Source organism: Cervus canadensis, chromosome 1, assembly GCF_019320065.1.
Source record: "Cervus canadensis isolate Bull #8, Minnesota chromosome 1, ASM1932006v1, whole genome shotgun sequence".
NCBI lineage: Eukaryota > Metazoa > Chordata > Mammalia > Artiodactyla > Cervidae > Cervus > Cervus canadensis.
Genome location: NC_057386.1, coordinates 62253985 through 62398163, shown reverse-complemented (window position 1 = coordinate 62398163; position 144179 = coordinate 62253985). Strand labels below are relative to the sequence as shown.

Genomic DNA, 144179 nt, shown 5'->3' with positions numbered 1-144179 from the left:
AAAACAGTAAACCCTGAAATGAAGCTAAGAGCATGCATGGGCTTTTTATAATAAAAGGAAATTCAAGACAGAATTTCTAAGAAAGACAGTGTCCCATTGCACATACAGGGTAGGACTAGTATGCCCAGAGGCCATAGAGTCAAAAGGTAAAAACAGGAAGATTAAATAATCAAGATTAAGACATTTTTGTCTGTTTGATGCAATATCCTATCATAACTGATCCAAGTTTGGCACTGGAGTACAAAATGAAGCAGGGCAAAGGGGCAAAGGCTAACAGAGTTTTTCCAAGAGAACACACCAGGCATAGCAAACCTCTCTTCCAAAAACAAAAGAGACAATTCTACAAATGGACATCACCAAATCAATTCAGTTCAGTTGCTCAGTCATATCCAACTCTTTGAGAGCCCATGAGCTGCAGCACACCAGGCTTTCCTGTCTATCACCAAGCTCCGGGGTCTACTCACAATCATGTCCATTGAGTCAGTGATGCCATCCACTAATCTCATCCTCTGTCGCCCCCTTCTCCTCCCGCCTTGAATCCTTTCCAGCATCAGGGTCTTTTCCAACAAGGCAGTTCTTCGCATCAGGTGGCCAAAGTACTGAAGCTTCAGCTTCAGCATCAGTCCTTCCAATGAATATCCAGAACTTATTTCCTTTAGGATTGACTGGGTTTGATCTCCTTGCAGTCCAAGAAACTCTGAAGAGTCTTCTCCAACACAACAGTTCAAAAATACCGATTCTTTGGTGCTCAGTTTTCTTTATGGTCCAACTCTCACATACATATATGGCTACTGAAAAAACATAGCTTTCACTAGATGGAACCTTGTTGGCAAAGTAATATCTCTGCTTTTTAATATGCTGTCTACATTGGTCATAGCTTTTCTTCCAGGAGCAAGCCTCTTTTAATTTTATGGCTGCAGTCACCATCTACAGTGATTTTGGAGCCCAAGAAAATTAAGTCTGTCCCTGTTTCCATCGTTTCCCCTTTTATTTGCTATGAAGTGATGGGACTGGATGCCATGATCTTCATTTTTTGAATGTTGAGTTTTAAGCCAGGTTTTTCACTCTCCTCTATCTTCTGATTTTGGTATTGACATCACCAAATGGTCAAAACCAAAATCAGACTGATTATATTTTTTGCAGCCAAAGATGGACAAGCTCTATACAGACAGCAAAAACAAGACCAGGAGCTGACTGTGGCTCAGATCATGAACTCCTTACTGCAAAATTCAGACTTAAATTGAAGAAAGTAGGGAAAACCACTACACCATTCAGATATGACCTAAATCAAATCCCTTACAGTTACATAGTGGAAGTGACAAATAGATTTAAGGGATTAGATCTGATGAACAGCATTCCTGCAGAATGATGGATAGAGATTCATAACACCATACAAGAGGGGGATAGCAAAACCATCCCCAAGAGAAAGAAAGGCAAAAAGGCAAAATGAGGAGGCTTACAAATAGCTGAGAAAAGAAGAGAAATTAAAGGCAAAGGAGAAAAGGAAAGATATATCCATCTGAATGTAGAGTTCCAAAGAATAACAAAGAGAGATGAGAGAGTCTTCCTAAGTGATCAATGCAAACAAAGAGAGGAAAACAAGAGAATGTGAAAGACTAGAGGTATCTTCAAGAAAATCAGAGATAGCAAGGGAACATTTCATGCAAAGAAGGGCACAATAAAGGACAGAAATGGTATGGACCTAACAGAAGCAGAAGATATAAAGAAGAGGTAGCAAGAATACACAGAAGAACTATACAAAAGAAGATCCTAATGACCCAGATAACCATGATGGTGTGACCACTCACCTAGAGCCAGACACCCTGGAATGCAAAGTCAAGTGGGTCTTAGGAAGCATCACTATGAACAAAACTAGTGGAGATGATAGAATTCCAGTGAAACTATTTCAAATCCTAAAAGACGATGCTGTGAAAGTGCTGCACTCAATATGCCAGCAAATTTGGAACACTCAGCAGTGGCCACAGGACTGGAAAAGGTCAGTTTTCATTCCAATCCCAAAGAAAGGCAATGCCAAAGGATGTACAAACTACTGCACAACTGCACTCATCTCACACGCTAGCAAAGTAATGCTCAAAGTTCTCCAAGCCAGGCTCCAACAGTATGTGAACTGTAAACTTCCAGATGTTCAAGCTGGTTTTAGAAAAGGCAAAAGAACCAGAGATCAAATTGCCAACATCCATTGGATCACTGAAAAAGCAACAGTTCCAGAAAAACATCTACTTCTGCTTTATTAACTACAGCAAAGCATTTGACTGTGTGGATCACAACAAATTGAAAAATTCTTAGAGATGGGAATACCAGACCACCTGAACTGCCTCCAGAGAAATCTGTATGCAGGTCAAGAAGCAACAGTTAGTACTAGACATGGAAAAACAGACTGGTTCCAAATCATGAAAGGAGTATGTCAAGGCTGTATATTGTCATCCTGCTTATTTAACTTATTTGCAGAGTACATCAGGCAAAATGCCACACTGGATGAAGCACAAGCTGGAATCAAGATTGCTGGGAGAAGTATCAATAACCTCTGATACGTAGATGATTCCACACTTCTGGTGGAAAGTGAAGAACTAAAGAGCCTCTTGATGAAAGTGAAAGAGGAGAGTGAAAATGTTGGCTTAAAACTCAACATTCAGAAAACTAAGATCATGGCATCTGGTCCCATCACTTCATGGTGAATAGATGGGGAAACAATGGAAAAAGGGACAGAATTTATTTTGGGGGACTCCAAAATGACTGCAGGCATGAAATTAAAAGATGCTTGCTCCGTGGAAGAAAAGCTATGACCGACCTTGATAGCATATTAAAAAGCAGAGACATTAGTTTGCCAACAAAGTTCCATCTAGTCAAAACTATGGTTTTTCCAGTAGTCATGTATGGATGTGATAGTTGGACTAAAAAGAAAGCTGAGTGCAGAAGAATTGATGCTTTTGAACTGTGGTGTTGGAGAAGACTCTTGAACTCTCTTGGACTGCAAGGAGATCCAACCAGTCAATCCTCAAGGAAATCAGTCCTGAATATTCATTGGAAGGACTGATGCTGAAGCTGAAACTCCAATACTTTGGCCACCTGATGTGAAGAGCAGACTCATTGGAAAAGTCCCTGATGCTGGGAAAGATCAAAGGTGGGAGAAGGGGACTACAGAGGATGAAATTTTGGATGCATCACTGACTCGATGGACATGAGTTTGAGTAAACTCCAGGAGTTGCTAATGGACAGGGAAGCCTGGTGTTCTATGGTCCATGGTGCCTCAAAGAGTCGGACACAACTGAGCGACTGAACTGAACTCAACCTTAGATCCCCTACCACATGAGTAGGGAACTGCTGGAGCCCTCTCCAGGATTAGAGGTGCTGGGGAGTCATTGTTTAAGCCCCCTGAGGACTTCCCCCGGCCTCTTACCTTCTCCAGCTCCAATCATCTTTTCAAGAAAGCCTTGCCCCTGAGTGCCCTGCGACTGCCACTGGCCCACGTCTGCTCCAGTACCAGCCATCCTGCTAAAGTGGTCTTTGTGCTCTGTCCAAGGACTGCCCCTGACCTGCACCCACTCCTGTCAAAACCACCAAGAAAAGAAGTTCACACAGGGGTATTCCCACATAACAGCACTCCTTCAAGACTGGGAGAGGGAGATGTTTCATCTAATTCATAGAAACAAACACCATGAGTCAAACAAAATGATGACACAGAGGAATAAATTCCAAACTAAAGAACAAAATAAAACCCTGGAAAAAAAAATAAAAAACCTAGTGAAATAGAGATAAACAACTTATCTGACAAACAGCTCAAAGGAATGATCACAAGGATGTTCACCAAATTTGGGAGAATGGAGGAACTTAGTGAGAACTTCAAGAAAGATTAAGGAAATATAAAAAAGAATCCATCAAGAAGACTACCATCAAAAGTGGATTAGATCAGGGGTCCGCAACCACTTTGGCACCAGGGAAGAGTTTCATGGAAGATAATTTTTCCATAGACTGGTTTCAGGATGACCCATTGTGTGCTTTATTTCTATTATTATTATTACAGTGTGATATATAAGGAAATAATTATACAACTCACCATAATGCAGAATCAGATCATTGGGCATTAGATTCTCATAAGGAACACAAAACCTAGATCCCTCACATGGGCAGTTCACAGTAGAGTTTGCACTATGAGAATCTCTTGCCACCACTGATCTGACAGGAGGCAAAGCTCAGGTGTTAAAGTGAGCAATGGGAGCGGCTGTAAACACAGATGAAGCCTCCCTCACTTGCTCACCACCTGCTGTGTAGCCCAGTTCCTAACAGGACATGAACCAGTACCGGTCCATGGTCTGGCATGTGGAGACCCCTGGATTAGCTGACACAAAAGAATGGATAGACACTCTGGAATACAGAAGAGTGGAAATCACCTAATCAGAAGAACAAAAGAAAAAAAGAAAGGATTTTTAAAATAAGGATAGTTTAACATTCACATTTATAGGGGTCCCAGAAGGATTTCATCCTAGGATGGACATATGGACAAAAATGGCAAGGACCTAAAAGAAGCAGAGGAAATTAAGAATAAGTGGCAAGAATACACAGATGAACTATACAAGAAAGGTCTAATGACCTGGATAACCACGATGGTGTAGTCACCCACCTAGAGCCAGACGTCCTGGAGTGTGAAGTCAAGAAGGCCTTAGGAAGCATCACTACAGACAAAGCTGGTGGAGGAGAAGGAATTCCAGCTGAGCTATTTCAAATTCTAAAAGATAGTGTTGTGAGAGTGCTACATTCAATATGCCAGCAAATTTAGAAAACTCAGCAGTGGCCACAGGACTGGAAAAGGTCAGTTTTCATTACAATCCGAAAGAAGGGCAATGCCAAAGAATGTTCAAACTACTACACAGTTGCACTCATTTCACACGCTAGCAAAGTAATGCTCAATATCCTTCCAGCTAGGCTTTAGCAGTACATGAACCAAAACTTCCATATATACAAGCTGGGCTTAGAAAAGGCAGAGGAACCAGAGATCAAATTGCCAACATTCACTGGATCATGGAGAAAGCAAGAGAGTTCCAAAAAAGCATTTACTTCTGCTTCATTTAGTAAGCTAGACTTTGATTGTGTGGATCACTAAAAACTGTAGAAAATTCTTAGAGATGGGAATACCCAGACCACCTTACTTGTCTCCTGAGAAACTTATCTGGGGGTCAAGAAGCAACAGTCAAAACCGTACATGGAACAAAGGACTTGTTCCAAGTTGTAAAAGGAGTATTACAAGGCTGTGTTTTCACTCTGCTTATTTAATTTATATGCGGAGTACATCAAGAAAAATGCCAGGCTGGATGAATTACAAGCTGAAATCAAGATTGCTGGGAAAAATATCAACAACCTCAGATATGCAAATGTTATCAATTTACTCAAAGAAAGTGAAGAGGAACTAGAGAGCCTCTGGATGAGAGTGAAAGAGGAGAATGAAAATACTGGCTAGAAACTCAACATTTAAAAAAAAAAAAACAAACTAAGATCATGGCATCTGGTCCCATAACTTCATGGCAAATAGATGGAGAAAAAGTGAAACAGTAACTGATTTTATTTTCTTGGGCTCCAAAATCACTGCAAATGGTACCCACAGCCATGAAATTAAAAGAGAATTACTCCTTGGAAGGAAAGCCATGACAAACCTGCCACTGCTGCTGCTAAGTCGCTTCAGTCGTGTCCAACCCTGTGCAACCCCATAGTCGGCAGCCCACCAGGCTCCCCCGTCCCTGGGATTCTCCAGGCAAGGACACTGGAATGGGTTGCCATTTCCTTCTCCAATGCATGAAAGTGAAAAGTGAAAGTGAAGTAGCTCAGTCGTGTCCGACTCTTCGCGACCCCATGGACTGCAGTCTGTCAGGCTCCTCCGTCCATGGGATTTTCCAGGCAAGAGCACTGAGTGGAGTGCCATTGCCTTCTCTGATGACAAACCTAGACAGCATATTAAAAAGCAGAGATATTACTCTGCCGACAAAGGTCCATATAATCAGATCTATGGTTTTTCCAGCAGTCATGTATGGATGTAAGAGTTGGACCATAAAGAAGACTGAGTGTCAAAGAATTGATGTTTTCAAACTGTGGTGTTGGAGAAGACTCTTGAGAGTCCTTTGGACAGCAAGGCGATCAAACCAGTCAATCCTAAAGGAAATCAGTCCTGAATATTCATTGGAAGGACTAATGCTGAAGCTCTAATACTTTGGCCACCCGATTTGAAGAGCGGACTCATTTGTAAAGATCCTAATGCTGGGAATGATTGAGGGCAGGAGGAGAAGGGGGCGACAGAGAATAAGACTGTTTGATGGCAGCACTGACTCAACTGACATGAGTTTGAGCAAACTCCAGGAATTAGTGGAAGACAGGGAAGTCTGGCATGTTGTAGTCCACGGGGTTGCAAAGAACCAGACACAACTAAATGACTGAACAATGGCAACGTGACCTAGTAATTCCACTTCTGGTTATTTTCCAAAGAAAATGAAAACATTAATGAAAAAAGAAACATGTTCTTCTTTGTTCACTGCAGAACTATTTACAATAGCTGAGATAAGGAAACAAAGTAGGTGTCCAACAACAGATGGATACAAAAGATGTAGCATATATACATACATGTATATACACACACAGTGTGTATGTCTGTATATGTACATAGTGGAATATTACTCTGCCATAAAAAGAATGAAATCTTGCCATTTGTGGCAACATGGATGGACCCAGAGAGTATTCTGCTAAATTAAATATGTTAGAAAGAGAAAGACAAATACCATGTGATTTCACTTGTATGTATAATCCAAAAAACAAAGTAAAACAGAAACAGGCTTTTAAGTACAGAGAACATACTGGTAGTTGCCAAAGGGGAATGAGGTGGGGGGATTTGTGAAATAGGTAAAGGGGACTAATAGGTAAAAGCTTCCTGTTATAAAATAAAGAAGTCTCCGGGATGTAATGTACACACAGGAAATGCAGTTGATAATATTGTAACAACTTTGTAAGATGATGGGTCATAACTAGATTTATTGTGGTGATTGATTTAATTACTATGCTGAACACCTCAAACTAATATCATATTGTATGTTAATTACAACTCAATACAAAAAAGACATCAAGGTACTCTGTAGGTCAGAATCATGCTCTGCGCAGCTGAGAGGGGTCAGGTCTTGACATTGAGTTAAGTGTGGTACTGAGTGCATCTTGGGTGAACCCGTGAGGACCCATCACACCAAGGTCTTTGCCACGACTGTCATCACATCACCTAGTCTTTCTGCAACTTTCACAGTGGAGTTTTTGTGGAAAGAACGAGGGAGAAGAATAGCTATTGAAAGGTCATCTGAACCTTCCTTTAGGACAGGTGGGATTCTATAAACCCATAAAGGGATGTTACAAGTTTCCAGTGTAAGCAAAAGAGATTTCTCCCTTCACTGTAAGACACATACATCTAGCTGAAAACTGAAAATTTGAAATTTTTTCTGCTACTTTCTTTTCATGCAGGAGAATTTTATTTGAAATGTCATTTTTAATTAGTCCTCAGCATCCACTATACACAGCAAAATAGTTTTATCATTTCTATAAGTCTTCTTTACTACCATTTAATAATAAATAACACATATCCGGCACCTAATGTGAATAAAGCATTATTTTAAGCATATACATACTAATTCATTACACACAAAAAAACTTTATCAAGCTGATGCCATCATTATCCATATTTCCAAGATGAGGACAAGGGGCACAGTGTCCAAGATCACATGGATAGTAAGTAGTGAAGCTGAAATTCAATCCAGGTGCACGGACCCCATGGTGTAGTTCTATCTTTCATCACTGCATGAAGCCTAATTTTAGTCTTCAAAGCTAAGAACTTTCAACAGTGTAACATTAGTCATCTTTCTCTAGTTCTAGAACCAAGAACTAGACAAAGGGCTGGAAAGTTATTTATTGAGTGTAGGTAGAGATGCATCCCACAGATTCCAGGATATACCCCTCCGATGACACAGCCAAACAAATTATATGATCATCTTTCTCAAGCAGGAAAAGGGGAAAGGAAGTAAAGCCCGCTCACTGATCTTGGGCAGCAGCAGGATGGGGGACAAGGAGAGGAAGGATACCAAAGTGAAGTTGGAGAGAATTCTACAGCCATCTCTAATACCTAAAACAGATCATTGAGAACTTCCCTGGTGGTCCAATGGTTAAGAGTTTGCCTGCCAATCAGCGTACACAGCTTTGATCCATGTCCTGGGAAGATTCCACATGCCACGGAGCAGCTAAGCCCCGGTACTGCAATGACTGAAGCCCGCGTGCCTGGAGCGCAGGCTCCACATCTAGAGGAGCCGCCACCACTGGAGAGGAGTCCTTGCTCACGGCAACTAGAGGAAGCCCGTGTGCAGCAATCAAGACCCAGCATAGGCACAAATAAATAGTAAAATAGTAAGTCAGGTTATCACAGCAAAGCCGGAAGCACACAGCACATGCAGGAACGGTAACGTGAGGCCAGCAGAAGAGAGATAACCAGAGAAGACGACAGCTTGCAGGTAATCCAGACACATCCTGGAGATGGGAAATGCCCACTGGGGAAATCTCATGCGCTTTCAGTGCATGAGCACAGATAGGTCAGGTCCATTCACAAGAGCAGGAATAAGACAGTCACATACAGTCATAAATTCTACAACGTCAAAGCTGGCACACAGGACGTACGTGCATAAACTTGTATCTAAGATAAGCAGCCAGAGTATGTCTGTAGTAAGGTGAGGGATAAACAAGGCAATTCAGACCATAAAATTCCAAAGGACCAATAATACAATATATGCAGGAAGTTAACTTTATAATAAAGTTAATAGACGCACAAACAAAACGTCAAGAAAGTAAAAAACCTTGACCAGCTGTAACCCTGACTAGTAATTCTTTTTATTATGCTCTTCAATCCAATTTAACAAAAGTATTGATCTTCTAGTATATGTGATTGAGGACACTAGGAATTACAGGGACTCAAATGCCATTAAATTGCAACTGCACAAGGTAATCACGATCCATCATCTTACTAACACAAATAAACAACTGCAGCACCATAAGGAACATTAAGAAAAGAGCTGGTCAGAACAAGGAAATGTTTAGAGGAAGGAGGTGGCATTTGAGATACACCTAAAATCCCTCCAGTGCAAAGGACAGGCAGCAGAAGACAGGGAACGATGTGGACAGAACTAGGGTGACCGTGGGTATGAGTGAAGGACCAAAGCAAGAGACACTGCGGCCCTTGGCAGCTAGTGTGGTTAGATGTGGGGAGGAACCAAAGGAGTTAGGAAACATCTTCCTAATAGAGTATCTTAATCCCAGCCTGGCACTAGGACAGCTTCTTGAAAGAAGACCTCACTGTTCCTAAGGACCACCTAGCTCAGCATCCCTTGCCATCAACACCACCCAGGCTTCGGAAGAGGGGCTGCAAGCCCTGGACACTCTGACTAAAGCTACTTAATAACCCTTCCCTTAAATCATTGCACCCCCAGCAGCGTTTTACGTTCTCCACTTTTACCTCCACAGTACAGCTGAGACAAAACCAACATATTTGGAAAGAATTTACTAAAGGCTAGGGATTGATAAAAGGGAAGAAACCCCCAAAGATAAAATGAATCAGAAACAAGATAGAGGTTAGCCCCCTCAGCCCATAGAGCACAGTTGGCATCAGGCCTTCCCATCTCCCACATCTTCCCAAATGGCAGATACTGTGTTTAATGACCGGGCATCCCTCATAATCAGGCTCCTCAAAGTCAGCCCAGGATAGCAAACACATGAGCACAGCCTGTGCTGTCTCCCATGCCCTACTGTGGTCTCAAGACCTGCTTTTTACCTAAATAAATTAGTCAATTATATGAGACCTGACCTTGCTCTTCACCCTTATAATTCTCAACAATGAAAACCACAGCCACTCCAACAAACAGCAAAACACATATCCCACACACATACCAAATGCATAAACACAACTATAGAAAGGATCCATTCAAAAATATAGAAAGTGTTTAAAAGGAGCTGATTTCTGAAGACAGGGGTGGGGGTAGTGAGAAAGAAAGAGTTGAAGGAAAATGGCCTTGGTTTGTGAAGTGATTGATTTTGAAAAGTCAAAAATACATCCAGGCAGAGATACACAGCAGGTAAAGAAATGGGGTGTGTGTGCGTGTGTGTGTTGCTCAGTCGGGTCTCTTTGGGAACCCATGGTCTGTTCATGGAATTCTCGAGGCAAGAATACTGGAGTGGGTTGCCATTCCCTTCTCCTGGAGATCTTCCCAACTCAGGGACTGGATTAAACTAGGGTCCCTTGCATTGCAGGCAGATTCTTTACCATCTGAGATACTATTAGTAAAGGAGGTTAACCCTAGAGATGTTAAAAAGAAATTAAAAAGTTGAAGTTCTGGGAATGTTTAAGTAGAAAGTATAAAAAAGAGGCAAGGGAAAGGAAGAAAAAACCTTTGGGCATGCCTCTATCACAAAGAGTAGGTGACACAAGAGGAAAAGAGGAATTGACAAGATAGAGACACGGAGGATGCAAATGAGACAGAAGGTGGTAAAGAGGACACATTCAAGAAAGAGGAAGTGGGCAGTTTTAGAGAATGAGGCAGGCTAAACCAAGCAAGCCCACTGGATACAAAAAGTATACAGTATACTAACGCATGTATATGGATTTAGAAAGATGGTAAGGATGACCCTATATGCAAGGCAGCAAAAGAGACAGATGTAAAGAACAGACTTTTGGACTCTGTGGGAGAAGGCGAGGGTGGGATGATTTGAGAGAATAGCACTGAAACATGTATATTACCATATATGAAATAGATCACCAGTCCGGGTTCAATGCATGAGACAGGGTGCTCAGGGCTGGTGCACTGGGATGACCCTGAGGGATGGGATGGGGAGGGAGGTGGGAGGGGGGTTCAGGATGGGGAACACAAGTACACCCATGGCTGATTCATATCAATGTATGGCAAAAACCAATACAATGTTGCAAAGTAATTAGCCTCCAATTAAAATAAAAACAATTAAAAAAAAAAGAACACAGCTGCTTTTGGAGCGGCAGAATTTAGCACAGCGGTAGGGGAGGTCAGAACCCAGGTAAAAGAGTGATCAGCAAGAAGGGGTGGGGCATATGCCTTCACTTGGAGAAAGAAAGGAGACAGGATATGGAGGACTTAGGACTCTATACTTGGCTGGTACCGAGAACTCTCCCATTATACTCACCACTGCCTCTCCAGCACCAAGACCTATTCCTGGAATAGGTACCCAAGAAATACTGTTCATGGAATGTTGCTTATTCAGTGAATGCTGTTGTTTGATTAAGAAAATGAACTAGTCAATTAATATAATACTAATATTTGAGGAAGGATGAGAGAATAATCTTGCTATAGCATGTGTGTGATTCAGGCATGCAGGCTGGAGTTACACTGTCTGAAGATCTAGTTGCAAGATAAAAGCTGTTGATGCAGTTCTCATCTGTTGGATTTAGTGTGGGGCAGAGAGTGGCAGTCCCACCAGTGAGAGAGGCTGAAGTCAGTCTCTTTGACAGTCATCTGAAGAAAAAGGGAGTCTTTCAGTACTGGACATTAGAACTCAGAGGAAAACACCAGGACAAATGCAGAACAGAAATCCCTCCCTGCCGTGAGCATGAGCGCATCAAGACATGCTGAAAGGAGATCCTGGGGGTGGGGGGTGGGGGAGCAAGTTGTCGAGAAGGGGCTCTCCATGTGGAGGGCAGTGGAGAGCAAGGAACTAAAAACCCAGATGAGTGTCCTCAGGGCTGGGAAAACCCTTTCGGGCTAGAGGACACCCAACTCAGGCTACTGGTTCTTGTCCTCTGTATTAAATCTGTTTGTTCTGAACCACACTTCAAGTCTTTGGAAAGTTCCAGTCTGGGTCTGAGACTATGGAAGGGTTCGGCCAGCACTGGTGACCCTAAGTGGCAGTAAGAGCAGAAAAAGCCCAGGGATTAGTGCTTCAGACTAATCACCGAGACATCTTCAAGGTTCGGAGTTTATTTTATTAGGTGACATGGTATTCCCCTACAGGGAATCCAAGAAAGGGCTTTTTCTCCCTCCTGTTGCTTCTCATTTTGTTTTTGCTTTGATTCTGACCAAGGAGAGTTGAACAATTATGAGATCTAGAGAGAGAAAGCTGGTAAAGGAGAACAGAAAGGTTCAGCTATAAGAACTGATAGAATGTAATTAAACAAAGCCCCAGGAGAAAGGAGAGGCCACGAGATCCAGAGAGAGCTGGGACAGTTTGTTTTCACAAAGCAATATAAAGAAACATCGAGAGCAAAGAGATGGCGAGCAAACGGAGGACAGGTGAGAAGCTGAGGGACAGAGTCAGCCAGAGAGCTGACGCAGTGCAGAAAGTTCACACAGCTGCTGTGGCGAGGCCGCCAGAGGGCTGTGGATAAGCTGGTCTCTGCAATCTAGAGGGCCTCAACTGTTGGAGTTTCCAGACATGCTAATCAGCACCATTTAATAGTATCAATACCTACAGCAATATTTGGTAACCTGAAGGGTTTTGTTTTTTTTTTTTTTTTGATTGAAGATGCACTCTTACACTTGAGCCACGTTCAGTTCACCATAATGGATCCAGATCCACATATCAAGTCATAATAATGGGATAAGCTCACATGTCATGGCACAGTCATCTCACAATTTTAAAACGATTCTAGTCAAAGGAATTACAGTGAATCCACTCTGCTTATTTTCCTTCAAATAGAGTCAAGTTGTACTGTTTTGTACCAAGACCTTTAAGCTCTTTCAGATGAAAGAAATCTTAGCAATTATCTAGTCCAACCTCTCAACTCTAATGACTTCAGTTTTTGACAGCTGTGGCAGACCCGATCAGTCCCCACCGGCAGCCTTGTGTTCCTCTCCATTTCTTAGCCACCTCTGCGGTACACCATATAGCTAAGCTCTGACCAGCAGAACACTGATGGACCCAATCTAAGTCGCCCCCAGATCTGACCCTACCTTGGATGGAGAAGGACCAGCCAACCCTCATCAGAGCAGACTGCCTCAGATGTAAATAAACTTCCACCAGCATTCACAGATCTACCTCTTTAAGCAGCAAGCATTAACTGATTTTCAAGCCTTCTTTTAATTACCTAGCAACTAATGAGTTGCCAATCATGCCAGAGAAAGTGGTAGAGATTATTATGTATACCACTTATCTAATGTAACAACAGATACAAAGGATTAAAAAAAGACAGCAAACCAGTCAGGTAACTCATGTTTAAAATATAGTGGCATCTTAAATTATCTGAATATTATTGAGACATGACTTATAAGGCCTAAAGCCTCACTCCCTAAGAACCAAGAAATAAGCTACAGAGGTCTTAAAACAACCCAGCCTGAGAGCTAAATGGCACTTTACAGCTTTGATCACTAGTTAGGCTCTCAGGCTAGAGTTATTCACTCAAATCATCTTGGTGTAAATAAAAGTTTTGGAAATCCAGTTTGTTATCTCACATCAGATAACTTCAGATAACTACTAGGAAATCAGAAGCCATAAGAATTACTGCTAGAAGGGTGCATATTACAACATTCTGAGATCCATTTGTAAAGGATACCACCCATTTCATAAAGGATGACTGAAACTCACCCCTCCTCAGTCTTGAAGACATCATTGGAGGATTCAGCCCACAACCGGTAAAAATGACTTGGTATCCTCAACTAGTTCTTGTAAGTTTCCAAAGAAGGTAGGACTATGTGTAGTAAGTCTCTGTAAATGGTTACTCGAAAGAGTTTCAGTGTTTAAGGCCACACACTTGCTTATTTGAGAAAACGACATGTGAGGGCCACCTTCCTCCCCCAGCGTGCACATAATGATGTTCAAATACACACGATACTGCCATCGGTACACTGTTCAGAAGCAAAGCTGAGAATGGGTGGGTCCTCCCAAACCAATTTGGGTGCTCAGATACAGAGAGAGGGAAGTCAGAATTCCGTAGGAAAAGTCAAGATCCAAATATCATATGAAGCAGAAAAGATCTTAAGTGACCTTTCAGTTCAAGCCCCAGCAGAAGGGCTAGATTACAGGAGGGCACCCATTCTTCTCCCTGCAGAGCAGGAACCAGAGCCCATGTCCTCTGCTTTCTGAGCTTGAGTATAACTATCCACATCACACACAAAAAAATCCTTTCTGAACTTACTCACAGCTCCTCCATCCCTTCCCAGGTCTCCCCTTGATCCACAGGCCTGATGCGCTCACCTGCAGAAAGCAGTGCCCAACTGCGGTGTGTTCCGGGAGCGTGGCGTTGTACACCTGCTTCAGGAAAACGGGCTCGTTGTCGTTCACGTCGTCCACGGCGATGCTCACCAGGCAGGTGGCCGAGAGCGGGGGCTCTCCGAGGTCGTGGGCCACCACTCTCAGCTCTATGGCCTCCTGGGCCTCCCGGTCCAGGCTTTGGGCGGTGCTGATCACACCACTCTCAGGATCAATGCTGAAGGCCGGCCGGCACTCAGCGGGGGGCCTCGGAGCCTCCGGGTTGCAGAGAGCGGGGAGAGGGAGCAGCGCGTAGCGCAGCCTGGCATGGTCGGTGCCAGGCTCATCTGCGTCCGAGGCGCTGACGCGCAAGACCGCGGTGCCGGGAGCCGCGGCCTCGGACACCGAGGCCCAGTAATGCTCCTGGCTGAAGAGAGGCGGCTGATCATTGAGGTCAGCAACCCGGAGCAGCAGCGTCTCCTCGGTGCTCAGCGGCGGGGATCCCGCATCCGTGGCCACCAGTCGCAAATCATACAGGTCTCGGCTCTCCCTATCTAGGGGCCCCTCGACGCAAAGCAAAAATACCCCTGGGGAGCCTCCGGACCGCAGCACAAAGGCTCCCTCACCGCCCTCCAAGGTCAGCGAGACGCTCCCGACCCCGAGGCCTCCACTGAGCTCCCCGGCGGCCTCCTCGTCCTTCTCTGGGTCACCTTCCGCGTCTGACACGGAGACCCGAGCCACATAGTCGCCGACCCGAGCGCCCTCGAAGACGCGTGCAGCGCCTCCCTCGGTGAGGAAAAGAAGATGAATGGCGGGCCGGTTGTCATTCACGTCCAGCACCGCGATGGACACGCGCACGGTGGCGACCTCGGGCTCCGCGCCTCCGTCGCGGGCCTCCACCACCAGCTGGTGCCAGGCCTGCGCCTCGCGGTCCAGCGGCCTCTGCACCCGCACCACGCCACTCAGCTCCTCCACCACGAAGTAGGCCGCGTCGCCCAGCGTCCCGCCGCCACCCGCTGCCCCGGGCGCCTGCCGGGAGCGGATGCTGTAGCGCACGTGGCCGTTGGGGCCCAGGTCACGGTCGGTGGCGCGCACGCGACAGACCTCGGTGCCCGGCCGAGCGTCCTCGCGCACCGCGGCGCGGTACTCGCTCTCCTCAAAGACCGGAGGATTGTCGTTCTCATCCAGCACGCGCAGTTCCACTCGCAGGCGGCCAGTGCGCCGCGGACGACCGCCGTCCCAAGCCTCGATCTGCAGCTCGTGTGCCGCCACCGCCTCTCGGTCCAAGCGCCGAAGCAGCACCACGTCCAGGGGCTCAAGGGACGACGAGGACGGCGGCGACGGTGGCGACCCCGGGGCCCCGTAGCGCAACTGGAAGAAAGGTCCTGCGGGGTCCTCAGGCAGGTTGGACGGTTGCACCAGGGTGTAGCCCTGTATGCTGAAAAGCCCAGCGTCCGGGTCTCGGGCGCCTGGCAGGCGGAAGGCGGTACCTGGTGGGCTGAGCTCCGAGACGTTGAGTTGCAGGGAGTCCAGAGGAAAGCGGGGCGAGTGATCGTTCACGTCGTTGACTCGGATCTCCACCTGCACCACCGCGCCCAGCAGCGTGGCGGCCACGAAGCTGTAGTGGTCGCATCGCTCGCGGTCCAGGCGCCGCGCCGTGCGGATAATGCCTGTGTCCGGGTGCACTTGGAAGTCGTCCAGCAGCGGAGAGTCATCGGAATCCTCCGAAAGAAAGAAGCCGCCCCCCTCTTGCTGCTGCTGCGTGGCCGGCAGCCCCGCGCGGATGTCGCCGACCAGAGTGTCCGGAGGAAGGCCCTCGTCCACGGAAAGGCTGAGGTTGAACACCTGAGCAGACGAGCCCGAGGCCGCCCACAGCCACGCGTGCACGTAGAGCCGGAGCAGGAAGCGCTGCGCCCCGGCGCCGCCGCCCTGCCTCCCGCGGGGTGACCCTCTGCTTCCAGGGAGCAGGAGGCGCTTCCAGGCTGGACGACCTTCACCCATCCTCCGCCCTGAAGGGCTCATGTCTCCGCCAGCTCCTTGGGAAGGCTCCCGGGTAACTGCTAGCTTGTGGCGGAGTGGCAGAAAAATCCAGGAGCCTCTTCGGTGTCTGAGCCAAAGAAGAAAAGACTTTGTTTGGCAAACAAACCAACAGACGCAGGAGTTCCCGCGGTTACACCCGCAACTGGTGAAGACGTCCTCCGCCCGCAGCTCGCGCAGACAGGCCGGGGGAGCTCAAGCTGCTTCCGCCACTGTCAGCCACCTTTTGAGCCCCTGGATTTCTTTATACGAGTCTCATCTCATTTTCTCTCTCCTTTTATTCCTTTTACATCTGTTCCTTGTTGGGCTCTGCTGGTCGTTTCCCCCTGGTAAAGTCAGGTGCATTATTTCCTTTGCCAAAAAGGATGAAATTATTTAAAGCGCGCGCACCGGGGAAGCTGGGGGTCGGGCCGGGGAAAAGGGGAAGGTAAGGATGCGAGGGCGCGGGGCCGGAGCGGGAGGGAGGAAGGGAGAGGCGGATCCGACTGCGGCGCAGTCAGCGGCTCCGGGGCGGCCGCGCCCGCCGCGTCTCGGAGCGCCCGGGACCGCGCGCCTCCCCCCGATTCTTTGCGCGCCGTGACGCGGCCGCACACCCCGGCGAACTCCCACCTGCGAGGCGCAGCTGCAGCGGGGCACGTTCCTGGTCAGGCTGGGGGCGGAGGAGAGGAGAGCAAACGTGAGAAGAGCCTCAGATGGGGGCCGTGGGGCGGGTGGGGATCGCGCAGGCTGGGCTAGGCGTGAGAGTGGCTAGGGGTGGGGAAGGCGAGGGGGCAGCCCTCCTAGCTCCATCCCTGAGACTGGCTCTGCCGCGGGCCTGACGCTGGGGAGCTCCTGCCGAGCGGAGAGGGCGGGGGGTTATCATTACCCTGGAGAGCCAAACTTGTGTTCTCCATGTGGCGAGAAAGACTCGTCCCCAGCGGAAGGACAGATGGAGTCAAAGGCCGATGCACAGCTGGGGCCAGAATGACTGCAAAGGGGGAGAAGGCGGAACTTGGAAAAACCTTCGAGAAACCCCGAGAAATCTGTGACACACACGGTGCAAACCAAGCTTTATTACGCCGCGTGCCGCGCGACGGGTGAGCGACTCATCGCTCCCCTCTGCCACCGGCAATGAAGACAATAGGTTCGGCTCGCGAACACTCTTTATGCATTCAGCGCCATCACAACACTTCCAAGATGGTTTACGACGCTGATTTATGGGCAGAAAGACGGGGCAGCCGAGGCCATCACCTTCCCAAGCTCCACCATCGCCGCTGAGCGGGGAAGTTTGCAGGCGGAGCAACTACTGATACCACTTTCAAAATAGCTTGTGTCTGAGCCGGAGATTATCAATGAATTGCTATAGTCGCGAGTTTCCCTTCAATTATCCGTAATAATAGGTAAAAATTGATAAATTGCCTCTCTTAAAAAATGCCCGTGGAAAGACTCTGCCCTCTTAAGGATGGCTTGCCATATTTAGCAAATGGTTTCTGCAATTTTACATTTAGACCAGAGGAAAGGCTTAATTTCCTGGATACTGTTGCTCTCCTTTGTTGTTTAGTCACTAAGTCCTGTCTGACTCTTGAGACCCGATGAACTGTAGCGCGCCAGGCTCCTCTATCCGTGGGATTTCCCAGGGAATAATCCTGGAGTGTGTCGCCTTTCCTTCTCCAGGAGATCTTCTGACCGAAGGACTGAACCCACATCTCCTGCACTGGTAGGTGGATTGTTTATCACTGAGCCATCAGGGAAGACATTTAAGGAGCACCAAGAGCCCTGAGTAGCAGTCCCTTACAGCAAGATGTCTTTTTAATATATATATAATTGCTAATCTACAGCCACCCATCATCCCTATGGCTGATAAAATAACAATAATTTATTTTATAGCAGACACTTCCCTATGTATGGAGACATTATTGAAACAAATTCACTGTCTCTTCACCAAAGTATATTTTCCACTGAGATTTGTTAGCAGTCTTCAGTCTCTGTTAACCTCAGCCTCTGAAATCTCACCCTCACTAGGCCCCCTGTCCCCTTGTAAGTGACCCTCAAGCAAGCATCCAGACTGATATTTTTAAAACTAACTCAAATCATGTCATGCACACCCCCAACCCCACCCTCCCCTCTTAGAACCTGTCAATATATTTCTATTATACTTGGATTTTAATTCAGACTCCCTTCAAACAGTGCAGGACTCTACCTAGCATGGTACTGTCCACCCTTCTGACCTCACAGCTGTATATCCAGCTCTACTGCCTTCTTTCTGACCTTAGTTCCTGTTGTAGACTGAACACTTGGGTCTCCCTCAAAATTCATGTGCCAAAATCCTGTCCCCTGCCCAGTGTGATGGCTTTAGGAGGGCAAGTTTTGAGGGTGATTAGATTACTTGAGGTCATGGGATTAGCACCTTTATGTGAATGAGGAGAGGACCTGAAGCTCTCTGTTCCTCACCTGCTGCTGCTGCTAAGTCGCTTCAGTCGTGTCCGACTCTGTGTGACCCCATAGATGGCAGCCCACCAGGCTCCCCCATCCCTGGGATTCTCCAGGCAAGAACACTGGAGTGGGTTGCCATTTCCTTCTCCAATGCATGAAAGTGAAAAGTCAAAGTGAACTCGCTCAGTCGTGCCTGACTTTTAGCGACCCCATGGACTGCAGCCTACCAGGCTTCTCCGTCCATGGGATTTTTCCAGGCAAGAGTACTGGAGTGGGGTGTGATTGCCTTCTCTGCTGCTCCTCACCATGTGATAGAAAAAGCCAGCGGCCCACAAACGGGAAGAGGCCCACCAGAAGTTGATCATGCTGGCACTCTGATCTCAGACATCCAACCCCCGGAGCTGTGAGAACAAGTGTCTGTTGTTTATAAGTGACTTCCACCCCCACCCCAGCATCAGTGACTCAGTGGACATGAATTTGAGTAAACTCCTTGTCCTTCACAGGGAAGGACAGGGAAGCCTGGCATGCTGCAGTCCATGGGGTCACAAAGAATTGGACACAATTGAGTGACCGAACAACAACAGTCTATGGCACTTTGTGACAGCAGCCCGAGCGGACTAAGACGGTTGTATATTTGAATTGTGAGACCCTGTCTGTGCCTGGGAGTTCTTTCTTCTGATTTGTGATGATCTAGCTGTTTCTCATTCAGGTCTCAATTCAAATACCAGCTGTCTGGAGACCTCCCTTGACCACCCTACCTCCCTCAAGTAGTTTCTCCACCTTAAACCCTGCATCCTTATATTAGATTTCATTCACAGTGTCTGTCAGCACCTGACATTAGTTTGTTTTATCCTTTTGTTCATTAGATTATTGTAATCTCAATCCTCTTCAGGCACTTTAAGTGCTGCTTTATCCCAGTACTTAGAAGAGTACTACCATAGTGTGGCTTTATTCACTAAATGTTGGATGGATGAATGAATGGATGGTTGTTGAACTGAAGAATAGATGGAAAGATGAGTTGTTGAAGGAGGGGATTGAAGCCATAACTCAGAATTAATTGGTGTGAGATCTTTTATTGTGGTGAATTGTATCTTCTCAGTTTACTCATTTTGAACATTCTATGGAACTTTACACTTATTTCTTTTTCAATTTATTTTGCTAACTATATCATTATCAAATATTTACTGAAGTCTAAAACTAAAGGAAAGGACCTAGTTTTTCCACATCTTTCACTGACACATTCACTGTAAACAGTGGTTTAGTTTAGAAACGAACGGGAAATCAGGAACTTGACACATCTATTTCCCCATTCATTTTTAGGCTTTCTCTTTCATCATGTATAATTCAAGGTCTCCTATCCATTTCACAGTGTCCTTTATTGAATTCCTGAGCAGCCTTCTAGAATTAAGAATTTAATTTAGTTGAGTAAAAGAAATAAAATTATGTCTCAAATATGCAAAAAGTAATTTTATATAGCATAGGAGTCAACAGTCTGCAAGAACTAGGTCCAGAGCTGACCCTCATGAGAGAAACATCAGGGTATAACTAGCAATAATTTGGGTTTTGAAGCTGGGCAGCACTGGTTCTGTTCTATAATTTGGGGCAAGTTATTTCAATCTTGATAAGCCTCAATTTCCCCTTCTGTAAACTGAAGATTAAAATATTTAGCTCTCAAGGATGTTATGAGCCTTAAAGGAGACAATGTATGTGGACCAGCACATAGAAGGCATCCAGTAGGTGTCACTTCTCTTGCCCTCTGTTGTTTGCATGATTAACATTTTAGGGGTAAATGTTTGGGGTAAAATGTTTGGGAATTATCAGTACTATCAAACTCTTAACTTCTTAGCCCCCTTGAGTATTAGGAGAGGAAAAATATAAAATTCCTAGATTCATAAACAGAAATTATCATGGGCAGAAATAGCAGATTTTCCCTTGGTGATAGTTGGTTTAAGTAGTACAGGAAGTCCATCATCAAAAACTTTTCCTCACAGCCTGGAGATAGTCCATCACTTTGTAACAGTTAACTTAAATAGTCTAAATAGATAGTAAGGGCCTGAAGACTCTCACATGAATCCTTCGGGAAAGGAATTATAATTTTTATCCCCATCTTACAGACGAAGTAACTAAGGTTCAGGGCACTGCACGTAACTGATCAAAGTCACATAAGTATATAAGTGGTGGTATACCTGCTGTCCATGGTTTTCTGAGAACTTCACTGGTCATTTATCATCTCTGTGACCTTCATTATCATCTCCATGAAAATCTGTCATGCTTGTCATGCTTCTGAGTTCTCACGGAAATCCACACAGTGAGATAGAAAGAGTTTTTGAAAGACCTCAGAGAACTACCAAAAAAAGAACTTTGGACACGTGCTTGGGTGAATGGCAAAACGGCACAGGAGAGGCGCCTCAGTGAAGTGGCTCCTTCGGGACTCAACAGAAAGAAGCCAGCTATTTAGAAACGGTACTAAAGGCAAGTGAGGAGAATTGTGTGGAATATGGAGGGGTTTCTTCCCTTCTGCTTCCCCAAGGGGAATGTAAGGTACAGTTCCGGCGAGGCAGAAAAGGAAAGACGACCTCAACAGAAGTAGGTTACCTTTATTCAGGCAAGGAGGGGTGACAGTCGGCCTAACGACCAGGCTGAGCGCCGAAAGGGATCAGGGAGGCTTCATACTTATAGGGAGGTTTCTGGAAGCGATAAGGGAAACGTCAATCAGGCGGGATATTTTGAGTATTCTTTTGTTGAGATGACACTTGTAGTTGGGCAGGGGGTGATAAGTCTTTTGGGCGGGTGTAGGGGGTGGTAGGTTTTTGGACAGGGGGTGATAAGTTCCAGATAGATGCAGCTGGCCTGGAGCATCAGGATGGAACTAAAGTTATGCTTTGTTTTCTCCGAAGTTAGATGATTCAGCAAGGGGCCTTTGAGACTGTTGTTCTCTTTTCTAGGCCCAAAAGACTCCTTCAGGGAAGACCCTCTGAAGTTAGGAAGGATGCTATGACTGCAGGGAGGAACCTTGCCACCTTTGGTTCATATGCCATCTTTCTAAAAAGATTAACTGAAGAGTGTTTGGAGTGTTTAATTCAGGGTTAAATTTTATACAGCAATTTGGCTAGGCCATGGTTCTGAGTTCTTCAGTCAACCACTAGTCTACATGTTGTTACAAAGGTATCACATGGATGTAATTAAGATCTATGAGGAGGGAGATAATCTTAATGATATGGTAGCCCTCACCTTATCAACCAGGTGAAAGCCTTCTGAGCAAAATCTAAGGTTTTCCAGAGAAGAAGGAATTGTGCCTCAAGACTATAACTTAGAGATCCTGAGTTTCCATCCTACTGGCCCGCCCTACCAGTTTTGAACTTGCCAGCCCCCCCCCCCCAATCCTTTAAGTCAATTACTGTATGTTTCTTGGTTCTGTTTCTCTGGAGAACTCTAATACAGAGCTTTATAAAAGGAAGTGATTTAGTGTCTAATATCAAAGTCTGTATTTCATATATACATATATCTTGTGTTCATAAAGGTTTAAAGTCATGATCCTGGACATGATGAGGATCTTGTCCAGATAGGTAATACATGCTAGATAATCCAGCATACCTCCCTACCTTAGGACATAACCCATCCCAAAGAGATAAATGATAGTTTTTTCCTTCTTTTTGGTTTTGAGAATTGATTCTATACATATCCATTCTCTTCTCAACCCAGCAGAATATGATTTAATTTTATAGAGTATTGGTCTCTGTTTTGTTATCAAGGTATAATTATTTCCTCTGGTTCTTTAGGAAAATGGAGAAAAACAGGTCAATAATTTCTTTATAGAAATATTTCATCATGTGATTGGGGAGAAGTATAACATGGCTTATCATTAAGTAGATTTGGATATACTATATCAAATCATATTTTTCAAATCTAGTAGAAGCTGGAATGTAAGAGTTACATACTAAAGTTCTCCCTACATTTGAAGATTATGGTATCAGTAGGCCTGAGACAGAAGCCCTAGCTAAAGTAATTCCTGCCCAATTTTTCCCAAGTTTTCACTCTCTCCTAAATTATTATCCCTCCTAGTAACTGGTAAGGCATACCAACTTCTCCCCACTCCGTTTACCAGGTCCCAGATGGCCTACAAAGGCCAATCAAACATGTTCAAACACATAGCCTTTAAAATCTGACTTTTTTGACTTGTCTTTGGTGCATGCACACACACACACACACATACGCTCACACACACACACACGCTCACACATCTTGCTTTCCCTGAAAGCCTTTCTTCAGATGAAATGATCCCAGCTTCTTATTTCCCCCAACCTTTAATCATTTTGTTTCTGTTCTATGAACTCTTTCCAATTTCCCTATATATTGTACAAGATGTGGAAACCAAAACCACACACCATTTTCTAACAGGATCTGTGCATTGCCAAATCTAGGGAGGCTGACTTACTTTTTCAATCAGCAATCAAAGCCAAGTCCAACAGGTTCTTAACAAGTAGATGACTGAACAGGTGACACCCTCATTCCAATAAAGCAGCAGCTTGTGAGTAGATAATTATTCAGTCTGGAAAGGTAATTGACTTGCTTTCACTCAAAGGGATTTTTAGAATATTCATGTATTTGTGTAAGGCGGCATGAAGGATATAGCTAGTGAAGAAAAAGATAAACAGTGTTTAATCCTACCCATATTTTTCTAGGTGTAATTGCTCTTTGTGTGAAGTAAAGGAAGCCGATCTGCTTCCTGGGACAAAGCAAAGTTCACTGAAATACATATACATAATGTATCTTACAATAATTCCAGGCAAGAGAAAGCAAAGGAAATACCCAGAGCCCTGCCAATCCCACAAATATTCAGTGAGAAAAACACCTGGATTCTCCCCAAGCCACAGCTGTTCAGTGGAAAATGCCTGGATCCCATTGAAACAAGGCAGTCAGGGAAAAGAGCCACATCCGGCCCAGTGTGTCTCCTTAATACGACAGGCACACATGAATCCTATTTGATCAAGACACAGTTGTTTTGGAAATAAGTAGATCCTGCTGGATTCAAGCATGGTTCATGACTAGCACACACAGATGGAGATGTACTGGGTACAGATATTATCTTTGAGAACTCCCTCAATGCACAGACAGTTGGTAAGAAAACGTGTGCCACAGATTTTCGGCCATCTCAACATCTCGGTTACTTATCTCACAGAACATATGTGGATCTGGCAGCGTTGCTGCTTGATTAAGTTTGCCTGGATCACACAGGATCTGTTTTGCCCTGACTCTTTAGATTTAGCAGTGTGTGTCTGCAAAGAGAAAGGCAAACCTGAGTGTCAGCCTTATTCATTAGAATGATCAACAACACAGTAGTGAAGTCACAATAGAAGTGTTCCAGGCCTTTCTGAAAACATGTGAATTAAGGAAAAAACTTTCATCTCTATCATCACAATTTACATTTTGTGCATATTTTCATCTTTTCTGAACATAAACATCATCTGTGTCTAAGGCAACATTTTCATTACATTTACCAAAAAATTTTGAACAACTCATGATAAAAATACTACGATCAGTCCTGAAACAAACCTGAAAATTAGGCAGATATTTACACAAATTAAATAATCATTGAATTTATCTACTTCAAGGCATACAGTTCTCTTATAGCTACTATAATTTATAAGGAGTGGATCGGTGCTTAATAGTTTTAAAGATGCTTTTAAATTGCAGTCCAAGCAAATTCTAAGGAGAGAGCTTGTGCTTTGAGAAGCCACAGACTTGGATTCTGAGGGCTCTAGAACCCTGAGGTCCTGGGAGAGTCTCTTCTACTCAGAAAATTTCCCAAGAAACAGGACTGCCGTCCCTGGAGAGGCCATGGTAGAAACTGCTCCAAGAGTTCAGGGGCTCCTCAAATTGTTTCTGTTGACTGCCAATTTCTTATTTCCTATAACTATTTGTATCCAGTGCAAAAAAGAGAGAAACAGGAATGAAATTCCAGAAGCTCTTGTCTTGGCAGATGCATTTAGTTAATAAACCATCATCCTGCAGCAAAGCAGGCCTGAATCCCACGGTCAGTGATCTCCATCCTGACCACTGCACCCTGTGTTTAAGCCATCAGCTGGGCCCCAGGGCACCCACAGCAGGAACATTCCTGCCTTTGCTGGACCTTCTCTTGAAAGACCACTTCCTGTCTCTGAAAATATATTTTTTTTCCTCTCTGCCTTCATGGACTTTTATCTCTAACCCTTTGCTTTATTTATAAACCCAGCTTCTAAGTTTTTGCTGTGTGTTTTATCTTCAAGATCTCCTTTGAAGGCCTTCAGACTCTTGTCTCATGTGTTTTCATCCACCTACTTCACCTGTGGGTTTTGCTCACTGCTCTTTCCTTCTTTTAATCCTTCAACTCCAATCTAGGCATAATGGGGAAGCTTAGACATAATAGCCATTCAAAAAACGCCGTATAGAGGAAATGCTTAAAAACCCAAATGATAAAAACCTTCAAGGACACAGATGAACGTTAAAAACTCAGAAGCAAACAGCAGCGATCTGACAGGCTCATTTATGAGCAAGTGTGCAGCGCAGCTCTTGAGGGAAAAGGCAGAACTGCACCAGGCTACAAAGTGGCCACAGCTGCCAATCCTTGAACTTTGCAGGTGCCCAGAGTGAAAGATTTCAGTAACCCAGCCCCTTCTCTGCAAGCATGTCACCAGCAACAAAGCCATGGTCACCAATCCAGGTAATCTGAAAGATTATTCAGGACCTCCCTTCCCCCTGCTCCTAGGCAAGGAAGACATCCATGCCCTAATCCCAAGAAATTTACATGACCAGAGGGACTTTGCAGATGGGGATTAAATTACAGATTTTGATGTGGGGAGATTGCCTGGATGGGTCTTCATGAGTGAAAAAGGAAACAGAGGGTCAGAGTCTGAGAGGAGATGGGACAATGGAAGCAGAGATCAGCATGAAGGGACTGTGTGGGAAGTACTCAGGCAGCCTGTTACCGAGTCCAAGCTCGCTCTCCTTCTGGCGCAAAAGGCCAATGAATGGGAGGAGCTGGCAAACCAATGTCTCAAAAGAATGCCAGGTTCTTTTATAGATCAGAGATGGGGAGAAGAAAGGAACAAAGTAAAAAGGCCATTAATGTTACAAATATCTCCTAGCTTGGCAAGGTGGGGGAGATGTGTTAATTTCTTCCTTCCGACCCAAACGCGCTTCATTTAACAGACAGAGGGGAAGGATTCTCTGAGGCAGGCCATTATATATAATTATAATAACAAAAGCAAGACAAAGAAAGTTCCAACATGGAGTCAGAATTGACTTCTCCCTGCAATACCTCTATAGATGGAAAAGACAAGGAAGCTGATTCTCCTCTAAGCACCCAGAAGGCTCACAGCCCCGCCAACACCTCGATTTTGGCCCAATGAGGCCTGTATCGGCCTTGTAACCTCCTGAAAGGTAAAATGATGCATTGGTGGTGTTAGGCCATGAAGTGTGTGGTAGTTTGTTAGAGCAGCAGTAAGAAACGAGTACAGCCCTGGATTGTGCCCGGGCGCAGGGAAAGCGCACATTAGCACGGTGGCTGCTCGGGCTCTCCCACCCCACAGTCTCTGGCTTTGCCCCACGTTTTGTAAATGATAACTCTATGGTAGCTGAGCTCCTTTATAGCACTGCGCAAGCGTGTCGTGAGGCGCTCACTTGGTGGCGGGCTGCTCTGTGCTGTATGCGTATGTGAAAGTGAAGTCGCTCAGTCCTGTCTGACTCTTTGCGACCCCGTGGACTGTCGCCCACCAGGCTCCTCCATCCATGGGCTTCTCCAGGCAAGAGTACTGGAGTGCGTTGCCGTTTCCTTCTCCAATGCGTGTATGCGCTCCACCCAAAAAGCAGCGGCGTCACTGCCGCCTGTTGGGTCAGCCACGAGAGGCGAGAATACAGCGTGTTTGCTGCTACGGCTGCTGCGCCAGCCGGGAGGGAATAAATGTGTCTGCAGTCCCTGCAGCTCCTTGAGCTTTCTTCCAGCCTCCCTGCTCTGCCTTGCCCACCATGGGTTTAGCGAACAGTGCTCACAGTGAGATACGGTGAGACCACAGGAACAGGAAGAGAAGCAACACACAAGGCCAGTCTGTCCTCTTCTCTGCCTTCTCTGAAGTGAATTCCAACGTTTCCGGTGCCTCTGTTGTCTCTCAAACATCTAAGTTCTCGTGGCAAAGGAGGCGGAAGGTATCACAGCATTGCTTTTGCTTCCTGCCAACAGTATCTCAAGGGATTAATTCCAGCTGGACATCTGGGGAGATTCATTTCAGAGAAAGTGTTTCTTACGATGTCAAAGGAGTGTTTTCCCTCTGATTGAAATACATTATTCAATGTTTTATTCTTGTATGAAATGTTTTAGAAAAATATCTGCAACAAAAAGCACTTCTGTTTAAAAGGTTAAAGGAATTCTATACAAGTAAAATCCAATCACGATTATTAAAACCTTAACTAGATGAGCGTTCAGAGCACAATTGAGAGGTAGCCACAATTTATCTAAGAGCGTCTTTGGGAAAGGTTAGTTTTAAAGCAGTGCTTGGCCCAAGAGCTGGAAAATAGTATTCTGGGTCTGTTGTGGAGAGAAATAAATCCTGAGTGTGGAAACAATCTAAGTGTTCTATAATCAGCCATGAAATTGACTCAGTGGGGGTTGCTGGCCTAAGAAGTAGGAAACCTGCTAACACACAGGCAAGGAATCCCTTCCCTTTCATCCTCAAGTTCTCAAATGTAAATGCACTGGTAGATTTCAAAGTTTTCTGACCTCCTCTAAGAAATACATTTTATGTCATAAGCTGCTACACAGGCATATATAACACAATGTAACTGGAACAATAGTTTCACAACGCCTACCTTCCCTTATAATGTGACATGAATTTCCTAATTTGTACTATTATTTTCTTTGTTTTCTTTTTTTTTTTTTAATGCTGGCTAGCACCCACTAACTGGTCATGACATGCAGTTTAAAAACACATCTTCAGTAATACTATTTATCACCAAAGTAGGCATTTTCTGCCCAGTTAGTGCTAATAATTTCATTATTACTGAGTGATAGTTTTGAACAGGCTACCTTTAATGTCTTTTCCAACTTCATAATTTTCTAGTTTTTCCTTGAGAGAAAGATTATTCTATCCAAAGTTTCTTTTTTAGTAGAATGAAACAACTGACAACTAGTAACTTTACCTCCAGCAAGTTTATTTAATTAATAAGTAAATGGTTTATTTAATTAATAAATGCCAGAGATAAGTCTGGCAATTTTGGTTCACCAGTGATTAATTCCTAATAAAAATCAGGAATTATTGAAAGAATTGCCATATCAACATTGGTATTTTTGAATTTTGATATCAGAAATTGGGAAATCAGAATCAGTCCTAAGAGGTAAAGTATTTCAAGCCACTTCCTGCCAGACTTTTGACTTCCAATCTTGGAGTCTAGCCAGCATCACCTTGAAAATCCCCTCCAGTCCTCACCCCTAAATCTGCTCACAGCAGGTGATGACTAGTGTTCTAAGACTCCCAGAACACTGCTCCATCACTTGAGTTCAACAATTTTGTTTCATAACACACTTCTCAGGTTCTTGCCTGTAAAATAGGACTGACGCTAAACTCTCAGGGCTGAGGAATAGTAAATAAACTATGTTAACCCTACAGAGATGTAAAAGAATAGCACTCACTCATCCGTTTGCTGAGAGGGGACAGATTCCAATTTCCCATTTTCTAGAGATATATTCCTCATTACCAAGCAAAACCAGACCAGTTACCTTACCTAAGATCTATAGCTCGCTAGAATGATCTCATTGGTCTGTGTCCCTGATGGGGACTCTAGTTGTTGATGCAGGGGCAGGAGGGGAGGAGAATCTGATAGGAGGAGACATATTGCCTAATCAGGCACATCCATCAGGCCAGCTAACTTCCCTTCTATTTTGAGAAGAGCAATTATTTTAAATTGCTGTATATCAAAATGACTTTGGGCCCTCAAATACAGCAAATCAATAAACTGTAATGTGAGCATCTCCAGCTACTTTGATTTAAAAAAAAATAAATATGAAAAAAAGAAAGAAACAGCTCATGCTGCTTCCTTTAGAATTGAAGCAGGATCACAATTTAAGGCCTTACATCAGTAAGCAGGTAGACAGAAAGCATGCTACTTTGAAAACTTTGGACTATATAGAAAAACTGCTTTATAAGTTTGCTTTTAAACCCCATTAAATTCTGGTGAAAAGTTTTGTGTTTTGGGGAAAAGAACCTGATCTCTTTTATAGAAGTGGTAGAAGAATGTTGTTTTTCAGTCGCTCGGTTGTATCTGACTCTTTGCGACCCTACGGACTAAAGCAAACCAAGACTCCCTGTCCATCACCAACTCCCGGAGCTTGCTCAAACTCATGTCCATTGAGTCAGTGATGCCATCCAACCACCTCATCCTCTATCGTCCCCTTCTCCTCCTGCTTTCAATCTTTCCCAGCATCAGGGTCTTTTCTAATGAGTCAGCTCTTTGCATCAGGTGGAAAGTATTGGAGTTTAAGGATAAAATAGAGGGATGCTGGATAGTGGATGTGGGATGTGAGACAGCAGCTAGGAAGGTACCAAGAAATCTCTTGACTGTGTCTAATATTTACCTGAAGCATCAACACAACAGAAGCCCAGAAAAATTCATCTGCCCAAACTGTCCAGACCAGAACTTAAGGAGGGGTGACCAAATACTCCGTTTGAAATGTGGTTTATAAAGAGAAATGCATCCAAAATTCCAAATTAGGATTTTAAAGGAAAATTTTGGAATTTAGATTTAGCAGCCCTGAGCGGGAATAGAGTGTTGATTTATGAAGCTAACAGAAATTATGAGCAGCTGGAATATGAAGGACACATTGTCAGAGGGACACTTTCATTTCCAACTTGGACTGAAGTTCTAGAACTTTCCAATGTCATGATTTGGACTCGTAAAATTTTGTGTGTGCATGCACACTCAGTCGTGTCTGACTCTCTGTGATTCCATGGACTGTAGCACGCCAGGCTCCTCTGTCCCTGGGATTTTCTAGGCAAGAACACTGAGCAGGTTATCAGTTCCTTCCCAGATGATCTTCCCAACCCAGAGACTGAACCCATGTTCTCTTGCGTCTACCTGCATTTGCAATCAGGTTCTTTACCAATTGAGCCACCATAAGATTTTAGAGGTTCCTATCTAGTCAGTTTGAGAAAGTGTTATAATCAACCCTTGGATTATTTGATTGATAGAGCAGTTAAAGATAAATACAAAAGAGTAGTTAAATTTTATTGTTTTATTTTTTCTTTAGACATTTGTTGTTACTGTTCAGTCGCTCATTCCTGTCCAACTCTTTGCGACCCCGGGACCACAGCCCGCCAGGCCTCCCTATCCATCACCATCTCCCAGAGCTTACTGCAACTCACGTCCATTGAGTCAGTGATGCCATCCCACCATCTCATCCTCTGTCATCCCCTTCTCCTCCTGCCTTAGTCTTTCCCAGCATCAGGGTATTTTTTAAAGAGTCAGCTCTACACATCAGGTGGCCAAAATACTGGAGCTTCAGCATCAGTCCTTCCAAGGAATATTCAGGGTTGATATCCTATAGGATTGACTGGTTTGATCTTCTTGCAGTCCAAGAAACTCTCAAGAGTCTTCAAAACCATAGTTCAAAAGCATTAATTCTTCAGTGCTCAGCTTTCTTCATGATCCAACTCTCACCGCCATACATGACTACCGGAAAAAAACCATAGCTTTGATTATATGGAACTTTGTTGGCAAAGTAATGTCTCTGCTTTTTAATACTCTGTCTAGGTTTGTCATAGCTTTTCTTCCAAGGAGCAAGCGTCTTTAAATTTCATGGCTGCAGTCACCATCTGCAGTGATTTTGGAGTCCAAGAAAATAAACTCTTTCATTGTTTTCATTGTTTCCCCATCTATTTGCCATTAAGTGATGGTACCAGATGCCATGATTTTAGTTTTTTGAATGCTGAGTTTTAAGCCAGCTTTTGCATGCTCCTCTTTCACTTTCATCAAGAGACTCTTTAGCTCTTCTTTGTTTTCTGCCATAAGGATGGTGTCATCTGCATATCTGAGGTTATTGATATTTCTCCCAGCAATCTTGATTCCAGCTTGTGCTTCACCAGCTTGGCATTCTGCATGATGTACTCTGCATATAAGTTAAATAAGCAGGGTGAAAATACACAGCCTTGACGTACTCCTTTCCCAATTTGGAACTAATCCATTGTTCCATGTCTGGTTCTAACTGTTGCTTCTTGACCTGCATACAGGTTTCTCAGGAGGCAGGTTACACGGTCTGGTATTCCCTTCTCTTTAAGAATTTTCCAATTTGTTGTGATCCACACAGTCAAAGCACTTTAGTACTCAATGAAACAGAAGTAGATGTTTTTCTGGAACTCTCTTGCTTTTTCTATGATCCAATGGATGTTGGATATTTGATCTCTGATTCCTCTGCCCTTTCTAAATCCAGCTTGAACATCTGGAAGTTCACAGTTCACATATCATTGAAGCCTAACTTGGAGAATTTTGAGCTTTACTTTACTAGCATGTGAAATGAGTGCAATTGTATGATAGTTTGAGCATTCTTTGATAGTGCTTTTCTTTGGGATTGGAATGGAAACTGACTTTTTCCAGTCCTGCGGCCACTGATGTGTTTTCCAAATTTACTCTCATATTGAGTGCAGCACTTTCACAGCATCATCTTTTGGGATTTGAAATCGCTCAGCTGGAATTCCATCACCTCCACTAGCTTTGTTCATAGTGATGCTTCCTAAGACCCACTTGAATTCACATTCCAGGATGTTTGCCTCTAGGTGAGTGATCACACCATCACGGTTATCTGGGTCATTAAGATCTTTTCTGTATAGTTCTTTTTTTTTTTTTTTGTATAGTTCTTCTGTGTATTCTTGCCACCTCTTTTTAATGTCTTCTGCTTGTTTGGTCCATTTCATTTCTGTCCTTTATTGTGCCCATCTTTGCATGAAATTTTCCCTTGGTATCTCTATTTTTCCTGAAGAGATCTCTAGTCTTTCCCATTCTGTCGTTATCCTTTATTTCTTTGCATTGTCCACTTAGGGAGGCTTTCTTATTTCTCCTTTCTATTTTTTGGAAATCTGCCTTCAAATGGGTATATCTTTTCTTTCTCCTTTACTTTTCACTTCTCTTCTTTCTCAGCTATTTGTAAGGCCTTCTCAGACAACCTTGTTGCCTTTTGGCATTTCTTTTTCTTGGGGATGGTTTTGACCACTGCCTCCTGTACAATGTTACGAACCTCCATCCATAGTTCTTCAGGCACTCTATCAGACCTAATCCCTTGAATCTATTTGTCACTTTCACTTAAAAAAATCATGATGAGTACTTTTTGAAATCAAAAGACATTTTAAAAGAATAATTGAATGAAAAGAAATTTTGAAATCACTCTATTAATTCCAGAAATCCTGGCTATCCAGCTGCAAAGCTCTTCCCGAGGTAAAGCATCTAAATGAATATAAACTTCCTCTTATGTGCTGAGCTCACAGACAGAAGCTTAAAGCAATAAGAATAATGTCTCAGGGTGGAAAAATACATAATAATTTTCTATATTATTGGATGACTAAATTACTATGTTATAATTTATCTTAACCGCTTTTTCTTCAAATTTGTATAAAAATTGCATTTTCTTACTTCCTTACTTCTTGTAGAGGGTTTCTAAATATATTGGGTTCACTCCTGATCACTTTTTAGTTTTTTTTCAGCCATCTTTAAACCAACATAAAGATGAACAATTTAAATCATTGATTTCTATCTCTCTCTGTTTGAGGATTTATCTAATATCACTCTCCTGTTGTAGAGACAAACAAGTTGCGTGGCCTTTGTGGCGATCCAGTCATCTACTCCATACATAAGCAGATTATGTATTGGACCCTCACAAGAGTCAGTGAGTCACATTTTTCCAGCTTGCATTCCAGAAAGTCATAAAAGCATTTGTATTAAGCATTCAAGGAATAATCCAATAGACAAAATTCTCTGTCTCGATGAACTCACATCTACTCAGGGAAGTAGATAACTAAAAAAATAATTACAAGATAAATAATGCCATAATAAGGTGAAAATCAAAGTCTGGCTGGGCTCAGAGAACAGCTTCACTTCTTTGCAGATGCAGTCCAGCTGAGACTTCAGTTTTTTATTTAGTTACTGGTTTACCGTCTGGTCAGCCTCTGCTCTAAAATGTCAGATCCTTGTGTATTTTATTTACTTCTTTCTCCCCAAGGCCCACAACAGTACTTAATTAATGCAGGTTGCCATTGTTTCAAATCTATAGGTTCCAATCTCAGTTTGGTCTCCATAGCTGTTCAATAAACTCATTTATTTTCAATTTATTTTTTTTAATTGAAGGATAATTGCTTTACAGAATTTTGTTGTTTTCTGTCAAACCTCAACATGAATCAGCCATCAGTTCAGTTCAGTTCAGCCGCTCAGTCGTGTCCGACTCTGAGACCCCATGAATCTCAGCAAGCCAGGCTTCTCTGCTGGGATCCAGCCTCGGCAGAATCCAGTGGGTACCCTTGGGATGAACGGCGTCGGCGAGAGAAGAGAGAGAAGACGCGTGAGACCAGCCTTGATAGGGCCAAGTCTGCGAGGGAGAGAGAGAGAGAGTGACCAGACAGAGGTGTTTGCAGGGTCTGGCCATGCTTTATTTTTTACTGTAGCTTTTATACCCTGAGTTAGTACATCTCTAAGAGGAAGATGGTTTAACATTACACCAGCTTATTCTTCACGAAACCAGGGTGTTTTCTGCATACTTCTTTATTTATGAGGGTCTTGTACATTATCTTCTGGCCTTGGGGCCCATTAACATTATATGCAGGTCAGGTGAATGTAAACCTGTTTTCCATTTCTGTGGTGACCTTAACTGAAAGGTAGCAGTCTCATAGGGCAACAGTACAGAGTAGAAGTATAACCTTCTTAACATAAAAATTAATCCTTCTGCAGAAGTTGTCAGTTGAATTTATCTAAGAAGTTTACCCCACACTGACTCTGCGACTTTGGTGAGGCAGCCTCTGCCTAGCACTCCTGGGTGACAATTAACAACCGTTTCATTGTTACCACACTAGGGCTAAGCTCTTATTTTTCTAGATCTATAACTATATTAACAATGGTTTCTATAACATAACCTTAGCACATTGAGAGCAAAAACACAGCAAGCAAACATCAACCCAATAACCACCTTTAGAATAATTTTTCTTATGTTTTCTAATAGGACTCCTTCACCCATCAAAAAGGCTCTATGTCTATTAGGGCCTTTATAGGATCAGGTTCTTTATGCTGTTTTATGATTAGGGTATTATGAGCAGTCATGCATATTAGTACCAAGGGCATAAGCGCATTTGCCAAACAAACTAAAATACCAGCAAAGGAGTTTAAATTAAAACACTCCTTTCACCCTGGATAATCTCATAAAATACCACCACCCAGGAAACTTGTTGATTAAAGTTCTAAATTGATTCTTATTTGGAAAGAAATCGGGGAAGGCCTTCTGCCTGTGTCACAGAAATTAGGGAGTAGTCTATTGTAGCAAGCATCAGAAAGACACATATCATCTTTAAGGTGAGCCCTGGGGACAGCTTTTTGGAATCCCTGAAAACCTGATCCGCCTTGCCTGTCAGGTTTTCTCCTTCATGACCTTGTCACGGGTGAGATCTCGAGTGCTGGGTCCAGGCACTTCCCTGTCCATCACCACCTCCCAGGGTTTACTCAAGCTCATGTCCATCAAGTCGGTGATGCGATCCAGCCATCTCATCCTCTGTCGTCCCCTTCTCCTCCTGCCCCCAATCCCTCCCAGCATCAGGGTCTTTTCCAAAAAGTCAACTCTTCACATGAGGTGGTCAGAGTATTGGAGTTTCAGCTTCAGCATCAGTCCTTCCAATGAACACCCAGGACTGATCTCCTTTAGGATGGACTGGTTGGATCTCCTTGCAGTTCAAGGGACTCTCAAGAGTCTTCTCCAACACCACAGTTCAAAAGCATCAATTCTTCGGCGCTCAGCTTTCTTCACAGTCCAACTCTCACATCCATACATGACCACTGGAAAAACCACAGCCTTGACCAGATGGACCTTTGTTGGCAAAGTAATGTCTCTGCTTTTTAATATGCTATCTAGGTTGGTCATAACTTTCCTTCTAAGGGCGTCTTTTAATTTCACGGCTACAGTCAGAATCTGCAGTGATTTTGGAGCACAAAAAAATAAAGTCTGACACTGTTTCCACCGTCTCCCCATCTATTTCCCATGAGGTGATGGGATCAGATGCCATGATCTTAGTTTTCTGAATGTTGAGCTTTAAGCCAACTTTTTCACTCTCCTCTTTCACTTTCATCAAGAGGCTTTTTAGTTCCTCTTCACTTTCTGCCATAAGAGTGGTGTCATCTGCATATCTGAGGTTATTGATATTTCTCCCGGCAATCTTGATTCCAGCTTGTGCTTCTTCCAGCCCAGCATTTCTCATGATGTACTCTGCATATAAGTTAAATAAGCAGGGTGACAATATACAGCCTTGACGTACTCCTTTTCCTATTTGGAAGCAGTCTGTTGTTCCATGTCCAGTTCTAACTGTTGCTTCCTGACCTGCATACAGGTTTCTCAAGAGGCAGGTCAGGTGGTCTGGTATTCCCATCTCCTTCAGAATTTTCCACAGTTTATTGTGATCCACACAGTTGAAGGCTTTGGCATAGTCAATAAAGCAGAAATAGATGTTTTGTTTTGTTTTTTTCTGGAACTCTCTTGCTTTTTCAACGATCCAGCGGATATTGGCAATTTGATCTCTGGTTCCTCTGCCTTTTCTAAAACCAGCTTGAACATCTGGAAGTTCTCGGTTCACGTATTGCTGAAGCCTGGCTTGGAGAATTTTGAGCATTACTTTACTAGCATGTGAGATGAGTGCAATTGTGCGGTAGTTTGAGTATTCTTTGGCATTGCCTTTCTTAGGGATTGGAGTGAAAACTGACCTTTTCCAGTCCCATGGCCACTGCTGACTTTTCCAAATTTGCTGGCATATTGAGTGCAGCACTTTCACAGCATCATCTTTCAGGATTTGAAATAACTCACCTGGAATTCCATCACCTCCACTAGCTTTGTTCGTAGTGATGCTTTCTAAGGCCCACTTGACTTCACATTCCAGGATGTCTGACTCTAGGTGAGTGATCACACCATTGTGATTATCTGGGTCGTGAAGATCTTTTTTATACAGTTCTCCTGTGTATTCTTGCCACCTCTTTTTAATATCTTCTGCTTCTGTTAGGTCCATACCATTTCTGTCCTTTATTTTGCCCATCTTTGCATGAAATGTTTCCTTGGTATCTCTAATTTTCTTGAAGAAATCTCTAGTCTTTCCCATTCTGTTGTTTTCCTCTATTTCTTTGCATTGATCACTAAGGAAGGCCTTCTTATCTCTCCTTGCTATTCTTTGGAACTCTGCATTCAAATAGGAATGTCTTTCCTTTTCTGCTTTACTTTTCATTTCTCTTCGTTTCACAGCTATTTGTAAGGCCTCCTCAGACAACCATTTTGCCTTTTTGCATTTCTTTTCCATGGGGATGGTCTTGATCCCTGTCTACTGTACAATGTCATGAACCTATGTCCATAGTTCATCAGGCCCTCTGCTGTAGGTATACATAGACTCACTCCCTTTTGAACCTCCCTCCCATCTCCCTCCCCATCCCACCCCTCCAGGTTGATACAGAGCCCCTGTTTGAGTTTTCTGAACCGTACAGCAAATTCCCATTGGCTATCTATTTTACGTATGGTAATGTAAGTTTCCATGTTACTCTCTCTGCACATCTCACCCTCTCCCCCCCTTCCCCATGTCCATAAGGCTATTCTCTATGTCTGTTTCTCCATTGCTGCCCTGCAAATAAATTCTTCAGCACCATTTTTAGATTCCATATATATGCATTAGTATACAATATTTATCCTTCTCTTTCTGACTTACTTCACTCAATATAATAGGCTCTAGGTTCATGCAACTCGTTAAAACTGACTCAGATGTGTTCCTTTTTATGGCTCAGTAATACTCCATTGTGTATATGTACCACAACTTCTTTATCCATTCATATGTTGATGGACATCTAGGTTGCTTCCATGTTCTAGCTATTCTATATAGTGCTGCAATGAGAAATGGTGTGAGGTGATATCTTATTGTAGTTTTGATTTGCATTTATCTAATAATGAGCAAATAGCTCATAGCTATTACAAATAGATGAGAAAAAGAATAGAAGTGAAAGGCAAAGGAGAAAAGGAAATATAAACCCATTTGAATGCAGAGTTCCAAAGAATATCAAGGAGAGACAAGAAAGCCTTCTGAAGTGAACAATGCAAAGAAATAGAGGAAAACGATAGAATGGAATAGTCTAGAGATCTCTTCAAGAAAATTAGAGATACCAAAGGAACATTGCATGCAAAGATGGGCTCAAAACAGTACAGAAATTGTATGACCTAACAGAAGCAGAAGATATTAAGAAGAGGTGGCAAGAATACACAGAAAAACTATACAAAAGAGATCTTCATGACCCAGATAATCACGATGATGTGATCACTCACCTAGAGCCAGACATCCTGGAATGCAAAGTCAAGTGGGCCTTAGGAAGCATCATTACAAACAAAGCTAGTGGGGATGATGGAATTCCAGTTGAGCTATTTCAAATCCTGAAAGATGATGCTGTGAAAGTGCTGCACTCAATATGCCAGCAAATTTGGAAAACTCAGCAGTGACCACAGGGCTGGAAAATGTCAGTTTTCATTCCAATCTCAAAGAAAGGCAATGCCAAAGAATAGTCAAACTACTGCACAGTTGCACTCATCTCACATGCTAGTAAAGTAATGCTCAAAATTCTCCAAGCCAGTCTTCAATAGTATGTGAACCATGAACTTCCAGATGTTCAAGCTGGATTTAGACAAGGCAACCAGAGAGGAAGCAGAGCAACCAGAGACCAGATTGCCAACATCTGTTGAATCATCAAAAAGCAAGAGAGTTCCATAAAAACATCTACTTCTGCTTTATTGACTACACCAAAGCCTTTGACTGTGTGGATCACAACAAACTGGAAAATTCTTAAAGAGATGGGAATACCAGACCACCTGACCTGCCTCCTGAGAAATCTGTATCCAGGTCAAGAAGCAACAGTTAGAAATGTAAATGGAACAATAGACTGGTTCCAAATTGGGAAAGGAGTACATCAAGGCAGTATATTATCACCCTGCTTGTTTAATTTATATGCAGACTACATCATGTGAAATGCTGTGTTGGATCAAGCACAAGCTAGAATCACTGGGAGAAATATCAATAAGATCAGATATGCAGATGACACCACCCTTACGGCAGAAAGCAAAGAGGAACTAAGGAGCCTCTTGATGAAAGTGAAAGAGGAGAGTGAAAACGTTGGCTTAAAACTCAACATTCAGAAAACTAAGATCATGGCACCTGGTCCCATCACTTCATGGCAAATAGATGGGGAAACAATGAAAACAGTTGCAGACTATTTTTGGGGGGGGCTCCAAAATCACTGCAGATGGTGACTGCAGTCATGAAATTAAAAGACATTTGCTCCTTGGAAGAAAAGTTATGACCAACCTAGACAGCACATTAAAAAGCAGAGACATTACTTTGCCAACCAAGGTCCATTGAGTCAAAGCTGTGGTTTTTCCAGTAGTCATGTATGTATGTGAGAGTTGGACTATAAAGAAGGCTGAGGGCTGAAGAATTGATGCTTTTGAACTGTGGTGTTGGAGAAGACTCTTGAGAGTTTTTTGGACTGCAAGGAGATCAAACCAGTCAATCCTAACAGAAATCAACCCTGAATATTCATTGGAGGAACTGATGCTGAGGCTGAAACTCTAATACTTTGGCCACCTGATATGAAGCACTGACTCATTAGAAAAGACCCTGATGCTGGGAAAGATTGAAGGCAGGAAGAGAAGGGGAAGACAGAAGACAAGATGGCTGGATGGCATCACTGACTCAGTGGACATTAAGTCTGAGCAAGCTCCAGGAGATGTGAAGGACAGGGAGGCCTGGCTTGCTGCTATCCATGGGGTTGCAGAGTTGGACATGACTGAGCGACTGAACTGAACTGGAAGCTCAGAATACTGCCATCTTGTGTTGGGAGAGGAAGGTGGAAATATAACAGATCCCACATTTTTCCATTAACAAGAGCTGAGAACTGGAGAGATCCTCTCACTATTCTGCCTCCCTTAAAATTAACAGCCCTTTGCTCACTAGTAGAAACTCCAGATTACAAAACTCTACATTCAGTGTCTCTACTATTAGTCTCTTCTGTAGAATCTTATTGATTTCCCTCAACCAGATGATTTAGGATATTTAAGGACACATTTTGCAGGCTCAGGTGTCTTACTGGCCCAGAGAACATTTTTAAAGTTTTAAGAAACTCATAAGAGCTCCAGGTCATGGCTGTCAACTCTATGAGGGCAGAAATGTACTGAATGTTTGCCAAGATAAATGCAAAACAGGGCAGGTAGTAAGTCTTAAAGAACTGTTGATTGAGAGAATAAATGAATGACTACATCTATAGCAGATATGGTGACAATTTTAAAAGTGGAGGCAACTGTTTTTCTAATATTTTGGAAAACAGTCAGTTCATTTTGAAATTTTAAGTCCATCTTGAAACATTCACATGTTCTTTAATCTTGACCCAAGCACCAGCAACGCCTGGAAACATGCTACGCTAAAGACAGGGCTGAGAAAAAAGTAATAATGGATGTGCAGAGAAGTGAAGTGTCGTGTTCAAAGGTATATCAAAAATAGGTTCAGAGCAACTGCCCGAGGTCACTGCAAGGAGAGAGTAGGCGTGAGTGGGCAGAGAGAAAATGAACATTTAGAAGTTCACCAACTCTTTATGATATTGCTTTGAAAAAAAGCTTCATCAAAATCTCTCATTTCTTTCTTTATTTCTGTTTCTCAGTTATTATTTCACCACACATACTAGCTTATTTTTAAGAAAGTCTGTTCTCAGGATGATTGTTTTCAAACGGCTTAGAACTGGGTTTCCAATAATCAGTGTTGTAGCCGCTGGAGACTTCTGTGTGTTGGTATAAAGTGAGCTGTTTCGAAAGGTCGTTGGTCATTCTAAAGCTCATCTGTATCTTGTGACATCATAGAAAAATGCTTTATAAATGACTTGTTTTTCACAGAGTCAATAACTAATTACCAGTTTGTACCCTATAAATAAGTCAATATCGAAAAGTAAGTCTGAGTGGTTTCATTGTGGAAATGATTAGCTGACTGACCAGTGAACAGACCCCTGGATTACTACTTGGCTCACTTGCTCTGTTTACATTTCTTTTTTAAATTGCTTCCCCTCCCTCCATCATTATCACGATAAAATACACACATAGAAAAAGTGAGAAAAGGATAGTCGAAGATGTGAATTTAAAAATCATTGATTCTAGAAAATGTTTTTGACTTCTGACTTGTTGAGAATATGAAGCAGTTTTCAGGACACAGAACAGAATCCTTGAAAAGTTGGTTGGGCAGCCTGACAATTATGTAATTCACACTCACAGCAATAAAATGAAAAGAGAAGTACTTGCAGAATGAAAAAATGGCACTGCTCCACTAGTGTGTTTGAAACAAGTTAACATTGTCTCTGAAACTCAATTTTCCTTCTTGGTCTTCATGGATTTTTTTTTCCTTCAAAGAAACTATTTATTTATTTATTTTTGGCCATACCACACAGGGATTGAACCCAGGCCCTGGAAGTACAAACGTGGAGTCCTAACCACTGGATCTTCAGGGAAGTCCCAAAGATCTTTACCATTTTAAAAAATTAAGTTTTCAAGATGAAGGAACTTCCCTGGCCACAGTGAGGACTGTGCCCAGGCTGGAGGCCAATCCCAGAGGAAATCCAGGCCCTTCTCTCTGTTTCCCTCTCCCAAGTCCCACAGCAGCTGGCTCCTCTTGGCTAAGTTGTCTGTGCTACTTTTGGCTTGTTTATACACACAGTGTGATTCTGGCTGGTCTAGGGAGCATGGGATAGTCTGTTCTTAACAATATATCCCCAATTTGGGTGCAATAAATTAAGATTTTCATGATTGCTGAGTCTTGAACAAAACACAAATATCTGTTGCCTGGTAGAGTTGAAAATCAAAATAAAAAACCATCAGAGGAAACAAACAAGTAGCATATGGCAAAGCCAAGAAGTGAAGCTGGCCTCATTCCAGAAGGTCAGTCATGCTCAGTCCAGATGTTAGAAGTTGGGTCTCATGTGCCCTGATGAGTTTTCAATTCTCTTCATTAGATGTTTTATTCCCATCTTCACTGAAGTATAATTGACAGATGAAAATTGTAAAGATGTGATAGAATGATATTTTGATATACATATGCATTGTGAAATAATCACCATAATCAAGCTAATTCACATTTCTTTCTTTTTTTTTTCTGATGTAGTGAGAATAGTTAAGATCTACCCTGTTAGCAAATTTCAGCATCCAATATACTATTGTTTACTACAGTCATATTCGCAGATGACAACACCCTTATGGCAGAAAGTGAAGAAGAACTAAAGAGCCTCTTGATGAAAGTGAAAGAGGAGAGTGAAACAGTTGGCTTAAAGCCCAACATTCAGAAAACTAAGATCATGGCATCTGATCCCATCACTTCCTAGCAAATAGATAGGGAAACAGTGGAAACAGTGGCTGACTTTATTTTTCTGGGCTCCAAAATCACTGCAGATGGTGATTGCAGCCATGAAATTAAAAGATGCTTGCTTCTTGGAAGGAAAGTTATGACCAACCTAGATAGCATATTAAAAAGCAGAGACATTACTTTGCCAACAAAGGTCCATCTAGTCAAGGCTATGGTTTTTCCAGTGGTCATGTATGGATGTGAGAGTTGGACTGTGAAGAAAGCTGAGTGCCAAAGAATTGATGCTTTTGAACTGTGGTTTTGGAGAAGACTCTTCAGAGTCCCTTGGACTGCAAGGAGATCCAACCAGTCCATCCTAAAGGAAATCAGTCCTGGGTGTTCATTGGAAGGACTGATGCTGAAGTTGACACTCCAACACTTTGGCCACCTCATGCGAAGAGCTGACTCATTTGAAAAGACCCTGATGCTGGGAAAGACTGATGGCAGGAGGAGAAGGGGACGACAGAGGATGAGATGGCTGGATGGCATCACTGACTCGATGGTCATGAGTTTGAGTAGACTCCGGGAGTTTGTGATGGACAGGGAGGCCTGGCGTGCTGCGATTCATGGGGTTGCAAAGAGTCGGACACGACTGAGCGACTGAACTGAACTGAAGTGCACTGAACTGAAGGTTCTTAGGCAAAGGGAAACACAGATGCTTTTCAGAGGAACCCAACTTCATCCCTGGGGTTAAAAGAATTCTCTCAGATAAAGATTCAAGCCACAATAGAAAATCACACAACACATGAGGAAATATGTTAATATGAGTGAGACTCATTACTAAGCAGATTTGGACTGGGAAAGACTTCAAAATGGACAAAATGCTCTAGTTATGAGAGAAATTACCCATGGACATGGGTTTGAGTGGACTACGGGAGTTGGTGATGGACAGGGAGGCCTGGCGTGCTGCAGTTCATGGAGTTGCAAAGAGTCAGACACGACTGAGCGACTGAACTGAACTGAACTGATAGTCATATTGATGTATGTTAGATCTGCAGAATTTGCTCATTTTCATAGCCAAAAGTTTGTACCCCCATGCCTGGCAACCACCATCCTACTCTCTACTTCTATGAATTTGACTATTTTAGAGTTTTCCTGTAAATGAGATCGTTAGTATTTTCTTTCTGCGATTAGCTTTTTCACTTAGCATAATGACCTCTTAAGTTCATCCATGTTGCTGCAAATGGATGATTTTCTTCCTTTTTTTAAGTTAAATAGTATTCCATTGAGCATTTTTGTGTGTTTATCTCTCTATTTCTGTCTGTATGTCTACCACATTTTCTTTGTACATTCATCTACTGACAGGTTGCTTCCATATCTTGACTATTGTGAATAAGGCTGAAAAGAGGGAGTGCAGATATCTTTTTGAGATGTTGATTGTATTTCCTTTGAAAATATAGCCAGAAGTGGGATTACTGAATCAAATGGTTTTTCTACTTCTAATACTTTGAGAAGCTTTCATACTATTCTCCATAGTGGCGCTACCAATCTACACCCACCAACAATGTACAGGGGGTCCCTTTTTTCCACATTCTCAGCACTTGTTATCTTTTGACATCTTGATAGTAGCCATTTTAAAGTTGTGAGGTGATAGCTCATTGTGGTTTTAATTTGCATTTCACTGGTGATTAGCAATGCTGAGCACCTTTTCATGTACCTGTTGGTAATTTTAATGACTCCCTTTTTTTTTCCCACAATAGTAAAAGATGTTTATCAGTTTTCACAATCAATAGCCCGACAGAAAGTAAAAGATAATTACTATTGCAAGCCATAGTGGGAACATGACTAATTTAACAATATGAAACATTATGTATAATTTGTCAAGCAGAGTGATGTGGTAAATGGAAGTGCATACATGCACATGTTTTCTTCCACCCAGCCAGTCTGTGTCTCATGGTTGGTGCATTAAATCCATTTACAGTTAAGGTAATTATCAATATGTATGATCCTATTACCATTTTCTTAATTGAGTTTATTTTGTGTAGGTCTTTTCCTTGTCTTTTGTTTCCTGCCTAGAGAAGTTCCTTTAGCATTTGGTGTCAAGCTGGTTTGGTGGCCCTGAATTCTCTTAACTTCCGCTTGTCTGGAAGCTTTTGATTTCTCCATCAAATCTGAAGGAGAGTCTTGATGGGTAGAGTATTCTTGGTTGTAGGATCTTCCCTTTCATCACTTTAAATGGCTCAAAGAGTTTCTGTTGAGAAATCAGCTGATAACCTGATGGGAGTTCCCTTGTATGTTATTGGTCATTTTTCCCTTGTTGCTTTTAATATTTTATCTCTGCCTTTATTTTTCTCAGTTTGATTACTATATATCTCAAGGTGTGTTCCTCCTTGAGTTTATCCTGCCTGGGACTCTCTGTGCTTCCTGGACTTGGCTGACTATTTCCTCTCCCATGTTAGGGAAGTCTTCAGCTATTACCTCTTCAAATATTTTCTCAGGTCCTTTCTCTCTCTCTTCTCCTTCTGGGACCCCTATAATGAGAATGTTGGTACATTTAATGTTTTATCTCAGAGGTTTCTTAGGCTGTCTTCATCTTTTTTATTCTAATTTCTGTATTCTGTCCTGGGCAGTGATATCCACCATTCTGTCTTCCAGGTCACTTGTCCATTCTTCTGCCTCAGTTATTCTGCTACTGATTATTTCTAGTGTATTATTCATCTCTGTTTGTTTGTTCTTTAGGTCTTCTAGGTCTTTGGTAAACATTTCTTGAATCTTCCCAAAATTTGTCTCCAAATTTTTTTCCGAGATCCTGAATCTTCACTATCATTATTCTGAGTTCTTTCTTTTTGGAATGTTGCCTATCTCCACCTCATCTAGTTGTCTTTCTGGGGTTTTATCTCATCCCTTCATCTGGGACATAACTTTCTGCTTTTTCATCCTGATTGACTTTCTACAATGTGATTTTTTTTTTTTCTAGCTGCTGTGGGATTATGGTTCTTCTTGCTTCTTCTGTCTGCCCTCTGATGCAGGAGGCTAAGAGGCTTGTGTAAATTTCCTGATGGAAGGGACTGGCGGTGGGAAAAACTGAGTCTTGCTCTGGTGGACAGGGCTTTGCTCATTAAAGCTTTAACCCATTTAACCTAACTCATTAAAGCTTTATCTGCTGATGGGTGGGGTTGCAATCCCTCCCTGGTAGTTGTTTGGCCTAAGGCAACCCAGCCCTGGGGTCTATGGGCTCTATGGTAGGGTTAATGGTGATCTCCAAGAGGGCTTATGCCAATAGGGACCTTCCAGGACTGCTGTTACCAGTGTCCCTATCCCTGTGGTGAGCCCCTGTCAACCCACGTCTCCACAGGAGACCCTCCAACACTAGCAGGTAGATTTGGTTCAGTCTTCTGTAGGGTCACTGCTCCTTTCCTCTGGGTCTTGGTACACACAAAATTTTGTTTGTGCCCTCCAAGACTGGAGTCTCTGTTTCCCCCAGTCCTGTGGAAGTCCTATAAGCAAATCCCATTGGCCTTCAAGATCAGATTCCCTGGGGATTCCCAGACCCTTTGTCTGATCCCCAGGCTTGGAAGCCTGATGGGGTTCAGAACTTTCACAGTAGTGGGAGAACTTCTTTGGTATTATTATTCTCCAGTTTGTGGTCACCAACTTGACGGGTATGGGATTTGATTTTATTGTGATTGCGCCCCTCTTATCTCACTGAGGCTTCTTCTTGTCTTTGGATGGGGATATCTACTTTTGGTGGGTTCCAGCATCCTTCTGTCAATGGTTACTCAACAGCTAGTTGCGATTTTGGTGTTCTCACAAGAGGAAATGAACGCACATCCTTCTACTCCGCCATCTTGAAACAGATGCCTCTGTACAGCTCCTTGTAAAGAGAGTCTTTTGCTTACTTGTCCATTTTTGTTTTTACTACCTGTTCTTTTGGTGTCAAATCCATAATTATTACCAAAACCAACATCAAGAAACTTTTTCCCTATGTTAAGTTCTAGTTGTTTTGCAATTTCCAGTCTTTAACATCACAAGATGTTCATCTGAACTGCCAGCTTTCCACATTCTGCCATCTGTTATGCAGATAAAATTCCCATACAGTTTCCATAAAACCCTGGGATAAAGTGGCAAAAATTATGAACCACTGAGTGGTACGCCATGCAGCTGCTTTTTTTATATATATACGAGATAGTCTTACTAATACTAACCTCAGCATAAATATTGAAATTCATATAACATGGATATTGACAAAAACTGCCAAACCCCCTTTTGATATAAACAAGGTCCAGGAGCTCCCAAGACCCACTGGCCATCCTTTGCCTTCTCTATTTCCACGTTTCTGTTTCGAGCTAAAAACCTGCCTCCTCCAACATCCTCCATCAGATGAAAACAACAGACCAGACATAGTAGAGATAGTTCTTCACCTGTTATGCTGACAGCAGCTAATTAACATTATTCAGATCACAGAGTTTTCATTTCCTGCCTATTAATGAGGAAGTATCTCTTTACTGTATATGGGCATGTGGAGATATTGCCTGGAGTCTATAAAACAGACCTGACAATTCCAATTTTCTGATTTTAATGGAGTATAATAATGCACCAGAGGTCTTCATTCCCTGCCTTCAACATACACACCACCATAGTTTAACAAATTTGTTTAGCTCAGATTTTCCTAGTTTGCCCACAGAAAATCCAGCCCCTGTCCCTTGGGAAAGGCTGTTAGTCATGCACAGACGTTCTATTAATTATGCACAAAGCACCAGCCAAGGGCTCTTTGGTAGTTACCCTGTGTATCGGGTATAGTTCTTTTTCTAAAACTATAAGAAAGGTCCTTCACTCCCACACATTGAATTCTTTTCTGCATATTCATTCTCACATTTACAAATCTCCCAAGGGCAGACGGTTTGCAAAGACCATATGGTAGGAAGACATTTTGCCCTGTTTTTTAAATTCTTTTGCAAAACTGGTATAGGCAAATAAATGATTTATCCAACCAAATATTGTCAAGGGATGGAGTAAATTCTATAATTATAGTTGGCCCCATTTCACAGGAAAATACCTGTATGATTTTTAATATATTTTTAGTATATATATTTTAATGAAATAGTTGCCTCTTGCCTTTTAAAGTCTGCTGAACCTAAACTTTCTGTAATGAATTTGTGATACAATTAGAAACATCACTGATTCTTCAATTCCCCAGTGCTCCCAGGGTCTGCTTAGGTATATGAAGCAGTTTCTTAATACACGAAACATCTGACACTGAATTTTTTAGGCTTTCTTTTTTTATGTTTGCATAGTTTCTTGTCTCTTGGAGCTAGTTCTTATTGTTTGCAAGTGTTCATTTCTAATAGCTTAAAACATTCTAGATGAAGCCTTACTTGGCTTCAGTAGGTGACTATTGACACATATCAAGACATTTCTGACTCTCCACACTTATGGCTATCCTGACAGTTTATGATTTCACTCCTAGTATGTAGAAGAGTCTACCTTCACAACTAAAGAACAAAATTGGGAGATGTAGGTGCTGGTGACTGACAGACTAACTCTCTGATGGCTCCATATGACATCTTCTCATGAACAGGATTTAAAACCTGTAGTTAATAAAATTTAAAAGAGCAACAGTTTACATACTTTGAGTTGTATCCATAAATGAAAAGAATCTAATAAATTGAATTTCTGATTACACAACCACCATCATAAGTGAAGAGTGCAACTCAAATATCTTCAGGAACCAGCAAATAATATCAGTGTGAAACAGTCAAGTATAAGATACTAGTAGGTGAAGCTAGTAGTAGTGTGTGCCCCTCTTAGTAATGTAGATATCTTTAGGAATATTGTGCCTCAGGCAGGCACAGATATGCAAGTCAAATGTGGCCTCTAGAAAATTATCATTATTGTATTTGAAAATCTTATATTTCTCTTTTGTGTCTTTTTTACTACTCACAGAAGACACTTCACTCCTGATTACCAAATGTGTAGGAATTTCCCCCATCATCAGGCAGTTCTCTGAGATACCAGCTAGATGTCCTAGAATTTATCTCAGTTCTAACATAATCTACCTGGAGAGAGCATCAGATCCTGCAAGGCAAGGACTCGGTCCTACAAGTCAGCCCCACCTCATGTCAGACACCAATCACAAGGCCAGGTTGTGCCTCGACCATGGACTAGAAGTTCCTAGGGTGCCCTTCTTAGTTTAGTTTATTTGCTAGAGTGGCTCACAGAACTCAGGAAAACAGTGACTTATATTTATCAGTCACTTATATTTATCAAAGAAAACAGTACAATTTTGTCCTGCACCTGCTGCTGTTGGACATGCATAAGCGCCCAGGATTGACCTGCCAGTCACAAATAAGCAGACGTCAGCAGTGTTTTCCTCTGTACACCTGGGTCACAGTCTCCCACGGACCTCTTTAGGACCAAGACCTGACTCTAAAACTTTTCTTACCTTATCACTGTCCCATCTAGGGTAATTTCATATGTTAATGAGTGGGAGGATTATTCCAATAATCTTTATGGGTTATTTACATAAAGCTGGGTGCCAAAGAATTTATGCTTTTGAACTGTGGTGTTGGAGAAGACCCTTGAGAGTCCCTTGGACAGCAAGGAGATCCAACCAGTCAATCCTAAAAATAAATGATCCCTGAATATTCATTGCAAGGACTGATGCTGAAGCTGAAACTCCAATACGTTGGCCACCTGATGTGAAGAACTGACTCACTGGAAGACTCTGATGCTGGGAAAGATTGAAGTCTGAAGGAGAGGGGACGACAGAGGATGAGATGGTTGGATGGCATCACCAACTCGATGGACATGAGTTTGAGCAAGCTCCAGGAGTTGGTGATGGACAGGGAAGCCTGGTGCACTGCAGTCCATGGGGTTGCAAAGAGTCAGACACAACTGACTGAACTAAACTGAACTGATATTTATCAGTTGACAAACCTGTCAATCCTAAAGGAAATCAATCCTGAATATCCATTGGAAGGACTGATGCTAAATCTGAAGCTCCAGTACTTTGGCCATCTAATATAAGGAACCAACTCATTGGAAAAGACCCTGATGCTGGGAAAGATTGAAGGCAAAGGAGAAGAGGATATCAGAGGACAAGATGATTAGATAGCATCACCAACTCAATGGAGATGAATTTGAGTAAACTCCAGGAGACAGTGAAGGACAGGGAAGCCTAGCATGCTGCAGTCCATGAGGTCTCAGAGTCAGACATTACTTAGCAACTGAACAACAATAAAACAGATGAACTGCCAGGTAGAGAGATACACAGACGTCTGGGAGGATACAAACCTCAGGAGCTTGTTCCTATGGATTTGGGTTGCATCACCATTCTGGTATGTGAATCTCTTCACCCACCTGGAAGCTCTCAGAAGCCCATAGTTAGACGCTTCATAGGCACTATGGACCATTGCCTCCATTTCCAGTCCCTCCCCACTCTCTTGAGAAATTGGGAGTGAGGGTGGGGCTGAAAGTTTCAAGCTTCTAATCACGGCTTGGTCTTTCTGTGAGAATCCCCCATTCAGAAGCCCACCCAGACTTACCTCATTAGAGCAAAATGTGCCCCTAGTGCTCTCATCATATAGGAATTAACAAGAATTTTAGGAGTTCTGGGCCAGGAACTTGGGGCAGAGACCAAACTACATATATTCTGTTATCTCACACTAATAGTTTCATTTTTAGACTACCTTCATCAGTTTTTTTCATATTAAAGTAATATAACTAAAAAAATCAGCTTTTCATTTTTGAGTGCTCTAACAGATTTTTTTTCTGGGGCATTATCTTTTCTTTCAAAGCATGAAAAAGTACATAGTTAATGCCATATGGAGAAAGTGCTTTAATAATTCTTTTCATTGTCCCACAGTTTGGGGGACATTTAGGACACCCAGAAAGGAAGAAGCATGTGGAGGTTCTGAACAGGGGCCCTGGGCTCAGATTGCAGGGCTGCACATCCTTTCTCCTCTAGTCCCAGAGTGAACAATCCCAGTCATGTTTCCCAGGCTCCCTGAGACTTGGCTTCTTCATCAGTAATGTGGATGGGAACAATGCCCGCTTTACCAATAGATGTACTTCCTTGGTAACTCAGATGGTAGAGAATCCACCTGCAATGCAGGAGTCCGTGGTTTGATTCCTGGGTTGGGAAGCTCTCTGGAGAAGGGATAGGCTACCCACTCCAGTATTCTTGGGTTTCCCTGCTTACTTGGCTGGTAAGGAATCGGCCTGCAATGCGGGAGACCTGGGTTTGATCCCTGGATTTGGAAGATTCCACTGGAGAAGGGCATGGCTAGCCACTCCAGTATTCTTGCCTGGATAATCCCCATGGACAGAGAAGCCTGGTGGGCTACAGTCCGTGGGGTCACAAAGATTTGAACATGACTGAGTGACTAAGCACAGCATAAATAGATCATAGGAGACAGGCAAAGGACTTTGAGCCTGGCAAATATCAAAGTTTAATATGTGATAGTTATCATGATCACCATCATCATGGCATTGTATTTGGTCCAGGAAATGATGTCTTCCAGTGGAGTTGCCCTGGGCTCTCCACCCAATGAATAAATGGCAGTCTTTGTTTCCAGGAGGAGGATGAGTAAGACTTAGAACAAGACCTCAATTAAAGCACTAAATTAATTTTTGTAAATCTTTAACAGAAACAACAAACGAGGAAGCAAGACATTCACTTTCAGGAGTTGGGCTTTGTTAAGAGAGACAAGGATTTGTGTTTCCAAAGGTCTGGAAAGTGGAGCACTTGGGCCTTGAGTCCACGCTGTAAATCAAATGACAAGGAAGAACGCGCAATGATGCACTTGGTCTGCCTCCACACTGGGAAGAGACAACTCCCTGGAGAAGGGAGAGCCGGGAATGGAGAAGATGAGCCAGTACAAAGGCTGTTAGACACCAAGAAAATGACCTCTCTGGGACCCCTTCCTTGACCCCCCCAGCGTGTGTAGGGCTCCAAAAGCACAGGGGGCTACCCTGAGCTCCCATCTGGAGCTGGAGGCGCAGACAGCTCCCCCGATGACCCTGTGACCTCCTGAGCCACAGGAGAGCAGCATCCTGGAGCCCCTCAGGAGGAAGGTGCGTGCATGCCCAGAGGGGGGTGTGTGTGTGTGTGTGTGTGTGTGTGTGTGTGTGTGTGTGTGTGTGTGTGTGTGTGTGTGTGTGTGTGTGTGTGTGTGTGTGTGTGTGTGTGTGTGTGTGTGTGCGTGTGCGTGCTCGTGCGTGTGAAGGGGGAGGGCCCAGGAAAATTTATTTAATTCTTGGCCAGACTCTATTTCAAACCAGAAGTGACTGAGTTTTGTTGAGCTGGCAGGATGTTTTTTTCCTACTGCCAGGCAGAAACAGGGGCTTGAGGATGACACTGACTTGCATGAAAATAAAGTCACCAAACTCAGTCTTGTGACTGTTTATGATTCTTCTTTATTCACTGATTTCCCCAAAGGCAGTTTTTGCACCTTCCCTTTGCTCCAGAGCTCTAGTTACTAAGGAAACAACATCACTGACTTAACAATGGTGTACTCTCTCCATGGGGTCTGTGCATCTGGTTTTCTCTGCCCTTGTCTCCTCTCTGCGTGTTACAGCCATGCGAAAGGAGGAGTGTTTCAGCCTCCGCTAGGCTACGGCTCAGTTCTTGCTTGGATTCTAACCTCACACTGATTCCTCGTGACCAGAAACATGGTGCTGCCCAGCTGCCCAGCATGTCGGTAAACTCCATCCCCTGGCCTCGCTCTCCGAGCAAGTCCTGGCGGCGTCTTACGGGAGCTGGATCCCATGGAGGCTCTTTCCCAGGAGCCACACTTTCAGTTATGTAGACGAGATTAAGGTGTCAGAGATCTCTTGCTTCAGCTTCTTCTACACTTCTCAAGCTGACATCTACTTTTTAAGTTAAAAGACTTTGGGAGATGTATATGTGTGTGAAAAGAATATTTATTGAGTAGAGAATTTTCAATTGTATGGAAAAGTGAATATCAACCCAGAACTGTTTTATGGTGGCATAGGACACATTTTTACAAAGGTGGGCTTACCTGTGAAAGCCACGGAACCAAGAGGAAAAACATCAGTGTGAGAAGTTTTTTTGACTAGTTATCCGTTTCAGCAGGTGAAGAAGCCCCTCCATCCAAAATGGACAGTGTTGTCAAGAAGAAGAGTATGCATTGTGGAGAGGGAGCCCAGCAGAGCCATGGGTGAGTGGCGGTCCAGTTGGGGCATTTGCACTAGTGGTGCTCCAGCCTGGATGTGTCACTGGTTAGTCCTGCTGTCTGGTGCCTTGGAGCATCCATGCAGAAGTGAGCAAGCCCAGGATTGCTGCCCTTCCTCTCTGCTTGCTCTTCGCTTCCAAGGCAGGAAGCTCTTTTACTAGAGGGAGCACTGAGACAGCAGATTAAGGCCTTGCACAAGGAGAAAAAAGAAAAAGAGATTAGGGAATCCAGGAGAAAATCCCAACCTGTCTCGAAGTCCTTGTTCATCCCAAGCATAAATGCCAGCATTACCTTGTTCCAGGTAAATACAGAGGAACCAAAATAATTACATGCTCAGCACTGAGTTATCTTGAGGGAGAATTTTGTTACTAGTGGCCAGATATTTCTATTGCTGTTGTGAACCTTCAGATTTAATCTGTAGGAAACATCAATTGCTTGATTGCAAAAAGATGCTTGTCCTCTCACATTCTTCCCCTCTGTAATCCCTAGTCAAATTCATACATAGCAAACTAGTTATTAAAATGATTCTTCCCAAGTGGAGAGGAATACAGGAAAAGAAACTATCAATATCTAATGTAGAAATACAGTGAGAAAAATTTGAAGATGGAGGTGAAACTTGGAGATAATACTGAGGCACTTCATCCAGTCTTCCTGACTGTAGTTTCTTCATCCGAATCCATAAGTAGAGCAGTGGGGGAGGGATGGGGACGCAGTATTCAACTCTGCAGTGATGGAAATCCTCCAAGTTCGGGCCGTCCAACATGGTAGCCGTTACTTCATGAGACTACTGAGCACTTAAAACATGACTTGCATGAATGAGGAACTGTCTTTTAGTTTTATTTTAGTGAAGTAAATTAAAATTTAAAATTAAATTGCCATACAAATCTCGTGATTTTGAACTGCAGTGCCCCAGAGGACTTCTAGACCCTGGTTATAAAATGCTGCTCCTTCAGTAAGGGCAAAGAAAACACCAAGGGGTTGGGAAAGAAAGGGGCCTCAACAGAGGCATAGGCATAACGTAGGCCACTACACTTGACCTTGGTGGTGACCCTGTTTGGAGCCTCAAGAGGATTTCAGAAGCTGACACTGGGAGAATGGAAATGGGCTAAGATGCCCTTTATGATTCTCTTCCAGGCTCATGAGAATTCTACTCCATTCATTGTGTGTAATTGAAGTTTCTCCGTTCCTCCAGACATTTTTTCTCATTTGGAGAAGTGCTGGTTGCTAGGAGACTGAATTGCCTTTTCAAGTAGAGTATTTTAGAGAGGAACAATTCACATGATTTTCTTCTTTAGTAAAATGAAAATTTGTAAAATGTTTGAATGCATAGTGAAAAAGTCAAGCTTTTACATTTCTTTATGTATTTGTTTTAGCAGTCATAGAAACTTTCATTTATTTTTTCCACTGCCTCACCCTGCAAGAAAGAAAACAAACACGGACTGCCTTTTCTGTAGAATTTATTAAGGAAGAGTGACATTCCCAGACTTCCTCCCGGGGATGGGAAGGTGATATCTATTTCACTTACTTCACAAGGGAGCTGTAAATGAGAGTCAAAAATAATAACATTTATAATGGAAATGGGAATTGTAAACCACTATCTACCAAAAATATATTAGTATTGCACTCAATTGCTCATGGTTTTATCCAACTACTTCTTACCATGATTTTCATAAATTTATAAAATCAATCCTTCTGAACACATCATTTAATAAGCAAAGAAACTGCAACTTTGAAAAATGAATAAATTCTCCCAGGCTTCTAACATCCAGGCAAAGATTTCACTGTTCTACAGTGATTTCTTGAGGGACAAGAATAAAACTCGTTTAAATGTTCAGGCAAACTTATGTAATCACTGTCAATAACATTTGAATCCTGCAAACATAGTTATGTGAAATAAGATTTCCTATATAACTCACCCAATCTGATGTCTGACATATAATAGGTGTTCCATTTAAAAATAGCTATAGTAATGATGACAATAACTTAGCAAGTAAAGATCTTTTCTTTCAAATTGCTTGGCCCTTGCTTTAAAAATCCAGTTGCAGTTATCTTTTTTTTTTTTTCACTAACAGAATTCTCTAATTTCACTAACAGAATTCTCTGAGTTTTGTTTGAAGAAATTTGACAACATTAATTGATAGAATCTGTGGTGTTTCCTTCCCTTTTTGTGTATCTGAGCTGCAGAAGAATTCATCAAACAAGGGATAGGAGTATCTGTTTTACAAAGGAAGAATGTATAATGTAGTTAAAAGAGCTATTTGATAATTCTATTGGATGCTGTATTTTTCCAGGTTAACTATGGCTTTTGAGGAGATCGAACTCCTTAGAGTTAAGTGTCAGTCTGACAAGCATCCTAGAGGGCTTCTTCCTGGAAGGAACTGGTAAAAGCCAGCACTTTGACACGGTTACACTCCTAAAGATGACACTGGTTTACTGACAGCATCCCACAAACACAAGGAACAACTTGCCAGCCATCCCCAAGGTCTCTGGACCTACCCTGAGGTTCTCAACCTGTCTGCCCAAAGCTCAGAACTGCCCAGAGCTTTTATAAACACCCAGGCCTCTCCCTTGGCCAGTAAGTACTATCTTTGGGAGGTGGGGCAAGTCCAGGCAGCTTTAAACCCCTGGGGTGAACCTAATGTGCAGCCGTGTTAAGAACAAGTGTATGCAGGAGTTCTGATTTCAGGTTTCCCTTTCTTAAAACAAGCATTTCCAGGCCCACAGCACCACTCTGGCCCCAGCATAAAGACCTCTGAGAGCAGAAGTCCTCTGTACCACCTAACAAGAGATCGCACCTATAGGATGCACACAGACTGTCTGCTTGCTCCTGTTTTCCTCCCCTTGTAACCAAGCAGGACCCTGTAGGCCTTCCAAGAATAGACCCTCACCCATGTACTCTGCCTGCCTTTTGTCTGTAGAAAAACTTTAATCAAAGAATAAATTTAATCGGAGAAGGAGAAAATGCGGAAAGGAAAATGGTTGACAAAATAATACTTTTGTCATTAAAGGCAAGGACCGTTAGTTCTTCCTCAAGGACTCTAGGTAATATTCTAAGCCATTTCCTTTGAGCTGCTTTGCAGATACTGAAATCCCCACCAGGTGGAAAAACTTAACTATATGCTTCCCACAAGCACGCAGACCCCAGACTGGTTGGAAACAGAAGGTTGACGTGATGACTTTAGATTACCTCACCACCAATGAATCCAGAAGATTGTCCAAGAGCTGATGATGCCACCCTGCTCCTTGAACACTGTGAAACTCCTCACTAACCCAGCCAGGGTGGGTCACACAGTCTTGAAGACTTTAGCCTGCTGTGTCTCCCTTTGGCTGGCAAAGCGATCAAGCAATTCTTTCCTGCTTCACCCCAAACTCTGGTTCCATATGTCTATTCAGCACCTGTGAAAAAGAGGCCGAATTTCAGCAACACTCCCCTCTCTCCCTCTCTTTCCTCCCACCATGCCACCCTCGATCTTGATCTTTATTCTCTTATTCACATCACTCTCCTTTTCCCTGTCCCTCCCCTAGCCCTCTCAGTTCTGCTCTGAGAAATCCCCCTCCTTGATACTCCTTTGTTCTCTTCCTTTTCCCACTTTCTGTCAGTCTATCTTAAGAATCTTTCCTGTGTTCCATTTCTACATGTTTGTTACATTTGTGGGCCAAGCTAAAAGCTTGGGGTGGGGGTGGGGGAGTCATTGGTCCAGACTTACATAGAAACACTGAAAAGATATGATTCAAAAGGAATCAGTGCCAGGGCTTTAAAGCCTTTGAAAGTAGCTACAAGTCCCATTTGGAATGTCTTCATCCTCCTCTAATTAGACTTGCTTTTCCTTAAGCACCATTATTCCAAACAACACACTGTTTTGTTTTTAAGCATAGCTTTAAGCTCTTCTCTTTTAATTAAGGGCACTGGAACATTACTCTGCTATTATTTCTTCACTTTCAGATTCAATTCTCCCCTTCTGTAGTTGGATGCCTGTAATCTCCATGGCAGTAAAGAAGTGGGAGATGGAGAAATTTAAAATATGAAGGAAAAACTTGTTTAAAGTCATCAGGAGAGTAAGCCATTATTATTAACTATTAGTGTCCATTTGACATCCCTTCCTCCCTGGAGTCTTTTGAGGATCTCCCATCTAGGCCATTTTGGGGAGGTTGCTCATAAATTGATTTCACTTTCAGGAGAGACAGGTTCAGTCCCTGATCTGGGAGGATCCCACACGCAGGGGAGAACTAAGCCCGTGCACCACAACTACTGAGGCTGTGCTCTAGAGCCCAGGACCCCCAACTACCGAAGCCTTCACCCCCTACAGCCTGTGCTCTGCAACGAGAGAAGCCACCGCGACGAGAAGCCCCTGCACCACAGCTGGAGAGCAGCCCTGGCTTGCCACAACTGGAGAAAAGCCCATCCAGCAATGAAGAAACAACAAAGCCAAAAATAAATTAACCAGAAAATTATTTTTAAAATAAAGTAAAAGATAAGAAATAAAATGCATGCTGAAAGGCGTTGGTCTCTGTGTCTGAACTCTCACTGAAACTGGTTGACATGACAGGTTTCTGGAATTTTCACTCAGCAGTTATTTGTGTCCATCTCTGCCTTTGTGCTTCAGAGTCCCTCTCATTGGAATTCTTCTCCAGTTCTTCTCCTGTTTTTCCCAAGAGAAGCTGACATTCTGCCCTTGTTTTGCCATCTCTGACACTCTTCCTTTAGGTATCTCACTGAACTCTAGAAGGGGTGGCTTAAAACTAACCTAAATAAGAATTTGATTCCTTGAGATTGTTGTGAATGCATGCAGAAATGAATTTAGTGCATCAGGACCTTTTTTTAATAAAAGAAAGGAAAAAAGATTAATTAAACAATTGTTAAGCTGGTCCAGGTTCCCTGGGTTTTTACTGACTGACCTAGGAACCCAAATAAAAGAGAGGCAATTTTTTTTTAATGCATTCTGAGCTCCTAATAGCCAATTTGCAGCAAATACATGGCACAAAATTGGCACATAACTAGTCAGTATATAGCTACTGTTCTGGAAGTTATGAACTAGGGACTGCCTCAGGTGAACAAACAAGATAAATTTGCCTTGGAAAGTCTTCTTAGCCTGTGGAATTCTTAAATCACACTGGCTAAAAATATTTGGAGAATAGACATTGAAGGAGTTGGTGGTGAAAGAAGCCAAAAAGTAGGACCATAACAGGCAACTTAATGGGTTTCAACATCTTCCACCTCCAATCCATGAGCACTTTCTGCCAGGGTCACCCTGTGCCCACACTTCCTCACTGTCACCATCAACAATGTACCAAACAATGACAACCCAAATCCCTCTAGGAAGCCAATGGTAGGGGGAAAAAAAAAAAAAAAAGAATTTAATGTGCTAAAGATCAAAAGTTTAGGAAATAATAATATTTAAAACTAAGTTAAAAATGGAGAAAAAAATATACAAAATGGACCAAAAAGCCAAAGTTATATTAAAACAGCTCAAAGAATAACTTGGAGAATAAAATTTAAAATAACGCAGATTATACTTAAATAAAAATTTCATAAAGAGTATTTTGAGGAGATATTACAACTGATACCACAGAAATATAAAGGATCATAAGAAAGAGACTATATGAATAATTATATACCAACAAATTGAAAAACCTAGAAGAAATGGATAAATTCCTAGAAACATACAACTTCCCAGTCATGATGATGCAGAAAATCTGAACAGAGATGCATTAAATCAGTAGTCAAAAATCTCCCAACAAGCAAAAGTCCCAAATCAGATGGCTTCACTGGTGATTTCTACCAAACATTCAAAGAATAATTAATATCAATCCTCTGTCAAGGGAGTTTGTAATTTCCTCAGTTCTGTCTCATCACAATAAAAATTTGAAGCAACGGACGGACCAGTGTTACAACCCTCAGACGGACTAGTGTTTCAGCTCTGTGGTACAGCTCAGTTTTATTTAGAAAGTAAAGGAAAATACATCCTCAAGGTGTGAGGGAATGCCAACCCAAAAGACGCAAAGAGAAGAGAGGCCCTGGCCCAATTTTGGCTCCTCTTTTTATATGTTTTTTCTCCTCCCCCTGGGCCTTCCCTATGTAAATTGGGCTAGCCAGGAGTGCTGTTTGTTTTACCTGAGGTCCTCACTCCAGTCCTCGGACCTTCCTGTGTTCTATTTGTGCAGGCTTTTCCCTTCCTTGTCTTTTAGCCACCGCCATTCTGGACTCCTTTATCCTATTCTAACTCCCTAACATTCCCCTCTCAAGAGATAGAAGGCCCAATTCTTTGGGAATGGGGGTGTCGAAGTGTTTCTGGCTACTTCCTGCTGAACTGGGACAGTGAGGGGCCTTTGCACCCCCCTCTTGCTAGTATCAAGCATCAGAGTCCTTATTGTGGTCCATCTAAGGGTGAGTGATATTTTCTGTGGTCAGCTGTAGTTTTATATATCCTTGTGGGACTGGCACTGCTGTAGCTTGTGGACCTGCGCAGAGACAAAATGGGTTAGACAATTGATAATACATGGGGCAATCATAAGCAGCATCATGGTGATGACAGGGACTAGCAGGGGCATTAACCAACTCCAAATTCCCATCACCAGGAGAATCACCCAAAGAGAGACTGTAGCCACCCCGAGAACTCTCCAGTCCATTCTGTGAGACCCTGTAGGGTCTGAATGTCTTTCTTGAGGACTGTGAGACTTTCTCTAACTTAGCTAGAGGTATTTACCCAGAAACAATTTGTCTCAGTCAAGATGGCTCAAGTCCCTCCTTGTTCAGGGATCAGGAGATCTATCTCCTGTTTTGGAGTACAACCCCTGCTGAACTGTGTTGGCTCTTTAGAGCTGACCTGAAAAATCTTATCCCCAGAAACTTAATTTTTGGGGTGTTTATCAGAACAAGAGTGGCACTCATTTGTAGCCCTGAATAGGTATCTGAGATCTCCCAGGGGCTCACAGGTGTATTGAGTGTCCTCTTCTGTTTTCTTCCATGGCTTGACTCATGAGTAGTGAATCCAGGAGTCATGTCCTGGTACCCTGACCACTGTGGGGGTAGAAAGTATTACAGCCTCCCATGTGGGCTGGAGTTGAGCCTTTGGGGACACATCTTTCCAGACTTTAATTAGGACTTGAGTCCCTGGAGCATATAGTGGTAAATTTTTAGAATCTTTTGGGTCTAGGTTAGAATCTTTGGTGTCTAGGATGACACCCCACAAGCGTATATCCTGTTGGAATTGCCCAATGGCTATGGTATAAGACTGGAGGGTCTGAGCCTCTGGATCTAGGAAGAGGTCATTGACATAAACAGAAGGTCTCCCACATAGCATCTCATAAGGACTAAGACCAACCTGTTCCTTAGGGGCAATACAGGTGCAGAGGAGAGCTATTGGTAAAGATTCCTTCCATCTCAGGGAGGTGTCCTGGGTTATCTTTTTTATCTCTGATTTTAAGATTTGGTTGGCTCTTTCTACTTTTCCTGAAGACTGAGGCCTACAGGCACAATGGAGATAATAAGTAATGCCCAATGCTTTAGAGAACCTTTGGGTGACCTTAGAAGTAAATGATGTCCCACTGTCACTTTGTAATGACCTGGGCAGACCAAATCTTGGAATGATTTCATGGAGCAGTTTTTTTACCACCTCCTCAACCTTCTCAGTCCAGATGGGAAGGCCTTCAATCCATCCTGTGAATGTATCTATCATGACTAATAGATATTTATACCTTTGAGAAACTGGCATCTGGCTGAAGTCCATCTGCCAGTCCTCTCCTGGGTAGGTCCTATATTGTTGGATGGGCTGGGCCAGCTGGGGTCTTTGAGTTCCTTGGGGGTTGTTTAATTGGCAAGTGGGGAAAGAGGAGACCACTTGCCTTATAGTTGTTTGGAGACCTGTTCCTCTGAAAGACCTTTTTAGTAATCCTTGGAGGGCCTTTTCCCCTAAATGAGTAGTGGCATGTAAAGAGTTAACCAACTTCCATTGGAGGTTCCCAGGCAGAAAAAGGAGTCCCTCCTTTTGGAACCACCCCCTATGATCTTCTTGATAGCCCTCACTCTTAGCTTTAAGAGTTTCATCTTCAGAATATGAAGGAGTTGCTGGCAAGTTAGTCTGTGGAACTAAGGTGGCAACCCCTACTAGGTCATGGTTCTGTAACGCTGCCCTTTTAGCTTCCTGATCGGCTGCTTGGTTCCCTCATGCCACTTCCATGCTCCCTTTTTGGTGTCCTTTACAGCAGGAAACTGAAACCTCAGTGGGCAAATGGACTGCCTCCTGGGGTCTAAGGATTTGATCACCATATTTGATTGGGGACCCTCGGGTGGTCAAATGGCCCCTTTCTTTCCAAACAGCTGCATGTGCGTATAGCACCAGAAAGGCATACATGGAGTCAATGTAAATGGCTATTCTTTTTCCTTTTCCCAGCTCCAAAGCTCGAGTCAGGGCTATGAGCTCCGCTAATTGGGTTGAAGTACCTGGTGGCAAAGGTTTAGCCTCTATGGTCTCAAAATTGGAGACTACTGCATATCCAGCTCTTCTTTTTCCATCCAAGACAAAGCTGCTTCCATCAGTGTACCAGATTTCCTCAGGGTTGGTCAGAGGATCTTCTGACAATCCCTCTCGGAGTTTTGCCCAGTGGTCCAAGGTTTCTAGGCAAGTGTGAAAGGGGAGAGAGCCTTCAGGGGTAGGCAGGAGGGTGGGAGTGTTAAGAACCTCACAAGGGGATATAGTGAGGCCTGGATTTTCCATCAGCACTACTTGATATCTGAGGATTCTTTGATCAGACATCCATAAATGGCCTCTCCCATTTAGGAGTTGTTTCACTTGGTGGCTGGTAAAAACAGTTTGCCGCCAAAGGAGAGTTTGCCCCCATCTTCTATCAGCATTGCAATAGTTGCAAGATTTTGAAGGCAGGGAGGCCAGCCTCGGGTGGTTGGGTCGAGCCTCTTGGATAAATAAGCTACAGGATGGGGCTCAGGTCTCAACATTTGAGTTAACACTCCCAAGGCTATTCCTTCTTTTTCATGGACATAAAGTTGGAATGCTTTTTTCTGGGTCTGGCAACCTCAAGGCGGGTACTTGAGTTAAGGCTCGTTTTAGTGTAGCCTCTGCCTTCTTTTGAGGAGCTCCCCGTGTCAGTGGATTGCATCATCCTGTCCGTTTAAGCTTTCATATAACGGCTAGGCAATTAGACCATAGTTGGGTATCCAGATTCTACAGTACCCAGTTAGTCCCAGGAAAGCTCCCTATTGTTTTTGAGTCGTGGGGGAGGGCAACTGGAGGATTCCTTGTACCCGATCAGAGGACAGCCTCCTGGACCCATGTGTAACCTGAACTCCCAGGTAAGTGACCTTTGTCTCGACCATCTGTGCCTTAGCACAGGAGACTTTATATCCCTTCTGTGCCAAAAAGTTTAGAACCTGAATTGCATGTTGTTGGGCATTTTTCTTATCTGGAGAGCAGATTAGTAGGTTATCTACATATTATAATATTTTTCCATTAGGTCCCTGGTCCAGATCTAGGAGATCCCAGGTAAGAGCTTGCCCAAACAGGTGGGACTATCTCTGAACCCCTGAGGTAATACTGTCCAAGTCATCTGTTGGTGTTTTTCTCCTGGAGCCTCTGACTTGAAAGCAAAAGATATTGGGATTCTTTAGTCAGTGGTATGCAAAAGAATGCATCTTTGAGATCCAGGGCTGTAAGCCACTTGGCACCGGGTGGGATTTCTCCCAAGATTATACAGGGATTGGATGCTGTGGGATGGAGGGGGACTACAGCTTCACTTATGATCCTGAGGTCTTGAACCATTTGCCAGGTTCCATCCTTTTTCTTTACAGGGAGGATCGGGGTGTTACACAGCAAATAGGTGGGGACCGATAGCCCATAGGCAAGGAATTTATTTATTAGAGGCTGCAGTCCTTCGTGAGCTTCTCTTCTGAGGGGATACTGTTTCTGGTTAGGAAACCGAGTGGGATCTCAGATGACAATGATGACTGGTTCAGCTTGTTGGGCCCATCCAGGATTCCCCTGGCCCCACACCTGGGGTTTAATTTTGTCCTCCCATAGTTTTTGGTCTCTCTCTATTGGATAGGGTGTAATGGGTTCCTCAGTAGTAACCAGAAGGTCTAGGGCTTTAGGGGCTGAAAAGCTTCCTACAACAAGGGTGGTCCCCAGTTTAGTGAGTATATCTCTTCCCAATAAGGGAGTAGGACACTCAGGGACCACCAGAAACTTGTGGGAAACTATTTGAACATCCCGGCAACAAAGAAGTACTTGGGTGAATCTTTTTGTAATCATTTTTCCTATAGCACCCAAAATAATACAGGTTTGGAAGGATAAGGCTACTGAGTAGGAGATCAGGACAGAGTAGGTAACCTCCATGTCAACCAAGAAAGTCTTGGACCTACCTGCCATATCCAGTTACACCCTTGGCTCCAGTCCCATGATGGTTATCTGAGACAGGTGGGCTGGCTGGAGTGGGCCTTTTCAGTCTTATTGAACCATTGTGAGGGAAGGCTTGGCACTTGACCTTGAGGCTCTTGGGTCCCAAGGGCAGAGTGCTGCCCAATGTCCCAATTGATGGCATTTGTAGCAAGCCATTTTAAGAGTCTTGTCACAGTTTGGATACTCTTTGGCCCAATGCCTCACCTGTCTACAGATTAGGCATTTGCCTCAGGCCTTGTCCTTCAAGGATTTGGAGTGTGCCATAGGGCTTCCCTGAAGGGCGGCCAGCATCTGGGCATGCCTTGTCTCTTTCATTTTCTCCCTTTCCTGGGCCTTGGCCTCCCTCTCCTGTTCTCTGTTATAAAAGGTATTGGTGGCTGTCTGGACCATCCCATCTAAAGAGGGAGCAGGGTCCTGCTGTTGTAGCTGTTGTAACTTAATTCTGATATCTGATGCACATTGGGACAGGAATTGGTCCTTTAAAATCACCTGTCCCTCGTAAGAGTCTAAGTACAGATTGGTAAACTTTTGGAGGGCCTATTTTAGCCTTTCCACAAAGGCAATGGGGTTCTTGTTGGGCTCCTGAATTATTGCTGAGCCTCAGGCATAGCTGATTACTTTTTGCTGGGATGCTTTCAGTCCTGCCTTCACACAGATCAGAAAATGATCCCTCTCCCAGATGTGCTCAGGGTCATTATAATTCCGATTAGGATCTGAGGAGGGGACTACAGTTTCCCCTACTGGCTATTTATCACTTGACATGTGAAGCCCCGTAGCATCCCTTCAGACTTCCTTTAAGACCCTAGCATGCTCAGGGTCAGATAAAGTTTAACTAAATATGACCATGATATGCTTCCATGTCAAGTCAAAGGCCAAGGTAATGTGTTGGAATGTATCTATATATTTGCCTGGGCCATCTGTGTAGCTTCCCAGGTCTTGTTTGATCTGTCTCAGTTCTAAGAGGGGGAAAGGCTTATGGACCCGGGTTGGTCTGAATTCTCCTCCAGTTTCAACTAAAGGACATACTTGAGTTGGCTTTTGTGGAGGGGGTGCTCCTGGATATGGGAGCAAGTTTGGGTACAAAGAAGGAGAGCCAGGCAACTCGGGAGTCATGGGAGGTGAGCCTTCATGGGATGGGGGTGATTGCCTAGTAGGGTCACTTTTAGGGCATACAACAATCTCATACTTAAGACAGAGTTCCTTCATATTTTAGTTGAAAGAAAATTTGGACATAGGGGATCTCTGTCCATTTCCCTTGTCTTTTGCAGAATAAGTCTAGCTTCAGGATGATATTGTAATTTAAACTCCCACCCTCAGACAAGTTTTCCTTGTCCTCCAGAGGATACTGTGGGCATGCAGTGGCACAAAAGAATTTTAAGCGACTTCTCCTTAGAGTTAGAGGATTGAACAGATTCCATTTATCAAGGATGCATCTCAAGGGTGTCTGTCAGGAAGTGGATTGGTTATTTCCCATCTGAAAGACAGTGATGACAGGGAGGAAAAGAAAAAACTAATAGGCCTCCTTCAATTTCCATGGGTGGACTTCCTTAGGGGTAAGTCTTTTTGAACCTTATCCTACCCAGTATTGTTGCAGCCTGAGAGCCAGGTGTCCCTGGGTCAGGGTGCAGATCCCCAGGCAAGCTGAGGCATGACAGCTTCCTGGAGATCAAATCCCCCGGCAGGTTGAGGCATGTCCACCTCCTGAGAATTGGGTCCCTGGGCAGGTCAAGGCATGTCCACCTCCTGGAACCCCTGGACTGGCAGATCCCCGAGCAGGTTGAGGCTTGACAACCTTTTGAGGACCAGATCCCTAGGCAGGTCGAGGCAGGTCAACCTCCTGGGACCCCCAAACTGGAGTTGGGCATCCCCAAGGTCTCCAGTGTGACCAGTGCTGGGTAGGATTAAGGGGTTGTGATTTTAACTCATTGCCAGTCTGTTCACTGCAGATAGGAATAGATATAATGATGTAAAGCAATCCAAGCATGTGCCCTGAGACTGGGAACCTGGTGAAGCAGCCATAAGCCTTATCCTCTTATTGCTCTGAGGGAATGTAAGTCACTGATTTCATCCCCTAGTCCTCCATAAGAGCAGTTTAGGGTGTCTCCAATGGTAAACATTCCATTGTCACAGACCCACTCTAGGTAATAGTAGAAGTAATGACAAAGGAGTGGGTTATCTGGCCCTGTTAGAGGCATTAAAGTATTTTAATAATAGACTGGGTGGAGCAATGTTGCCTATAAGGGGGCAGGGTCCTGGTTGTAGGAGTTAGTAAGTGGCTTAAGAACAAATTAATAACAGGCAACAGACCAGATGTTCCATAAAAGTGAAGTGGAGATTTGATCTGAGGGTATGTTTGTAACTTTTAGGAGAAGGGTGGTAAGGGTTTGGGCCCAAATGGCCTGCAGGGCTAACTCCCAAAGTGACAAACATTATCCCTGGAAGCCCAATTGCCCTTGAAGGGATGCCACCAACAGATGGACTTCTAGCAGGCATTGTGTGCCTGTCACCCACCATAGTGGGTTCACCTAGAGATGCTATAGTTGTACATGTTGTAGGAAACATGGAAGATGAAGGCCTGAATATCTAGAGGGATTGGATATTATAATTTCCCTCCCAAGGGCCAGCTATTTTCTGGTTGACCCTCCAGACGGTTGTAGTGGCAATGTTGTGGGCCTAGATGGGGCTCAGGAAAGGAGCATGAAACAGGAGGGAACGGGCAGGGCACTACTTTTGAAAGAATGACATAGCCCATGGGCACAAGATTAACTGATTAAAATCAAATGGGTCCAAGATGACAAGTCAAATTCAACTAAACCTTGATGTGTAAGCTAAATGACACACCCAGAGGTGGCAGGACAGCTCCAAGTCACTGTCAAAAGACAGAGGAGTGGGTGGTTCCCCGATGGTTGGGATGATCCTCCCACTCATTAGCATATGAATTCACCCATCTCCAAAAAACTAGCCACACCACATTCCATGGCCCCTGCACTCTCCTCTGTGATGGCCCACACCCCGTGGATTGCCCTTCTCTCTGAATCTGAACAAATCCACCTGTTACCTATCTGTGTCTCTCACGGAATTTTTCCAATGAGACAGCAGAGCCTGAGCTTCATTAGGTCCTGAAGCCAGGCACCATGGGTTTTGGCCAGGCTCAAGTGCTGGGAGAGAAGAGCTGAAGGACAGGAGGAAAAAGCAGTGGAAAAAACATGCCAAGGAATCCCGTTCATAACCTGCTGGAAAATCTGCTAAATACCTGACCTGTGCTCACAGTTTTCATTTTTTCATTGGCCTGATCCTTGGCACAAAGAAGATTAAGAAGAGAAGAACCCCCACCGGTTTGGGCAACAGCTACTGGGGCCCAGCAGACAGTGGAGCCTTTGGGGCACAGGGAGGAGTAGGCCCTGCCAGAGCCCCTCAGTTGCACCCACTGCTACTCACCTGTTCATGGAGGGGGAGGTGGTTTGAGGAAACAGGAAACGAGAGATTGTAAAAGAACTAAGATTTTGTTAGGTGTATGTCCTTTCAGCCATAGGTGCGAGGACCCCCTACCTTACCCAGAGGTCTTCTGGAATCTGAGCCTGAGACATGTGAGCTTGCTTTTGAGTTTGTTTTTCACTGCCCTGGTTTCCAGCACGCTGGGCTTCTTGTCACTTCCCCTGCGCTGGGTTTTCTTCACATACAGCTTCCACTGTGGGAGCTTTTGCTGAGTTGGGCTCCTGCTGTGCTTGGCCTCCTCCTTGCAGGGACCAAGCCGAGGTTGTTTCAGCCAGGTTAAATCTGAGAAATGGCACCATAGATGTGAGGGGAGTTTGTAAGTTCCTCGGTTCTGTAACATTGCAACAAAAAATCAAAGCAATGGACAGACCAGCATTACAGCCCTCAGACTGACCAGTGTCACAGCTCCATGGTACAGCTCAGTTTTATATAGAAAGTAAAGGCATGAGGCATTACTTGAGGCATGAGGGAATGCTGACCCGAAAGGTGCAAAGAGAAGAGAGGCCCCAGCCCAATTTTGGCTCCTCTTTTTATGTTTTTTTCTCCTCCCCCTGGGCCTGCCTTATGTAAATTGGGCTAGCCAGGAGTGCTGTTTGTTTTACCTGAGGTCCTCACTCCAGTCCTCCAACCTTCCTTTGTTCTATTTCTGTGGATTTTTCCCTTCCTTGTCTTTTAGCCACCACCATTCTGGACTCCTTTTCCCTATTCTAACTCCCTAACACTACTCAAACTCTCACAAAAAAAAAAAAAAAAAAAAGATGAGGAACTTATCCAAATGCATTGCAAATGCATTACCCTGATACCAAAGGAGACAAGAATATCACAAAAATAAACATTTAAATGACAAGTTGATATCCTTGATGAACATAGATGCAAATATTCTCAACAAAATATTAGCAAATTGAGTTCAGTAATACATTACAGGGTTCAAACACCACGACTAAGTAGGATTTCAGGGATTCAGTGATAGTTCAACATCCATAGCTCAGCCAATCCAATAGTTCAGTAATACATTACAGGGTTCAAACACCATGACTAAGTAGGATTTCAGGAATTCAGTGATAGTTCAACATCCATAGCTCAGCCAATCCAATATATCATTAACAAAAGGAAGAATAAAAATTATATGGTTATCACATTAGATGTATAAAAAGCATTTGACAAAATTCAACATCCATTTATGATAAAAACTCTGAACAAAGCAGGTATAAGGAGAATATACATTAACAACATAAAGGCCATGTATGACAAGCCAATAGCTAACATTATACTTAATGGTGAAAATCTGAAAGGTTTTCCTCTAAGATCAAGGATAGGGCAAAAATGTTTACCCTTACTACATTTAGTAATGTAGCAATGAAAGTCATAGCCAAAACAGTTAGGCAAGAAAAAGAAAATAAAGAAATTCAAGTTGGGAAGGATGAAGTAAAACTGTCACTATCCACAGATGACACAATATATACATAGAAAACTCTAAAGACTCCATCAAAAAAATTGTTATAACTAATAAATGAATTCAGTAAATCCACAGGATATAAAATCAATACACAAAATCAGTTGTATTTCTCTACACAAATAATGAATTATCAGAAAGACAATTATGAAAAAAATTCTATTTACAACTGAATTTAAAAAAAAACCTAGAATAAATTTAACCAAGGAGGTGAAAGACCTGTATACTGAAAACTATGACACTGATGAAAAAAATTGAAGAAGACACAAATAAATGGAAAGATATTCTGTGCTAATGGATTGGAAGAATTAACATTTAAATTAAGTATTTATACTATCCAAAGCAATGCACATTCAATACAATCCCTAGCAAAATTCCAATGGTATTTTTCATAATAATAAAACAGTTTTAAAATTTGCAATGAACCTCAATAAAACACCAAATAACCAAAGCAATTTTGAGAAAGAAGAACAAAGCTGGAGGCATACTCCCTGATTTCAAACCATAGTACAAAGCTATAGTAATTAAAACAGTATGATACTGGCATATAATCAGACACATATATCAGTGGAACAGAATAGGGAGCCCAGAAATAAACTTGAACATATATGGTCAATTAATTTATGACAAAAGAGCCAAGAATACACAGAAAGGAAAGGACAGTCTCTTCAGTAAGTTATGTTGGGAAAATTGGATAGCCACATGCAAAAGAATGAAACTGAAACACTATCTTCCACCACACACAAAAATTTACTCAAAATGGAGTAAAGACTTGCATTTTAAACCATAAAGCTCCTAGAAGAAAACATGTGGTAAGCTTCTTGATACAGCATTTGTTGTAAAGCTGGTTTGGTAGTGCTGAATTCTCTTAACTGTTGCTTGTCTGAAAAGCTTTTGATTTCTCCACTAAATCTGAGTAACAGCCTTGCTGGGTAGAGACACATAGTAATCAAACTGACAAAAATTAAAGACAAAGATAAAACATTAAAAGCAACAATGGAAAAACAGCAAATAACTTACGGGAACTCCCAGGTGGAGCTCTGGGACACCGCCATCCTGTGGCTTGTTGTCACAGGGTCCCCAGGGAAGCCGTCAGCTCCTAGAACTCCCCTAAGAATATTAGCTGATTTCTCAACAAAATTCTACAAGCCAGAAGGGAATGGCATAATATATTTAAAGTGACGAGAGACAAGAGTATTCTACCCAGCAAGACTCTTATTCAGATTTGATGGAGAAATCAAAAGCTTTCAAGACAAGCAAAAGTTGAGAGAATTCAGGGCCACCAAACCAGCTTTACAACAAATGGTAAAGGAACTTCTCCAGGCAGGAAACAAGACAAGGAAAAGACCTACACAAAGTAAACCCAAAACAACTAAGAAAATGGTATTAGGATCATTCATATCGATAATTACCTTAACTGTAAATGGATTAAACGCACCAACCAAGAGACATAGACTGGCTGGGTGGATGAAAACATGTGCATGCATGCACCTCCATTTACCACATCACTCTGCTTAACCCCCCAAACTGTAGGTAATTATTTTATATTGTTAGGTTAATCATGTTCCCATTATGGCTTGCAATTGCAATTGTCTTTTATTTTTTGTCTGGCTATTGATTGTGAAACCTGATAAACCTCTTTTACTCTTGTGATTATATAACTGTTATTTGATTAATCTCATTGTATCATGATTGGTCAACAGAAAATAATAGAATTCTGTATCACTAAAATAACCAGTTAATAGAAAAACCTGTAATCACGTTTTAAAATCCAGATGCATATCAGAATTATGTTGGAATTTTTTGAAAAACACAAATGCCCAGTTATTGCATTTTCCCCCAAAGCTCCAGATGTGTTTCTATTGAGCAGCCATGTTTAAAAATAACTGGACTGTATCATGATCTTCTACTTTTATCTAGTTTGTTTCACTTTTTCTATTTCATATTCAGTGCTCCCATTTCATTTAGTTTATGTTTTCCAATTAATTTTTTTCTCCATCTCTTTTTTGAGTTCTTTCTCAAGCCTTTATTAAGCATAGTAGAAAAGTTTCCATACACACATATATATAAATAGCATGTGTGATATAATAAATATATTTTAGAAAACTTATATTTGCCTAGCTAAAAATATATGACATTTTGATTTCACTTGTTTGACTTAGTATGAATAGAATGCTAGATTTCTAATTTATATTCACTCAAAACTTTGATATAGTTTCATGTATTTTGGCATCCAGTATTACTGTTAAAATTCTAGAAAGTTTATTATCTTAGTGATTTAAAAAAAGTTTTTTGAATGAGGTTTGAAACTTCTAATCCAATTCTGAGGAAATAAAGAAATACTATGTTATAAAAAAAAATAAATGGAATGGAATATAAAAAATATATTGACTTCTAAATGCTTAATTCTCTAGAATACATTAAGGAAGCAATCAGTGAGCCTGCTAAATTGTGGAAATTCTGTCCCTATCACTAAATTATCATAGTATAACATAAAATAATTCTCTGCTTATTTATATGTATGTTCTTACACACAGTCCACATAAATATCTAGGCAAATACTAAATGACTGTCCTATAAACAATGCATGAATTTTAAATCCCCATAGATTAATGTACATAACAATTTGATGTTAGTTTTCAAGATAGCAAAAAAAGAAGAAGTCTTGCTCACACAGGAATTTTCTATGCAGGCATTATTGCTTGGTTATTCAGAGGTGCATTGCTAACGCTATTTAATTTTAATAGCTTGTTCAATACTTAATTCTACCTGCAAAATGTGCATTCAGTTCTGGATGTTTCATGCTTAACTTGTCCGTGCACCTAGGAGAAATTTCCATTTTGATTTGCATTCAAGATTTTTTTAAGTCATCTGTTTGGAACAAACTAATATCTCAAAGCACAACCAAATAAATCTTCTCTCATTCGTATGACCCAGGAAAGCCAAGATTAGCAACTGTGAATGTGCTTTCTAAACATCAGGTGTTGTCATTATTTCTTTAGGATCAAGGAGGTTTTGCCATGTATTTTTGCACATGTAGAAGTAAATGTCAAAAGTAGACACACATATTCTATTTTTCAATTGAGTGTCTGGCTGCTTATATAATTTAAAAATATTTCCTTTATCTATCTGTTCATCAATCTATCAATCTTTGGTCTAACAGAATCTAGTGCTGCTAAAGGAGATAGCCTGTGTAGGATAACATCAGATATATTTTTAATGGTCATTAAGATATGATGAAATCTCAAGAGTGAAGATATCTAAGAAGGTCCATTTTTTGGAACTATGCAGAAAAAAATGTTAAACTAAACTTGAGGTCTCTCTTTCATAGAGTTAGTAGAAATTCTCTCCAGAAACTGATAAATTTCACTATGGATTGGTTGCTAGGATACCCCTCAAAATCTATTAAAGTAAGTTCTTTCCTTTAAAGGGCTGGACAGGTTTTCCATTATTTCAAAATGACTTTGAAAATCATGATGTGTGTTCTAAGTGAACAAAACAGGTGAATGATAGACCCTTAAAAAATTTTTTTAAAGTCCTAGAAAATAATTAGACTCTCTCATATGGTTTATTTAAAAAGTCAGCTTGTCAGAGGGTTTCAGATTCTCAGTCCTAAAAAAAAACCTCAAAGGCCAAATGGTCAGTGCAAAATTCTTTGGGAGCTGTTAAAGGTCTGGAACTGAAGGAAAGAAGGGGAAAGAATTTATATTTATAGTGGACCTATTATTGCCAGGTCTCATCATAAAAGTCTTTTTTCTTTGGAATTGAAAGTAGTACAGATAAACTGTTTGAATTTCTGTCTGTCAATAATATTGGAAAAATTTTGTAAGCAGTTCTATAAGGAAGTTTGTATCTAATCCCGTTATGTGTAAGGCAGGCTGGGGAAAATAGATGAAGATGTTATAGAAACAGAATTAGAAATATGACTTACTAGGCTCAAGGACACACAACAAATATTATATATAATATGTATATATATGGAAAGTCATTAAACCTGGCTATTCTCCTCAACTCCTTATAAGCTGTGGATAATGATGTTGAAAATGATTAATCTTTTCAGCTGGACATGGAACAACAGACTGGTTCCAAATTGGGAACAGAGTACGTCAAGGCTGTATATTGTCACCCTGCTTATTTAACTTATATGCAGAGTACATCATGTGAAATGCCAGGCTGGATGAAGCACAAGCTAGAATCAAGATTGCCGGGAGAAATGTCAATAACCTCACACATGCAGATGGCACCACCCTTATTGCAGAAAGCAGGAAGAACTAAAGAGCCTCTTGATGAAAGTGAAAGAGGAGAGTGAAAACGTTGGCTTAAAACTCAACATTCAGAAAACTAAGATCATGGCATCCAGTCTCATCACTTCATGGCAAATAGATGGGGAAACAGTGGAAAAAGTGACAGACTTTATTTTGTCAGGCTCCAAAATCACTGCAGATGGTGACTGCAGCCATGAAATTAAAAGACACTTGCTCCTTGGAAGAAAAGTTATGACAAACCTAGACAGCTTATTAGAAAGCAGAGACATCACTTTGCCAACAAAGGTCCATCTAGTCAAAGCTATGCTTTTTCCAGTAGCCATGTATGGATGTGAGAGTTGGACTATGAAGAAAGCTGAGCACTGAAAAATTGATACTTTTGAACTGTAGCGCTGGAGAAGATTCTTGAGAGTCCCTTGGACAGCAAGGAGATCCAACCAGTCCATCCTAAAGGAAATCAGTCCTGAATATTCTTTGGAAGGACTGATGTTGAAGCTGAAACTCCAATACTTTGGCCACCTAATGTGAAGAACTGACTCATTTGGAAAGACCCTGATGCTAGGAGGGATTGGGGGCAGGAGGAGAAGGGGATGACAGAGGATGAGATGGCTGGATGGCATCACTGACTCAATGGGCATTGTCAGGAAGCATTTAACAAGAGGCTTCCTGTGTGCTGTTTTGGATCTGTCAGGAACCCTCTGGCCCTTATTGATTCCTGAATATTCAGGAATTAGGAGGAGAGGCACGCATTTCCCGGGGCTGAGGAATCCAGGCATTTCTCATTACAGTGATAAGTACCCTCTTCCTTCTTATGAAAAGGTGATTGTTTGCAACGCTCTCTTTGATAGGGATCCTCTTATGTTTTGTAAGTCTGGAATTTTAATCTTTATCTTTGCTGAGAATAACTACAGTATATATGCCCACGCCATGTTGATCAAAACACCTTTGCTCCATCAGAGCTTTGGTCCCCGTGTCTTTCTTTCTTTCTATTCTGTGTTTCTCTCTCTATCTCTCTATTTCTGGCTAATTCCTTGGAGCACGGAGGCCCGCTGAGCTCCCTTTCTTGCCCGGGCTTCTAAGACCCTCTTGAGAGGGCGCCTGGTGCCTACGTGGCAGCAGCGCGAGCCCTAAGAACAAGACTCTATTGGCTTTCCTCGTAAACCAGGGGATATCAGCCTCTTTCTCTCTCTTACTCTCTGAACCACCAGGTTCCGGTCCATTAAAGGACCAACAGGGCATGAGTTTGAGTAAACTCCAGGAGTTGCTGATGGACAGGGAGGCCTGGAGTGCTGCAATTCATGGGGTCGCAAAGAGTGGGACACGACTGAGCGACTGAACTGAACTGAACCAAAAATGAAAATCTTAATGTCAATATTATCCAAAATGATCCAAAGATTTAGTGCAACCCCTATCAAAATCTCTGTAGGGAAAAAGCAAATTAGCCAAGATGACGAGGTCAAGCTCTCTCGTCCCAGGGCCTCTCGCTTTTGCCTCGCTTTTTGTAAATAATTAGGTAACAACTGAGATCACTTATAGCACTGCACATGTGCCTCATGAGGTACTCGCTTGGCCACAGGCTACTTTGTTATATAAGCTCCACCTGAGGGAAAGCCAGGAAAAGATGCTGCATTATGGTTCCATCATGGTTAGGTTGCTGCTGCTAAGTCTCTCAGTCGTGTCCGACTCTTCGAGACCCCATGGACTGCAGCCTGCCAGGCTCCTCCATCCATGGGATTTTCCAGGCAAGAATACTGGAGTGGGCTGCCATTGCCTTCTCCGATGGCTGGGTTAGGTTATGTTATGACTGCTGCTATGGTTGCTCGTTAGCCAGGAGAGAATACTGCTACAGATGCTGTGCCAACCAGGAGAGAATAAACATGTCTGAATTTCCTAGGGCTCCTTGCATTGTCTTCCTTCAGCCTCTTAGCTCTCACCTTACCTACCCTAGGTTCAAAGAGCAGTGTGCACAGTGAGATACAGCAAGACAGTCCCAAAGACAGTTTTTCAGAAAAAGAAAAATTCACTGTAAGATTCATATAGAATCTAAAGAGACAAACCCTGAATAGCTAAAAATCTTGAAAAATTACAGAGTTAAAGGTCTACACTTTGTAATTTCAAAAGTTACTACAAAGCCACAGAAATGAAAACAATGGTATTGACAGAAAGACATATACCAATAAACTAAAATAGATCAGAAATAAACCCTTGCATATATGGTCAAATGATTTTCTTCAAAGTTGTCAAGATAATTAATGGGGAAAAGGTAGTCTTTTTACAAACGGTATTAGGAAAACTGGATATGCAAAAGCAAAAGAAAGAAATTGGATCCTTATCTCATACCACATACAAAAATTAATGAAACGTGGATTAAAGACTTAAATGTAAAAGCTAAAATTATAAAACTCTTAGGAGAAAACAGGGGAAAATCTTCACGACATTAGATTTGACAGCGATTTCCTTGATATGACACTAAGAAAGTGAAAGTGTTAGTTGCTCAGTTGTGTCTGACTCTATGACCGAATGGACTGTAGCCTGCCAGGCAAGGATACTAGAGTGGGTTGCAATGCTCTTCTCTATGGGATCATCGCAACCCAAGGACTGAACCCAGGTCTCCAGCATTGCAGGCAAATTCTTGACCGTTTGAACCACCAGGGAAGCCATGACAGCAAACACATAGCGACAAAGGGAAGCCATGACAGCAAACACATAGCGACAAATGCAGAAATAAATTAGAGCAGGACTTGCCTGGTCGTCCCGTGGTTGGGAGTGTGCCTTGCCGTGCAGGTGATGCAGGTTTGATCCTTCATCAGGAACTAGGATCCCACACGCCACACGGAGCAATTAAACCAGCAGGCCACAGCTGCTGAGCCCGCATGCTCTGGGGTCCTGGAGCCAAAACTACTGGGCCCGCGCACCACAACTAGAGTCCCCGAGGCACAGTGAAAGACCCTGCATTAGGCAGCGGAGATCCCACGTGCTACAACTGAGATCTGCAGCAGCCAAATAAACAAATAATGAAATACCCCAAACTACCAGGGTAGCTACAATCAAAATAAAAATAAAAGCAGAAAATAAGTATTGATAAGGATTTGGAGAAACTGCAACCCTGGTGCACTGTTGGTAGGAATATAAAATGGTCCAGCCACCATGGAAAATAGTACAGCAGTTCCTCAAAAAAGTAAAGATAAAATTACCATATCAGCTCACAATTTCTAGGTATATACACAAAAGAACTGAAAGAAGGCTCTCACCAAGATATTTGCACACCCATGTTCACGACAGTCAAAAGGTAGAAATTACCCAAAAGTCCAAATGTCCATTGTCAGATGGACAACAGAACAAATGTGGTATTGCACACATGGTTAGTGTCAAACACAAAACGGCCAAATTTGAAAATCCCCTGAGGAGAAAAAACATGAAAAACATCCAACTGAAACAATTTAGCGTATTCTTTAAAATGAATGGAAATTAACTAGAGCTGCTTCTTGTAAATGTCACTGAGCATCACAGTAAAAATTTAAGCTATTCCCTAAAATTGACAAGAAATAACAGCTTTTAACCAGTCCCCACCACCAGGAAAACTCTAATGGTATAATCAATCATTGTAAAGAACAAACAAGACTCTGCATTTTCACTGTATAAGCTGTCTTAAAACAATATAACTCTGATCTTCATTCCATGCTTGGTTTGAGAACTCCCAGTTTGTAGAATGTTCTATATGGACAATAAACTCTTACTAAATATTATTTTATTGACGAGGTGGCATAATTTTGCTATTTTTGCTTTCTTGACAATACATGGAATATTGTTCAGGCTTAAAGAGGGAGGAAGCTCTAACGCGTGCTACAACAAGGATGAAACCTGTGGATGTTATGCTAAATAAAAGAACCCAATTACAAAAAGCCAAATGTTGTATGATTCCACTTACATGAGCTATCTGCTGTTGTTTAGTCACTAAGTCGTGTCTAACCATTTTGAATCCCCATGGATTGTAGCCTGCCAGGCTTCTCTGTCCATGGGATTTCCCAGGCAGGAATACTGGAGTGGGGTGCCATTTCCTTCCACCCAGGGATTGAACTCAAGTCTCCCGCTTTGGCAGGTGGATTCTTTACCACTGAGCCATGAGGTATCTAGAGTAGCCAAATTCATAGAGACAGAATTTAAAAGGGGGGTTGCTGGCGGTTTGGGGAGAAAAGAAGTGAGATTGTTTAATGGGTACAGAGTTTCAGTTTTGCAAGATAAAAAGAGTTCTGGAAATTGGGAACACAAAAGTGTCAGTGTACTTAATACTATTGATGTATAAAATGATTAAGATGGTAAACTTTATATTATGTGTGTATTTTATCACAATTAAAATAAATTAGAATAAATAAAAAGTTTGGGCAAGTACAGGAGGTGAGTGATGGAGGCCCTGACTTTTTTAAAACAAAAATAAAGCACTGTCCTAAATACCCCAGGGGAACACAATCATATGTACACCACCTTTAACAGTAGGATCCTCATTTATGTGGATTTAAACAAGTGTACCCTGTTGGCTCAGCTGGTAAAGAATCCGCGCAATGCAGGAGACCTGGGTCTGATTCCCGGGTTAGGAAGATCCCCTGAAGAAGGGAACGGCTACTCAGTCCAGTATTCTGGCTGAAGAATTCCTTGGGGTCACAAAGAGTCGGACACGACTGAGCGACTTTCACTTCACTTCAGTGTGAGGTAAAGGTTTTGGAAACTGCAGATGGTACCAAGTGTAACCAGTTGATTAAGCCAAGAACAGAAGTGACAAGCTTCGATTCCCAAGTCTTTCCTTCATTTACTTACCTTTCAAACATAAATCACACATACTAAATTTTAACCTATCATATAAAAAAGCAACCAGCACATTTAAATTTTGTTACTTGAAAAAGAGCAATTTAAGGAGGAGGTGAATGAGAACCAGGACTGAAAGGCAAAAGAAGGGAGTTTAAGGAGAGGTTTATCCACCAGGCCTTGGGAAGACCAAGGCCACTGAGGGTACAGAGAAGGTTAAAGTAAGGAAATGAGGAGAAGCAAACCTTGAGGAAAAGAAGCCTCATTAGAGTGTTATAAAGATTTAAAAAGTTTTTTCCACTTTGTTTATGAGGAGAATATTTGCAAACTTTTCTCTGGGAAATTTTTAAAAAGTAAAGCTGGTGTCAAACCTCGCTTTGGATATTTTTACCTATGTGTGTTTTTCTGCCTTTCATAAACTAATATGTACATTTTATTTTAAGAGATACCAAAGATCACATTTTTAACATTATTAACGCGTGTGATTCAATTAGTGTGATTGGGTTAGGATGACCAAATCAGAAGAATGTTGTACTTTATTAAGTTTGTCTCCTTATTTAAGGTAGAGTAATTAAGTCTAGAAGACTTCCCAGGTGGCTCGGTGGTAAAGAATCTGTCTGACAATGCAGGAGACTTGGGTTCGATATCTGGATGGGGAAGATCTCCAGGAGTAGGAAATGGCAACCTACTGCAGTATTCTTGCCTGGGAAATCCCATGGACAGAGGAGCCTGGTAGGCTACAGTCCATGGGGAGTCTCAAAACGGTCACACACTATTTAGCCACTAAACAACAACGTCATAGAAGTTAGATCTCTATTCACAGCCTGAGTTCTGCCGGAGGACAAGTGAGATGAGCTTCCTTGGGGTAGGCGGGAGCCGGCGGGGTGGGCCTCTGAGGTCTCTACACCCTGCTCGAGAGGAGAATTCCCGGACATATAGTTCCCACACTCCCCAGGGTGCCCCAGGACTGGAAGAACTGCACTCTGCAGTTCATGAAGAACCAGGGGAACTGAAAAACCCACTATCCTAGAAGGTTGATTTTGTCCTTGAATGCCTTCCACCCTGTGCTGGGCATGGGGTGGGGGCAGGGAACTAGGGCAGGTGGCATTTATATTTTTCTGTATTTTCAAGGAAACATAAATGGAACGCTTCCTTTTTTATATGCCATTGTTAATAAGTACAGACCTTGGAGATTTAAAATCAGCTGTGGATTCATTCAAGAATAAACTTTTTTATTTCTCCATCAAACTCAATCCTCATTTAAAAAGTATTTAACAGAAACTACTTAGAGGAATATCTCACCATTTTTCATCCCTGATTCAAATCAAATTATAGAGTAACAATGACCCGTCCATTTTCCCCTTCCTATATATTATCAATAAGGCAACTTCACAAAGTTCAAAAATTGATTTGTCTTAGTAATGAAAGATTTACAAACAGTCTAAATGTGAAATGTTATCATCCATTGACAGGCAAGTGTCCACAACTAAATGGCTTAAAACTCAACATTAAAAAACTAAGATTGTGGCATCTGGTTCCATCACTTCATAATAAATAGAAGGGGGAAGAGTGGAAGCAGTGACAGCTTTTATTTTCTTGGGCTCCAAAATCACTGCAGACAGTGACTGCAGCCAGAAATTAAAAGATGCTTGCTTCTTGGCAAGAAAGCTATAATAAACCTAGGTTGTATGAGTGCTCAGTCTGTCACTCTTTATGACCCCATGGACTGTAGTCTGCCAGCCTCCTCTGTCCTTGGGATTAGCTAAGCAGGAATACTGGAGTGGGTTACCATTTTTTTCCTTCAGGGGATCTTCCTGACCTAGGGACCAAATCCACCTCTTCTGTGTCTCCTGCACTGGCCGGAAGATTGTTTACCTCTGAACCACCTGGGAAGCCCTAGAAAGTGTGTTAAAAAGCAGAGACATTACTTTGCCAACAAAGGCCCATATAGTCAAAGTTATAGTTTGCCAGTAGTTATGTATGGGTGTGAGAGTTGGCCCAGAAGAAGGCTGAGTGCCGAAGAATTGATGCTTTTGAATTGTAGTGCTGGAGAAGATTCTTGAGAGTTCCTTGAATAGCAAGAAGAGCAAACCAGTCAATCCTAAAGGAAATCAACCCTGAATATCCACTGGAAGGACTGATGCTGAAGCTGAAGCTCCAATAGTTTGGCCACCAGATGTGAAGAGCTGACTCATTGGCAAAGACCCTGATGCAGGGAAAGGTTGAAGGCAGGAAGAGAAGGGGGTGGCAGAGGATGAGATGGTTAGATAGAATCACCAACTCAATGGATATGAATTTGAACAAACTCTGGGTGGTAATGGAGGACAGAGGAGCCTGGCATGCTAGGCTATGGGTCACAAAGAGTTGGACACGATTTAGTGACTTAACAACAATAACAAAGACAGCAAGGTTGTATATTCAAAGCTGGTTTTTGTACATAAAATGACCCACAACATGTTGATAATGTTATACTTAATTTTGACAAGATCTACTGTATTCATGGGTTCTCCTTTTGAGAATTTTCTCTTGAAGTATGCATACTCCAAGCAGAACAATACTTCTTAGGAGGTTTGATGGATATTTCTGTTTGGCTAGTACTTTTAAAAGTAAACAGAAACTATACTGATTGTGATTTGCTTGAGCAAATGTGTTTTCATGCTACCACAGCATTAGAAGACATCTTGGTGGTGGGTGCCTGCAGTGAGACAATGGGATAAACTTTCATTTCTGTATTCTTCTTCCCCTACTGCCTGACCTTTCCACTCATCACTCAGAAGCAATCATACAGCCCAGAGGAGAACTAAAGTTGTTAGAGCAGAATTTAAAAATGAAAGAAATTATTTATAATATTATTATTTTCCACTTCCAGGTGAAGACTTTAGATTTAAAGGAGAAGCAGAGAAGGAAACAGAGGGGAACAGAGCAGAGTGTTCATAACCTTTTCAAGAGGAGAGAGTCGGCCAAATGCCAGCTCTAGTCCCTTGGCAGCAGGAAGTCGAACCAACACGGGGGACCATCACTTATCATTTCTGTGAGCTAATCATTTTGCCCCGGGCAGAGAAGCTACAACTTCCCCTCACTGTGGAATGCACCTGGACCATGGATCATTCAGCAAAAGACCCACCCCACTCTCCCTGCCTTGAGACTTTGATGAGCTCCCAACTGAATCGCCCCAGATCCTCATCTCCTAGATCTGTGAAGATCCCACTCCTCCTATATCTGTTAAGATTCAATAAGGCTATATGTAACAGGAAAGCTGAAGTAACAGTAGCTTAAAAAAGATGGAAGTTTATTCCTCTATCATATAATAGAAGTTTAGAGGTAAGTATCAAGGGCTGGTACTGCTGCAGTATGGTCATAGAGACCGCCACTTCTGCATTTCTGCTGTATTATCCTAGCTCTGGTTACCATCTTCAAGGTCACCTCTTATTCCAAGATGATGGCTGGAGTTCCAATTATCACAAATGATTTCTGACATGAGAAAGCATGAAAAACCATACCTCCCAACTAGTCAGTAACTTTAATCAACCTGTCTGGAAGTTCCACACAATGTTTCTGATTAAATCTTGCTGGCTAGGACTTCGCCCATGGCTATACATAGGTTCAAGGAAGTCTGAGATGTGACGCATTTACACCTCACAAAAAATAAGTGTTCTAAGACAGAAGAGGAGAATAGATACTGAGTATTAGCTTACAGAGTCTTATGGGTTTTCCCTCAACAACAGCAACAACAACAAAAAAACCCAGGGTCTTCGAAAGGGAATTGGTGTAGAATTGAATGTAGAGATACATTCCTGTGAAAGAGACTGGATAGTGGGGAAACTCAATCTTGTTTCATCATAAATAACCAAGTAAATAACTTTCTATTAATAGCTTTAAAAAAAATTAAATGGCAATTAACAAAGTCAAAGATTTCAAGTGTATTGTATATTTATATAAACTATATAAATATTTATATATAAAATATATAAAAAATAAAATATATATTATATATGTGGGTGTATATTATACATAATAAATAATAAGAAGAAAAGCATGTGATGCGGAAAGACATTGAAACACCTTTGTAGGGAAGCCTGCAAGTAGCAAGGATGGTTTTGTCCAGGGACATCTTGATTTGCATCTAAGCAAAAAGAGCTGCTTTGCCAATGGCTTTGGGAAAGATCAATTTCTTGGAGTCTAAAACAAATTTACCAGCCCCAGCTAGAAGTTGGAGTGAAGAACCTGTAAAATTTTTTGGCATTTATAAGACTTAAGCAGCAGCAGCTAAGAATTATGGAAATCGCTGTACCCAGGGAAATAATAAATAACACTTAATAGAGTGCTTACTATTTGCTGGTCTTGTTATGACCAGCTGATTATTTAATAGGCACTGCAGCTCTATGTCATCGCCTTGTTTTACCAGTTAGGAAACAGCATGACAGAAAGGTTTAGTGGCTCGCCAGTGTATGATGGTGTGCTGCGCTGCTGACCTCGGCAGGGTCGAGCCTCGCACCGGGCGGTTCCTCTCTGAGCTGTGCGCTGAACACTGCCTTCTCCCCTTCCCGAGACAGTCATCAGGATGGTGCTGGTGGTGGAAACCTGAAACGTCTGAACGTGTTAAAGAAATCCATAAACATCGTTTTGAAATGATGTCAGAGAAACCAACCAAATCTGCTTTTCTCAGTGGTGGGCCATTTCTCTTCCAGTTTTGTTAGGGGAAACACACTGACTGAACCCACCCACCCTGGCCAAGCACCCCAGTAACCACAGGAACCACTCGGGTGAGTTATTTTACAACAGGAGATCCTGGGAAGGAACTAATAAGCCACCACCATCCGGAAGAGTTTGGGAAAGGTCAAGAGGATTCCACATCCCAGAACCCTTCTCGTGGACACCCATCCTGGCTGAGTCATGCGTGCCCCACCAGGAAGGACCCCGAGTCAGAATGGCTGGCCAAAGGCAACCCAGAAACCAATCCCTTCACCTAAAACGAGAGACCGCATGCCACGTGGCAGAGCAGCTCCCCTGGCCTCCCTCACCCTCCTGCTGTCTGCCTGGTGCCCCTTCCCAAGAAAATCTCTTCCTCTGTCAGCACGTGTGTCTCCTTGGACAATTCAGTTCCGAGCGTTAGACGAGAGCCCCCTGGGGCCCTGGAAGGGGCCCCTTTTGCTGCAAAAGTTTCAGAGATTTTCTGTTGCTACTTTTTCTTGCTCCAAATGACAGCTATAGAGAAAGACTGTGTAAAAAGCACATCAGTCCTTGCCTTTCTTAAATTCAGTTTCTACTGAAACCAGAGGGTGAAAGATGCTTATCCCCAGAGTGTCTTTCAACTCTGTCAAGTACAGGAAACACAGTTTTGTATCCAGACAAACGCAGTGTCTTGGCACTGGCCTTCAGGTCATCCTCACTTACCTGAATTTTTAAATTCATCACAGAAATTAAATAAGAATATAACACATAACATATTTACTAATATTGTTTCGAGACTGCAGAGTTAAATTCCTCAGAAACGTAACCCTGTGCAGATCACATTGAAAGTAAAAATCTTAAATAATTTTGAGTCTTAGTAGCTGTTGTTCAGTCACCCAGTTGTGTCCAACTCTTTGCGACCCCATGGGCCGCAGCACACCAGGCTTACCTGTCCTCCACTGTCTCCGGAATTGGCTCAAATTCATGTCCATAGTATATTCAGGGTTGATTTCCTCTAGCATTGACTGGTTTGATCTCCTTGAACCATAAGCTGTACCAAAAAAGGGCAGTAGAGGGTGCCATTTGTTCAAAGAAGAGAATTGTCCAGACTCCTTGAAAAACTGAGTGGTGCAAATAAGGAGACAAGTCACACTTTCTGCATTCAGCTTCATCTGATCAGAGTAACTTCCAAATCGGTTCATTTGTTGTGTTAACTGTTAATTACATATTAAATTCATAAAAGTATAAATCATTCTCATTTAACTTGCTTCTAATCCTGCAGTATTTAATAATTCATTCAATAATTTACTCTTATTACAAAAGTAAAGGAAAACTCAAATAAGATCACTAGAAGGTGATTCTCCTGATTTTAAATTACTTAGACTATCTGACTTCGATTATCTCATGAAATATAGTGAGCATCTAGTACATGTAAGACACTGTTCTGGGTGCTGAAAGTACATTGATCAATAATATATTCCTGTTATTTGCAGGTTACATTCTATTGGTTGAAATAGATTCCAAAAAATGAATAAACTATATCAAGAATAAAGCAGAGACAGGGGATAGATAGGCATGTTATGTGCTTAAAATGGGAAGGTCCAAAGAACAAACAACAAAAACAAAACTCATAAGTGGGACTACTTTGAACTCAATAGTTCTGCACAGCAAAAGAAACAATTAACGAAATTAAAAGGCAGCATACATAATGGAAGAAAAGTTTTGCAACCCATATATGGAACAAGGGTTTAAAAATCCAAACTACGTGAAGTACTTATACAATTTAGTAACAAAAAAATCCAAACAATCCAATTTTTAAAGTGAGTAGAATGCCTAAATATATTTCCAAAGGAGATATCAAAATGTCCAATAGGCACATGAAATGATGTTCCAAATCACTTAATCACAATGGAAATGCAAATCAAAACCACAATAAGAGATCACCCCACCCCTGTCAGAATGGCTATCATAAGAAAGCCCACAAATAACCAATCTGGGGAGAAATAGAAAAGCTACACTTGTGCGCTGTAGGTGGGAATGTAAATTAGCCCAACCACTGTGAAAACATGGAGGTTACTCAAAAAACTAAAAACAGACCTCCATACAGTTCAACAACTCCACTTCTGGGAATATACCGAAAGGAGATGAAAACAGAAATTCCATGAGATATACACACCTCCATGTTTATGGCATAGGGTTTTCCTGGTGTCTCAGCAGTGAAGAATCCATGTGCCCATGCAGGAGACATGGGTTTGATTCTTGAATTGGAAAGATCCCCTGGAGGAGGAAACGGCAACTCACTCCAGTATTCTTGCCTGGGAAATCCCAGGGACAGAGAAGCCCTGCAGGTTACAGCTCATGTGGTTGCGAAACGCTGGATATGACTTAGTGACTAAAACAACGTTTATGGCAGCGCTATTCACTGCAGCTAAGATATGGACACAATCCAAATGCCCATCAACAAATGAATGGATAAAAAAAGATGTGGTATATATTCACAGTGTAATATTATTCAGCAGGAATGGGGGAAATTCTGCCATTTACAGCAAAATAGATGGACCTTGAGCACCTTATGCTAATTGAGATAAGTCAGGCAGAGAAAGATAAGTACTGCATGAGCCCACTGAAATGTGAAAAATAAAAAAAAAATCAAACATGTTTAAAAAAAAACCCGAGCACAAAATGGTGTTACCAGGAAATGGGGGTGGAAGATAAAATTAATGGTGTTTAAGCATGCAAATTAGCAGAGTACTAAAACGAGCACAGGGATTTGATGTACTGTTTATTGAGCATAGACAATAATATTTTACTGTATATAATGTGAGGGATATCATTACAGTGACAGTTATATCACAATACATAAATGCATGAAAGGAACACAAAGTACATCTTAAATTTGCACAGTGTTGTATGTCAAATTTATCTAATAAATAAACAGTGGGAGAGTCACAATTTAAAATCAGGTAGAAAGCATATACCCATTCCCACATAATAAGGCAGAGGAATTCAGTAAACCTCATTCTTTATCAAGTTAAACCACACTGTATGACACTTAAGTATCAACATTTCTATTTTGATACATTAATATAATTAGTAACCAAGTGCCAATATACTTTTTGAAAACAGATTTGTTTATAATAGACATCCTAGAACTTACAAAGGAACTGTGCATATCCTACTGCATCATACTCTGTGGGAAGTCCAGGGTGTTTTTCAATAAGGAGAACACAAGTATGGGCCTGGAATTTTAGACGGTGAGCATGCATCCAACTCAGGAGGAGTATTATGGCTCCCGTGGTCTTTGTGAGAAAACCCGTGGTCACCATTACAGCCCCAGTGCCATCAGCTTTGACTATGACAGAGTAAGCTGTCAGAGGAAGCTTGTTGATAAATGTACTGGAAAGCCTGTTTCACTGTGAAAAATCCTGAGATGGCCGATAACAAGAGTGCTGTTGATTCAAACAGAGTGATGATACACGTAGTGGAATCTGTGCGTAAGATATGGATGTGCACTGGTGCCTTCCAAGATGCTCCTTTGCTAAAACAGCTTCCAAGCCATTGGAAAGGGAAATTGGATAGAGAATTATGGAGCTAAGAATTGTCTTTTTTTGTCCACACTGCTCATCCATTCACTCTCATCTCTAAATTATCTCTTTTCACCTTTAAATCCAGACCTTCAGAAGAAAACATTTTTCATGTTGCACTTTACAGATTTCTTAAAATATATTTTCTGCAAAACTTTGAAAATATTAAAAGGCTGCAAGCAGTTAAATATATATAACTTTAATATATATATTTTTATATATTTAATAAATATATATAACTTGTAATAAATATATAACTTTAAAGAGAAGAAATAACTGGATTCAAAGAAATTAAGGTACAAAAGCAACATTAATTGTTGAAGACTTGACTGTCATTTGGCTGTCTACATGAAAACAGGGGATCTGTTACCAGCTCTTATCTTATAGAAATAGTCATTATACATAAAGAGATCAGAGTTATAGGACAGCTTGTAATAACCAATTAAAAATGAAAAAAATTGCACTTCTTCAAGTAGTATAATATTTAAATGAATGACACATTATAGAATACAATATAATTAAAAACAATGAAGCAATGTACATATGCAGGGTATGGGTAGATCTTTAAATGCATTGGCTAAGAAAACAAAGAATATCTCAATATGTACAGTGTAATGCAATTTATAGAAATCATGTCTGTTTCAGTTGGAGCTGCTGTAACAAAAATACCATAGACCCAGTGGCTTAGACTGCATTTATTTCTCACAGTTCTGATGGGTAAGAAGTCCAGGATCAAGATACAGCGTCCAGTGACAGCCTTCTTAGTGACTGGTTCATAGATGGCGATCTTCTTGCTGTGTCCCCACCAGAAAGTTCTCAGGCTTCTCTTTACAAGGACATTAATCCTTTTCATAAGGACTCCACCTTCAGAACCTAATCACCTCCCAAAGACCTCATCTCCTAACATTAACACATCAGGGGTTAGAATGTTAACATTTTGGGTTTTGGGGCACTCATTCAGTCCATAGCACTCTGCCTAAATACAGGGGTACAGATAAAACCCAAATAGATACATACATACATATGAGAATAGACAAAAATAGGCACATCAAATTGCAGTGAAATATAATGTGCATTGCAAACTGTTCACGAAATAACTTTAACAATTTACATTTACCTCAAAAGCTTATAAGTGTGGAATTAATGGGGCTTCCCATGTGGCACAGTGGTAAAGAATCTGCCTGCCAACGCAGGAGTTGAGGGTTAAATCCCTGGACTGGGAAGATCCTCTGGAGAAGGAAATGGCAACCCACTCCAGTATTCTTGCCTAGAAAAGTCCATGGACAGAGGAGCCTGGTGGGCAACAGTCCATGAGTTAGCAGAGTTGGACACTACTGAGCATGCATGTATGTGGAATTAATATAATTTGGCATCAAAACATTTTTGGATTATATATATATATATACATATATATATGTATATATATATATTTGATTCAAAAATAAAAGTTTATTATTATTTTTGCAAAATATTAGAAGAAGAAAGCTTGACAAAATTGGTTTGGCTGGGATAAGAAGAAGAAAGCAGTAGTTTACAGTAGGTGTCATAAAGACTCTCCAGGGTGGGTATCTGTGAGTATTCGACTGCTTATCAACAAGGCCCACCAGTTCTACAAGGTTGAGACCCATTTCTCTAAACTTGCTTTCTGAGAAATCTCATCCATTGATCTGTCCTCAAATACTGTTGGTTTATATCTAACTTTTTTCCTTGGTTTAAATGTCTTTGAATGATTTCCCATTGCTTACACGTTATATGGCAGAATAAAAAACAAGTTCTTGGCCCAGTATTCAAGGGCCTTTTCCAACAAGGTGCTCTTTCCACATGACCAGACTTGTAGCCACATGTTCCAGGAAACAAACTCATTTAGAAGGATGATGCAGAGTGTGGAATGCAGTTTATTACACCGGCAGGCCCAAGGCAGAGTCTCCTTTTAACCAAGGACCCTGACCAGTTTTGTGAAAACCTTATATACTACCACGTTAGTAAAGTAATGCTCAAAATTCTCCAAGCTAGACTTCAGCAATACATGAACTGTGAACTTCCAGATGTTCAAGATGGTTTTAGAAAAGGCAGAGGAACCAGAGATCAAACTGCCAACATCCGCTGAATCATTGAAAAGGCAAGAGATTTCCAGAAAAACATCTATTTCTGCTTTATTGACTGTGCCAAAGCCTTTGACTGTGTGAGATGGGAATACCAGAACACCTGACCTGCCTCTTGAGAAACCTGTATGCAGATCAGGAAGCAACAGTTAGAACTGGACATGGAACAACAGACTGGTGCCAAATAGGAAAAGGAGTACATCAAGGCTGTATGTTGTCACCATGATTGTTTAACTTATATGCAGAATACATCATGAGAAACACTGGGCTGGAGGAAGCACAAGCTGGAATCAAGTTTTCCAGGAGAAATATCAATACCTCAGATATGCAGATGACACCACCCTTATGGCAGAAAGTGAAGAAGAATGGAAGAACCTCTTGATGAACATGAAAGAGGAGAGTGAAAAAGTTGGCTTAAAGCTCAGCATTCAGAAAACTAAGATCATGGCATCCAGTCCCATCACTTCATGGCCAATAGATGGGTAAATAGTGGAAACAGTGGCTGACTTTATTTTTCTGGGCTCCAAAATCACTGAAGAGGTTGAATGCAGCCATGAAATTAAAAGACGCTTACTCCTTGGAAGGAAAGTTATGACCAACTTAGACAGCATATTAAGAAGCAGAGACATTACTTTGTCAACAAAGGTATGTCTAGTCAAGCCTATGGTTTTCCAGTAGTCATGTATGGTTGTGAGAGTTGGACTATAAACAAAGCTGAGCACTGAAGAGTTGATGTTTTTGAATTGTAGTGTTGGAGAAGACTCTTGAGGGCCCCTTGAACTGCAAGGAGATCCAACCAGTCCATCCTAAAGGAAATCAGTCCGAATATTCATTGGAAGGACTGATGTTGAAGCTGAAACTCCAATACTTTGGCCACCTGATGTGAAGAGTTGACTCATTTGAAAAGACCCTGATGCTGGGAAATTTGAAGTCAGGAGGAGAAGAGGATGACAGAGGATGAGATGGTTGGATGGCATAGCCGACTCAATGGACATGGGTTTGTGTAAACTCCGGGAGTTGGTGATGGACAGGGAGACCTGGCGTGCTGTGGTTCATGGGGTTGCAAAGAGTCGGACACGACTGAGTGACTGAACTGAACTATATACCCTAAGTGTATGTGCCCAAACCCACCTCCCCAAATTCCCTGAAACTAGTCTGAACAAAGGAAAAGAAAGAGACAATCAAAATTAACCTGTGATTCATATGCCTTAGGCCTAGGTAGTTAACAATGGACAGTTATCAGAAGGCCTGTGGTCATACCCCAATAAGCATAATAGAATGTATGGTTCTATTTGGTTACACAGGTAATCAGGATATTCTTTTAGGCGATGGAGAGTCTAGGGATGAGCCCTGGGCCTCTTCCATCCAGGGGGTCTGCTTTTCCAGTTGGTGTGACATTTCCATAGATACTGGTCATAGAGCTCTCAGTCCATAGTCGGGCCCAAGACAGAGTCCTGCTTTCACGATGGAGCCTGTTCTGTCTGTCTCCTCCTTCAGGCTCAGCTCCCACTCCACATCCACAAGTCATCTTTACTCAGCTGCACCACACCTTGGCCTTTCTCAGAACACACTACACAATTTCTCACCTCTAATTTTACTCTCATTTTCTCTCTGGGAATGTCTTTCCCTTTCTTCCTCTTTCATTATGCTAACAACACTCATTCTGTAAAGGGCCCCTGGTCAGAATGAGCCCTTCTTTCATATTTCTATGACCTTTGCAAAGGAAACTCTTATGTGGTACTGTTTTATGGCACCTCACATTCCAGTTATCATTGCTATCTTTTGCCCACCCCAAAAAGAAGCAGTCAGAATGTTTAAGCTCTGTCACCTACAAATTGGCACTTGCCAAGAGCGTTTGCCAATGACCAAACAAAACAACAAGGACATTGCCTCTGCCTGTGCTGCTGCAGCTAATGACCTCCAATGCTCCCTGCAGGGAGTTCAGGGTGGAGAGTGAGGCGCTCTGTGTTCCAGGGAAGCCAGTGAAATGGATCTTTAGACAGTTAGATATTTTCAGAAACTAATTTCATGATCCCAATCCTTCAGTATTCTTGCCTTGAGAACCCCATGAACAGTATGAAAAGACAAAAAGATAGGACACTGAAAGATGAACTCCACAGGTCGGTAGGTGTCCAGTATGATACTGGAGATCAGTGGAGAAATAGCTTCAGAAAGAATGAAGGGATGGAGCCAAACCAAAAACAACACCCTGTTGTGGATGTGACTGGTGATAGAACCAAGGTTGGATGCTATAAAGAGCAATATTGCATAGGAACCTGGAATGTTAGGTTATGAATCAAGGCAAATTTGAAGTGGTCAAATAGGAGATGGCAAGAGTGAACATCGACATTCTAGAAATCAGCGAACTAAAGTGGACTGGAAGGGGTGAATTTACTCAGATGAACATTATATCTACTACTGTGGGCAGGAATCCCTTAGAAGAAATGGAGTAGCCATCATAGTCAACAAAAGAGTCCACAATGCAGTATTTGGGTGCAATCTCAAAAACAACAGAATGATCTCTGTTCGTTTCAAAGGCAAACCATTCAATATCATGGTAATCCAAGTCTATGCCCTGACCAGTAATGCTGAAGAAGCTGAATGGTTCTGTGAAGACCCACAAGACCTTTTAGAACTAACACCCAAAAAAGATGTCCTTTTCATTATAGGGGACTGGAATGCAAAAGTAGGAAGTCAGGAAACACCTGGAGTAACAGGAAATTTGGCTTTGGAGTACAGAATGAAGCAGGGCAAAGGCCAACAGAGTTTTGGCAAGAGAATGCACTGGTCATAGCAAACACCCTCTTCCAACAACACAAGAGAAGACTCTATTCGTGGACATCACCAGATGGCCAACACTGAAGTCAGACTGATTATATTCTTTGCAGCCAAAGACGGAGAAGCTCTATACAGTCAGCAAAAATAAGACCTGAAGCTGACTGTGGCTCAGACCATGAACTCCTTATTGTCAAGTTCAGACTTAAATTGAAGAAAATAGGGAAAACCACTAGACCATTCAGGTATGACCTAAATCAAATCCCTTATGAACATACAGTGGAAGTGAGAAATAGATTTAAGGGATTAGATCTGATAGACAGAGTGCCTGGTCAACTACGGATGGAGGTTCATGACATTGTATAGGAGACAGACCATCCCCAAGAAAAAGAAATGCAAAACAGCAAAATGGCTGCCTGAGGAGGGCTTACAAATAGCTGTGAAAAGAAGAGAAGCAAAAAGCAAAGGAGAAAAGAAAAGATATACCTATTTGAATGCAGAGTTCCAAAAAATAGCAAGGAGAGATAAGAAAGCCTTTCTCTGTGATCAATGCAAAGAAATAGAAGAAAACAACAGAATGGGAAAGAATAGAGATCTCTTCAAGAAAATTAGAGATACCAAGGGAACATTTCATGCAAAGATGGGCTCGATAAAGGACACGAAATTGTATGGACCTGACAGAAGCAGAAGAGATTAAGAAGAGGCAGCAAGAATACGCAGAACTGTACAAAAAATATATTCATGACCCAGTTAATCACGATGATGTGATCAGTCACCTAGAGCCAGACATCCTGGAATGTGAAGTCAGGTTGGCCTTAGAAAGCATCACTACAAACAAAGCTAGTGGAGCTGATGGAATTCCAGGTGAGCTATTTCAAATAGTGAAAGATGATGCTGTGAAAGTGCTGCACTTAATATGCCAGCAAATTTGGAAAACTCAGCAGTGGCCACAGGACTGAAAAGGTCAGTTTTCATTATAATCCCAAAGAAAAGAAATGCCAAAGAATGCTCAAACTACTGCACAATTGCACTCATCTCACACGCTAGTAAAGTAATGCTCAAAATTCTCCAAGCCAGGTTTTAGCAATACATGAACCATGAAATTCCAGATGTTCAAGCTGGTTTCAGAAAAGGCAGAGAAACCAGAGATCAAACTGCCAACATCCGCTGGATCATCGAAAAAGTAGGAGAGTTTCAGAAAAACATATATTTCTGCATTATTGACTATGCCAAAGCCTTTGACTGTGTGGATCACAATAAACTGGGGAAAATTCTTCAAGGGATGGGAATACCAGACCACCTGACCTGCCTCTTGAGAAACCTGTATGCAGATCAGGAAGCAACAGTTAGAACAGGACATGGAACAACAGACTGGTTCCAAATAGGAAAAGGAGTACGTCAAGGCTGTATATTGTCACCGTGCTTATTTAACTTCTATGCAGAGTACATCATGAGAAACGCTGGGCTGGAAGAAGCACAGTCTGGAATCAAGATTGCTGGGAGAAATATCAATAACCTCAGATATGCAGATGACACCACCCTTATGGCAGAAAGTGAAAAAGACCTAAAGAGCCTCTTGATGAAAGTGAAAGAAGAGAGTGAAAATGTTGGCTTAAAGCTCACCATTCAGAAAACTAGGATCATGGCATCTGGTCCCATCACTTCATGGGAAATAGTTGGGGAAACAGTGGAAACAGTGGCTGACTTTATTTTTCTGGGCTCCAAAATCACTGCAGATGGTGAGTGCAGCCAGGAAATTAAAAGACGGTAACTCCTTGGAAGGAAAGTTATGACCAACCCAGACACCATATTAAAAAGCAGAGACATTACTTTGTCAACAAAGGTCTGTCTAGTCAAGGCTATGGTTTTTCCAGTGGTCATGTATGGATGTGAGTGTTGGACTATAAAGAAAGCTGAGAATCGATGAATTGATGGTTTTGAACTGTGGTGTTGGAGATTACTCTTGAGAGTCCCCTGGACTGCAAGGAGATCCAACCAGTCCATATAAAGGAGATCAGCCCTGGGTGTTCATTGGAAGGACTGATGCTGAAGCTGAAACTGCAATACTTTGGCTACTTGACGCGAAGAGTTGACTTTTTGGAAAAGATCCTGATGCTGGTTGATTGAGGGCAGGAGGAGAAGGGGACGACAGAGGATGAGATGGTTGGATGGCATCACCGACTCAATGGACATGGGTTTGTGTAAACTCTGAGAGTTGGTGATGGACAGGGAGGCCTGGCGTGCTGTGGTTCATGGGGTTGCAAAGAGTCGGACACGACTGAGCGACTGAACTGAACTGAACTATATACCCTAAGTGTATGTGCCCAAACCCACCTCCCCAAATTCCCTGAAACTAGTCTGAACAAAGGAAAAGAAAGAGACAATCAAAGTTAACCTGTGATTCATATGACTTAGGCCTAGGTAGTTAACAATGGACAGTTATCAGAAGGCCTGTGGTCATACCCCAATAAGCATAATAGAATGTATGCTCTTATAAACTGAGCACTTGATTGACTTGAACCCCCCTTCACCACAATCCTATATATCGACCTTTCCCAGCTGCTTCTTTGGAGCAGTCTCTCAGAGCTCTCTGGGCCGCTGTCTCTGGACCACGGTCCTCATTTTGCCCCAAAAAGACTTCAGTCCCAGCTCGCATGTTGTGCATCACGTAGTTGACAGCTCCAAAGTAGGCAATCAAAAACAGGTTCAGAAAGAAATCCATCAGGATTCATCTTTATTTTTAAAGGTATCTTAAGCAAAAATTCTACATCATTCATTTAAGAGATTGTTGGTTATTTACCTGTTGTTTGCCTGTTATCCTCAGACCTCTCATTCTATTCTCTGCTCTGTAACTGTTACTAGGGGCCAAAAACCCTAGGCTTTTTTGCCAGTTGGCTTCCAGTTAGATTCTGCTAATAGAATGCATCGTTAGGAATTCACACGGCAGAGAGATGGGGGAAATCAGTGTTTGTTCTCTCTACACCTCTCTTCTCTACACCTCTTTCCTTTGTAGAGAAGCATTCTTGGAGCTGTGTCCATTCCAAGTAAAGTTTGCCTGATTTAGCAAGTAAAAATAAAATACAGCCAACTAAATGTGAATTCAAAATAAGCAATGAATGCTTTCTTTTATTATAGATATATCCCATGCAATATTTGGAACACACTTATAATGAAAAGTTATTTATTTGAATTATACATTTATCTGGGTGTCCTGTATTTTACCTGTCAACTTCAATGACAAAAGCTCAGCATTTTGTTTAATTATCTTCCCTTATTCTAGTTTCTGGGTTGATGCTGTCCATTTCTGAGTCTTCGAGGATTGATTCTTCTGCATAAAATAGCTTTCCCTTTTTGGCTTCATTCATTGACAGTTTAAGATTAAGTTTTCTCTAGTGTGTTGGTTACCACTTGTCTACATGCTTTTTCATTTCCAAAATTTTTAATTTTTTTCTTTTGCTTATTCCCACACTTGCGGTTTTGTTGCTGGTGAACTTGAGGTTCTTTCTTCATCACGAAAGAATCTGGAGACAAGCAAAGAAGTTAAGAAAGTAAAGGAAGTGTGTATTAAGTAAGGATATGCACATGCTCTCAGGGCTTCCCAGGTGGTGCTGGTGGGAAAGAGCCTGCCTTCCAATACAGGCAGCAGAAGAGACACAGGTTCAGTCCCTGCATCAGGAAGTCGTTCTGGAGGAGGGCACGGAAACTCACTCTGGTGCTCTTTCCTGGAGAATGCAATGGACAGAGGAGTCTGGCAAGCTATAGCCCATGGGGTCACGAAGAGTCAGACAGGATTGAAGTGAGTCAGCATGCATGCATTCTCAGAGGGAGATCAGGCAGACAGGTGAAGAGTTGGTGCCCTGGGCCTCTTTGACAAGTTGGTTCTGAGGGACAAACAAATACAGGGATGGAATATTCACTGAGGAAGAAGTTTGGGGATCAGCTTCCCTGATTTTCATCCCAGCTCCATTTTTTCAAGGGGAGGAGGGATTTCTGTCCCCCATTTAGCTTAGATCAGAAGTGCCACGATGAAGAGTACTTCTTATCTATAAGTAAGTGTTAGTAGCGCAGTCGTGCCTGACTCTTTGCGACCCCATGGACTGCAGCCCATCAGGCTCTTCTGTCCATGAGATTTTCCAGGCAAGGATACTGGAGTGGGTTGCCATTTCCTTCTCCATTCTTATCGATAAGCCTAATCTTATGGGGCTTCTCAGGTGATGTAGTAGTAAAAAAATCTGCCTGCCAATGCAGAAGACCCAAGAGTTGTGGGTTCAATCCCTGGGCCAGGAAGATCCCCTGGAGGAGAAAATGGCAACCCACTCCAGTATTCTTGCCTGGAAAATTCGTGGACAGAGGAGCCTGGCATGCTATACGGGGTTGCAAAGAGTCGGACACAACTGAACGACTGAGCACAGTCTTATCCAACGAGAGTACAATGAACAAAGGCTCACATTTGGATGCAATGCAAGAGGTCCCGCCTTTCCCCACCTTTTTTTGGTCTGCTACTCAGACCCTTCATAATGCAATTTCCTGTCAGCCTGTAGTTTTCTGCTTTCCTTTGTCTATGAACCCCTACTGTTTACAAGATGCCTGATTTCCTGCCACCTGGCCCCTGTCCCCATTTCTCTGCTCATAGCTAGCTACCTGCCTGCTATAACAGTTTTATGCCTAAAACAAACAAAAACAATTCTTCTGTCAATTTAATGAGTTTTGGGGGAGAAGCAGAAGTAGATTTATATATTCAATCCACCACCTTTATATCTATTTAATATGTTCTTACAATTTTTTTCTGTCTATTTTGGCTATTTTTCTTACATCAGCAAGTTCAAATCCACTTCAGTTTTTCTTTGAATGGCAGCATAGTATTCCCTGTCCCACTGTCTCTATGCACCAGAAGTTACTACTAAACTAATTTTTACTGGAGGAATTAGAAATTTCTGTTGAGTTTTGAGAGCTGGGAGATAAAGACAAATGTGGAAACACATTTCCTATGAATGTGTCTGGATATGGAACAGTTATGTATGAGTGAGGAAATAGTCAATAGATTTGAATATCTGGTTGATATTTTCTGTTAATATTTTGACTAGAAGTAGTAGTTACTAATTCCTAATGAAATGCAAAGTCAAAGATTTACCTTAGCTTCTATTTATACTCCTGTTAAGGGTTTAACTGATGTCCTTCTAGACTTAATACATACTTTTTTGTATTAAGATCATGCTATATATTGTTCTACACATTTCCCCCAATATTCTGTGGCTATTTTGTTAAAATTAATTAACTCATTTATGTTTGGCTTCCTTGGGTCTTCACTGCATGCAGGCTTTTTCCAGTTGCAGCAATCTGAGCTATTTATTCTCTCCTGGCGGAGCATGGGCTCTAGGGCTTAGCTGCCCTGCAGCATGTGGAATCTCCCCAAACCAGGGATCCAACCCACATGCCCTGCATTGTCAGGCAGATTCTTAAGCACTGGAACACCAGGCAAGTCCTTCTGTGGCTATCTTTATACATTAACATTGTCTAATATATTCTTTTCAAAAAAAAGTATGCTATTTTTTCATACTGAAAAACATATTAGTCAATCCTCTATTCATGGGAAGATGCTCTATATATGCTTTCTATACCTGGTATAGATACTCCCACCTCCCGTTCTGATCTTTCAAAAGTTTCTTATATATTTCCCAACTTGATCATCAATTTGTCAACATCTCCAACAAAACTCATTGAAAATTTGATTAGGATCATATAAATCTACTTTAATTTCCACAGAAACAGCATATTTTAAAATTTTTCTTTTCTTCCGTGGTCAAGGTGTGTCTTTCCACTTAAGAACTTTCAATCAAGCTTTATAAGATTTCATGCAAAAATGGTCACAATAAAGGACAGAAACAGTATGGACCTAACATAGGCAGAAGATATTAAGAAGACAGAAGAACTATACAAAGAAGATGGTGTGATCACTCACCGAGAGCCAGACATCCTGGAGTGCAAAGTTAAATGGGTCTTAGGAAGCATCACTACAAACAAAGTTAGTGGAGGTGACAGAGTTTCAGTTGAGCTATTTCAAAGCCTAAAAGATGATGCTGTGAAAGTGCTGCACTCAGTATGCCAGCAAATTTGGAAAACACATCAGTGGCCACAGGACTGGAAAAGCTCAGCTTTCATTCCAATCCAAAAGAAAGGCAATGCCAAAGAATGCTCAAACTACCGCACAACGGCACTCATCTCGCACGCTAGCAAAGTAATGCTCAAAATTCTCCAAGCCAGGCTTCAACAGTACGTGAAATGAGAAATTCCAGATATTCAAACTGGATTTAGAAAGGGCAGAGGAACCAGAGATCAAACTGCCAACATCCACTGGATCATCAAAAAAGCAAGAGATTTCCTGAGAAACATCTACTTCTGCTTTATTGACTACAATAAAACCTTTGACTGTGTGGATTCCAACAAACTGTGGAAAATTCTTAAAGAGATGGGAACCCAGACCACCTTACCTGTCTCCTGAGAAATCTGTGTGCAGGTCAAGAAGCAACAGTTACAACTGGACACAGAAAAATGGACTGGTTCCAAACTGGGAAAGGAGTAAGTCAAGGCTGTTACGTTGTCACCCTGTTTATTTAACTCATATGCAGAGTACATCATGAGAAATGCTAGGCTAGATGAAGCACAAGCTGGAATCAAAATTGCTGAGAGAAATATCAGTAACCTCAGACATGCAGATGACACCACCCTTATTGCAGAAAGCAAAGAAGAACTAAAGAGCCTCTTGATGAAAGTGAAAGAGGAGAGTGAAAAAGCTGGCTTGAAACTCAACATTCAAAAAACTAAGACAATGGCATCTGGTCCCATCACTTCATGGCAAATAGATGGGGAAACAATGGAAATAGAGACTTTATTTCTGGGGGCTTCAAAATCACCGCAGATGGTGACTGCAGCCATGAAATAAGACCACACTTGCTCCTTGGAAGAAAAGTTATGACCAACCTAGACTGCATATTAAAAAGCAGAGACATTACTTTGCCGACAAAGGTCCACCTAGTCAAAGCTATGGTTTTTCCAGTAGTAATGTATGGATGTGAGAGTTGGACCATAAAGAAAGCTGAGCACTGAAGAATTGATGCTTTTGAACCGTGGTGTCGGAGAAGACTCTTGAGAGTCCCTTGGACAGCAAGGAGATCCAGCCAGTCCATCCTAAAGGAAATCAGTCCTGAATATTCATTGGAAGGAGTTTTGCTGAAGCTGAAACTCCATCTGAGTTGGCCACCTGATGCGAAGAACTGATACCTTGGAAAAGACCCTGATGCTGGGAAAGATTGAAGGCAGGAGGAAAAGGGGACGACAGAGGATGAGATGGTTGGATGGCATCACCGACTCGATGAAGCTGAGTTTGAACAAGCTCTAGAAGTTGGTGACGGACAGGGAAGCCTGGCATGCTGCAATCCATGGGGTCACAAAGAGTCAGACACGACTGAGTGACTGAACTCAATCACGTTTTATAGTTTTTTTGTTCCTCTACATAGAGTTTCCATATTTCCTGTTAAAGTTATTCTTTTATATATATATATATATGTACATATATATATATATATATTTGATAGGTTTTGTTCATAGGGTGAAAGTGGTTTTGGTCTTTTAATTGGAGGAAAACTGCTTTACAATGTTGTGTTCATTTCTGCCATACAACAATGTGAATCAGCCGTTAAGTATACATGGGCCCCTCCTTTGCGAACCTCCCTCCTATCCCCCATCCCACCCCATCCTTCTAGGTTGTCACAGAGGCCTGGGTTGAGCCTTCTGCGTTATGCTACACAGCAATGTCCCACAAGGTATCGTTTACATATGCTAATACATATGTTTCAGTGCTACTCTGTCAATTTGTCCCCTTCTCCTTCCCTCACTTTGTCCACAAGTCTGTTCTCTATGTCTGTGTCTATTCCTGCCCTGCAAATAGGTTCATCAGTACCATTTTTCTAGATTCCATATTTATCCATTTATGATGTTTTTCTCTTTCTGACTCGCTTCACTCTGTATAACAGAATCTAGGTTCATCCAACTCACTAGAACTGACTCAAATCCATTCCTTTTTATGGCTGAGTATTAACACATTGCATATAGGTACTGTAACTTTTTCATCCATCCATATGTGAGTGTACATCTAGGTTCCTTCCATGTCCCAGCTATTGTAAATAGTGCTGCAATGAACATTGGGGTACGTGTCTTTTTGGAAAGTGGTTGTTTTTAAGACAGTATAAAACTGTTAGCTCGTTGCTGTTTTCATGTCCCATACTTTTCTTGTATGGAATAATCTTCTAGGACACATTCACTAGTTTTTAACTGATTTTCTACTGCTTGCTTTATATGACTCATCTATAAATCATTATAATTTGACTTTTAATCCTGTTAAAACTCTCAGAACCATTATCAAATAAAAAATGTGTAGGTATCCCCTTATTATTCCTGTGCCTGCCTCTGTGTTCCACCATGAAGAATAATTTAGTATTACTTCCTAATAATTACTCCTTAAGAAATTTTTGACACCTCAGCATTCTCTTAGACCTGGTATTTTTCTTGAATTCTGTCAAATGATTTTCCTGCAGGTATCAGTTGATCATTTTATTTATCTGAATTATTTTTAATAAAATGTTGTCTAACATCTAACTAGTTTTCAGTCATTTCCTCATAATGTTGTTTATTTCCTACTTTCTAATTATTATAATTTTACTTGAATCTATTAATAAATGTAGTGGCAAGTTCTAAAAAAAAGTTAAATTAGTGATGATGGGTATCCTTGTTTCTGAAGTTAATAGGAATGCTTCTAGTGTTTCTCAGTTAACAACTGAGGCAGGGTAGTTGCATTTAACCAAGTTCTTAAAGTATCCATGTGTTCCTATTTAATAACTTTTTTATTTAATGAAAAATGGACTTTGAACACTGAACGGCCTGTACCTTCTATGAAGATGCTCGTGATTTTTTCATTATATAAAACAATGTGGTGAACTACATTATTTCCTAATAGGAAAAATTTTTAATGAAAGTTTCCTTGCACTATTAGACTAAATTAGGTATGTGAAACTTGATTCTTTTACTAAACTTTACTACTGATTTTTGTGTCGATTTATAAGCAAAATAAAATTACAATTTCCTTTGTGTTTTATTGAATTTGAGTATTTTTGTTATACTCACACTTTAAATCATGAAAGCTCTCCTTTATCTAGATCCTAGAAAAATTTAAAATGCATTGTAGTTAGAATTTCATTCTAAATCTGCACAAGCTTGGTGATGTGTGCAGGTGGTTTTGATAGAAGTTGACTACTTCTGTGGTAATCTGTGTAGGTTTTTTGCATGTCTGCAGTCATAGGAATTTATTAAAAATTTCAGGAAAATTTAAAATTTACCATTCTATTTGACTCTTTCAAATATGTTGGCATGGATTTGGACAGAATTCTCTCCTCCCACCTCCCTTTTATCATTTTTATTAGGATATCTATGATTCTTCCGTTTCTTATCTAAATTGTTTTATCTATTTTAATTTTGCAGCAAAAAATTAACATTTAGGTTTATTACTACTGACTCTATATCTTTATTTCATTAATTTATCAATTCTTTTTACTATTTTTTAAAAGTTTCTTCTAACAATTATGTTGAACACATTTGTCTTCATTACTTTTGGACTGGAGTCTGTTAAGGCAAAGGGAAGTGAGGAATTAAAGAGGTTAGGTTATAAATGGGTAAAGAGAAATGGAACATACCCAGAGGTGAACATTTGGTCTAATGATTTTTAAGACAGTCATTTTAAATATATACATTATTTAAATTACAACATACTTGTTGATGAGCATCATTTGACAAAAAAGGAATTTATGGTGCAAAAAAGAAAGGGGTTAATTATGAAAGTTAAGTTCTTGAGTAGGCAAGAGTATAAGGCAGTAATTGTATACATACTTGACAGTTTTGAGTAGGTGGGTAGTTCATCCTTTGCAAAAGAAGGCGTAATTTTATTTGTAGAAATGAGTGTGGTCACAGCTGATGGCTTACATATGGTCTGTGCTCATAAATCAAAAATGAGTTCAGCTAGCACAGTTGTCTCGCTAACATTTTACAGCTTCTTGAGTGACTCAAGGCATAGGCACAGTAAGGTTCAGGTTTAATTTGGGTTGAGGTTTTGCCAAGTAAATACAAAGAACAAAGGTACACACAAGAAATTCTGCTTAGGATTTCATGAGGTTCATGACCATACATGGTGGAAACTTTCTGCAAGAGTCAATAGCACCTACCGAACAGCATGAAGCAGGGTAATGGAATTTTCTCATGCTCTTCAGAATTTTATACTTGTGTCTAACAAGAACAGTAGGCTGAAGCTTTGCTAGGCAGGATAACAAGGGCTATCATCCTCACCTCCTTGTTCTAACAATTTCTCCTTGGCTTTTGGACCAGGCTTTGGGACAGTATTCACCTCTATGATCTTTCTTCTGTTGGAAGGCGTAATTCAAATGTCTCAGGGATGCAAGTGCCGTGGGGTTTTTGTTTTTTTTTTTTTTTCTTTATTTAAGTTTACAAAATACATGCTTATAGAAAATTAAAACATTATAGAAATATATGAAGCCAATCATGAAAGTTCTCCCATAATTCCACTCTCACAAAGCCACTGATAACCATGTGGTGTTACTTCCCTATTATTTTTTAGAACATTAACAAGTTATCAAAAAAAAAGAAAAAGCTTGTACAACTTCCTTTTTCATATAACCATAAAATTTGGACATCTTATTATTCCAGAGATATTTCTCACCCTTAATGGAGAGAAACTGAAGATACCACAATATATCAAGCCCTTATTGTTAGGACATCTGGGATAGTTTTAATTAAAGAACAAAGGTGAAATGAACTTGTTGTGTACACTTGTCAGATTATTCATATTAGGTAGTTTCCTAGTAATTTCATTTCTAATGAAGAGTTGGCCAAAGAGTCGAAGCATTTCAATATACTCTGGAAAACTACCCTCCCTAAAGGCTTAACAACTACATTCCCACCTACAGCATGCAAGATGGGACATGTATATTTGGAAATGTTTATTCAAAATTATGGTTTAATTTCTTCATTTCAAACTATAAACTGATTGTTCTTATAATTGTGTTTTCTAACTATAGAAAGTGAAGTGTGATAAATTTTTTTGACTGATAGGGAATCAGAATACTAAGGACAGAGGCACAGGCATCAAAAACTTAAAACTTTTCTATGGAATCTCTGCAAAAGACTGCAACCCTTGCTATAGCTTCAAATAATTGATATCTCCAGTTACTTCTCCAGAGTCTGATACCTATATTGGTAACCTACTGCTTGTGGAAAACTGAAACTCAAAACACAAGCTTTCCCTGCCACCACCAGCTGTTCTCATTCAAGTGCAGCAGACAGCTCTCTGTTCCTGGAACATAAACCTCTCATATGTCTGGTTTTTCAGTTCACACCATGCCTTAGAATACCCTTGCTTTGTGTGACCTCTCAAGACTCAGCTCAAATACCACTGACTCCATGAAGTCTTCCACAATCTTTCCCAAGGAAAATAAATGGGTTTTTCCTCTGTGTTATACTGGTTTTTCACTGGCACTTCTATGATAGTATTTCTGTAATAAGCTACTAAAAGTGGAAGTCTTAAAGGCCAGACACATCTTATCTGTATACTTTCTGAACAGTACCTAGTGCAGAACTTTTGCAGAACATGCACTCAAAAACTGTTGGTGAGATAAACATACATAAGACTTCAAAATCCTTTAATCCCAAAATATCCATCACAGATACCAGTATTTAAGGATTTAAGAAAAAGATTACTTCCCTCAAAACATGTCCTACTATAGTAAGCAGTTCTGTAAGTTAAAAAAAAGGGGCGTGTTTTAATAGAAGTGGCAAATCATTCCATTTAGGATAGTTATAGTCAAAAAACCCACATATGCTTGATATCTGCATCTTACTTCCTAGGATCTCAAACTGTTAATTTTAGAAATAAAAACATGGGGGAGGACAGTTCATTGTGAAATATGAAAATGCAATGATTCAAGCATGAGTTTTTGCTTTATATTCCTAGCCAGAGCACAAATGACTGGATATTCTCATCAACGCCAAGCTAAAAAGAAATAAAAAAACAAAAACTGGAACCACTGTGAAGACAATGACACATCAAAATCTCTTTCTCTTGATAATTTCTGGCTTCCAGCTGACCGGATGAGTTTCTTCTGTCTAAACACAGAAAAGTAAGTAAGTTAAAACAAAGTATTACTGGTCTCCTTCATATTTAATAAGTTCCTTTCTAACAAAAATAAGGTACTTATTCTAAATTATATTACTTGGCATTATATATTTAGCAGTTCTTTAACAATTTTAAGATAGATGACAAACTTTTGGCATTATCTGATTATTATCTAGTAAATATTAAGATAAATAATGTTTAATATCTAATAAAGGATGAATGCATTTGCTACAAATTCAGTTTGTGGTTTTTCATTTTAAATCAAATGGTTTTTAGATATTCAAGTAACACCTAAGATTCTGATTCTAAAATTAATTTGCATAGCAATCTATTTTTTTGCTGTTATTCTTAGGGTAAGATTTTCTCAATAACTCTAATAAGCAAAATTGAGATAAAAATCAAAATTATCTATGGATTTGCCGCCATCCATGAATGCAATAATCTATGAGCAGGCACTATTCAACATGACAAATATTTTAGTGTTATGAAGATTATTTCCCCTCCTGATAATTTCAATAGCTTTAAAATGAGAAAATGCCTGGAAAATTGGCAAAGCTCATTTATTCTACTTTAAAATATCTATGAAATACAGAACTTACCGCTGTATCATCCTCTTTGTACACTTTTATGGTTTTATCTGCTTCAGCTGTTAGTAATCGACTTTCAGACTGATCAAAAGCACAAGCAAATATTCCCGACTCACTGTCCAAAGACCCAGGCTGCACTGCTGCATGAACCCTCTGGAAATTGTAGCCAGTTCTCCAGTCCCAAAGATGCATAGTGCCATTGTCAGCTTAAACGTAAAGATACAGTTAGACCAAGTGTCCCCTCAACAATTCAGCTTGACAAACACTCATTATTACACCCATCATTAGCCAAGCACCATGGAGCTATAAGGATATATAACACATAGGCATTTGAGCTCCTCTTAATATCAATTTGTCTACTTTCATTTGTGCTTAATTCAGAATTTATTATAGATCTCAAAAAGCACCACAAAATGACATTCAACTTCAAAATACAAAACCAAACTTTAGGTGATTTCTGGCATAAATCCTTAACTTAGATTTATCAATGTTGGGAACTTAAAAGAGAACTGAACTATGAAATATGCTATATGTATTATGAATTTTCATGAATACACATGTTAAACAGGCAAGTTCTATTCTAATACGTCAGTGTAACTAATGACTTAGAAATTTTATTCACTAAAAAAAAAAAGACAGACTAAAACATATTTATCATAAAAATACTTTACCTCCAGATACAAGCACTCCATCAGAATTTACTGTCAATGTGTTAATAATAGCATTGTGACCAGAAAGATTTTGAATGAAACTTCCATCAGGGAATTTCCACTGTTTTATGTTATCTGGAGAACCAGACGCAAATGTGTAACTGAAGTAAGAAAAGAATTAATAATAAAGTAAACAAAGTTAAATGGTGGATTTTTAAAAAATCTTATTATGGCTATATTTTGCATGTATCGTCAGGATCTACGTAGTTTTGGCAAAATATTATCGTCATACCAAGATAAAAATATCAAGACAAAAACATTTGTTTCAAGTTATATCAGATTTCTAAATTACTTTAACTGTATGATAAGTCCTAGATTGAAGTTATATTCTCCTCTCATTTCCCCAATGCTCTGAACTAAAGGAATAAACATACAACCTCCTAAACTCACAGGAAAGGCAAGGGGTGATGTAAGTGTTTTGGAGAAAGCCAGAGAGAAAGCCAGAAGAGAGAAAGAAGAAAGGAGAGAAGGAGAGAAAGAGGCGGGAGGAAGAGAGAAGGGAGTCAGGGAGAGGAAGAAAGGGAGTGAGGGAAACAGGGAACAGAAGGACAAGACAAAACAAACGCAAGGGAGGGTGTGGAAGGGAGGAGAGGCAGGAGATGACTGTGACCTTGGAAGTGCCAGGGGATACGGTTTTATAAACAGCAGTTTCTCATGTTATGCTCCATCTCTCTGTGAATAATGTTCATGATACCTACTATTTTTTTCCTATGTATATTAATTTCTTCATTATGAAACTAACTATTCTATGTTTAGCCCAGTGTCCAATATTTTTGTCCAAAACATTAAATCTAGTGACTATTAGCTTTGATTACGACATGCAGCTTGTCACCATGATTTATTTGTATTATCATTTGACATCATTTTTCACCATGTAGAAAGTTTTTCTCATCTTATGGAGGACAAGAAGAAAAATACTTCACAAGGAAAATAAAGGAAATGCAAGCTCATAAATGGAACAGATCTGAAAAATGACTAAATGACTACAAAGTAATACTAATTTTGCTATTTCTAAATTATACTAAGAATTGAAGGAAGAAGAGAAGCTACTTAGGAAAATATACTTACTGTCTTGGATGTAAAACCACAGCTCTGACTGATTTTTTGTGATTTGTTAATGTGACTCTTGTTTTTCCAGCCACCAAATCCCATAATCGTATTGTAGTATCATGGCTTCCTGTAAGGAGAATCCCCAAAATACAGATTAGGAAAAAAGAATGCAAAAGTTAAATATAATAAAACCTGAAGCATTCTTCTACAGACACATATATATGAAACAAAAGTCATATCAACCTTTGACTAATTGCTTTCTATACTTTCAAAGTATTTGATTTTAATTCTTAAATGTAATAAATGCTTAGTGCACTGTCATCTGAAGAGCCACAACAAACGTGAAAAGAAATACATAATGTCATTCCCTAGTGGAGAGGAAGGCAAAAACTCTAATGATTATTTAAATAAAACAAGGGAAGGAATTATTTTCTAGTCTTAAAGATTCATTGCTATTAACCATATTTTAAGCAAAGCAAGACTCAAATCAGTTCTAAAAGTCGGGGGGTAGTGCATCTTCTAACTTTAATTTCTTAGACTGGTAATTTTGAAACTATAAAACAGCACTTAGCTGTATCTAATAGCACTACTTTCTAGTCAGACATTACATGATACAAAGATTCTATGATATATAAAAGTTATGATATAAAAACAATGGAATTAAATGTTACCACAATAAATTTCAAGTGCACACAGAAACACTGAATATACAACACAAAGCGAGAATCACAGTAAATATGAAAAGTATATAATTATAATGCACGCTGATATGAATATACTGTAAACTTGAAAAGCATGGATCATACCAGTAATAATTTGTGGTTCCGCAGCCTGACACCTCACTGTAGCCACCGCATTAGTATGTCCAGATAATGTGTGTACACTGGCTTTAGTTCTCACATCCCAAATCTATAAAACCAGCACACAATACCATCAATGAAAACAGGTACTCTTATCTTCAGGCAGGTAACAAAATCAATTCAAGCATGGGAATTGACTAGAAAACTGTATGGACCTGTCTGAATAGAATGAAGAAAGTGTGTAAATGAAATAACCTGTCACATTTCGGGGGCAGGGCTGCCCAACAGAGGACATGGTGAGGCCACAGAGCTGGGGATGAAGACTAGGTGGGGTACTGACGGGTCAAAGTAAGGCTCTTGAAATTCTCTTTCCAGAAACACAGACCTCAGGACCGAGCCAGCACCCTGCAGGAGGCATGGACGCACAGAGGGGCTCCAGTCCACTTACCCGTGCGGTTGAGTCTCGGCTACAGGTCACCAGCACATCGATGGTTGGGTGCAAATCCAAGCCATACACGGCACTCAGATGTCCATGGTAGTGCCTTATAACCTGAAAAGAAGGGAGGAGAGTTAACGTTTCTGTAATCGGGAAGATAAACAGGGGCTCCTGATGCTTTCGGTCCTCAACTCCACACATACCTTATTGTACTCAAGATCCCAGCATTTGACTTGCTTGTCCTCTCCACAGGAGAACAGGTACGGGCTCCTCGTGCTCACTATCACACCACGCACTGTGCTTATGTGCCCAGTTAATGACAGTTTCAACTTGCCACTAGCCAAGTCCCAGATCTGCATTCAAAAAATACTTAATTTTATTCTTGCCGATTATTTCAAAGCAAATTTTTAGAATCTTGATGTTAAAATTGTCTTCAAAAGTGAAAGCTAAAAACATAAAAATAAAAAGTTTGGAAAATAACCTCATCACCAAAAATAAAAAAGCAGGAGAAAGAGAATTAAAAGGCATGCTCAAACTAGGAAAGTACTTGCATAAATGACAAAAAGTTCTTAATATATAAAGGGTATTGATAGCCAAAAAAAATGAATATTGAGGTATTAAATTAGTGAAGGATGGCATCAACTTAAAAACATCCTGAAAAGTAGCAAATAAAGTATCAAAAAGTTCAACCTCACTACAAAGTTTATATATAGTTTTCTTTTTTAAAAATTAGATATTCATTTCTACTTATATTAGTGTGCTAAGTTGCTTCAGTCATGTTCAGCTCTTTGTGACCCTATGGTCTGTAGCCTGCCAGGCTCCTCTGTCCATGGGATTCTCCAGGCGAGAATACTGGACTGGGTTGCTATGCCCTCCTCCAGGGGATCTTCCCAACTCTGGGATCAAACCCACATCTCCCACACTGCAGGTGGATTCTTTACTGCTGAGCCACCAGAGAGCCCATCTTATTAGTAGGTATTTTCAAAGAAACACAAGTAATGTCCTGAAAAGGATCCTCTCACACGCTGCAAGCATAATTCACCCATTTTGGAAAATAATTTAACTTTGGGTGTCAACTTCAAGAATGTCTGACCTTTTAATACTTTTTCTGGCAAACTATAACAAAACAATACAGAAAATACAGAAAAACAATACAGAAAATTTAAAATACAAATTTTAGGCACACACTAATTACACATAAGCACTGCTTATGATAGTGAAAAATTAGGAAGCTAAAAAACTTTTATGTCCAACAGTAGGAAAACAGACTATAGCACATCCAGTGATAACAATACTATAGAAGCACTTAAAAAGATGTTCAGAGGAGGGGTGGATAGGCAGTTTGGGCTTCAGAGATGCAAACTCGTATATATAGAACTGACAGACAACAAGGTCCTAATATACAGCTCAGGGAACTATATTCAATATCCTGTAATAAACCATACATATATATATATGTACACACACACACACACACACGTATACGGGGCTTCCCAGGTGGCACTAGTGGTAAAGAACTCACCTGCCAATGCAGGAGACATAAGAGACACAGGTTTGATCCCTGGGTTGGGAAGATCCTCTGGAGGAGGGAAGGGCAACCCACGCCATATTCTTGCCTGGGAAATCCCCGTGGACAGAGGAGCCTGATGGGCCATCTCCTTCTCCAGGGGATCCTCCTGACCCAGTGACTGATTCCACCTCTTCTCCATTGCCAGGCAGATTCTTTGCCACTGAGCTTCAGTTCAGTTCAGTTCAGTCCCTCAGTCGTGTCCGACTCTGCGATCCCAAGAATCGCAGCACGCCAGGCCTCCCTGTCCATCACCAACTCCCAGAGTTTACTCAAACTCATGTCCATCCAGTCAGTGATGCCATCCAGCCATCTCATCCTCTATCATCTCCTTCTCCTCCTGCCCTCAGTCTTTCCCAGCATCAGGGTCTTTTCCAATGAGTCAACTCTTCACATGAGGTGGCCAAAGTATTGGAGCTTCAGCTTCAGCATCAGTCCTACCAGTGAACACCCAGGGCTGATCTCCTTCAGGATGGACTGGTTGGATCTCCTTGCAGTCCAAGGGACTCTCAAGCGTCTTCTCCAACACCACAGTTCAAAAGCATCAATTCTTCGGTGCTCAGCTTTCTTCACAGTCCAACTCTCACATCCATACATGACCACTGGAAAAACCATAGCCTTGACTAGACGGACCTTTGCTGGCAAAGTAATGTCTCTGCTTTTTAATATGCTATCTAGGTTGGTCATAACTTTCCTTCCAAGGAGTAAGCGTCTTTTAATTTCATGGCTGCAACCACCATCTACAGTAATTTTGGAGCCCAAAAAAATAAAGTCTGACACTGAGCTTAATACACTGTAAATCAAGTATACCTCAATAATATAAATTTTTTAAAAAAGATAGTTTTTTCAGGAATATGCCTTTGAAATAACATTAAGTGAAAAAAGGGATTCCCTGGTGGCTCAGCTGGTAAAGAATCCGCCTGCAATGTGGGAGTCCTGGGTTTGATCCCTGGGTTGGGAAGATCCCCTGAAGAAGCAAATGGCGACATACTCCAGTATTCTGGCCTGGAGAATTCCATGGACAATATAGTCCATGGGGTCTCAAAGAGTCAGACACAACTGAGCGACTTTCACTTTCACTTAAGTGAAAAAAAACCTGGGACAGAATTACATACTGAACATGAATTTTTAAAAGATATACATTTATAACCACAGGCAAAGTGCTCAGAAGAAAATGCAGATACACATACACAGAGAAGTTAAAAATAAATTTATTCAAATATCTGACAGTAATAGGATTATGTATGGGTCTACATTCTTTTATTCTCCTTTACATTTTCCTGTTTTTTAAATAGATAAGCCTGCTTTAATTTTGTAATCAGAAGGGGAGAAAATATGAAGGAATTACTTGGAGATAGTCAGCATGCACTATCTGGAGAAAAACTGTTGTTTACCACTTTCTCAAACAGATATTTATTTGGGACGTTTAACGGTACAAATTATTTTAACAGGTAATATACTTTACTGCACACTCAGGTCTAACAAATCAGAGAACTACAACAGCAGTTACCCAGAGGAAATTACTTAAAACACATTAAAATATCATGGCAAACAAAAAGTCATATTTACTTTTTCCTTCTTTTCTTATTACCTTTATAGTTCTGTCAGCAGATCCAGTAACAAACCACTGATTTCCAGGTTCCACAGCAATACATCGAACCCAGCCAAGATGCCCACTGATCACCTGTATTAAGAAAAAAAGACAGAATGAGCAAGCTCACTACACATAAGCTAAAGCTGATTCAATTTCAAGTCATCATGCTTATGTTAAATTTCATCCCATCTGACTTGCCCTACCCCTATCCTCAAATGATAAGTTTATAAGATGAACTGCTAATTAGATTTTAAAATAAGAGTTAAATTATCTTCAACTGGTGAATGGATGAACATACAACCTGTGGTATATCTATACAATGGACTACTACTTGACAATAAAAAGGAATGTATTAATATATGTAACAACTTAGATGAATCTAAAAGCAGTAAGCTGAGTGAAGAAACTCACCCCCAAAAGATATATACTGCATTTATGATACAACTGAAAAGCACAACTATAATGATAGAAAACGGATGAATGGTTGGCAGGGTAGGGAAGGCTGTGATTATAAAAAACACCAGGGGTATGTGTGAATTGACAGAACTCCTAATTACCCAGACTGTGGTAGTGGCTAACCAAGTTTATAACCTGTTAAGATTTATTAGATCTGTATACCAAAGAAAGTCTCCTCTGTGGCATAGTAACATGTACAGCTGTACGTTTCCTGCTATTTACATTTTAATTAATAGTTGGTACATTTCAAATGTCCTGATGCATTGATTTTCTCCTTGACATTCATAAAGAACACCTCAAACACATTCCTAAATTTATTCTGTGTGCTGTCCATTCAGGAGCTTTCTATCAATATTTTACACTATATTATATATAAAATATAAGAATATAACTTCTACTTAATGACGTCTACTTTCTAAGATATCTTTTAAGATAGTGCCTAACCCCATTCCCCCCAACCCCAAACTACCAGCTGTCATATATTCATTGTTTCCTCTTTATTCTAGTCCTTGGCTCTTGTTTAACTGGAAAGCAGTGATCATGTTTCCTGCAGTGCAATAACGGACAGATTCACTCACTCTGTAGAGCTTCCATGGTGGGTGCCACTGGGGCTTCGGCATTGTAGGGGCTTTTTTAGCCATCAATGCAGAGTTCTTGGCATTGCCACCCTCCATAACAACCTAGATGAGGAACAGATGACATTATTATTAAAGATATCATATCCACAATTTCATGTTATCAATTCTAAAATGGAAAGTCAAAGAGGGGATTTATGAAAGGTTTTTTTCCTTAAATGAAAGAAAGCTGAAAAATATTTGCATACCCAGAAAATGAGTCTAAGACTTCCAATCAGAACTATATATTCTGTTTGTTAATTTTGACTTTAAAACACAAAAAATCTCACGAGGCAAAAACCTTAGCATTGAAACCACGTTATCACTGTGCATGGGTTCAAAACCCAATTCTGTCCATCACCAGTTGAAGACCTGAGATAAAAAATTAAGTAATTTCTGTGCCTCATTAGTAAAATGGAAATAACAGCAACTGCCCCATAGAGCAATTCCAACAACTATGACAGAGTAGTAAGTGCTCAGCGTAAACTCCAATTTTTCTTTAAATAACCATAAGTGGATTAATGAAACTGCCTTTGTCACATTTTAACATTATTGATTTAATATTACAAAGAACATTGAAAATTCCTTCTATTTATCTCCTACAAAAGTATTTCAAGACTATATAAGGGTATACTAGCTGATATAACCATCTACGGCTAGCATCCCATCCAAAAAACACTGGAGTCCGTAAACTGCCTGCCCTCAAGAGGCTTATGTTATGCCCCAAGAAGGCAGAAAGTCTGGGCAGACCCTGTGAATGGAGGCTACAGAAAAATGTGGTAGGAGGACTACAAATTCATCCACTTCATAAAGCAACTGCATAATAAACTGAGGAAGTAAGGCCTATACTTATTTCAAGTGACAGCATAATAAAGCAAACTGTATTTTCAGTCATTCTTTCTACAACTACTTTCATCGATAACAACAGCTGCCATTTACTTACAAACAGATAAATTACATATTTCTAAACGCTCATTTATAAAATACTAGTTGTATAGCCTGTGAATACTATGATGCTAATAGCACTCAACTCGAACAGGATAAACCAACTGAGAGCTTAATAAAAGACACTTCACATCTAACACATACTAATACAAGCTTCAGAACAACAGCACTTGTATTTTTAATACTGGGTAACAAACAGCAACATCACAGTATCCTCATCAAAATAACTGTCACGCCCAACATGCAAGTAAGACACAGGATTAACAGAATTTCTTTTGTCAGTTCACTAGCAACTTAAATTTTAGGGCTATGAAATATTAACAACGAGCTCAGGAAGAATCTGCCTGCTATTGCAGGAGACCTGGGTTCAAATCCCTGGGTTGGGAAGATCCCCTGGAGAAGAGAATGGCAACCCACTCCAGTATTATTGCCTGGAAAATTCCATGGGCAGAGGAGCCTGGTGGGCTACAGTCCATGGGGTCACAAAGAGTTGGACACAACTGAGCGACTAACACTTTCACTTTCAGGCTGCTACTTACTTGAAAAATTCCAAGGAAAATGTTCATTTATTTAACATTTAAGGTGAGACTCTTAGAATAAAGGGAAACAGGTATGCTCCAAAAGTTAGAAACCCACAGTATGATGTGATCTGACACAAACTCACCGCCCCTGCAGGCTGCGAGCGGTCAGAAGCCCCAGGATGTCGATATTCACCTCCAGCAGGTACAGGACGATTTGCATCAGCTCTGAGGAAAAAGAAACACCACACTGTAAGTAAGCAATGCCTCCAGTCACACGATCTGCAGGACCGACTTTTTAAAGTTTTTGTAAGCACTGGTAAAGGAAAATGTCACATAATACATAATTACAAAGAAACAAATTTAAATATGAGAAAAAAGGTAAGCAGTAAACTATGCTTTCAAAATCTTTGTAATTTAGAAGCATAATATTTCCTACCTAGCTTGAGAAGCAGGTAATGCCACAGCTAAGGACTGTGCAGCTGATTCACTTGGCATTCTTTGGATCTTAGTGTCTGCTGTCAAAGCAACCCCTGTTAAAATTTGAAAAAAAATCAACTATTTTTAGTATCTATCTTTGCTTTCATTTACATGCATTTACAATAAAAACTGGAGGAAGACATGCCAAAAAGGAAATGGTAATTATCTCCAGGTGGTGATATTACAAAAAATTTGTATTATATTTTGCAGGTCTTTTAACTCTTTTGTAATAAATATTGCCTAAAGTGTATCTCAAATTTATCTCACATATTTAATCAAAATAGCTTGATATGAACATAGCCCAACATAGTAGTTAAATTTAATACATGATAGTTAAATCTCTATTATCTTAGGATACTACTTTCAAATATAAAAATTAAGCAGTTCCCCAAATACTAACAGAGTGTTTCCAAGGGTAAATGCAAATTCCTACAACAAAAAGCACCAATTTATCTATACTTTCAATGTGGTGAATTCTGTCCTCTAAAATTACTAGAATCTAGATATACTAAGCTTTGTGTCCTCCGCTCTGTGACTCTGGCCACTCTACTTGTGTGCTAATTCCTCTACACACACAACATACCCAGGATATGTTTCTATTATACCTGCTTCTACACTAACACTTTCAACACTTTTAGAAGCTTAGTGATATTAATGTGTTTAACTAAACCTCCAGGTACTAAGCTTGTCAGCCCGGAGCGGCCTTTTGAATTCTTAGCACAGTGCCTGATGAAAAACAGGGGCTTAATTTAGTTTGCAGAATGACTGCATATGAAACTTATGTTAATTCTTATCTAAAATGCTCTGCCTGAATACCCGGTTATGGAGCTTATCTTATATTTTACAGGCAATGGGGAATCATATTATTGGCTCATTCGTGGAAACATAAGTGACGGTAAGACATTTTCAAATATAATAGTTCACTTACCAGGTCCTGGTGGGTAAGGATGTGTACCTGTCACCAAATATTCAACTTCTTGTCCTACTGAAGAAAAGACAGAGAAAGAAAATTCATCAATGGCAAAATTACCTTATATACATGTACTATCTCTTTTAATGAATTAAATAATATTAAGTTATCAATTGGATTTCTTAAAGTTTCCCAACTAAGCAAGTCTCAGAAATAAGGTAAGTTGATCATTTTTGTTTTGTCTTCTGGAGATATATACATAGCTATTTCCTTGGTCATTTGCTGATGTGAGGTCAAGAAAGCTTGGAAGTTTGTTACATAGCAATGGTGTATAGAAAGGTCATCCTGTCAAGTAATAATCCACTCAGGCTTATCTTCTAAGAAAATGGTTTTCCTGTGGAACCCTGGATTATCTTTATTCACTATGATTTTAGTACTTAATATCACCTTTCTGAATTATAGCCAAAACAGATAAATGCCCTCTCCACAGGTTAGGAATTTTCCCTTTAGTCTCCCCTATGACTATCTCCATATCCTAAGAATCTCTGTCATCATCATAACACTGTTTTTCAATTTCATATAAGGAAAAAATCCACCAACCAATAATCTCACTATGAGGAATGAGGAAATCAGGACTTCCACTATAATCTTGGTGCAGTTGTGATTCTAATAAGTCCTTCCAGTAGGAACACTAAAATAGTAAGATATTTTCATTTTTCTATTTTTAAATTCACATTTAAATCCTGACATTTCTGACAAAGCCACACTCACCTTGATTGGCAGGATATTGTTTGTGTCCATATGAATCTGATGCACTCTGAGGGACTTTCTCTTTAAGATTTTCTTTGGAAGTAGGCATATGCAACACAGGACCATATTCATTACGCAGTTTGATTGCCATTTTCCGTTTGTGACTATTTAAAAATTATAAACACAAAAATGTATCTTTGAGTACTTTAAATATATTTATGAATGTAAATATATTCATAGATAGCTAGGACACAAATTTTTAAACAGCTTAAGCTTGCCTAATCTGAATGTAGACAAAGTTTCTGGTAAGATTTTAAAGTTAAACAACATTTTAAGAAATTTCCAAGTGTATTACCATACTTTGTTCACAATCTACCACACAGCATCCATTAAGCTGAGTATATTTTGGTTTGTTAACCAATTATAAAAAACTTTCATGTTGATTTATCGAAGGTCTAAATGATTTTAAAATATATAGAAACTAATATATCCTTTAAAAAACCTCAGAGTCAATATACTTCCCTTCATATGTCTAAATGTAAAAATACAGTAAGAGCTTCTATAGTAACCTTTCCTGGATATATCTAGAAAGACTAATTAAAACTAATCCAAGTACTTAGTTCAGTATTTTAGAAAGAAATGCGAGTACTATGCTACTTTTAAGGACAGCCCACTTTGTTAATTAAATATAAATGCTCGTTTGAGGAATTAGGTAGATTTTAAAAGAAGGGTAAAGGACAAAGAAGGAACACTGCACATAATGCAATCCCAGACTGGAGCTGGAGGTGTAGAACCAAAAATATGCCACCACTCAAGAATCTTCATCATACTAACGAGAAAAGATGGGAGTAGAGGTACTGGCCAGGTACAATTTCAGCTCAGCAAGGCTCTGAGAGCAGCAGGAAGCTGAAAGCACATACAAAGTGATTGATTATAAAATATAACACCTAAACGGGACTCTCCTAATTACTGGGTATTTGTAAAATGCAATTAATTAGTGGGAATTTTTCTGTAAAAAGCCAAAAAAAAGTTAATCAGCTTAAATTATGCCCAAACATCATTCATTACTAATAGACCTCTTAAGAGTTAGTATTACTAATTTTTAAAGGTTCCCCTCTCCCTGCTCTCGTCCCCCATTATTAAAAGTTGAAATATTCTAGCAATTGAAAACGAACTATCCCTACCTCTCTTCATCCAAAGGCACAGGTTTCCCATTATCAGCCACAAACATGTCATGGGTTCTCTTCAAGGACCTGAACACAAGCGTGTGTACAGAATGTTTCTGCACCTCCTGGAAAGAGAAGAGTGTAATTACATACCTAGCTACAAATTACATACATCATAATCTAAACTAAGCAAATTAATTATAAACTTTACACCTTTAAATATGTAAAACTTTGTACCACTCACCACAGCTATTTATAACAAGCTATAGGAGCTTGTTATAGCTCCTATAGGAGCTATAGGAGTCAAGTTCAGAGAAGAGGAGGAAGCTCCTCTTGGGCCACAGCCCCAGGTGTACCAACTGGGTGATGCCGGAAATCAGTCATTTGTTCAATAAACATTTACTGCTGCTGCTGCTAAGTTGCTTCAGTCGTGTCTGACTCTGTGCGGACCCCATAGATGGCAGCTCACCAGGCTCCCCAGTCCCTGGGATTCTCCAGGCAAGAACACTGGAGTGGGTTGCCATTTCCTTCTCAGTTCCTATTAAATGAGTGCCAGGTATCCTGCTAGAAACTAACAAGAGAATAATGAAAAGGCAGCCACCATCCCTGTGCTCAAGAGGAAACAGATAAAAATAGGGTAAGTAACTCCACATTTTAATAAGTGCTATGAAGGAAACAAGCAGGGGGCTGAGACAGAACAGAGCAAGACCTTAGGCTGGTTATGGAAGATCTCTCTGAGGTAGCAGCTAAGCAGAGAAGGAATCAGTCTTGCACAAAACAGAGGTAAGAACAATCCAGGTAGGACTGCTCCGGTGGTACAGTGGATCAGAATCTGCCTGCCAATGCGGGGACACAGGTTCCATCCCTGGTCGGGGAAGAATCCACAGGCCACAGAACAAGTAAAGTCCCTGCACCACAACTACAGGAGCCCATGTGCCTCGAGTCTGTTCGGCAAAGAGAAGCTACTGCAATGAGAAGGTCCCCCACGGCAATGAAGAGTAGCCCCTTCTTCCCTGCGACTGCAGAAAGCCCACGCGCAGGAACGAAGACCCAGTGAAACTGAAAAAAATCAATCAAAAGAAAAAAAAAAATCCAGGTAAGAAGAAATAAGCCATATACAAAAGCGTTCTGTAACTGAAATACTGTCAGAAGCTGTAGTGCATAATGTAGTATATAATGTACAGCACAGAAGCTGTAGAACGTAGTATATGTTCGGTGAAAAGGAGGGTTAGTGTTGGAAGATGAGGTTGGAAGGACAGACAAGGTCCCGGTAAATTGTTTTTTATACCATTGCAACGGTGGGCATTTTTGCTCTAGTTTTACATAGGGCCACTAAAGTCTCATGCAAGAAAAGCTCGATCAACTTAGGTTTTAAACAGATCAATTTAGGAGGGGAAGGGAGAGGGATGACAAAGAGGAAGCAAAGAGACCGACCACACAAAAGCAAATGCATCAGTGCTGATGGAAGATGATGTGGTCTGAATTCAGGTGATGACAGTGGGCCTAGACAAAGAGCCAAGAATTCTGAGATGAACAGAGCTTGCTAACAGAATGATAGTTTAAGCTAGGGGGAAATGCAAAAATTCAAGAATGGCAGGTTTTCCCGGAGAAGAGCTTAAATAGGAGACAAAGTGAAGACCAGAGGAGACCCCCAGTCAGGACAGAGTCACTGACTCTACCCAGCAGACAGCGAGTACCTGTGGTCAAACATCGATGTTCGATAAAAGCCCCGCCTAAGAAGACCGTGACGAACTCCGTACCCAAGGACCGCGTGAAAAGTGGAGTAATTACCTCAGGCTTCCCGCCTGGAAGGGCTTCCCTCAAAGCTCAGTTGGTAAAGAATCCGCCTGCAATGCAGGAGACCCCGGCTCGATTCCTGAGTTATCGGGAAGATCTGCTGGAGAAGGGAAAGGCTACCCCGTCCTACCCAGGCCAGTATTCTTGGGCCTCTCTTGTGGCTCAGCTGGTAAAGAATCTGCCCGCAATGCGGGAGACGGGGGTTCGATCCCTGGGTTGGGAAGATCCCCTGGCGAAGGGAAAGGCTCCCACTCCAGTATTCTGGATCCCCACTCCAGGCCTGGAGAATTCCATGGATATAGTCCATGGGGTCGCAAAGAGTCGGACACGACTGAGCGACTTTCGCTTCACTTCTCAACTCTGGTTTCTCATCCTCCAGAAACCCTTACGAGACCACCGGGTCTCGGCCAAACAGCCTCCCCTCGCAGCCACTGCTCTCACCAGTCCCCAGACTCCCAAACCCTCGATCGACCACACCCGCCGCCAAAGAAACACAACCCAGAAGCAGACGGCCCCTGAGCACCCAAGTGTCACTTTACCTCGACCATGGCTCCGTCGTCTATACAGGCGCTCCAGGAGGGAAGAAGCACTGCTCAACAGACAGAACAGAAACCGCCGCCACCACGGCTCAGCCCCTTCCGGAAACGGGCTTCCTGGCCCGGATGTGACGCAGGGCTCCGCGCAGGCGCGCGGGGCGCTCGCACGCCTTCCGGGGTGAAGCGGCGGGCTGTTCTCCCGGCCGTCTCGGGGGAGGAGCTTCTGGGAGGCAAAGCGGAAGATGAAGGAGTCGCGTTACGATACGTTTCACTCGCTCTTGCAGAAATCTTGAGATACTAACGTTTTCTGCCTTACTCACAGCCTTAAATACTTTGGTTTATTGTTGTGGTTGCTTGCCCTTTGTTCTCTGGGATGTTAATGCTATTTCTTCAGACGAACCAAACAGTTCTAGGGAACTTCCGCCACGTTCTTGCCTTCTTTGAGGGGACGCCTCCGTGATTTACGTAGCCAGATTGCGCTATTTGACTCAATTTGGCTGAAAGCCTTTAGACGTCTTTGTATTCTTGGCGCCCGGAAACAATTCCACTTACACTGTCCATTAAGCACTTGTTGGAACAGTTTCAATTTGAGAAATTTTGCAAAAGATTTTGGTTTTAACAGCATGTGGTAAAATCTCAAATTTATTTTCCATACGTTTAACATAGGTTTTTTTTGTTTTTTTTTTTTTTAAGTCTCTCATAACTCTTGGCCATTTATTTTCCACTAATACAGATTTTTTAAAATTTTAATCTCTCAAAACTCTTGGCCTAACTCTTGTTTGTTTCCTAGTTGTCCAATGATAAATGTGGCTTCAACAATGCCAGGGTAAGTTGATCAAAGTTGGTAGAAGAAAAACACAACTGAAGACAAGGCATTTTTATGTATCAATATATACAGACTGGTGCCAAAAGATGGGCATTTTGTTTTATACCCAGGTAGACTCTGCAGTTTGCGATCGTTGGACCTATATTTCTAGGTAAGAAGGAAAATTGATGGAACTGGACATTTGCAGATTTGAATAGATGAGCGTTTTACTGGCTCTCCTGTTCTTTAGCCATAGTCAGTTTCCGCAGATCTTGTCACCAGAGCACCCTGCTTTAAGAGGGAGAAAAATCTGATTATCAAAGTATAGCAATGTGAGTTGATCATCTCATTTAGAAGTTAATTTTTAATTCATTATAAACATTAAAATCATGCATGTATTTGAAAATACAATCATCTCTGAGTTTAAGTTTGGCTTTAAGGGCATTTCCATAGTGGGTCAGACGGTAAAAGAATCTGCCTGCAATGAAGGAGGCTTGGGTCAATACATGGGTCAGGAAGATCCCCTGGAGGAGGGAATGGCTACACACTCCAGTATTCTTGGCTGGAGAATCCCATGGACAGAGGAGTCTGGCCAGCTACAGTCCATGTGGTCGCAAAGAATAGGTAGTGACTGAGCGACTAATAATTCACTTGGCCTAAAGAACTGACTTTCAATAACTGTGGTCATTAATGGCAGCCCTTGCAAGGAAATGCTGTAATATAAATATATACTTGGAAAATAAATCAGAGTATAACTTGCCTATGGATAGAAATAATTATATAAAAGAACATGATGTTACAGAGCAATAAAATTACAGAAAAGAAAACAAGATTCTAATATATCTATGGCAATGTAGATGAAGAAGACGTGGTACATATATACAATGGAATATTAGCCATAAGAAAACAAAATAATGACATTTGGAGCAACATTAGATGGAGCTAGTGATTGAGTGAAGAGATTGTGCCGAGTAAAGTCAGATAGAGAAACACAAATATCATGTGATATCACTTATGTGTGGAATCTAAAACAAAGTGTACAAATCAGCTTAGCTACAAAATAGAAATAGAGTTACAGATGGAGAAAATAGACTTGTGGTTACCAGGGAGAAAGGGGGAGGGATAAATAGGAATTGACTTATGCTCACTACTATATATAAAATAGATAACTAAGAAGGACCTAGTGTAGAGCACAGAGAGCTCTACTCAATACTCTGCAATGGCCTATATGGGAAAAATAAAGAGAAGAGTGAATATATGTATATAAATAACAGATTCACTTTGCTGTGCATCTGAAACTCACACAACGTTGTACTCCAATCAAAATCAAAACAAAACAAAATGAAAAAAACCAACCGTATCCTGGCTGATACCCAGAGCTGCCTTACTTGAGCAGTAGAGGTCAGTGCTGCTCTTCATAAATGTAGAAGGATTGTTTGCAAAAGTGCACATGGTGAATACTTTATTAATGTATATTATTAAGTCTGTTTGGATGAAGCCTACAGTACAGATTTTAAGGAAAGTCCCCCTTGATTAGTTGAGTTCTTTTTTTTTTTTTTTAAATTCATTCACCAATATAGGAGATCCCTTTATTCTCTATTAAAAGTCAGTAACTTTTATACATGCAGCTAAAACATGATGGGGGAAAGATCTCATTTATAGCAACAATAATTGAAAAAATATTCAAGACAGAAAAATGACAGGGCATAAAAAGATTTTAACTAATGAAAATGTATACCTTATGAAGACTCAAATTTATAAATGTCTGTTATGTTGTTAATCTAATCTTGGGAACATTTTACAGAAAATACTGTTAATTTTTTTTATTTTTGGCTGCACTGGGTCTTTGTTGCTTTGCATGGGCTTTCTTTAGATGCGGTGAGTGGGGCTACTCTTCAGTGCAGCGGGTACTCTCGTTGCAGAGACAGGCTCTTAGGCACACCAGCTTCAGTAGTTGCAGCTCACAGGCTCTAGGGCTCAGGCTCAGTAGTTGTGGCCCATGAGCTTAGTTGCTCTGCTGCAAGTGCAGTCTTCCTGGATCAGGGATCAAAACTGTGTCCCCTGGATTGACAGGCAGATTCCTGTCCACTGCACCACCAGTGAAGTTTGAAAATACTAGTAATTTAATTCAGTGAAAGTGAAGTGAAGTCACTCACTCGTGTCCGAGTCTTTGTGACCCCATGGACTGTAACCTACCAGGCTCCTCGGTCCATGGGATTTTCCAGGCACAGGTGACATTGTTATTAAATAATGAAAAAGATTTTAAATAAATGTTATAAAATACTCCAAATAAAAATTTTTAATTTCCTACAGAGTTTTAGTGCTGATACTTTTATATATACTTAATATATAAAACTTTAAGTGATTTATTGCTTTGTTTGAAAACACAGCTTCTCTTTCTAATGCACAATTTATGCTTTTCTTAAAAAAAAAAAAAAAAAGCCAGCTTGATTCCCAATCAGTTGATCTTAACTTTCCCTTTGAAATAGTTCCGCAGACCCCAGAAGCCATTTCAGCCTAACTTACTAAAAGATAGTGGGGGGGGGGGGGTACTATTTAAAAGGACATCAGGTGTCTCAAAGATTTGGCAGAAGGGTCAAATTATTAAGTTTAGAAGTTTTGATGACTTCTGCTGCTGATGTTGGTAGACTTTCTCTCTAGAATGCTGCGGTAAATATACATCTAGTCAATCAACCTGATTATTTTCTTAGCTTGTTTCCTTCACGAACATGAAATTGGGGAAGAGAAGCTGATAGGGCTGGCTTGGGTAAGGGAGCTACCCCTGCTCAGTCACCTGTGGCTAGAAGGTCAAGGTATCACAGTACTAACGACCACAGGAGCTGTACTCCTGCATTTTAGGGGTCATTCCAAGAGAAGGGAGTGGCATCCCAAATTCCAAAATGGTTGTCACACCATTGTGGTTTTGAGTCTCATGGGACAGAAGTAAAACAGCATCTCTGTCTTTTCTCTAGCTCCTGTGATTGGCGTTGTGTTGAAGGAAAAAATGTCCTATTTGTCTCCTTCTTACCATGGTCTATATCAGCTTCCTTTGTTTTTTTGTTGCTGTTGTTCAGTCACTAAGTCATGTCTGACTCTTTAAATATCGATGGAAATCTCCTCTGTCCATGGGGTTCTCCAGATAAGAATTCTGGAGTGGGTAGCCATTCCCTTCTCCAGGGGAACTTCCTAACCCAGGGATCAAACCTGTGTCTCCCAAATTGCAGGCAGATTCTTACTGCCTGAGCAGCTAGGGAAGCCTATCACCTTCCTTAAGAAAAGCAAATTGACATTGACCGAATCAGTAGAAGGAGACTCTCCACAGGAGACAGAGCTGTCTTACCCTTCTTCCCTGCAATGTGCTTTCCCATTGCTAACCAATCATGGCTGCCACTGCCACCCTGGTCTCAGGCTTGCTCATCAAAGCACTGGTCCAAGTCTTCAGTATTAATTTCTCCTTGGCTACTAGTTCTCAAACCGTGGTTCATGGTAAGAAAACAAACAAACAAAAAGACCATACAGAGACTAACAATGATTTAATATTGTTCTCAAAGCCTCTGTCTGTCTAAACAAAGAGAATCAGTATTTCATTTTGTTCATTCAATTATTCACTCATTCTATGTTCACAAACTAGTTCAACAGATATTTGTCAAAACCTATTATGTGTCAGGTGTCTGATATAACTATATAGTCACTCAAACCACAAGTTTCAAGTCCAAAAGCCTTTTCAAGTCATTTTTCCCTGGAAAGAAGGTTTGGGTCTGTAAGTTACTGTTCCCAAAGCCTCACATTTCCCCTGCTTTGGCACAGGGTTTCAGGTTCAGCACATATAAGCAGTTTTTTATTTTTGTTTCCCCCTCTAAACACAAAGCTTCTTGAGGACAGGGCACTTGACTGTCTTGGAGACCAAAGTATCCTTGGCCTCTAGCACAAGGTAGGTGCTCTATAAACATTTGATGAACGCAGATTGCCTTGTGTTATAACTGGGCCTGGCTTGAATTGTAAAAATAACAAAAAATGCACTGACGATCAGTGCCGGCAAGTCCACCCTTCTTGCCAGAGAGATGCTGGGCAGTTCGGATTATTTCTGTTTTCTCTGTCACTGATTTACTGCCCTTGACTTACATAAGGGGATCAGCTACTACAAAGAACCCTGCCCTATTGATCTACAAGTATAACTGAACAAATAGTACTCCCTTTCTCCTCCACCAATGGCATCAATGTTTTTAAAAAATTAAGTATTTTAGTAAGCAGAATCTCTGTAAATGTGTTTCTTCTCATTGAAAATATAGAAATTTACTGTGTAATATTACACACCTTAAAGTGTTAGTATAGCTGTATAAAACTCTGAAAAATCTAGCAATAACTAGGCTTAAACTCATAGTTATTACCACTCCATCAGTCATGCCTCTCACACAGATATGAATATCCAAGCCACACTCACATATTACAATGAAAATGTAAGAGAAAATAAAGGGTAAGGATGGGAGTGCCCATCTGAGACACTATAGTCTCAAGAGAAAAATGGCTGGCCAATTCAACAACAGCAAACCCAAAAGGTACAGGCCATTTCTTCACCATGTTTGCATTTGTTGGGCAGTATGTTGTAATGGGCACAGAGTGTGAACTGTCTGCTTAGACATGGGTCAAGTCCTGGTACCAGTACACCTGGAGTTCTTTACTTAACCTCTGAGCCTCAGTTTCGTCATTTTTAGAACTTACAGTAAATAAGTGATTATTAGAACTTGGCATTTGAGGCCTGTTTCAATGGAGAGATAGTTCACTCACTCATTCTATGACTTTTTTAATCAAATGCCTACTATGTCTGTCTTACTCACCAATGTATCCTTAGCTTCTATTACACTGCTTGTCACACAGAAAACCCTCAAGAGCTATTTCTGGAATGCATGTTTGGTCTCTGTCTTATGGAATGTAAATTCTAGTAGCTTCCTTCACTTTCCGGGTGGTGATGGTGAGAATGCCTGTCAGAACAGAACAGAAAAGTGAGACTGTAAAGGAATTTTCACTTTAATATTGTACAAGGTACTGTAATATACTAGAAGAAATTTTAAAAATTAACAGACCTCTGGAAATTAAATAATGGTTCTACTGCTAGTTGATGTAATGTCAGTGTTGGAAAATGAAGTAATAATGTGATAATGTTACCTCAAAAGAAAAAACATTTTTAGTTTTCTTAACATAGTCAATCGTTTTAAATCAGCAAAAGTCTGACATCATTAAAACCCTGTCCAGATGGTTAAAATGGACTTTTTCTCAGTTACATTTTGAAGGAAAGTATTATTGCATCTTATTCTAATTACATGCACATACATACATTTGTCTTCCTCAGAGTGTGTATTCTTCTAAGAAAGTCTCTCAGTCATGTGCGGCTCTTTGTGACCCCATGGACTGCAGCACACCAGGCTCCTCTGTCCATGGGGATTCTCCAAGCAAGAATACTGGAGTTGCCATGCCCTTCTCAAGAGGATCTTCCCAACACAGGGATTGAACTCAGGTCTCTGACATTGAAGGTGGATTCTTTGCCATCTGAGCCACCAGGGAAACCCAATTAATTATATGTATTATATGTATTATATGTATATATGTATTATAGATGGAATAATTCAGTCAACTATTTTTCTTATTTTAAACTCAATACTTTGATTCTATAAATCTGAGTTAAAAAGATTTAGGAATGCAGCTTAAGCTATCCAGAGAAGAAAGAAATTTAGTGTCTCATTCTATTACTGGGAGTCCGTTTCCGAGCATTATTTAAAACATACTTTTCAAATATAAACCTGGATCTTTTTAATAAAATCACTTAAAATTGAATGACAAAGGTTTCATTTTCCATACCAAAAAACCCAGAAAATGCTGTAAAGCAGCACACTTGCCAGGATTTACGCTGTTGGCTTTGGTTTTCCTTTGATTCTTGTAAGAGTTGTTAATCCTGATTGAAAAAAAACAATGAAAAGATAAGAGAGATGCATTTGTTAGCTTATAGGAAATCATGAAAGGAAATGGGACACATTTAGTGTCTGAGCTTATATTTAAAATAGGCAAATGAAGGCTTCCCTGATAGATCAGATACGACTAAGAGACTTTCACTTTCTTTTCACTTTAAATGCAAGCTTCACTAATGTTAAAATAACATTGTTTTAAAGATAATATAAAAATAAAATGTAAATATCTATCCAATCACCATAATAACGATTTTCACTTAGGAATCTGTAATCTATATTCTACCCAAAGCAATCTATAGATTCAATGCAATCCCTATCAAGCTACCAACGGTATTTTTCACAGAACTAGACCAAAGAATTCACAATTTGTATGGAAATACAAAAAACCTCGAATAGCCAAAGTAATCTTGAGAAAGAAGAATGGAAGTGGAGGAATCAACCTGCCTGACTTCAGACTCTACTACAAAGCCACAGTCATTAAGACAGTATGGTACTGGCACAAAGACAGAAATATAGATCAATGGAACAGAATAGAAAGCCCAGAGATAAATCCACTAACTTATGGACACCTTATCTTTGACAAAGGAGGCAAGGATATACAATGGAAAAAAGACAACCTCTTTAACAAGTGGTGCTGGGAAAGCTGGTCAACCACTTGTAAAAGAATGAAACTAGAACACTTTCTAACACCATACACAAAAATAAACTCAAAATGGATTAAAGATCTAAATGTAAGACCAGAAACTATAAAACTCCTAGAGGAGAACATAGGCAAAACACTTTCCGACATAAACCACAGCAAGATCCTCTATGACCCACCTCCCAGAATATTGGAAATAAAAGCAAAACTAAACAAATGGGACCTAATGAAACTTAAAAGCTTTTGCACTACAAAGGAAACTATAAGTAAGGTGAAAAGACAGCCCTCAGATTGGGAGAAAATAATAGCAAATGAAGAAACAGACAAAGGATTAATCTCAAAAATATACAAGCAACTCTTGAAGCTCAGTTCCAGAAAAATAAATGACCCAATCAAAAAATGGGCCAAAGAACTAAACAGACATTTCTCCAAAGAAGATATTCAGATGGCTAACAAACACATGAAAAGATGCTCAACATCACTCATTATCAGAGAAATGCAAATCAAAACCACAATGAGGTACCATTACACGCCAGCCAGGATGGCTGCTATCCAAAAGTCTACAAGCAATAAATGCTGGAGAGGGTGTGGAGAAAAGGGAACCCTCTTACACTGTTGGTGGGAATGCAAACTAGTACAGCCACTATGGAAAACAGTGTGGAGATTTCTTTAAAAACTGGAAATAGAACTGCCATATGACCCAGCAATCCCACCTCTGGGCATACACACTGAGGAAACCAGATCTGAAAGAGACACGTGCACCCCAATGTTCATTGCAGCACTGTTTATAATAGCCAGGACATGGAAGCAACCTAGATGCCCATCAGCAGATGAATGGATAAGGAAGCTGTGGTACATATACACCATGGAATTTTACTCAGCCGTTAAAAAGAATACATTTGAATCAGTTCTAATGAGATGGATGAAACTGGAGCCCATTGTACAGAGTGAAGTAAGCCAGAAAGATAAAGAACATCACAGCATACTAACACATATATATGGAATTTAGAAAGATGGTAACGACAACCCTTTATGCAAAACAGAAAAAGAGACACAGAAATACAGAATAGACTTTTGAACTCTGTGGGAGAAGGTGAGGGTGGGATGTTGCGAAAGAACAGCATGTATATTATCTATGGTGAAACAGGTCACCAGCCCAGGTGGGATGCATGAGACAAGTGCTCGGGCCTGGTGCACTGGCAAGACCCAGAGGAATCAGGTGGAGAGGGAAGTGGGAGGGGGGATCGGGATGGGGAATACGTGTAAATCTATGGCTGATTCATATCAATGTATGACAAAACCCACTGAAAAAATAAATAAATAAATAAAGGAATCTGTTATCTACTAATCATTTTAACACAGTTTACAATTATTTGAAAATTTTAATGTTTCAGTAAAGAACAATATATGAAAACCGGTTAGAGCAGAAAACGACTAAATTTTCTTTTTGATGTTTGTCTATTGTAGCATAAGGCATGAATATTAATTTTGCTATTCTGATTAATGTCTGAAAGATAAGATGAACATATGGTAATGTAATTATTGAGTTTAGTGGCCTTTTCAAAAACTAAACTACAAGGTTACCTACAAACAACATTTACGGTAAATCTTTAGTGAGTTCACAGTGTTACTGGGTGCCTTGTAAGTAGGTCCAATATTTTGTGCTCAGATTAAAAGTACTTTTTTCTTCACACATTCTTTGGGAGCCTGTGTAGCATCCACATTAATTTACAGGAAATGTAATACACAGCTCTTTTAGGAATGTCCCAATTTCCCATCATATTGTCCAATTAAATGAACTAAGGAACTTTGGTGTTACTAAACTTGGCCAATAGAGAACAATTGTATGACAAGTAAATAAGTCTTGCTGGGAAGATGTTGCTTAAGGGATAAAATGGTTCAGTCAACAAGTGAACCAAAAAATTAAATGTTAACTAAGGAAGGTAACCACTTGAAAAGGGATAGCTAACAGAGGATTCAGGTATATATAGGGTTGAAGATCTCTCAGTTAAGTCCAAAGCAAAGGATGATTTCTTGGAACTTCCAAAAATTTAAAACCATGAAACATCTATTACTGCTACTTTTGTGTGCTTTTATAGTTCAGGCCCAACATTCTACTGACTATGAAGAGGTGACTTTTACATATTATTATATTCTTACTAATACTATTAATATAAAATATAACCAAATCATAATCATTATCTGAATGTTTATTTTAATGAAATTAGCATTGATTTTAGTTATGAAATTAAATTGTTAATTTCTAGGACCTATTTTATTTAAAGAATGTTGTATAGTATTTCTTACATAAAAACAAAATAATAATTTCTCATTTTCTGGTTTATCACCTTTATTTTCCCAGGAAGAAGATGACAGAGCTAAGGTAAGTTGTGTTTTTCTTGATTGTTGTTGTCCTGAGTAGTATGATTTTCGTTTAGTTCTAGCAATATGTTATTACAATCTGAGAACAAAAACTTGAAAATTTCACAGACTATAAAATAAAAGAGCAGTATTTTAAAAGAAAAAAGGTGTAATTGCTGGGTAGCTCTTTGGTGAAGGAAGGTAATATATAGCTCCTGAAATTGTTGGCTATTGGTAAATGAAAATTGTGAACTAAATCTAAAAGTAAAATAGATCACATTCTGTGATAGAAGATTAAAAATTGTTCTTTTTTATTGAGAAATTTATATATTGTTATTGTTAATGGTTATGAAATATAGCACTCCATTTAGTTTATTCATTCATAGAACAGTTTTGCCTCAAGTATCACTCCTACTGGTTTGAAGATGTCAAAATACAAAAATACATTTAGAAAAATGACATTTAAAAAATTTAAACTTTATTATCAGATGATTCCTGATCTAATTACTTGTATATAACATGGTATCTGTCACACTAAAAATAAAAGTACACAGTGAATAAAGTAATTAAATGAAGTGATTCATTTTGGATCATTTGTTGAATTTAAATGGAACCTAATATGTAGCTCCTGAAATAATATATAGCTCCTTCTAATTATCAAAGTATACATATAAAAAGATAGTTATATGGTTAATTGAGTTAGGTAAGAAAAATGTAAAGAATGTTTAAGAGTCAACTTTTATAAAGCAGTAGGCTAAGCACTTTTACATTCCTGCTCACTGACTAATTTACACAGAGATAGTTTACTTATTTATCCTTCCAACTGGATTTTCTAGTTTTAGTTATTTCAATAAGTGGTCTTCATAAACCTAAATATCCATATAATTTCTTTTAAACATTTTTCATTTCCTTTTCTCTAGTAAAGCTAGATCCCCTTTGCTACCTCTCTAATGATACTCTGAAATAAAAAGAAAGTACTTTTCTTCTGGTATAATTTGATTTGTAATAAACAGATGAATCACATTTCATAAAATTCCTGTTAGAACAGACCATGTCTGACTAGGACCATGTCTTCGAAACAATATATATTTCCTACAAATCTTCATACGTTATTATTTTTATTGCAATTACACATAACATACTGTAGTTTAATTTCAGAATTTAAGCAGGGGAATCTGGAACCAATCTGCCTAGGCTTAAGGCCTAGCACTCTCCTACTAAATGTATTGTTTCTTACTGAATAAATGATAGTAAAATTCCAAATAGAGTCATTCAATGACCTCTAGACCCACCAGGTAGCTAGAGAGCTTAGTCTCTGGTGCAAATCTAGTCCTTCATTAATTTTTAATTAAACCCTGAAGATGAAAGGTGTGGTGGTGGTGGTGGTTTAGTTGTTAAGTTGTGTCTGATTCTGCGACCCCATGGATTGTATAGCCCGCCAGGCTCCTCTGTCCATAGAATTCTCCAGGCTAGAATACTGGAGTGGGTTGCCATTTCCTTCTCCACCTGAAAGGTGTAATTACTGACAAAGACCATACGATGATAATAAAGTTAATCCAAGCCAGCACTTTTGCATTGTATTGCATATTTTTCACTTCACTATCTTTTAATGTTATATTTTTTAATTAGCAAATAATTTAATTGCAATGCATATAACCTAAGAATTATTTAAATGAAATAATTATTTTAAATGAGAAAATCGTGGCATTTGATAAAGAAATCATGTAAGAAATTTCATGAGAATGATTTGACAATTTTGTCAGTAGAAGACAAGATTGGAGTTAATAGTGGAAAAGCCACTTACACTACATATCTGTTACTGTTACATGTGATTGCAACAAAGATAATAATGAGAACTTAATATGTGCCAGGCACTCTTCTAAGGGTGTCACATGCAGTAAGTCATTTAATACTTAAAATCATCTTATATAGCAGATACTATGACTACCTTTATTTTAGAGATAAAGTAACTCGCCCACAATCTTTAGAACTAGAAAGCGGTGTGGGTCGAGACTTGAAACCAAGCAGTCTGGCTCCAGAATACCTTATTCCTTTACAAACATGTTAGAGTCAATTGTTGTCTTATTACAAATACATTTGTTTTTAATAAATCCATATTGCCACTTAAGTATTATTATTAACTAAGAGCTAGAGAAATTAATCAATTCATAAAAATTAAAAGTGAAAAATAATTACTGGAATTTAGTAATTCAAGTGACTTGAGAACATTTATTCCTCCCAACAGTATAGATTTCATAGTATTCTGTGTGTTCTAATGTATAGATTTCAGGAATCTGAGTTCATTACTATTCATTATCTGATGCAGCTTTTTTTAAGGACTCTTTTGAAAACTCCTCCGGGTACAATAGCTCTTTGCACTGTTTTTCTGTCTGCTCTTACTAAAGAGACCTGAGGAACCTATTGATTTGCCAGCAATAGCTAGTCAGTTGATGGTCCTTAAGCAAATCATCATTTAATAACCTATGTTATAAAATGAGACTGTTGGAATACTGCATCTCAAGTTTTCCACAACACTCTTCATTTTATTTCTGCCTGGTCCCCTGAAGTTACATTTGGATGCCCGTGGTCATCGGCCCTATGACAAGAAGAGGGAAGAGGCTCCCAGCCTGAGACCTGTACCCCCTCCCATCAGCGGAGGTGGCTATCGGGCTCGTCCCCCCAAATCAGCTCTGGGCCAGAAGAAAGTGGAGAGAAAGCCCCCTGATGCTGATGGCTGCCTGCACGCTGACCCGGACCTGGTGGGTACACAGATGGCTCTGTCTGCGGTGGGCCTCCCCTGTGGAGAAAACCTGTATTTATCATGTCTTCCTAATGAAGCACTGACCCACATTACCATCATTGTCATTTTGTTTGTTTCTTCTGGATGTAAATACAGAATATAAACTTACTGGGCCTTGGGCTGAGGGTGCTTTTCTAGTTTTCTTTGGTCTGTAACCAAGATTACAAATCAGGACACAGGGTGTTGCCTCTCCTTTGCACTTGCCCACTTTGTCTGTGCAGGTAGTAATACTTTCATACCTAATTACATTTGTTCTGTGGTAGGATTATTTTTAATCTTCAGAGAATTATAATGGTGAGTCTAGAACTTCTGGTCTTACATAAAGAAAATCAAATTGCAAGTTTTTATATTGGTGAAAGATATCATTGAATTTTCACTATGTGCTTGTTTTGCAAATACCTCAACCCTACATCTGATGTTGGCCATTTTCTTTGTATATAGGGTGTGTTGTGTCCTACAGGTTGTCAGTTGCAAGATACTTTGGTAAAACAGGAAAGACCAATCCGAAAGAGTGTAGAAGATTTACGTAATAATGTGGAGTCTGTTTCCCAGACCTCTTCGTCCACCTTTCAGTATATAACTCTGCTAAAAAACATGTGGAAAGAAAGGCAGAATCAAGTAAAAGGTAGATATCCTTGTGGTTTCTGTTTGATTCTATTACAAAATTGAAACTGTCAGAGTGCCATGGGAACACACAGTTCTGAGAAGATCCAGGTCTCTAGATGAGCCTGGGTAGTTCAGTATGAGCCTGATTACCCCAAGGTCATCACTTAGGCATCTTCACCTGCAGCTTGTTACATAAGCACTATTCAACTCTAACTCCCAGTCTGGTGTCAGCAAGGATGATTTTCTGGGAAAATTTTCACTGTGAGTCCTTATTTTTATTCTATAAGAAACTTATGACTCTGAAGACAATATATTCACAGAGTGAAATTTTAGCATTTATAGATTTAACCTTTAACATTTTAAATATATGTGTCTATGATATCTTCAGTTGAATTGCAAATAATGATCCCATCATTTGAAACTTGAGATCTGAATTTTGAGTGCTATTGGCTTGGTGGTTAGGAATCAACTAGTGAGTGAATCAGGCATAGGTGTCTCAGGGAGTAGCCTACCCAAATCTGGACATTTTTTCCAAGGAATCATGGCATTTCTCTTGTATATTTCTTTTGTATTTCTGCTGCAGTTATGAGAGATGGATAAGTAAATCAAATGTATCTACTCCATAAGAGGTTGAACTTCTGAGATGGAAGGCCTAAGTACTGCTTTCTCCTCTTTTCCTTGTCAAAGAAATAAATAACTTATTGAATATATCATTAGGCTTAATTTTAACCTTAATCTAAAGTAAATTACTAGTGTAGTGACTAGACTATATGTTAATTTATGTATGCCATGGACCAAATAATTTTCCGTAAGTACAACTACATATCATGACTGTCCAATGCCTGAGTCTAGTTTATTCTCAAAATCAAAATCATGATTGTATAGTTGAATACATTTAGTTTTTTTGTCAAGAGAAAATGCTAACCATTCCTACACAATTTCATTTTTCCAGATAATGAAAATGTAGTAAACGAGTACTCCTCACATCTGGAAAAGCACCAGTTATATATAGATGAGACTGTGAACAGTAATATCCCAACTAAGCTTCGTGTGCTCCGTGCAATTCTGGAAAATTTGAGAAGCAAAATACAAAAATTAGAATCAGATGTCTCAACTCAGATGGAATACTGCCGCACCCCATGTACTGTCACTTGCAATATTCCTGTGGTGTCTGGCAAAGGTAACTAGTTAAAACATATTTCTAGAAGGTTACAGAAGAATTCACACTCTCTAAAAATAAGAGAACTAAAACAAGTTCAGTGGATTTTCCCCAACAGATCCTAAGTACATCTCAGCACATCATGAAGATATCCCCAGCATACCTAATGCACTCGCCAGTTTTTGAAGAGTAGGAAGCAGTGTAATGATGCTGGTAGCTCAATGGGTGTAATGTACATGCTTGCTTGAATAGATGGGAACCATGGATAGATGCAGGGATTTCTCCATCACATGTGTTCTGGAAGTTTATGGTTTATGGATATCAGGACACAAAAGGTGGAGAAGGGCTTTTTCACTCCCTTGGAAGATAGGATTCCTTGAAACCGAGTGTGATTTTTAGTAAGAGGAAGCTTCAGTTTCTATAACATTTATCCTCAAATGTCTAAAATAAAACATTCCTTAGTAATCAATTATCTTACAAACTTGGTGACTAAATACAACGTAATGATGTTGTAGTCTCTAAATATAATTTGTTCTCTTATGATTGCAGAATGTGAGGAAATCATCAGGAATGGAGGTGAAACATCTGAAATGTATCTTATTCAGCCTGAGGATTCTAGCAAACCATATAGAGTGTACTGTGATATGAAAACGGAAAAAGGAGGTACATGTTTGATAGCTTTTGACTATTATGCTGAAATTATTTTGATACCATAAAATGCCAGGAAATAAAACCTAGCTTAACAAAACTAACAACAAGCCATTTGATTTGGAATTCAATATGATATTTTAGAAGTTATAAAATATTTCTGAGTCACAGTTTTGGGTAAAAGATAAAGCACTTGCAGTTTCCAAAGATTTTGCAAGTTTTCCTTTCACATTTATTTCCTTATTATATCTATTTAAGGGAACTAAATATCAGTGGGCATAAATTAAATGGAAAAGGAAGTCAGACATTGCCCTCAAAGGGGCATTATTTGTTAGTGGTTAATATGTGCTATTTTTTTTCTTTCAACCAAAGGATGGACAGTAATTCAGAACCGTCAAGATGGTAGTGTTGACTTTGGCAGGAAATGGGACCCATATAAACAAGGATTTGGAAACATTGCAACCAATGCAGAAGGGAAAAAATACTGTGGTGTACCAGGTAACAACTGGGAGTACAAAATAAGATCATTCTTTATTTAGATTTTTTTTCCATTTAAAAAATATAGTGCTAGTAGTCTGCTTTTAGGAATTTTAGGAGGTTAAGAAGAATTTACAGAAGGAGCATAAAAGCTAATAATAAGAGGGGAAAGGCAACTTTTTGCTTTCAAAGGTTTTATTTGTGGTGAGATTTTCTTTTCTTTTTCCTTTAGGTGAGTATTGGCTTGGAAATGACAAAATTAGCCAGCTTACCAACATGGGACCCACAAAGCTTTTGATTGAAATGGAGGACTGGAAAGGCGATAAGGTGACGGCACTCTATGAAGGATTTACTGTACAGAATGAGGCCAACAAGTATCAACTCTCAGTGAGCAAATACAAAGGAACAGCAGGCAACGCCCTCATCGAAGGGGCTTCTCAGCTGGTGGGGGAGAACCGGACCATGACTATCCACAACAGCATGTTCTTCAGCACGTACGACAGAGACAACGATGGCTGGTAGGTGCCGCTGCTTCCCTCCTGCCTTCAGGGCCGTGGCTCATGCTGCTGCCCGAGTCATTAACGACAGAAGCATGGTTAGTGACTCTCGTTTCCCGGGAGGTTCCTATGTGCCAACCACTGTACCAAGCTTTTTCTGGGTCACTCTAAAGCACTTCAGCTTCAAGGTTGCCACTGCTATCCTCATTTTACAAATGAAGAGTAGCAAGACTAAGTAATTTACCCAACATTACATAACCATAAAAGATAAAACTGTAATTTGAGCACAGTTACTAAGTAGTGAGTACTTGATAGATTTCTGTATCTCTATCGTGGACTGTGTCTTTTGAAACCTCCATTTTGTTTCCCAAGAATCTGTAACACTAAGAGATCTGAAAGCTATCATTTCAGGATAACGTAATGCATATTGATGAATTTGCCACATGGGCCCAATTATCTCCTTTTCTTGCTATAGGGCACAGGAAGCCCTTGGTGCTTTATTGTGACTTTACATATAGAATCAGAGGGAAGGAGTCTTACACCCAGCACTCCTCTGTGGGCTTTGCAAAGAATTAACTTGAGAGCACTGCAGTTGTAATAACTCTAAACACATTTCCTTTCAGGAAAACTACAGATCCCAGAAAGCAGTGTTCTAAAGAAGATGGTGGCGGATGGTGGTATAACAGGTGTCACGCAGCCAATCCCAACGGCAGATACTACTGGGGTGGGGCGTACAGCTGGGACATGGCGAAGCACGGCACAGATGATGGAGTGGTGTGGATGAACTGGCAGGGCTCCTGGTACTCAATGAAGAAGATGTCCATGAAGATCAGGCCTTACTTCCCGGAGCAGTAGTACCCACCCCCCACCCCACGGATTATTATTCTTCCACACGTAATGACAGCTTTGTATATCATGTTAACAGAAAATTTTTTTCATACCTTATATCTCTCTAAAGCTATCAAAATGTAGTTGGTGTGAGTTTTCAGAAAGTTTTTAGGACAAATAACATTAAAAACAGCACATGGTTTTCTTTCGTATTTGTCATTTCTATCGCATACCAAGAAGTAACTAAAAGGATGATTGTAGACACTCAGTGTTCATAATTTCCATTCCAGTGGATTGTGAAAAGTTTCAAATTAGGAAGAGAAATTGAGGTGAAGTAAAATCATGTGTTTAAAATCCACTTTGAACTTCTCTTTATTTATGTAAGATCTATCACAGAAAACGCAAAAAGATTTATTCATTAAACTGGTTTATATTACAAAACATTAATGTTGTCTTATTTTGTAATCCACATGGTCAGTGAGTTAGGCTTTTAACCTGTGAGCAAAGAGAAGCATTCACAACCTCAAGTAGCTAATGAGCTGACAGTGACACCCTGAAGGTTCAGCATTTCACTCTGCTTCAGGGAAAGTCACTGCTCTGCAGGGAGGTAGGCTTGCGGATCACACAGACCAAGAGCACAGCCACAGTCACGTCTCCATTTGTTTTCTGAGGGAAACAGTGAGGTAACAAGCAGCATTTGCCCCTGGAAATGAGGCCTACTGGCCTCAATTGGGTTTTTGTTTCTCACACGGTCACAGCAGAACTAAAACAGAAATGGATTTCTCTTCTTTCCCCTTCTTGGGAAATGAGTATGTCAACTCAAATTTTCTTTTACTTTGTATTCTCCGTCTGCCCTGGGACAACCCTCTGACCTTCAGTCTTACTTCCCTCTTGCAGTGTCATTGCCACTGATTTTCATGGAAGCATTGTCCTGAAGCCCGTCTTCTTCATCTCTGCATCTAAGCAAATGTTCATTTCTATCATGGCAATGCCATCACTCTCTTAACTCCTCATCATAGCCAACCTTACCTTTTATCCGGTTAACCTCCATAAGTTCTGCCCCATCCCTACCTATATTCACGCTGTCACTGTTATAATAAATTAATGTAACAGAGTATATTAAGTGTACTAAAAATAGAAAATTGTGCTAAACATAGAAAATTCTGACCAAGTTACTTTCCTTCTTAATGTTAGCTTGTTGTTATCTAAGTGTTAAAATCCAGGCTTCTTAGTTGGGAGTGAAAATGGTTTGTTACAGTCCCAGCACTGTCTTCTGCCCCTGTCCCCCTTCACCATACATCTACATTCTTGTCACAGTGAATTTTTCACCATTCCAGGAAAGCTGAGGCCCCTTTATATTATGCTCTGGTTGTCAACAGCATCTTTCCTCCAATACCATCTGACAAATTGCTGTTCATTTTCAAGGCTTACTTTAAATGCCATTTGTTAGGTCTACTTATCTTTCTCCTTTGCTAGTAATAAGCTCTTATTAACCTTTGATTCCAGAATCATCTGTCAGAAAGTCTGATTTTTATACATTTATAAATATTATATAATATATAAATTTATATATATTAAAATATATATATGTCTTGTATTATTAAGATCTTGCTATTCAGTTGTTAAGTCACATCTGACTCTGTGTGACCCAGTGGATTGTAGCTCACCAGGCTTCCCTGTCCTTCACTATCTCCTAGAGTTTGCTCAAACTCATGTCCATTGAGTTGGTGATGCCATCCAACCATCTCGTCCTCTGTTGTCCCCTTCTCCTCCTGCCCTCAATCTTTTCCAGCATCAGGGTCTTTTCCAGTGAGTCAGATCTTCAAATTAGGTGGCCAAAGTATTGTAGCTTCAACTTAAACATCAGTCCTTCCAATGAATATTTGGGGCTGATTTCCTTTAGGATTTTCTTTAAGATCTTGGATAGACCTTTTATAATGTAGAACACATTTTCCAAAAAAAAGGCATACATAGAAATTCAACATGCAAAATACTTGAAAGTAGACCTTTTTAAGCAAGATCGAGTATAGCAAAAGCCCACGGAATAAGGGATGGGGAGGTGCAATATCCCTCAGACCTTTGCTCAATCCCCTTATGCACTCAGGACTGAGTGAATTCCTAGAGTTTAAAGTAAAGCCACAATAGATTCAATGTAATCCCTATCAAGCTACCAACGGTATTTTTCACAGAACTAGACCAAAGAATTTCACAATTTGTATGGAAATACAAAAAACCTCGAATAGCCAAAGTAATCTTGAAAAAGAAGAATGGAACTGGAGGAATCAACCTGCCTGACTTCAGACTCTACTACAAAGCCACAGTCATCAAGACAGTGTGGTACTGGCACAAAGACAGAAATATAGACCAATGGAACAGAATAGAAAGCCCAGAGATAAATCCACGAACCTATGGACACCTTATCTTTGACAAAGGAGGCAAGGATATACAATGGAAAAAAGACAACCTCTTTAACAAGTGGTGCTGGGAAAACTGGTCAACCACTTGTAAAAGAATGAAACTAGAACACTTTCTAACACCATACACAAAAATAAACTCAAAATGGATTAAAGATCTAAATGTAAGACCAGAAACTATAAAACTCCTAGAGGAGAACATAGGCAAAACACTCTCCGACATAAATCACAGCAAGATCCTCTATGACCCACCTCCCAGAATATTGGAAATAAAAGCAAAACTAAACAAATGGGACCTAATGAAACTTAAAAGCTTTTGCACTACAAAGGAAACTATAAGTAAGGTGAAAAGACAGCCCTCAGATTGGGAGAAAATAATAGCAAATGAAGAAACAGACAAAGGATTAATCTCAAAAATATACAAGCAACTCCTGCAGCTCAATTCCAGAAAAATAAATGACCCAATCAAAAAATGGGCCAAAGAACTAAACAGACATTTCTCCAAAGAAGACATACAGATGGCTAACAAACACATGAAAAGATGCTCAACATCACTCATTATCAGAGAAATGCAAATCAAAACCACAATGAGGTACCATTACACGCCAGTCAGGATGGCTGCTATCCAAAAGTCTACAAGCAATAAATGCTGGAGAGGGTGTGGAGAAAAGGGAACCCTCTTACACTGTTGGTGGGAATGCAAACTAGTACAGCCGCTATGGAGAACAGTGTGGAGATTCCTTAAAAAACTGGAAATAGAACTGCCATATGACCCAGCAATCCCACTTCTGGGCATACACACTGAGGAAACCAGATCTGAAAGAGACACGTGCACCCCAATGTTCATCGCAGCACTGTTTATAATAGCCAGGACATGGAAGCAACCTAGATGCCCATCAGCAGATGAATGGATAAGGAAGCTGTGGTACATATACACCATGGAATTTTACTCAGCCGTCAAAAAGAATTCATTTGAACCAGTCCTAATGAGATGGATGAAACTGGAGCCCCTTATACAGAGTGAAGTAAGCCAGAAAGATAAAGAACATTACAGCATACTAACACATATATATGGAATTTAGAAAGATGGTAACGATAACCCTATATGCAAAACAGAAAAAGAGACACAGAAATACAGAACAGACTTTTGAACTCTGTGGGAGAAGGTGAGGGTGGGATGTTTCAAAAGAACAGCATGTATATATCTATGGTGAAACAGATCACCAGCCCAGGTGGGATGCATGAGACAAGTGCTCGGCCTGGTGCACTGGGAAGACCCAGAGGAATCGGGTGGAGAGGGAGGTGGGAGGGGGGATCGGGATGGGGAATAAGTGTAAATCTATGGCTGATTCATATCAATGTATGACAAAACCCACTGAAATGTTGTGAAGTAATTAGCCTCCAACTAATAAAAAAATTAAAAAAAAAAAAAAAAACAAAACTAACCTTGAACCGCAGTGCCCCCTGGCATATAGAATAGGCTGTAAATGGATTTTAAAAATAAGCATCTAAAAATTTTTTATTTAAAGAAAAGATCTACTTCAGAATTGAAGAGACATTGCAGGGACAACTGGATAAAGATACATGTCTCGGTTCTATGACACTCAGATGTGTTAAGACTGACTATTTTGAATGTGTCTATTTAGCATGTTTGGGTATGGAAGTGAGATATCAAGATAGTGTATATAAAGGTAATCACATAAAATTGCTAAATAAAAATAACATACAACTATTAAAAAAAATAATAATAAAGTAAAGCCACAGACTAAAACCCACTAAAGTAGATAATCCTGTGGTCAATTCTTAGTTAATGTACAAGTATCAGAAACAGAGATCACACCTAGATAATATGTAATATCTATCTAGAAAGAAGTAAGCATTCTTAAGGTATCATTTGGTAAGAAATGTTACATATTTGATTTTTGCCCATTCAAGCTTTAAAATTTTAAATACAGTCAAAATGTAATGTCCACTAGTTAGAGTATATAAAACAGTATCTAAAAAGGTTAGCTCATGACTTTTATGAAGATAATAAAAATTGAGTTGAAATTAATAATCTCATACTTTGGCATGAGAACTATAACATATTTCTTATACAATTAAGACTGAAAGTCTTAATTTGTATAAAACAAATTGAGGAGGGCATGGTAACTCACTCCAGTATTGTATTCTAGCCTGGAGAATCCCCATAGGCAGAGGAGCCAGGCGAGCTACAGTCCATGGGGTCACAAAGAGTATGACACAACGGAGTGACTAAACCCAGCACAGCACATATAATTCATTAGAACTATGAGGGATATATGCAATTGGGATGTAAACTTCCCTTTCCTCTGCATTTAGGAACCAAGGAAAAACAGGTAACTAATATAACTAAAGCCTTGTTTTTTTAAGATGAACATACATGGGGAAAAAACATGGATTATCTAACATACCACAAACCACAGCGTCGAGCCAACACTTCTGTTTAACCATTGCACACCAAATATCATGTACAATGATCATCTAAACCTGCAGAACTTATTTAAAACACAGAGTTCCTGGTCTCAATAGGTTTATTGCATCAGAGTCTCTACATGGGAAGATTGTAAAAATACATATTTTTAAATAAATGACCCCAACAGATTCTGATCAGTGGCTGGACTTCATAACAAGTGAGTCAGTCTATGTTTGCATTCTCCAGAGACTCCTGTCTTTCTTATCTAGCACTTTTTCCACTCAAGTGGTGACTATGAGGCAATATTTAGAGAAAGAGGTCATCTTTGAGATTACGTGACTTCACAGACAACCACAGCCTATGTTTAAGACCCAATTTGGCTGCAGAGACCAGATGTCTCTACCTTGGTTGGAAGATGCCCCAATCTTGTCCACCTAGACTTGAGCAATAGTGTCATGCTGAAAAAATGACTGCTTTCCAGAATTTTACCAACTCAGCTACCTCTAACACCTATCACTCAGTCAGTGCTATGACATAATACCTGAAACTTTGCTTGAACTTGGAGAGATTCCCACATTAAAAACACTACAAGTCTTTGGAATCATGCCAGATGGTACCCTTCAACTGTTAAAGGAAGCCCTCCCTCATTTACAGATTAATTGCTCCCATTTCACCACCATCACCAGGCTGACCATTGGCAACAAGAAGCACCAAGAGATATGGGGCATCAAATGCTGACTGTCACTGGAGAAGCCCAGTTGTCTATGAAGCCTCTATTGCAAGATGGTGTCTCCTCTTTTCTTTGAACAGGGAAAGTAAGCAGGAAGCCCAATTGTGGAGAGCTCAGCTATCTTTATTCTTGGTTTTCTGTTGCCTTCCTTCTACAAATATATTAGAGAACCATTGGAGAGAGAAAACTATGAAGTGTTGCTTTTTAGAAATGACTATGAAAGCTTTTATCACTGCTATACCCTTAAGAGCCTAAGCTCTACACTTTTTGAAATTTTAGGGAGAGTGGGCCTATAATTTCACGATAACTTAAATAGCAAAATTTGAACCACATCTTCCAAGTGCCATGCTTCATAAATCTATTTAGAATCAAGCTTAAAAATCACCACCAGCAAATCATTTGCATAACCTATATGGCAGCCTATATGGCAGCTTTCTTCTATTTAATTTTTCAGCACTGCTTTATTATAAGAATTAGGTTGCAAAAAATAATAAGCTATTTGTAGTATAAGCTGAAAAGAATGAGAATCATAGAGTAGATGTGAAGCAGTCTCTTCTGAGGATAGCAAGAAAAATAGACATTTCAACGGTGCCTTTAGATTCGCAATCAGGTTGATGGAAACAAATATCCCCAGGTCATTCACCTTAAAACCTAAATAAGAAACAACCAGAGGTATAGAATTGGTATAGAATTCAAAGACTCAAGAGGCAGTTTTCTATAACAGGTTAACCTGGGGTATCTTCTAATGCACATTAATGACGTCTCCTTTATGTACAGTTGGGAAGGTCCCCTGGAGGAGGAAATGGCAACCCACTCCAGTATTTTTGCCTAGAGAATCCCATGGACAGAGGAGCCTGGCGGGCTACAGTCCATGGGGTTGCAAAAAGTCAGACACGACAGAGTGACTGATACTAATACTTGGGTTTAGCAACATGATCCCCAAATACTAGAACCACTATTTCTACTCTGGTATCTATCAGTCTCAGGTGATTCTTTAGTTGGACTTTTAGTTTTTCTGAGGTGTAGTAACAAATGAGAGATGCTACCTACCTTTTTGTACGTAGAACTGAAGCTGTGCTTCTGAACACTATCTGTCCCCCACACTGTGCCATGTGGTTTGATGATCCCTCCTTGAGTTTTCTCTACCACGCAGCTCTGCACCAGGTCACAGTGTGTTGGTGTGTTATGGCTAAACCTAGGAAATGGAATAAGTTCTGTTTATTTTAACGTTAATTGTGGGTTGTTGCAGAGAAGGCAATGGCACCCCACTCCAGTACTCTTGCCTGGAAAATCCCATGGACAGAGGAGCCTGGAGGGCTGCCATCCATGGGGTCACACAGAGTCAGACACGACTGAAGTGACTTAGCAGCAGCAGTGGGTTGTTGCTTTTTTTTTTTTTGGCCACACAAATTCGCAAGTGAGATTTTAGCTCCCTGACCAGGGATCAATCAAACCTGCACTCCCTGCATTTGAAGTGCAGAGTCACAATCACTGAACAGCCAGGGAATACCCTGATTATGGTTTTAAAATGAAAGTAGTATGTATTACTTTAGATGTTTTGTGAAATACAGAAAAAAGTAGGATCATTTATAATTTCAGCACTTAACAGGGAAGCAATTAATATCTTGATAGATTTTTGTTGTTGTTATTATCCAGTGCATGTTTTAGAACTTGAAGTTTTCACATTGTGTCATAGAAAATTTCTCATGTTACTTAATATTCTCCTATAATGTTCTTTTCTATAATATGATTTTTAATGGCCATATGATATTCCATCATGTGCCATGTACTTGTTTTTTTTTAAACAAATGTTTCTCATTAGGCATATAGATTTTTCTGACCTTGTTCTAATAAGGACAATGCTGAGATTAGCATATTTTTGCATGTAAAATATAATCTGTATTATCTATAAGTTTTTATCTACTTCCTTCTAGAATAAATTCCTAGAAGCAGAATTTCTAGAGAAAATAAAGGATTTTGGCATTCTAAGGGCTTTTAAATGACAATATTGCCAAATAACTCTCCATAAAGATTGTACCTATTTACCTTTGACACATAGAATTAGAGGTGTTTTCATTTTTATTTTCTCCTCCTTCATTAATGCTGAATGCTGATTAAAATATTGAAAATTGCTTTAAGTTTCACATATTTAATTACTAGTGCAACTACAGGATTTTAAAATGTTTAATGACCATTTGTCTATCTTCTTTTGAGAGTTTCTTTTCAGGTCCTCTCCCCAATTTTCTACGAGGAGAATCATCTTTTATATGAATTTTTAACTATTCTTTAGGTATGTAAGACAGCAATCAGGAGCGTGATATTACCCACTATCTATTCAAGTATTTTATTTCCTAGGTGATTACACTGGGTCTTACTCTTATGAAAATCCTTTTAACTGGTATGAATAGTAACCATTGCACCATTTCTCTCCTAACAGCAGGTGATGTGTTTTTTGGCTTTGTCTTTTGACTGAATTGTATTTATTTTTCCAACAACTTTTAATTTGACAAGTTTCAGTTTTACAAAGAAATTATAAGAACAGTTTAATGAATACCTCTATGCCCTTCACCTATATTAAACAATTGTTTGCTAGGTTTGCTTTATCTCTTAAAAGGAGATATTTTAAATGCAGTTTTGCAAGAACTTATGTAGGCCTACAAACCTAAGGTCATAGACCTATTGCAGATAGAGTCAAAGGTGGATTTAGCAAATATTTTCCAGAATGCCCTGTTGCAATCAACATGTAGCCACCCTGAGCAATGAGCTGATGAAGAGGGAGATCGCTGACCATTTCTCAGCTCAAAGCTGGCAGGGTATCTTAAATTTTCTTGCCTCTGTTTCTTGAACTGTTGCTTTTACTATGTGGAAATGGAAAACAGAACATACAACTCTCAGATAATGATTGATTTGCCTCTCTTCCCCAGGTGCAAATTCCTTACCATACCATTTCCTTCCATGATATTTAAGGCCCTGCCACATTGCAGAAAGTGAAGAACTAAAGAGCCTCTTGATGAAAGTTAAAGAGGAGAGTGAAAAAGGTGGCCTGAAACTCAACATTCAGAAAACTAAGATAATGGCATCTGGTTCCATCACTTCATGGCAAATAGATAGGGAAACGGTGAACAGTCGCAGACTTTATTTTTTGGGGCTCCAAAATCACTGCAGATGGTGACTGCAGCCATGAAATTAAGACACTTGCTCCTTGGAAGGAAAGTTATGACCAACCTAGACAGCATATTGAAAAGCAGAGACATTACTTTGACAACAAAGGTCCATCTAGTCAAGGCTATGGTTTTTCCAGTAGTCATGTATGGGTGTGAGAGTTGGACTATAAAGAAAGCTGAGCACCAAAGAATTGATGCTTTTGAACTGTGGTGTTGGAGAAGACTCTGGAGAGTCCCTTGGACTGCAAGGAGATCCAACCAGTCCATCCTAAAGGAAATCAGTCCTGAATATTCATTGCAAGGACTGATGCTGAAGCTGCAACTCCAATACTTTGGCCACATGATGCAAAGAACTGACTCATTGGAAAAGACCCTGACGCTGGGAAAGATTGAAGGCAGGAGGAGAAGGGGATGACAAAGGATGAGATGGTTGGATGGCATCACTGACTCGATGGACATGAGTTTGAGTAAACTCAGGGAGTTGGTGATGGGCATGGAAGTACTGGGGTACTTGGGCATGCAGTATATGGAAGTGCTGCAGTACATGGGGTTGCAAAGAGTTGGACATGACTGAGTGAATAAACTGAACTGACTGATAGGACCAGATGCCATTGTCTTAGTTTTTGAATGTTGAGTTTTAAGCCAGCTTTTACACTCTCCTCTTTCACTTTCATCAAGAGGTTCCTTAGTTCTTCTTTGCTTTTTGCCATAATGGTGGTGTCATCTGCATATATGAGGTTATTGATATTTCTTCTGCAATCTTGATTCCAGCTTGTGATTCATCCAGCCCAGCATTCTGCATGATGTACTCTGCAATAGGAGTTAAAAAAAAGCAGGGTGACAAATACAGCCTTGATGTATTCCTTTCCCAATTTGGAACCAGTCTGTTTCCATGTCCGATTCTAACTATTGCTTCTTGACCTGCGTACAGATTTCTCAGGAGACAGATTAGGTGGTCTGGTATTCCCATTTCTTTAAGAATTTTCCACAGTCTGTTGTGATCGATACAGTCAAAGGCTTTGAACTACTGAATAAAACAGAAGTAGTTGTTTTTCTGGAACTCTCTTGCTTTTTCTGTGATCCAGTGGATGTTGGCAATTTGATCTCTGGTTTCTCTAAATTGAGCTTGAACATCTGGAATTTCTCTGTTCACGTGCTGTTGAATCCTTGCTTGGAGAATTTTGAGTATTACTTTGCTAGCATGTGAGATGATTGCTATTGTGTGGTAGTTTGAACATTCTTTGTCACTGCCTTTCTTTGGGATTGGAATGAAAACTCACCTTTCCCAGTCCTGTGGCCACAGGAAGTCCTGTGTAGAATTAAGATATAGTTGGATAGTTTTTACGTTTCTTACTCAGGATCAAAACCCTTAATTCAGTATTTTCCTCTGTAGCAGATATATTTAAAAATCATGTACTTCCCTGCAAAACTTTCAGGTTCATATTCATTTATTCATTCATTCAGTCCAGTAGAGGTTATTTTGAAATGGCTAATCTAATAGAACCTGCAGATTAAGAGAGAGTTTGATTGGGGTGGTGGGAGAGGGACGAGTACCATGAGTAAGCAGCAGAAATTAAAGAAAGAGGAAACAAGAAAATTTTAAGAGTCATTGTAAAATAAAATTGTAAAAAATTCATCAATTGTAAAACAATTCTTCTAAATTAAGTAATGAAAAGTTTGGAAATAAAGTAGCAACATGCAAAAAATTAAACAAACGAGCAATAATAAAACTAAAAAAGTTTAAAAATACATTATTATTTTAGGAAAATCTTCCAAATGGAGTCATAATATTAAAAATAAAATGGCTGGTAAAGATATATATAAATGCAAAGAAAAAGAAATTGGGGAGTAATGGCACTATTAATACTTAACAAGGTGGATCTCAATCCTAAAAGGATAAAACAGGTAAAAGAGGGACCTTATATAATGATTTAAAAGTGTAATTCACAGAGAAGATATAACAGTCATAAACTTTAATGTACTATATAATAAAAGGTCCAGTCACACAAAGCAAAATTTTTACAACAGAAAATGTAACACACATACACAAAACCACTGAGTGTAATCTTATTGTATACAGACAGTATACACATAAGATATGTTCAGGCATACATGTACATATTTCAAAATATGATACATTAATTACATGAAACAAAAAAGATACAAAATATTTAAATACTAACATCAACAAACTTGGTAACATAAAATTTTGTAACCTGTAAGTGTAAATACACAGATTCTTCTTTTTGCCTATGAAACAATCACAAAAATTAAACATGTACTTATCAACAGAGAGTATCTTAATTCTAAAACAGAATGAAAGAATTGGTTAAACTAAGTAGTTTATTAAATATTTGGAAATTAATAACTAAAAGCTGACTCATCAATTCTACATGAGGTCAGGGTTATAGGAAAAAAAAAGACATCTCCCCTTAACCCCCTAAAAATGTATCTAATTGGAAACTAAGAAAGGTTTTTCTAAATAGCC

General features: G+C 40.5%; 3 protein-coding genes and 1 long non-coding RNA gene across 6 annotated transcripts in view; 1 reads left to right on the top strand and 3 right to left on the bottom strand.

Annotated features, from left to right (window-relative positions):
- DCHS2 (dachsous cadherin-related 2) overlaps nucleotides 1–17698 on the bottom strand; it is a 325512-nt gene extending 307814 nt beyond the window's left edge. The window contains exons 1-2 of one of the 2 annotated variants that reach the window (XM_043484120.1): nucleotides 16873–17698; nucleotides 14233–16589 (exon numbers count right to left, since the gene is read on the bottom strand). In XM_043484120.1, the coding sequence (XP_043340055.1) occupies nucleotides 14233–16248 (2016 nt within the window). In that variant the 5' untranslated portion in view covers nucleotides 16249–16589; nucleotides 16873–17698. Of the gene's footprint in view, nucleotides 1–14232 lie in introns of both variants that reach the window. The other variant, XM_043484112.1, reaches the window with a different exon arrangement.
- A 51292-nt stretch (nucleotides 17699–68990) lies between these two features.
- LOC122453216 lies at nucleotides 68991–94912 on the bottom strand. Its single transcript, XR_006272985.1, has 3 exons — nucleotides 94899–94912; nucleotides 92181–92183; nucleotides 68991–69135 (listed from the first exon to the last, which is right to left on the bottom strand). It is a non-coding gene; the product is annotated as an uncharacterized LOC122453216 (long non-coding RNA).
- A 4617-nt stretch (nucleotides 94913–99529) lies between these two features.
- PLRG1 (pleiotropic regulator 1) lies at nucleotides 99530–116325 on the bottom strand. Of its 2 annotated transcripts, none has more exons than XM_043484094.1 (15): nucleotides 116172–116325; nucleotides 113854–113960; nucleotides 112691–112833; nucleotides 111938–111994; nucleotides 110969–111062; nucleotides 110676–110757; nucleotides 109031–109132; nucleotides 107994–108086; nucleotides 105039–105188; nucleotides 104848–104949; nucleotides 104406–104508; nucleotides 103618–103726; nucleotides 102511–102650; nucleotides 101852–102045; nucleotides 99530–101242 (listed from the first exon to the last, which is right to left on the bottom strand). In XM_043484094.1, the coding sequence occupies exons 1-15, from the start codon at nucleotides 116178–116180 to the stop codon at nucleotides 101183–101185; spliced, it is 1545 nt and encodes a 514-aa protein (XP_043340029.1). In that variant the 5' UTR covers nucleotides 116181–116325; the 3' UTR covers nucleotides 99530–101182. The 2 variants fall into 2 exon arrangements, with proteins under 2 accessions (XP_043340029.1, XP_043340037.1); XM_043484102.1 differs by having other exon boundaries at nucleotides 111938–111991.
- Nucleotides 116326–125564: 9239 nt separating this feature from the next.
- On the top strand, nucleotides 125565–133392 carry FGB (fibrinogen beta chain). Its single transcript, XM_043484087.1, has 9 exons — nucleotides 125565–125704; nucleotides 125936–125956; nucleotides 128502–128693; nucleotides 129176–129359; nucleotides 130293–130520; nucleotides 131049–131162; nucleotides 131520–131645; nucleotides 131857–132142; nucleotides 132745–133392. The coding sequence occupies exons 1-9, from the start codon at nucleotides 125600–125602 to the stop codon at nucleotides 132974–132976; spliced, it is 1488 nt and encodes a 495-aa protein (XP_043340022.1). The 5' UTR covers nucleotides 125565–125599; the 3' UTR covers nucleotides 132977–133392.
- Nucleotides 133393–144179: the final 10787 nt, after the last annotated feature.

Bases quoted from the DNA above. Each gene is read 5' to 3' on its own strand.
- PLRG1 (XM_043484094.1), bottom strand. The intron at 110,758-110,968 runs GTAGGAAATATT...CTTTTTCCTCAG, and splicing joins TTACCTGCTTCTCAAGCTAG to AGCTGATGCAAATCGTCCTG. The intron at 105,189-107,993 runs GTAATAAGAAAA...TTTTGAATGCAG, and splicing joins CTGCTGACAGAACTATAAAG to ATCTGGGACTTGGCTAGTGG.
- FGB (XM_043484087.1), top strand. From the start codon at position 125,600: ATGATTTCTTGGAACTTCCAAAAATTTAAAACCATGAAACATCTATTA. The intron at 125,957-128,501 runs GTAAGTTGTGTT...GGTCCCCTGAAG, and splicing joins AAGAAGATGACAGAGCTAAG to TTACATTTGGATGCCCGTGG. The intron at 132,143-132,744 runs GTAGGTGCCGCT...ATTTCCTTTCAG, and splicing joins GACAGAGACAACGATGGCTG to GAAAACTACAGATCCCAGAA.